Source organism: Panthera tigris, chromosome A1 (assembly GCF_018350195.1).
Source record: "Panthera tigris isolate Pti1 chromosome A1, P.tigris_Pti1_mat1.1, whole genome shotgun sequence".
In the NCBI taxonomy this organism is placed as follows: Eukaryota; Metazoa; Chordata; class Mammalia; order Carnivora; family Felidae; genus Panthera; species Panthera tigris.
Window position 1 is genome coordinate 1,726,502 of NC_056660.1, and position 144,179 is coordinate 1,870,680.

General features: G+C 39.7%; 1 protein-coding gene across 7 annotated transcripts; it reads right to left on the reverse strand.

Annotated features, from left to right (window-relative positions):
• Positions 1–1,779: 1,779 nt before the first annotated feature.
• Positions 1,780–115,888, reverse strand: XPO4 (exportin 4). 7 transcript variants are annotated; one of them, XM_042978246.1, is made up of 23 exons: positions 115,723–115,888; positions 86,400–86,505; positions 80,925–81,066; positions 76,486–76,624; positions 66,363–66,479; positions 65,470–65,623; positions 44,472–44,584; positions 39,279–39,436; positions 38,854–39,028; positions 23,898–24,074; positions 23,148–23,290; positions 22,487–22,632; positions 21,503–21,680; positions 15,924–16,083; positions 15,275–15,444; positions 13,487–13,661; positions 10,614–10,898; positions 9,388–9,568; positions 7,878–7,996; positions 6,236–6,366; positions 5,580–5,697; positions 5,062–5,154; positions 1,780–2,002 (listed from the first exon to the last, which is right to left on the reverse strand). In XM_042978246.1, the coding sequence occupies exons 1-23, from the start codon at positions 115,789–115,791 to the stop codon at positions 1,805–1,807; spliced, it is 3,447 nt and encodes a 1,148-aa protein (XP_042834180.1). In that variant the 5' UTR covers positions 115,792–115,888; the 3' UTR covers positions 1,780–1,804. The 7 variants fall into 7 exon arrangements, with proteins under 7 accessions (XP_042834180.1, XP_042834102.1, XP_042834257.1 ...); XM_042978168.1 differs by having other exon boundaries at positions 10,614–10,907; XM_042978323.1 differs by lacking the exon at positions 44,472–44,584 and adding an exon at positions 65,024–65,036 and having other exon boundaries at positions 10,614–10,907; positions 65,445–65,623.
• Positions 115,889–144,179: the final 28,291 nt, after the last annotated feature.

Genomic DNA, 144,179 nt, shown 5'->3' on the forward strand with positions numbered 1-144,179 from the left:
CTTGTTCAAAGTATTCTGAAAAATACAATACGTGTATTTCGTGAAGAGCGATCTTAGTTTTTTCCTAGCTGTCTTTTAAGATGTTTTTGCTCCACCTCAGTTATTAATCAACAATAATCGAATTAAGAGTGACGTTCCTCAAAAAGTTACGGCCTTAGGCTTTGCATTCACTCGTGTCTAACATCACATGCACAGGTTGGATGTAATTTAAGTGCTCCAGTTTTGTTAACTGTGAGTAGCACGGAGTTCTACAAAGTTCTGCACAGCATCACGTGTGAAGATGCATATACTATATGCAATTCAGATATGAAGACTACGTTAGAAGGACAGTTGAGCCTGTAGGTGTCAAGGACACAGCAGGAGAAAGCCCACCCCTTGGAAGCACAGTTTCAGAGCGAGCCTGTGCCAGATTCCTGTCACTGTGTTGTGGGATTTTGACATCGCAGTGGGCAGAGCTTCATACGCCGGCAGTTTATAAATTAGCTTTCATTTCCATAATTTAAGCTGGCACACAGAACTAAGGGGAGCATGGCAGCAGTACAAAAGTCCTGATTAGAAAAATCAAACTAGAGGATCTAAATAGGAAGTTTTTAATCTCTTAAATTAAATGTACATGGCTCCTGTGAAATGAGGAGAATGTCCACTCTAGCGTAATTATTGCCCCTAATGCCCCAACGTAGAATAGTCTGTATGAATCAGTAATTCACATCCTTTAAAATAGTTATTGCTTAAGCAAGCCATTCAGAATAGATTATTAGCCATGGGCTACGTGGCTGAAGAGAAACATATCCAAAAAGTTAGACTACATACGAATGAGACTTTCATTTCACTCATAAACCCAACATAAATACACGATCAAAAGGGCACCAGATTCATAGCAGCTAACACCCTAAACCAACTCTGAAGCATCAAGACTTGATTTCTTACTAAAACAAATCTGCTCTTTTTTGTATTTTCTTCTTAAAATTAAGGCAATGAAATGGCTACAGTTCCTAAAGTTCTTTTTATGGAACAAAAATATACACCCATTTTCCCCCTCAAGTTCAGGCATCAGAGTGTGACTGGAGGCCTGTATCACACAAAGCCTGCAACACCAGGCTGATGTTACAAACAACAAAGAGCCAGTGTGCCACAAGAAGCCAGCAAACACCTGATGTTTCTTCTTCCTGCTGAATTACAAACCTAATCATCAAAGGGAGGAAACGTTTGAAAGCACAAAACCTCGGAAGAGTTTCCACTGTCTTTTGCATTGATTCAAAACTTGTGGGGTGGCAGAGGGGAGGAGCGTGTTAAAATGAAGAGTCCAAGGCCCAACAAACAGAAATTCTGACTCTGAGGGTCTACAGTTGGGCCCAAGAATCTACCTTTTCAACCAGCTCCTCCAATGATGCAGGTGGTCTATGGACAACATTTTGAGAAACAATGCCGAGCATACGTCCATCTAATATATTTAGTTTAACAAAGTCTACACTTTGGCTAGCCACCTAATGTTTCGATAAGGGGGAAAGGCACTGAATGTGCATTTCATGGTGCCCATATCTGTTTGCACATATACGGAATTGAAAATCTTAGATCACCATTCAAAATCCACAAGACACATATGACAGACTGTGGCTAACACCCAACAGCGGAAGCTGATTCAAAGGTGACCTCTCCTGTTTCACTGCATTACATATCAAACTTTCAGGCTCTCCGAGATCCAAAACGGCCAAAGAACTGAAGAACAGGACAAGACTCAAGTCAGCTTTTAGCAATTCAGTGCACTTTGCAGAAAGGATCTAAATTAAGCATAAAGTTTTGTTGTTTATTTTACACAAAGGAGGCCACCAACATTTGCCATAAACTCTTCTAAACTCTTTAGGAAGGCCATCTTCTGCTTCCGGTCCAGCGTCGGAGGAGTGCTGCTTGCGGTGAGCTTGTTGAAGGCATCTGCTAATCTCTGGTAAATAACTGGGTCTTGCTGACTTGACAGTAATGTTTCAACCAACTCGGAATATTCAGCCTATTAAAGAGATAAAGTGTATACGTAAGAACATTTAGCTTCCTCAAATGTCACACAAGTAGATGATATCAGGTACTACCTTGTGGGATTTCTGAAAGGTAGGGTCTGACAACGGCTCTTCTTCTTTTGCATTAAAGTGCAATTGTCATATAATATTCTATTAGTTTTGGGTGTACAACACAATCATCCCACATCTAAATACACTGTGAAATGATCACAATAGCTCTTTTTTTTTTAATTAAAAAAATATTTTTTTTAATGTTTATTCATTTCTGTTAAATTTTTTTTTTTAACGTTTATTTATTTTTGAGACAGAGACAGAACATGAACGGGGGAGGGGCAGAGAGAGAGGGAGACACAGAATCGGAAGCAGGCTCCCGGCTCTGAGCCGTCAGCCCAGAGCGGGACGCGGGGCTCGAACTCACGGTCTGTGAGATCGTGACCTGAGCTGAAGTCGGACGCTTAACCGACTGAGCCACCCAGGCGCCCCTGTTTATTCATTTTTGAAAGACAGAGAGAGACAGAGCACAAGCAGGGGTGGGGCGGAGAGAGAGGGGGACACAGAATCTGAAGCAGGCTCCAGGCTCCGAGCTGTCAGCACAGAGCCCGACGCGGGGCTCGAACTCACGAACCGCAAGATCATGACCTGAGCCGAAGTTGGATGCTCAACCAACTGAGCCACCCAGGCGCCCCCACAATAGCTCTTTTTACTGATTAATATTCACTGAAAGTTCACTCTATTCCAGGTACTGTTCCAGCCTTTTACATTAGTAACTCACTTTTTATAACAATCCTATGAACAGCAGTACAAAAAGTACTGTTATTCTCCTGATTCACAGATGGAAGTATGTACATATACTGAAATTAACATGTCTAAGATCACACTTTCTTTTTTTGAATCTTTATTTATTTACTTTGAGAAAATAAGCATGTCAGGGAGGGGCAGAGAGACAGAGAGGGAGACAGAGAATCCCAAACAAGCCCCACACTCAGGGCAGAGCCCGACACGGGACTTGATCCCATGACTGTGAGATTATGACCTGAGCCAAAATCAGGACTCAGACACATAACCAACTGAGCCACCCAGGCAGCCCAAGATCACACTGCTTTTAAGCAAGAATCCAGGCTGCTTGGCTCCTGAAGCCATGTGATTACCAAGTTTGTTGTGTTGTCTCCTCTCCATTTTTCAACCACATCATTCATATTTATTTTGCATTTTATGCATAGTCTAAGTCTGCAACCTGACTTTCAAGCATTTCCCAGGGCTTTCTATAGGCACCCTGTCCACACAGCTCTGAGGACAGCAGACCCGTACAAGGCAGACAGGAGCTGTCTGGGAGGGGGTGGCACAGGGGGAGGGGTATATTTCAGTCCTTTCTCAAGGTGAAGGTGCAGACGTACCTCCAAACCAGTACTGGACTCAGTGGCTCTGGGAGAAAGGGCAGGAAAAGGAACCTAATAAATATAGGAGCATGGGGGGGGGGGGGGGGAGGGGGGAGAGATATGTAGTGCTTCTACTTTTAATGCCCCTTATAATAAAGCCTTTTACAGAAAAGAGGGTGTGGGGTTAAGGAACATTCAACCAAAACAGCTTTCTAAGATAAGCTCTCTTGAAAAACGAGCAAACAACAAAAACTGGTCTGACACTATTTTTCATTAGCTTCTTGGGATATCATAATGGACCAAAGGGTGAAATGAAATATTAATTGCATTTGGAAAAGATGAATAAGGCACTGGATGCAATCCCTGACCCACAACACAAGCAGGGAACCAGGGTGGCCACCCTAAATGCCCTATCCAAGAGACATACCTACTCACAGAAGAGTAAGTATAAACTCCAAATCATTTCCCTATTCAAAAGACATGGTGGTCCCTCTGGGACCAGACCAGCAGATCTCATGCTAGCCAAACCTAACGCCTTGCTCTCTTTTTTACAATGTGTGAATATGTTGTTGTTGTTGTTTAAAGGCATCTGGAATGCAATGGCTTATACATATGGGGACAAGACATCTATCTTCCTAGCAAGCAACAAGGAAGTAGAATGACACAGAAAGCCCACAGACCTCAGATGGGCACCATGTGCAGAGAGGACAGCAAGAACTCAAGCCCCAGAGTACCTTCAGCTTGGAGCGTAGATGGTATAGGAAGTCTACAGGAAGGGAATCTTTAAGTTGTATGAAAAGGCCTCAAAATCCTATCTTTCTTTAAAAAGGTAAATAAAATCAAGCCCTGAGTGCCACTCACAGCAAATGCAATGGACTCTATATACTTTGAGGGAAAAAAAAGGCAAAGCATTTAACAAAAGTCAATTGCTTAGTCATGCTGGGACGTGTGCATGTGCTAGGGGGTGGGGAGACCAAAAATTGGGGAAAGGAGTGTTGGGAAACTGGGGCAGCTGATGATCTAATATGGTTCTTCTCATACACTTGATGGGCACCTACTCTACCAGAATAGGGAAGGGACAGGTGAGCTAACGTCACTTTTCTCCCATAACGTTAACCCCAAACAGTGAGTGCGTGCTTCCGAGTCTTTAAAGGCTCAGCAAAATAAATTGAAACAATACCTTCCTTTCCGTAGTATAATATGAAGCAACACACTTTCCCTACCACGACAGGAAATAATACGCTGTTGATTTCCGCACTTTCTCGAGGCAGATCCTCTGGGTCGCCAGTCTTCTTCGTCTGGTCTCCCTTACAAAACTGTGAGTTCCTCAAGGACAGAAACTATGCCTCTACTATTCTTTCGTGTTAATTCTTGGTTCCAAGCACACTTGTTTACGAGGACAAGCTTTAGGGCAGTGATCAATGCAAAGGATGATTCAGAACAGGGGAGAAGGGAAAGTAAGTGCTTATTCACTGACAAACAGCTTGTCAAAAGAGCTAATGTGGAAATGAAGAAATACGCCCTCACTGAAAGCAACTGAAGCACTGAGTCACAGATTCTCTAAGAACTGGGAGTATCAAAGGCCCACTATCTGCACAATCTCCTTGCTGGAAATAAAAAAAAAAAAAAAAAAAAAAAAAGGGAAGAGACCCAACGAAGAGACTTGTGTCCAGTACCTGATGCAAGCACACCAACGTGTAGAAAGCTTCACCGGCTGCAGTGGTCATCTCTGTGTTGTGCTTTTGCAAAACCAGCATATCAAAAACCAGCTGAAAGGACATAATACAAAACCTCTAAATAAAAATACATGATGATCATACAATCTCCCATCCTGTGTCTAAACCAAAAAAGACAAAGAGGGGTGGTAGTTGCTCTTATCTATTAAATAAGTCTGAAAATGGAAGAAAAAAGCTTTTTAAAGACCCAAGGATTTATAATAACAGAGGTTATTCCTTGCTGTGACATGTGCCACCATAAATGAACAGACTGTTACATTTGCCATGTCAGGTTTCAAGAACACACAAGTGGAGAATAAGGTGTCCAGGGAACTGATCTCCAGAAAAGCACAATGAACAGAAAGTAATTCTTTCCTGCCCTCTGAATGACGTAAGCGTTTCCTCATTCGAATGAAGATTTACAGGCACGAACTGTACTAAAGCAGACGGTTTGACGGCATGCCAGCCGAACATCTTACCTTTAGAAAGTGCCGTGTTGCTAGAAAAAGTGGTGAATCTGTTTCCTGTGCTTTTGCACACTGCTCAGCTAATGGCGTCAAAGCTTCCAGGCAAAGCTGGCAAACTTCCGAACTCATTCTGATCATGAAGGTCAAGGAACAGACTAGGTGTATTTAACTTATAAAAGATTCAAAAATCATGGCTATTATCAAATTCTAGGAATGACCACAGTTAAGTGAGTACCCTAGTGTGCAATATGTCTTTACGGGGTTGCGAGCTACACGACAAAAGTTTTCCAGTGTTTCGGAGAGGGTCTCGGACTGTAGATTTCTAATGTGTTTCTGATCATGAGCACACAACTAATAAAAAGCCTTATTATTCTCTACTACCGGGCAGCTGAGATCAGAGACTCAACAACAGTCGATGGCATTACTAATTGGGGCTCTTAATGAAAGAGTGACTTTGGGACCAGGCACCAAAAGCCTTTGGGATTGACCTGTGAAAGGAGGACAAGATGAGGTGAACTAATAAGAGAAACACACAATTAGGGCTGTTAGACAACAGCTTTCTTACGAAATAAAACACAAAGGAAAATTTAAAAATACAAGTTTTTAAAACTTTGGGAGATTTTTTCCCCCCAAGGGATAAATGATAATGATGTTCATTTAAAGGATATGATGTCATGCCTAGTTCTAGAGAGTACATCAGACTTTTAAAAAGATCTTCAGGAAGCTGTGGTATTTTTTCAGGAAAAATCTCACAGATAAATGTGATTAATTTGTAGTACTGATTACAAAGGGTTGGAAACTGAAAAAGAAATATTAAATATTTAGATGCTTAATGATATCTAATTTCTATTTTCATTAATGCAATAAAATAAATAACCAATAAACTTGTAAATATAATGATTTCTCTTAAAAAGAATCAAGATATATAGAAAACATAAAGATCTAATTAAATATAAAAATATGTTTCAATAAAGGAAATATTTTAGTAACATGAAAATAATGTACAGTAGAAGCAATTATCTTCTGGACAGTTAATAAAAGCTACTGCCAATTCCAGATAGTCTTGTTTACCTTGAAAAAGTAGACAAAGCAGCCAAATTTCAAATAATCAAATGACCTATAATTAAAACCCTTTTGCAAATGTGTTTATTTGATTTCCAGCATGTTAGAAAAATACAAGAAGGTAATACAGATTAGGATTATGCATGAAATAGAGTATTCACTTCTTCACACTTCTAAAAATTGGCTGGACAGTCCTGGAAAACTGAAGTAAAAAGTAGGCAATCTACAGTTTAGCAATTCTTAAGAAAATACACATCTAAATGTGTAATGGTTTACTTGATGAGAACCCCCCCCGCCGCCCCCCGGCAACCAAACCAAAAAACCCTAAAAGCAAGCAATATACAGAGCTTACGAAACTTCCCCATCCAACTGGTGGCCACATGAACACTCAGCTCACGGGTCACCAATCATCTCCCAAAGACACTGCTCAAGGAGAGACACATGTGGTCCCCGCCCACTCTGTGGGAATCTGACAGCACCTCCTACTCCTCAATGCAACTTCTAACCACTTCTCAACCGCTATTTTCTTCCTTCCCACGACCGACCTCTCTTTCCCTCTCCCACTCTACCTCGTTCGTGTTCCACACACATGCGCACGCACACACCTCCCTCTTCCTTCCCAGCCATGTCTTTGTCCCCACCCTCACCCTCTGTGACAGCTCACGAAAGAGACTCCCTTCTTCTGTGGTACCAAAGGAGGAAGAAAGGGCAGCCTCGTCACCACCACACCCTCAATACTGACTGATGACCCCGAGACAGGACGTCGTCAGAATGCACACAAATTTAAAAACCGTTAGTCTTGGTTTCTTACCATCCCATTTCTACATGGGGTTGCTCGAAAACGCCTTCTGCTGCTCAATCCTTAAAATCAGAGAATGATGTTCAAAAGCATGAGTGGAATACACCTAAACATATAACTTAATTTGCTCAATGACAAATGAGGGAATCAAAACTGCTAATGTCAGAATTCAGTTTCTAAAAGAACCAGTTTTTTTTTTTCTGTCACTAATTATCAGTGAAGACAGGACTCTGGGGTAGGATTAAATGAGGGCATGAACCACGTACTGAGCTGCATGCGCGAGTATAAATGACACACAATGGGAACCAGAACCTCTGATTTTCGTGTGTACTTAACAGATAAGCAGGGACTTCTACCTCCTTAATTAAATCAGAGGTATATTCTTGTCTACAACATCTTTGAACTCCGAGCAGACAGTTGGGGTTTTCACATTCACTGTCTTCAATTACCTTCAAAAGATCTTGTGACATCAGGGGCAGAATGAGGTTCACTCCATACAGAACAACATCAGCCGCAGACACAGACCTGTTTGCCGCCTGCCCTGGCTCATGTCCTCTGAACACCTCATCTATTAAGACAAAAAGGTAGTCTTAGAATTGCAACATCAATAAGCCTACAGAGTTACACGTATTCCCATCTTTGTGAGAAAGTAACCAAAGATTAAAACCCCTAAGCCAAAATATATCTATGAGTGGACATCTGATCAATCTGGCCCTGGGTCATCCCTTTGTATTTCATTTGTCAGGGTCTCTGATGCAGTATTCTGTGTTCACATTATTATTCTACAATGATGGAAACTAACGCTTCATGTTTTAAAAAGTAGAATCGAATCTACTGAGAAGGAAGTTATACTGTGAGTTAAATAATTTCCACAGTAATATTTATTTTATCTATTAGGTGTGTGAAATTTTTCTATGCTGAAGAGGAATGGGGGAAAACAGAAATTAAAATGTTACAGAAGATGGTACTTAAGAAATAACTACCAATATTAAAAAGGCTTATTATCCTTAATCCATATAAAATGCATATAAATTAAGAATCCTCCTAAGACCTAAATAGGTAAATGAGGAAAATCCACAAACATCTATCAAACCCAAAGCCTAATGAAAAACAGTTCACTGCAATCATTAATGAAATAATGGAATTAAAAAAAAATTTTTTTTTAACATTTATTTATTATTGAGAGACAGAGGGAGACAGAGTATGAGCAGGGGAGGGGCAGAGAGAGGAGGAAACACAGAAACTGAAGCAGGCTCCAGGCTCTGAGCGGTCAGCACAGAGCCTGACGCAGGGCTCGAACTCACAAACCATGAGATCATGACCTGAGCCCAAGTCAGACACTTAACCAACTGAGCCACCCAGGCGCCCTGAAGCAATGAAAATTTTTAATGAATACTTAAAAAAAAATTTTTTTCAATGTTTATTTATTTTTGAGGGACAGAGACAGAGCATGAGTGGGGGAAGGCAGAGAGAGAGAGACACAGAATTGGAAACAGGCTCCAGGCTCTGAGCTATTAGCACAGAGCCCGATGCGGGGCTCAAACTCACAAACCGAGAGATCACGACCTGAGCCGAAGTCAGAAGCTTAACCGACTGAGCCACCCAGACGCCCCTTTAATGAATACTTCTGATTCATTACATTAAAAATGACTTTTAAATAACATTTAAACTTTTTAATGTTCATTTATTTTGAGAAAGAGAAGGAGAGAGTGTGTGACTGCGCATGAAGAGAGAGAGAGAGAGAGAGAGAGAGAGAGAGAGAGAGAGAATCCCAAAAGCCGGCATGCGCTGGGAGTGGAAACCTACGTGGGGTCTGTCTCATAAAGGTGGGAGCCGGACGCTTAACTGACTGAGCAACCGAGGCAACCCCCCCTTTATTTATTTACTTAGTTTTATCTTCCTTTGCTTTACAAAAAAGATAGTTAAAATGAAATTTAAAACCCTTACACCTCACCTTACCTGTATCGCTAAAATCTATGAATTCTTTTGACAGAAGGTTAGTGAGAAGTTCCATGATGAGAAGCAGGTCTTGGTACTGTTCTTCCTCTGCTGTAACATCTATTCTTTGCCGCCCCAAGTTATTCTTAGAATATACTTGCAGCAAAGTAAGGCAGGCTTCATACAGGTTCATAGCTTTGGACTGTAAGAGAACGTGCATAAATCATACTTAGTTGGGAAAAAATATCAACCCTAAAAGAAACTTGAAATTATAATCTAATAAATTTACTCTGGATCCCAACAGTAGCTCAAACACTTGTTTGAAACTCTTATAAAACATTAAGAAAAATGAAACAGCATGCATTAAAGATTGCAGTTATGTTTTAAAAATTAGCAGTTTTCTAACAAAATTTGACATCCATTTTTTTTGTTCACTTGATAATACACACTAGAGAGATAGTAAGATTTTGGCAACAGAACTGTTCTACTTCTGCTATTTACCTCTGTGTATACTATTTATTATTTTCAGATTTAATAGAACTGTTTAACTTGCAAAAGCACAGTGTACCAAACCATGGTCTTAAATATCAGAATGGCAACAGCCTGCCCTCTCAGTCATGCATCTATGGCTACATTTGTAACATTTATAAAATAACCTTACTTTTGAGCAAGTGCCTTTGATCTAACAGCAACAACAACAACAATTTACAACTCAGGAACCCACATGAAATGATTTAAAACAAGATTTACGCTAATCTACAGACAAATACAAATATATTCCTTTAAGGCAGTTTTAAAACAGCTTTCTAAATGATTTCTAAACAGTGTAAAAAGTGTACCTGTGGTTACTGATTGTAAAAGAATTTAGCTTGTCTAAATTATCCATTTGATTTATAAAGCAAAGATACAAACTGTCATTTAAAATTTTAAGCCTCAAGAGTTTCAACAGACAGAAATTGGTTAAATTTTTCTACTATTTGTCTTATCAAACACGCCTCGTTTGGATGGCTTTGACTGAATAAAATACTATATCTCAAAGAAATTTCTGGTTTTACCAACAGTTTTAGGTCAGCATTGACTTTCCTTCAATAAGCCTTCCCCTGGATTTTGAGTTCTTTTGAAACGTTCTGAAGTCTTTTTGAAAACTCCTTTGGATAATCTTCACAGAATTTAAAGGGAAGTGTCTGTTACTTTGTTATACTTTCAGGAGTTCTAATCCGAAAGAGGAACAATTAGAAAGTGCTTACCTCTCCAAGATAGCATATCTGTTTATGTGCAACTTCCACAAAAACTTCTATTATGAGATTGACGGTCTCTGGGGTATTTTTGTAAACTTCCATCAATCCAATGCAATTGGTAAGGAAGTCCATCAAAAAATTAAAAAGAATTGCTACGTTGTCAATCTGGGTAGCCTCCGCAATGCCACACAGGGCCTCCAGCGTGGCCGTGATCTCCTGCTTGACTTCCTCCTGCTGGCACATCTGCTGGAAGTTTTCTTGGTTTATCACTCTTAAGAATCGCTGCTGAAGTGGCTGAAGGACCTGTCGAGTTAAAGCATCATTCTTCTAAAAGCTTAATGCCCACGATCCGTCTCTTTCAGCTTTACTCCCTCAACCTGGAGATGTCCCTTCTAGAACATTTCTGAAAGCACCGGAAACAATGATCGCAACTACATGCTACGCTCCCCATCACGAGGGGACGCGTAACTTCTAACCTACAGAAAGAACGAACACACAGTAGACTGGTCCTCAGGGAAATGGAAATCAAAGCCACAAGGCGACATCACCTCAGGTCTTTTAGGATGACCACCATCAAAAAGACGAGACAGAAAGGCTGGCAAGGATGTGGAGAAAAGGGGACCCCTGTGCACTGCAGTGGGGGTTGTCAACTGGGGCAGCCGCTAAGGAAAACAGTAAGGAGGACCCTCAAAAAATTAAAAACAGAGTTGCCATACGACCCAGTAATTCCACTGCTGGGAATGTATCCAAAGGAAACCAAGACGGCACTTAATCAGACGTCTGCACCCCCCTGTTCACTGAAGCATTATTTGCAATGGCCGAGACATGAAAAAAACCTGAACGTCCATCCGTGGATGAATGGAAGGAGTTGAGATACATATGCAATCACACAGTTAGCCATACAAAATGAGGAAATCCTACCATTCGTGACCACACGGATGAACCTTGAGGGTACACGTTAAGTAAGTCTGACAAAGAAAGACAAATACCATATGATCTTACTTAGATGAGGAATTTTAATACAATAAAATAATAAAATAACAAAACAAACAAAAAATCCCAACTCTCAGAAAAAGGTCTGTAGTTGCTACCGGTGGGGGTGGGGGGAGGTGGGAAAAGGGGGATTTGAACTTCCAGTTGTAAGATAAATAAGTTCTGGGAGTGTCACGTATAACATGGTGACTATAGGTAAACACTGCTCTATGACAGATGGGAAAATTGTTAAAAGAGTAGATCCTCAGACTTCTCATCACAAGAAAAAAATTTTCTTTTGTTGTTTCTTTCCATTGTACTTATAGGAGATCTTGGATGTTGACTAAAGTTCTTGCGGTAATCACTTCATAATATATGTAAGTCAAACCACTATGCTGTACACGTTTTGAACTTGCATAGTGATGCGTGTCAATTACCTCCATAAAAGTGGAAAAAGTATTATTTATGGAAAAGCAAATCAGCACATGCTATCACCTCACTTTCTAAAGTAATTTAGGTTCCAAAAACCACAAGTCACGGAACATGACTTAGTCAATGCCATTCACAGAATCTGTCACTATCATCATCTCTTTCCAGGGGATTAACCTCCCCCCTCAAAAAGATGAAATTTAAGTCTCCAAAGGGTCAGACAGTAAGTATCTTTGGAGAATATGTCAACTCTGGCCCAACTATCCAATTACAATTTAGTACAGAAGCAGCCATAGGTAAAATATAAACAATTGAACATGACTGTGTTTCCAGAAAACTTTACTTAGAGAGAGAGAGAGAGACAGCAGGCCGATTTTGGTCCGTGGGCTCCAATTTGCCAAACCCTGTTCTACATTCAGCTCTGGACTGTTTTTCTCCTTTCCAATTTCTCTTGGCATAGAGTATAACTTCAGAAAATCAGTCCTGTCCTGAGTGAATATGCATATTCGTGAAGATATCTTAATTCTAAAGCTATTCATATGATAATACAATTGTTTAAACTAGAAATATATGGTCAGCCTGGTTTTCTTCTGGTCTGAAGTCACAGATGACTGCCAAATTCTGTTACTGTGTCCCTTCTCAGACATTAAGAGCACTCTAGTCACAAGGATTATAGGCCAGCCACCTATACTGATACCTCTTGGTTCCTGACTTAAAGCTAATTTACATAATGCAATGTGTTCACAGTGGTTATTGGTTGATTATGCATCCAACCCCCCCCCCCTTGCAACTGATATGATGAAGCCCAAATCTCTAGTACCTGAGAATGTGGCCTTATTTGGAAACAGGGTTGCTGCAGACATAATTACATTGAGTTCATTAGGGTGGGCCGCCGATCCAACGACTGGTATCTTTACGCCAAAATGCACACATGGACAACATCACGTGAAGATGAGATTACGGTGATGCTTCTACAGCCTGAGAACACTAAAGCCTACCAGTCAACCACCAGCAATTTGGCAAGAAGCCTGGAACAGATTCTCCTGCACAGCCTTCAAAAGGAACCAACCTACCAACACCTAGACCTTGGATTCTGGTCTACACAACTCCAAGACAATACGTTTCTGTTGTCTGCTCCACTAAGTTTGTGGCACTTTGTTACAGCAGCCTTAGCAAACTAATAATAATTTGCACCTCCTCGTTCAACAGAAGCGGACGTTTCACTGGTTCTTTAGGCTCTCGTTTGAGTGGTGGGCAAAAATGTGCCCATGCTACAGAACGTTTGACAAAGTCATCACATATGCAGATATGGACAAATTATAAGATGGTATTTGTAAAATAATAAGCTTCAACCTATTCCATTATAAAGGGAAAAACATTAGAGAAGGTATGACTGAAATGTTTCTGTCTCCACAGAGTATTTTATGCCACCACACAGGGTAAAACATGAGAAGGTCGATCCAAATAAAGGAAACTATTACCTCTGTCCAATACTGCTGTTTGGTTTCTGTGTCCATATGTGCAAAACCGCCCAAGACAAGAGCCTTCATCAGTGTCCTCTGCACGGGACTTGACAGGAAGTTCAGAGGTGGGCTTCGACTTGCAAACTGCTTGGCTAAGTTCCACCAGTTTTCACACTGAATCACTAAGTTTGCTCTAGAAGCCGAAGTAACAAAACAAAAGACATATTACTTTACATTGCGTGTATACCGAGTAAACAAAAATGGAAGGTAACTGAATTTAATTAGTTAAAAAAAAAATTTTTTTTTAACGTTTATTTTTGAGATAGAGAGAGACGGAGCATGAACGGGGGAGGGTCAGAGAGAGGGAGACACAGAATCCGAAGCAGGCTCCAGGCTCCGAGCTGTCAGCACAGAGCCCGATGTGGGGCTCGAACTCACGGACCGTGAGATCGTGACCTGAGCTGAAGTCGGCCGCTTAACCGACTGAGCCACCCAGGCGCCCCTAATTAGTTTTTAAAGTATAGTATATAGTGAACTGATATAAACTTTGGAGTCACACAAGTCTGTACTGAAATCCCATTAGTTGTTTGACAATGTAAAATTTATTTACTCTCTTATTTAGTTACCAGATCCGTAAAACAGGGTAACAACAGTAATAACAGCGTTAACTCTCATGGCTGATATGAGAGTTAACTATATTGTAACTATAACTAAATAGTTACAATAAAATTAAATAAAATACTATATATGAAATGCTTGAAACAGTACAGTAAATTACAAGAACTCAATAAATAACAGTCAATGCTAAGAGTAATAACAATCACATTCCTATATAGTAAGAAAAATGTTTGGGGGTACCTGGGTGGCTCCGTTGGTTAAGCGTCCGACTTTGGCTCAGGTCATGATCTCACAGTTCGTGAGTTCAAGCCCCACACTGGGCTCTGTGCTGACAACTCAGAGCCTGGAGCCTGCTTCAGATTCTGTATCTCCCTCCCTCCCTCTCTGTCCCTCTCCTGTTTGTGGTGTCTCTCTCTCTCTCTCTCTCTCTCTCTCTCTCTCTCTCTCTGTCAAAAATAACAAGAAAGAGGGGACGGGGGGAGAGAGAGAGAGACACACACACACAGAGGGAGGGAGGGAGGGAGAGAGGAGGAAAAATTTCCAGAGTTTGTTGTAGAAAACACTAAAACTCTTAATTTGCAAAATTATTAAATTATCAAGTTTTTCTCACCTTTATTTTTATTGTTTTTTAGGTTTATTTATTTATTTTGAGAGAGAGAGAGAGAGAGAGAGAAAACAAGCAGGGGAGGGGCAGGCGGACACAGAGAGAATCCTAAGCAGGCTCTGTGCTATCAACGTGGAGCCCAGTGTGGGACCCGAACTCATGAACCATGAGATCATGACCTGAACCAAAATCAAGAGTCAGACGCTTAACCGACTGAGGCACCCAGGCCCCCCAAGTTTTTCTCATATTTAAAACAGAATAATAGGATATCTGAAAAAATTAAATGAGACTACTAAAGTGTATTAAAATGTTTTTAAAACTATAAATTACTAAACACATATGTTTCTCATAAGAGTCTTTGATGCCAAATCCTTGAATAGTCAAAGCAATCCTCAATTGTACCATGAGAAAGCTCTATTGACATTTATAGCAATAATATGATATTGAGTGTGTCTTTTTTTTTTAAACACATTGCTCCAAAATGCAGGGTCTATTTGCATTTAGGACCATGTAACCGTTTGCCACTTGAAAGACCACACACACACACACACACACACACAATCAGCCTCCAATAATCACCTTACCTTTCTCTTCTCTCCACCAAAGTGACAAGGAGCTGCACAGTGTCATTTGCAAGGTCCTGCTCACTACTCCACACTGAGAGGTTACTGATGACTTTTTGTAAGAGGTAGCCAATAATCCACTGAGAACCTTCTGTATCTGCTCCAAATGCTGTACTGAATGGCAGACTTATCTTAAAGGAGAAAACAAAAATGTTAAGGTCAGAAAGATCAGCTTAAAAAGAAGTGCACAGAAAAATCAAACTGAAGTTAGCGTCTAAATCTGGAGTACCGTTTACTTCGCATCAATTTTATAAACGCATTCACTTCTGGGAGTCCAAAATAAAACCTCCTCAACCCACGGACCTCTTCCAACGTGAGTTAACTTTACTCTCATTAACACACTAACATGGTGTTCATACCAAACACAAAGAACGTAAATTAATCCATTCCCACTGGTAATCTATAAATTAATATGGTCAAAATAAGCTGAATCAAATGATGTGCTCTAAGGAAAGTTATTAAAATCGTACATCGTTCACACAGTTCTCTTCAACGTGGAAGATGTTCAGCTCTTAGTTACATCTTGATGAGAAAATCACCAAGAAAAATATTCTCATTTCCACAAGTGTCGAGTTCATAAATCCAAACAAAGCCAGTTTTATATTCTGACCTGATCGTATAGTTTCTCATCCACCAGGAGGTAAGTCTTTGCCCAGCGTTTTAGGAACCAAACAATGTCTTTGCCCATTTGAGGGCTTAGGAGGTGAGTGAGGTCTGCTCTTATCGCTCGAGATTCAACCTCTGAAACTCTGAGAACAGCAGATAATAGCCTGTAGGCATAAAAAAGAAGTCGTTTATTCTTCCATTTATTTGGCCGTCTAATAATATTTGTTTCTGAAAAGTCCTTTTTGTTATGTTTTCAACTCTCTGAATTTAGGCCAGGCTATAACTTGAAATTTTCATCAGCAGGATCAAAGTCCCCGTTCAATGCTGACCCTTCAGAAGCAGGAAACAAGACTCAGTCGTGGGTAGAGACATCCTTCTGTGCAAGTCTCAGCATTACCATCCACAGAGATTTTTCACATTCGAAATGGAGAGATACGTACAAGTAAAAGTTCAGAGTAAAGGCTACATTCTGCAGCCCTTCATCACTACTTCACTCCACGGTTAGCACTGTTTATTTTGATACATTTGTTATTATGGCGGAGGGTCTGGTAACTGACTTACCCAGAATGCTCTGAACATTAAATCTTGCCTCTAAGTTGGACAGTCCTATATACTTCCTAACAAACTTGATTCTTACTGGTATTTTAAAATGCAAGTCTTGCTAAAAAAATTATCCATGTAAGCGTGCATACTGTCCTCTCCTACACTACATAATTCATACGGCTCCGTGGTGTTAATAACAGCATGATACGCAGAGAAGTTAGAAAGTCTTGTTCCGGGGGTGGGGGTAGGAGAGAAGAGAATCCGAAGTGATACATATTTAGCTTGACTTGAGCTAAAAGGCAAGGAAGCTGAGGATGCAATTGAAAGGATCCATCATAACATCATTTTATAGATACCCTGCCAAGACCGGGATCCTAATCACCTGAACTGTGGCTTCTGCTACTTGTCTTTACTGTTCTCAAGATGACTAAAAGTGTCTCCCTGTAATGAAATCTTACATTTCAGTTCTTTGTCCAACTGTATATCTCGAAAGTACTAGATACTATTTATCGCCCTATCCTTTTGAAATAATTTCTCCCCTTGAACCACACAGGTTTTTAAGTTTCTACCCCCAGAACATCCTTTTTCCCTATATAACACCTACTCCCTATACTACCTACCAGTGCTCAAATTTTCAAAAATTATTTTAGGGTGGATATGAACGAAAATACTCCAGGACCTCACATTACATTTAAGTTAATGTATCAGATTTTTCCCGTAAGAATAGTTTGAAATGATATAATCTGCAGCCTAACAGAATTTGAATTAAATAATTACAGTAACTTTCTAAATTTATGCACAGGAATTTAATTATCAGTGTTTTGGTACCCACCATCATCCATTTGAAAAACAAGTTTTTCTTTAACAGTTGGAAACTTAATACATTCTTTTTCTCCTTAAATTTTTATTTCTTTTCCCCATAGGTTATCTTACTGTAAATACATTTTTATAGTCATTTTTATTGATCATACCACATCCATCTCTGAAACAAATGTCTAGTTATCGAAAAGTCATTTTAAAAATTCCCAGTGACCATAAGACTTGGTTCTAAAATGTGTTTTGGACTTATTAGTATACAATTGAGCGAAGATAACACAAATTTAAATTATTAAACATAGGGGTGCCTCGGGGGCTTGGTCAGTTAAACGTCTGACTTGGGCTCAGGTCATGATCTCGCGGTTTGTGAGTTCGAGCCCTGCGTCAGGCTATGCTGACAGCTCAGAGCCTGGACCTTACTTCGGAGTCTGCGTCTCCCTCTCTCTCTCTGCCCCTCCCCTGCTCGCGCTCCTTCTGTGTCTCGCTCTTTCTCACAAAAAAATAAACATTTAAAAAAGTTAAAAAAAAATTTATTAAGCATAAAACTAAAATTCTATGCATTTGTGAATGAGATTAATGTACCAGGATTTTGTTTTTCCAAATTAGTTCATGCATCTGTGAAAAAAAATGGCTAATTAAAAAATAAATTATTTTAAAAAAATTAGCAGCCATTAAAAAAAATATATATATATATATATAAAAATTCCTTATTCTTAGAATGAGAGTTGAGCATAATTTGATTTGATTCCTTTTTCATTTTTATAGAAACACGGAGAAAACCTATTCACATAAATGGAAAAAGCAGTTTTAAAATAGCAGGGTTCCTCAATTCTTTGAACCTAGTTTTATGCAAAACATCACGAAGATCTACTATCAAAAACTATTTTTAATCATCTCTTAGCTGACAATGTGATTTCTTGAGCGTCCCGTAATGCAAAGGGCTGAAGAGCTCCTGACCTGTAAAGTCCGCGTCATCCGCTACTCGGTCATTCACTCCCACACCACACACACAATTCGGAACCGTCGCTTTATCTGGCACCGCACGCTTTTACGCACCTGCCTCTCCGTTACGTTAAGACTCAGAACGAGCAAGGGCTTTGCCTTTCTCTGGCAAAGCAGCGCGGGCTCCTGCGGCCTCACTGCCACAGCCGTCGGGCGAGCACAATCCCACGGGGCCGCCTCTGACAGAACCTCTCACAGCCACCGGCCTCTCTGCACCCCCACTTTTACCAGTGGAAACGCTTCCTCACCTGCCTGGTCGCCCTTTGAATCCACCTTCCGCGGCACAACCCCGCTACGACCGTCTGACCGGTCCACCTGCCCATTTCCGACGTCCTCCACCACGTTCACTCCTACCTCAGTCGCCCGATCCCCAGCGCCAACCCTACTTCTCCACCTCCGGAAACGTCTCTCCCCTCCACGTTCACACGTGAGCCACACCACACTTCCTCTTGCTTTAGGCCATGCTCTCCTCCCAGGCCTCGGCCTCTGCTGTTGTCGCTGCCTGGAATCCTCTTCACCTTTTGCTGCATGTTGCAAACTCCTACGCACCCCTCAACTATCTGCCTAAATAAATAAATCTCTCCAAAGCACCCCCTGATCCTTCCCCTGCCAACAGGTTAGGTCAACCCAGGCGCTCCTCTATCCCTCTTACCAGACTCCTGTTGTAGCCTCAGATCCTGGCATATGGGGGAGGTGGAGGAACAACTCAAAACACTTTTGTAATTAAAGTGTAGCTGACACACACGTTACGTACAAAACATTTTTTAATTGTTGATAATTCCAGTTTCTTTTTTTTTTTTTTAATATTTATTCGTTTTTGAGAGACAGAGAGAGTGTGAGCAGGGGAGGGCAGAGAGAGAGAGAGAAAGAAAGAAAGACACAGAATCCGAAGCAGGCTCCAGGCTCCGAGCTGTGAGCACAGAGCCCGATGTGGGGCCTGAACCCACAGACCATGAGATCATGAGCCGAAGTTGGACGCCTAACCGACCGAGCCACCCAGGCCCCCCGATATTTCCAATTTCTAATCCTACTTTAATTTCTTAAGTATGGTATCTAAACATACTTCATATTTCAGACAGCACTCACAGTTTCCCACACTCTACAAATGAATCTTGAATTACCTTTGCATTCATAAACCAAAAGTCTGCAAAATGAGTCAGAGCTTGTTAGTTTCTCACATCTGCTATTATCACTCTGATTCAGACCACTATCATCTTTCTCTTGGATTACTACAATTAGCCTCTTCATTGGTCTCCCTGCTTCCATTTTTGTCCTCATAGTTTGCTCTCAGTGCAGCAGAGGAACCTTTTTGCACAGAAGTTCTGCTCAAACCTTACGACAGCACCCTACTTCATTCAGAGCAAAGGCTAAAGCCTTGATCTGATATCCCTCTGTTTTCCCTTCTATCTTGATCTCCTGACAAAATTCCACCTCATTCTGCTCAACCCACAATGGCAGTTCTTACTATTGCCTGAATATGCCAGACGTGCCACAGGGCCTTAGCATTCCCTGTTCGCTCTGCCTGGAATACTCTTCCCCAGGCCTTCACGGCCTCCCTCACCAACCTCAAGTCTTTGCTGACGAGTCACCTTCCAAATGAAGTCTGTACTGATTACACTACTTAAAATTACACACAGTCCCCGAATCTGCGCTCCAAATCCCCTCACCCTGTTCATCTAGAGCACGTAGTCTTCTAACACTATTTTTCCTTCCTTCCTTCCTTCCTTCCTTCCTTCCTTCCTTCCTTCCTTCCTTCCTTCCTCTCATCCATTCATTATCTTTCCCCTACAAGGAGCTTTAAAGGGGGAATGATTTTTGTCTACTTTGCTCAGTGATGTATCCCAAATGCCTACAACAGTACCGGGTACTCAATTAATTATTTGTCAGAGGATAAATTCTTCAAGAAATGTGAACTTTTTTTACAAACAAGGAATGTTTCTCTCATACTCCTTTCAATTTCACATTAATTCTTTGGACTTAAAAAAAAAAATAGGGTGTTTTTTGTTTTTTTTTTTGGTTTGTTTTCCAACCCTCCATAGTCTGTGCTCTCAGATACAAAAATATTTTGCTCCCACACTGATACCTTAGACTCGCAAAAATTGAAAAAGCACTGAAAATACAAGGAAAGCATACCTGATGGTACTGCCCAGGCAAGAAATATGACAAAGAATATAATATGACAGCCCTCTGAAATGAGCTGCCTTTGAAATTAACATTCACCATGAATCAAACCAAAGCAAAACCAATGATTTTCACAAGCAATTAACCTAGCACCTATAGTAATCCCCAAGAGATAAAACTTTTTCAAAAATAGAGCATTGATATTTTATTTCAAACAAGAAAATAAAATAATAAAGGAAATAAATTCCTAAACATTTCCTTGATAGTTCATTAAAAAAAAAAATCCTGTTTTCTACTGCACAGGTATAAATGATATCCATGTATTTTTGAATTAAATTAAAAAGATGAAGGGGACAGCACCCTGCTTGAGTTACTGATTCTGCAATTGACAAAAACCAGTGTTATTTCATTATTGGTGTATCTGCCTGCAACTTAACTTTAAAGATACTGAAATTTCAAATGTTGGTTTTAAACCCACTTGTAGGAGGATATTTGGTCTAAGTTTATCCTTCCTTAATTTCACCATTAAGAATTAATGAAAATTTTGCCACTACTCATAGGAAGATCAAAGTGAATTGTCATTTGAGGCACACAATTGTCTTCTAACTTTACCTGACAGGACACTCAAGTTTCACATATTCCGAACAAATACTTCGATTTTATAAGGTAAGAATCATAGTTTTCCTTCAGAAAGCCACTGAAATGTAGTTTTAGCTTTATGAACAATAAAAACTTGCTAATGTTCACCTGGTGTCTAGGAGGCTCACAGACTTTGATTCACTCATTTAGGGCACCTGCGCCACACCGGCACTGCTTTCTGATGGCCAAGGGACATGTCCCTTCAAACTTACACTGTATCCAGAGTAATTTGACAAGTGTTTTCCTCAGTACAGGATATAGCTGTCAATTCTCACCAGAGTGGCACTGCTTAAATATACCGAGTACTTGCCATCCTTGTTTATTTCAAGGCTTCTCCAAGTTTTATTTTCTTTCACGTATCAGATTTACAATGTGGCTAACACAGGAGTCATCTACCCATCCACTCAGAATTTATTTAAAACATTATCAATTACAAGAGCACAGCTATAGAGTTCATATTACCTAATCACAGAATCTGTTCTGTTGTACCCTGGGATGGAAGAAGCCTTTTCTCCTGGAGATCCCAAAATTTGAAGTGTTGTATTAATGTCAACTTCAGATGAATGCTTAATGGAATATTCCATTATTTCTGGAGGTATTAGCGGAGTCTCTCCCTGAGTATCATCAGCTAAGAGGTAGCCTTCAGTTTAAAAAAAATTAAAAACGAACACTTAACAAATCTACATTTATCAAATTGCACTATAAATGTTCTCAGTTTTATCTGATTTACATACATATTAAGCTGATGTAAAAGTAAATTATAAATGTTAATGTTAATTTCAAGTCTGATGAGTAGAAACTATTTCTCAGATAATTAACTCTCAAAATACAAAGGACAAATATGTTATTCACCAATTTTATAATTCATACTGATAGGTAGGCTTTTTAATCTACTATCTTTTAATAACTTTTAGTACTATATTCTGTAAAATTAACAGGAATTCTATTATCTATATCAAAAGTCAATATTTGGGAGTGCCTTTTCCAAAATTAAGATTTTTTTTTCTTGATTATTAAAAACACAGAAACATTGACAGTATGGTTATAAAAGAAGACCCGACAAGTCAGACTGCCTAGATTTGCATTCTGGCTCCGGAAATTAATAGCAGTGTGACCATCGGCTACTTTCTTAAAACTCTCTCTTTCAGCTTCTTCATTTGCAAGATGAGGACAGTAATAATAATGAAACCTGACAACAGTACTAAGTTACTGGGCTGCAGTGAATCCCACATAAGACATCTGGTATGCAACAGGCACTAAATATGCATGTCAGCCAGTATTTGTAAAAAATGCATCCACAGCTCTGTGATATACAGCATCTGTATTCAAATTTCATCCAACACTACGTACGGAGCTTATTTTTAACATACGAAGCTTCTTCTAACACATAAGAACTTTAAACTGCTCAGCTGGCGATTACATTTCGGAAAGAAACAACCAACCAACCTGTAACTAAAATAAGCCAGTGAATATCTTCATACAGATCATCAAGCATTTTGTTGTCTATAGTGCTTGAACCAGGTGAGGCAAGTAACTGCTGCTGATGCCGCTGTAACTGACCGTGGAGCCTCGTTACTCTTTCTTCTAATAGGCTAAAAAGGGGGGGAAAAACCCAAAGTTTCATAAAGTTCAATAGGCAAAGATCTAGAACAAACTGTATACGTAATCTCCATTTATTAGACAACATAAATTAAGATGTTAGCACAAAAGCACATATATGAAAATATTTATTGTAGTACACAGCTGTTCTCATAGCAGTATAGGAATTGTGATTTATTCTTTATGACATAGAATTAAAACATTGCTTTACAAACAATCAAGGCTTACAACAGGCATTCGAAAACTGGTCATTCCAAGTTTGTATTGACATGGGTCAAATCGTTCTCATACCATGTTTTCCACAATCTCTCTGCCATCTATGCTGTAGTGCCTGGGCTCCAAATGGACAAGCCAAGGAATGCAACCATGAGTATGTTTCTGTCCGTTTGTTCCAGTGTGCTGGGATACGGGGTGGGGGTGTTTAAAGTCTTTAAACACTTTAAGTGCTCTCCAGGGAATTGTGAATAGAGAGTATTTGCTCCATGGGGTTTCTTTGGACTGTGTGTACCTTGTCAGAAGAGGTATACAGTGTTCTGCAGCAATCCTTCCTAGCATTCCTACACTGGCTAGTTGATCTGAAAACTGGTCTCGATCATCCTCTTGAAGTTCACTTATTTCTTCTTCCTCACGAGAGGCCACACCATTGGCAGTCTATTAGCAAAGAAAAAAATAAAGAGTGAGGAGCTGCACTCCTTTGTGCAACAAATCATGCATTTCTGTTGCACTGTAAAATAACTTCAGCACTTCACACAAGGAGAAGAGCTGGACAGAGCCAACCCAGTGGTCTAGAGCCTGCTGGAATGACAGTGCTGGTCGTTCCAAAAGAAAGAGGTGGCGGGGGGCACAGAAGAGCGAGAAATAGAAGGTATCACCCCATGGTGCACATATGTAAACACAGCAAACTGCATTCACAACCCACCTCCCACCCCTGAGAATTTAACTTCTGTCACTGAAAAGACCTGACATCTTTAAGATCCATGGTGCTTTATACGCAAGAAGTCACTGATATCACTCAACAACTAGGAAGACATAGGCGGATAACTGAAAACTGAAGAGAAACGGGGTAACTACAAGCAGCACCCACAAATATGAACTCATTGAGACAACAGGGTTACTTTTGCTCTCTAATGCTCTCAGCGAATCTTCTGAGGACGGTCCCCCTAAATTTCTAGTATTATACAATGTATGATAGGATACAAGAGACGAAATAGAGCTATGATGAAATGCATTTTTACTTACAATCCAGCTTGAAGCTTACCAAATTCCTCGTGCCATCTGGAGCAGCGAGGTGGCACTGAATATAGGAATTGAAAACTTGAACTGCATGTTGGGTAAAAAAGCCTTTGTGGAAATGTTTGTCGTCTTGGACCAAAGTCAGCCAGGATTCCAGCAATTTGTCATAGGCTTCCATGTACACCATGTCATCTTTATCAAGCTAAGAGGAAAGAACACTCATAAAACAAATGGCTGGAGAAAGAAGATGGGAATGCTAACAAGAGTTACACGGTTATACATATAAATGGTTTTATGAGTTTTTCCTGTAGCGAAGGTTCCCAATTATTCAATAATCTCGCTGACTGAGCACATTCTAAAACTAATCAAACATTGCAGTAAAAATGTGTAAGCTTTTTATTAAACCTTCTAAAATCTTTCTAACTTAATCTAAATAATGCTTAAGCAAACAGAAATTAATGTTTACTTTTTAAGAAAACTAGCTGTTCAGTACTTCATGGAACATGTATTTTTCAAATTAAAATCGTATTAACATTTCTCTGTAGTCAAGAGACCTGTTAGAATAAAAATATTGTGTACTTACTATACACTTCTAAATGATTTTAGAAAAAGTGAAGAATGATGAAAACAGACTGGTCTAATCAGCATATTTAAGAATATGTAGGGAGAACTTCATAGATGTTAAGTCCTTATTAAATTATCTTATGACATTCTTTTCATTTTCCCCTTCATTCTTTGGTAAATTTTTCACAAAATGACTTAAAACTTAAAAAAAAAAATTTAATGTTTGTTTATATTTGAGAGAGAGAGACAAACACATAGGGTGAGCAGGGGAGGGGCAGAGAGAACCAGAGACAGAATCTGAAGCAGGCTCCGGGCTGTCAGCTGTCAGCACAGAGCCTGACACAGGGCTCGAACTCATGAACCGTGAGATCATGACCTGAGCCAAAGTCCAACACTTAACTGACTGGGCTTCCCAGGTACCCCTAAATGGTGACATTCTTAAGAGTAAACTAGGCAGTCCTAATAAAATTATTATTTAACACCTGGAGGGCCTAGCTGATACAGCAAGGAAAAGGAGTAAGTGCAAAAAACTGGAAAGAAAAGCAAAAAAAAAAAAAAAAAAAAAAAAAAAGATGATTATTTGCAGGTGATATTCAGAAAAAGAAATCCAAGGAGATTAAACTTAGAACTATTAGAATAGTTATTAGGTAAGGTGGCCAGATATTAAAAACAAACAAACAAAACCATTGTGATGTTTCCTATATACCAACAATGAGGTTAAATTGGAGCAAAGATCTCACTCCATTAGGGAAAAAAAAAAAAAAACTGGAGGAAAAAAATTATAGGGCACTTCAAATTGAAATCTAAGAAGTCAAATTTATTGTTAAATCCAGGTAAGTTTATAGCCTGCATCTCTCAATTGCTTTGATGACTCAATCTTGACTTTCTACTCTTATTTCTGATGGTCTTTTGCAAGTTTTAAAAGACTATTTCATTTTAAATGCCACCAGAAATACTCTACGAAACAAAGAAGGTTATGAAAACATAAAATAATCTCAAATATAGTTTCAAGTGCTATGCTTGTTAGTTCTCCTCTTTCCCCTAGAACTCAGCCACTCTTCTAAAGCCTGATTACCTCATGGGAGAGCAGCTGTGAAGAACGGCCTAATGTAGGACAAGACACCATTTGAAGGGTTAACTGAACATGAAATTGACCTAAGCATGTCTACTTGACAACAGAGGCACAGGGTGACTTACACATAAGAATGTTTGGGGGCGCCTGGGTGGCTAAGTCAGTTAAGCATCCGACTCTTGATTTTGGCTCGGGTCATAATTTCTCAGTTCACGGGTTTGAGCCCCACGTCCGACTCCAAGCTGATAGTGCGGAGCCTGCTTGGGACTCTCTCTCTCTCTGCCCTTCCCCCACTCTCTGGGCACGCATGTATGCGTGGTGCTCTCTCTCAAAAAGAAGTAAATTAAAAATGTCTGCTGCAGTATTCCTTAAATCCATGCCAATAAATTTATGAACCATTCCCCTAATCATGATTTCTAACACTCATTAATGACGTGAAAAAATGCTCATAATAATATAAATAAAAGTAATGATTTTGTTTTTATTTAACAAATTTAATTGATAGGACTTAAAATTTGGAAAAAATACATTAAACTATTAATAGTAACAAGTTTCAGGAAGTGAAAACTACAAGTGATTTGGTTTAATTCTCACTACTTGCTTTACCAAAAAAAAAAAAAAAATCTTTTAAAACAATTATTGAGTATTAAATGTCCATAATGGTGGGGGAGGGGGTATTTTATAACCCTATGTGTGAGTAAAGAGATTGCAAGAAAATGATAAGTAAAATGAATTTTTTGAAGAATTTTAATTTAATTTAATTTTTAATTTTTTTTTAATGTTTATTTCTGACAGAGAGAGAGAGAGAGAGAGAGAGAGAGAGAGAGCGCGCGCATGAGCAGGGGAGGGGCAGAGAGAGAGGGAGACACAGAATCCGAAGCAGGCTCCAGGCTCTGAGCTGTCAGCACAGAGCCTGACGCGGGGCTCAAACTCACGAACTGCAAGATCATGACCTGAGCCGAAGTCAGATGCTTAACCGACTGAGCCACCCAGGCGCCCCAAGAATTTTAATTTTATACACTGTTTGAATTACTTTTACCAATCACCATATTCCATTTTTACCACATTAAAATTATATTCTGAAATGGTATTAGTTAAAAAAATTAAAATTATAAATGTGAAGAAATAAGTAGAAGTAAAAACTTACAAAAAGCAGACACATTCCTAGAAAAAATGTGACTTGGTATTTGGATCAAGGAAAAAAGGAAAAAAAGAAAACTTGGATACTCCCACAACTAACCATTTAAAATTTTTAGTTAGTTTACATAAAAAAAAAAACACCAGGCTCAGTAGATTTGCAGGTGAGATCTACTAAACTAGAAGAAAACTAAACCAATTAAAAAAAAATTTTTTAACACTTATTCATATTTGAGAGGGAGGGAGAGAGACAGAGCATGAGTGAGGGAGGGGCAGAGAGATTGGGAGACACAGAATCTGAAGCAGGTTCCAGGCTCTGAGCTGTCAGCACAGAGTCTGACTCGGGCTCAAACTCAACGGACAGCAAGATAATGACCTGAGCTGAAGTCGGTCGCTCAACCAACTGAGCCACCCAGGCACCCCACAAAACAACCAATTTTATACAAACTGATGTAGAGAAGAGAAAAATAGAATGCATTGGGAAAGTGATCTGTAGAGCTGTTATAATTCTGACAACAAACAAATCCACCTGTTCATAAAAGGCCATGGTATGTGATCATCCAGTTTGGTTCAACTCAGAAATGCTAGGGTAATTCTACCATTAGAAATAATTTAGTTCATTAACAGATTAAGCAGAAACACATTTAGTAATATTTAATACTCATTCATGTTTTACAAAAGCCTATTAGCAATTCTGATAAAAGATAGCTCAAAAGCCTAGAGCAAACATTATCCCTAATGATGAACCAGAAAAGATATCTTCTATTGCCACTTGTATCTACACTGTACAATAAGAAATGTATTATAAGAGAAAGAAATACAAATTGTTAAGTCTGAAAAGCAAAATTTTCATTATTCACAGATGCTATAATTGTCCACAGAAGACTGAAAAGACAAATTATTAGAACCAGTAAGAATTTAGAAAGGTTATCAGATCAATATATAAACACCAACTCTATTTCTCTATGCGAGCAGCAATCAGAAAAATGAGGTTTAAAAAAGATACTATTCACAATAGTAACAAAAATATAAGGTAAAAAAAGCTTTTCTTTTACTTAAAGACAATGAATTGCATTTAAATCAGTACAGAGAAATACCACATTTATGGAGAGAATTAATGTAAGAGAGATATCCATTCCTCACCAAAGATTCCCCATAATCTTCACCACAACCCAACTTGAGAAATCCACAAATTTTATATGGAAGAATAGAAAGCCAAATATATCCAAGACTCTTCTGAAGAACTGGCAGATAGGGGTATGTCCTATCATATTTAGACACCCCTTAGAACAAAGTAAAATATAGGTGCATAAATATAGAACTGACCAATGGAAACGATTAGAGAGCTCAGGAAACATTCGCTTTTATGTGAAAACTGGATATATGACAGCAGTAGTCGTGTATCTTTGAGCTATGAAGGGCTATTTAATAAATGTTGCTGGCAGCAAGAGAAATCAGCAACAAAGTGAAAAGACAACCTGTAGAATGGGAAAAAATATTTACAAACCATAAAGATGATATGGGGTTAGTATCCAAAATACATAAAGAATTTATACAACTCAATAGCAAAAAACCCACAAATGATCCAATTTAAAAATGAACAAAGAACCTGAATAGACATTTTTCCAAAGAAGATACAGGAATGGCCAACAGGTACATGAAAAGATGCTCAACATCACTAGTCATGAGGGAAGTGCAAATCAAAACCACAACGAGACCTCACCTTACACCTGTTAGAATGGCCATCATAAAAAGGGCAAGAGATAATAAACGATGGCATGGGGGGCGGGGAGGTGCCTGGGTGGCTCAGTCAGCTGAACATCCAACTACTCTTGATTTCGGCTCAGGTCATGATCTCACAGTTCATGGGATCAAGCCCTACATTGAGCTCTATGCTGATGGCACGGAGCCTGCTTGGGATTCTTTCTTCTCTGCCCCTCCCACACGCACTCTCACTCTCAAAATAAATGGATAAGCTTTTAAAAAAAAAGATTAAAAAAATAATAAATGATATAAATGATGGCATGGATTAGGAGAAAAGAGAACTTTTTATGCACTGTTGGTGGGATCATAAATTGCTACAGCCACTATGGAAAACAGTATACAGAATCCTCAAAAAATTAATAGAATTCCCATATGATCCGGCAATTCTACTTCTGGGAATATGTCCAAAGGAAATAAAAACTCAAAAAGATAATCTGCAGCCCCATGTTAATAGCACCATTATTTATGACAGACAAGACATGGAAACAACCTAGGTGTCCATCGACAGATGAATAAAGAAATTATGGTATAGATACACAATGGAATATTTTCCAGCCACTTAAAAAAAATGAGGAAAATCTACCATTTGTGACAACATGGATAGACCTTGAAGGTACTCTGCCAAGTGAAATAAGTCAGAAAAAGACGAATACTACATGATCTCATGTAAATGTAGAACCAAAAAACCCACAAAACACAAAAAAACAAAACCCCACCAAACTCAGAAAAAGATATCAGATTTGTGGTTAGCAGATGTGGGGCGGCGGGTGTGTGTGTGTGTGTGTGTGTGTGTGTGTGTGTGTAACTGGTTAGAGGAAGGTGGTCAAAACATACAAACTTTCAGTTATAAGATACATAAGTACTAGAGAAGTAATGTACAGCATGATGACTACAGTTAACATTGCTGTGTGATATACAGGAAAGTTATTTGAGATCTGAAGAGTTCTCACCACAAGGAGAAAATTGTCTTCTTTTTATTGTATCCATATGAGATGATAGATATTAACTAATAAACCTATTGTGACAAACATTTCACATATATGTAAATCAAACCATCATGCTATACACCTTAAACTTACAAGGGAATGTATGTCAATTATTTCTCAATAAAATGGGGGAAAAATAGACGGAGGGAGACACATAAATAAATATTGCTGGACAAATCTGTTATCCATGAGAACAAAAAGGAACTGAATCCTTATTTGATACCATATTCAAAATTAAATTCTAAGATGGTAAAATCATGAAAGGCAAACTTTAAAAACATTTAGAAGAATACACAGGAAGGATAGGTGTCTGAAACAAGGAACTAATAATGCAAATCATTTTTTTTAAAGTAATCTCGACATCCAGCATGGGGCTCAAACTTACTACCCCGAGACCAAGAGCCACAAACTCTACTGACTGAGCCAACCAGACACTCCTAATAAAAGAAATGACAGTAAGTTCAACTCCACTAAGATGAAGAACATTTGTTCATCAAAAGATACCATAAAGTCTAAATGCACTATGGTGTCCAGGATTAGAGCCCAGAAAGGAAAAATAATTGGTGGAAATTTGATGAAATCCAAATAAAGACTAAATGTTTAGTTAATAACAATGCATCTAATGTTAATTTCTTAGTTTTGACAAATGTACCGTGATAATATAACATGGTAATGATAGAAGAAATTAGGTAAAAAGTACTCTTTGCAATTTTCTGTAAATCTAACATTAATCCAAGTTAGGAATAAGAAAAAAGGTACCATAAAGTGAAAAGAAGAGCCACAAAACCAGGAGGATAAATCTGCAACAAGTAACTGACAAAAAAAATGAGTGTACAGAATAGATGAAAAATGTCTACAAAGGAGTAAGAAAGGGGCACCTGGGTGGCTCAGTCGGTTAAGCGTCTGACTTTGGCTCGGGTCATGATCTCGCAGTTTGTAAGTTCGAGCCTCATGTCGGGTGCTGACAGCTCAGAGCCTGAAGCCTGCTTCAGATTCTGTGTTTCTCTCTCTCTCTCTGTCTGCCCCCCTCTCCCCTGCCTGCACTCTGTATCTCTCTCTTAAAAATAAATGAACATTAAAAAAAAAAAAAAAAAAAAAAAGGCAGTAAGAAAAAAGACAACCTGATAGGGAAGTGGGCAATGGACTGAACAAACATTTCATAAGACTCACCATGGGAATCATATGTTTATATAAAGATGTTCAATATTATCAGCACCCGGGAAAGCCAATCAAGACCGTATCATATACTTACAAGTTTGGCAAAACTATGATGGTGAAGACAGGGAACTCGCACACACCACTGCTGAACATGTAGTGGGTCCCATCAGTTCAGCAATCAATTTGAAACTGTCTTGTGAAACTGAACATTTACATGTCCCGGCATCCAAACATTCCACTTGGAGGTACCTTAGAAAACCTCTCACAAATATATACTAGTAAACATGCAGAAGAATGTTTACTGTAATGCTGTTTGTAATGGTAAAAAAAAGGGAAACTCCAAAGTTCACTTACAGCAGAACAGAGAAAAACTGTGGTATAACACTCACACAACGATACATCCTGTACACAGAAGTGATCAAAATCTTCATTTTTTAAGTTTTTTTAAATGTTTATCTATTTTTGAGAGAGAGACAGAGTGTGAGTAGGGGAAGAGCAGAGAGGGAGGGAGACACAGAATCGGAGGCAGGCTCCAGGCTCTGAACCGTCAGCACAGAGCCCGATGTGGGGCTCCAACCCACAAACGGTAAGACCATGACCTGAGCTGAAGATGGACACTCGACCGACCGAGCCACCCAGGCACTCCCAAAATTTTAAAGCAAGAGAACAGACAACACTCAGAACAGTGGTCACTTCTCTTGCAGGGATGGAAGAGGGGAGCAGCTGGGGTCCCAGGATCGGGATGAACACACTGGTTCCGTCGATGCGGCACTGGTAAAGTTACCGGGTGGAGTCATGGGTTCACTCGCGGTGATTTCGTCATGTTTCAGAACATCATGTTTGAGGTTTTATCTGTCTCAAATGTGACACAATAAATTATCTCTGGTGGTTTGAGGACTAAAAAAAGATACATAAAATGAACAAACACAGCTAAAATGACCATGCAGAGTGCTCGATGTATTATTAGCACCAAGAAAAAAGGGTGGTTTTACGCCTTCAACAAAAATATATGGAATGCTGAGAGCGGAGCATTGGAATACAGAGATGAGTAAAACAGTTTCTTCCCAAAGAAACATCTGTGGCCTGTTTATATACTTAACAAAGCACGTGCTTTGCAGACATCATTTGTTAAGTCTTAACAGTTTATCTTGCCAAAATAAACAGACTGGTAACATATCTTAAGAGGAACTTACGGAACAGCATCCTCTGACCTCTAGTATCTCAAAAGGAAGAAGCGGGACATTTTCTAAAAACTATCTTTGCTGTTCTTTAGTGCATATATAATGCACGCTATCATATTTTAATTATTCGTGTATAAAAAAGTATAAATAAAATGTAAAAGCCTTTCAAGCCTTTTTACTATTGAAAGAGCAATAATCCCTCCTATAAAGCCCTGATATTAGACAAGGCAGAAGATCACACACTGTTAAGAGCCTCTAGTCACTGGATGGTGATTTAAAATAAGAACCCAAAACTTCTAGAGCCTTCTGGTTCCTTTTGGATATCAACACGTAACTCATCAGGCAAAGTGTGAGAAATCTGGTTGATGACAATTGGCAACTAAATCTTTCAGTCTAACCATGGAGAACTGAAACCTGACCAAGTGCTTTTTCATACATAATACCTTGGCCCTGCTCCATGACCACTCTGGCCAACACCCAGCAGCCAAGCCAAGCACGTGCACAGGGATGACGAAGGAGTCCAAGCTAGACTGTCTGTGCTCATGCCCTAAGTATTGTCAGGCCTGGTGCCAGAAAGGCTTTGGAAAGGGGCTTAGAGCTCATGAGACTACTTGACCCCACTTTACTCCATTTGGGGATGGAGGGTGGAGAAGGTAATCAAACTACGATAACAGCACTTACATTTCAACGCCCATATTTAACTTAGAAGGGTACAGAGGAGGGAATGTGCAGCCCGTCAGCCACAGAAAAACTGCTTTTATGACTGGTAACTATGAATATAAAGAAACAGTGGTTAATTTCATTTACGAAAATGTTACCAAATGTGGCTTTCTAAAAAATATACGTATATGTGAATCTGCTCCCCCTTTAACACTGAATTTCAGAAATTAAAATCTAACATGATTACTTGATTCCAACTACATGACATTCTGGAAAAGGCAAAACTATGGGGGTAGTAGAAGATCAGTGGTTTCTAGGGGTGGGGGAAGGAGGGATGAATAGGTAGAACACGAAGGACTGTTAGAGCCATGAAACTATTCTCTATGATTCTGTAAGACTGAATACACGTCATTACACATTTCTCAACATCCACAAAATACATAACACCAAGAGTGAACTCTAAAGTAAATTACGGACTTTGGGGGATAAGGAGGTGTCAGTCCTGGTTCCTCAACTGGAACAGATGTTTACCACACTGGTGGGGGAGGTTGACAGGAGGGGAGGTTGTGTGCATTTGTAGGGGTGGAGGAGGGTGAAGGATGGGATATGGGAAGTCCGTATTTTCATTCAATTTCACTGAGAATCCAAAACTGTTCTAAAAAAATAATGTATGTGTTTATTCCTAAAATGAGATAGCTTAAAAGTGTGTAAGATAACTCTTGTACTGAAAATACATCTCATGCTCGAGTAGTTCTAAATTTTATTGTTACATTGCAAACAACTGCAAATCTACTCCTAGCCACAACAGGATTATGGTTACTGTCAGGTATTCGGTATGATCCATCCCACTAAACTAGATCTTTTTTCTCTGAACAACAAATAACCAACGTGAGAACTCCACATCTTTTTCATGAAATTGAAAAGTTCTTTCTTTGATCATCAGTATTTTCTTCATATGTAAACGTAAATTACATGAGTTCATAAAAAGAGAAGCGAATGATTCAGACATAAAAAATCCAGTAAGATGGGCACGGACAATTCACTCTCACGTAGAAAATTTTATTTCTAAGGAATAATCTTTAAGAAGTTCCTTAAGCTGATAAGACTTTGCATTCCATATTTCCAGCCTGAGGCTGCTGCTACTATAATTTCTCTTTCAAGGACCTGGGACTGAAAACAAATTAAACAATCAGAGATTATAGAGGCCAGGAAAAAAGTGCCAGGAACATTGACCAGGAAGTTCACTAGCAGTGCTCGTTTGCAAACATGATAACAAAAAATCATTTTGCAGAAATAACTGATGTGACAAAAATGTGTCTTCAATAAAAGAAGGGGGCAAGAAAACTCCAGATAAATGTAAAGGTTAAAAAAGGGGTTCTATCAATATACCGTTTCTTACTATGCATGGTTGGTATACAGTTGTTCATTTTATTATTCTTTACAACTTTTATACACATATGAATTTTTTTTTTTTTTTTACTTTATATGAAGTATTTCACAGTAAGTTTAAAACATACAGGCATTGGTACAACCTCCCAGGTTCAGTGACAGATCAAATAATACATGCACTGCAGAGGGTAAAACATTAAAAAGAAAGGACATACGAAAGATCAAAGACTGAAAGAGCTGTATTAGTTTATGTTGCTACTCATCTGCTGTAAGTAGATTCTTTTCCTGGGGTACTAGTATTTAAGGCAATTATTGAAAAAAAAACCCACAGAATTGTCACAAATGAAGCTTCATGAATTCTATTAAAAATTAGGAAGTCTTTGAATGTTAACTGCAAAAGGAATTCATTCATTCTTTTTTTTTTTTTTTTTCCTAGCCAGTCCTAAAGGCACAGAAATAATTTAACTTCAGAATACCTATGCAGCTGACAGTATTCCTGGCTTCTAAAATCCCTCAAGAGGAATTGATTTAGTGGGCAAGTACTGCAGCTGTTAGAAGAATCCTATAGATAGATCACTGAAAAAAGTCTGCCCCCACAAAACCACCAAGAGTCCAAGCTGCAGTTTGCAGAAAGAGTTTTTAAACATTAAACTCCTCCATCAATAAGCTTTCTTCCTTTTGGAAACGCATATGAATTTCCAAATTTTAATGCTAAACAATGTATATGCATCAAGCACCGTGACTGGCACATGGCAGGTGTTCGATAAGTATGTATGGAATCGAATTAATCCAGCAATAATCCTAGCAGGCCGACATCGCAGGGACTCGCCTGGCTTACAAGGGGTAGAAGGGCAATCCCTTTTTTCTACCTCACTCTAGCGTTCATTTCTGAACTCCTGGCACATTAGATCTGTTTATGCTTCTAATGCTGTATTATTGTTTCAAACAATACAAAGGATACCAAATGGAGCAATAGTTATGACAGTAAGTAAGCTTTATTCTCAACCATCTACATAGTCTATCTCAAGTGCAAGAATGCTGTAAAACATAAACACTGGATCTGTGCTAGGATTAGCATAGCAAATTGAGAAAACCAGAGGTGACTCATAGACAAGTCAGGAAACACTGCATTGGTAAAATTAGGATCCAACCAGGATTCAATGCAACAATGAAATTATTTTGTAAAGACTTCTTTTAATAAGAATCTTTATTTAAGATGTAATTGTAGCCAATCTTCTTCCAAATGTCCTAACAGAGGAAAAGCTACTGTTAGTATTAAAAAGAAGTGTACCGTCCTTTAAATGTGCAAGGTTTAATGCACCTCATCTAATTCTCTCTCTTAACCATTTCAAGCAGATGAAATGAATGCGCGTAACAGAAGCTGGACAGCTGTCTCGCTCTCAACAGTATCACCAATTTATTCATTTATTCTTTCCCGGCCATCAGGGCCACTGTGTGGGGGGCTGGGATGGCTTTCCAAATGGCCCCACCCTCTTGTGAGGTTAGGGGAGAGGCTGACTACGTCCGAATATTGTACTGGCCTCACCATGCCCTCCTCCCCTCCCCCAAAAAGTGAATAATAGCTTTCTCTCTTATCACGGAAACAGTCCCGAATTTATGCTTCCTGCTTCCAACTTACAATGTGGCTTCCGTGTACTCCTTTTCACTGCATCTCCTCCCCACAAAGTAACTGTCCACTGGGCAGGGAAACCAGATTTTGAATGAAGAATGTTGAATTCTACCACATTACACTCTGTACCGAACTTCCTACAACTTTATCAAGTATCTTTTTCTTCACTGCTTTGTCCCACACGTCTTGAGATTAGGCCACAGATGTACCGAAAGGTTTTTCTCTGCCAGGTTTACCTACCACCACCTCCTTTACATACCCACCCTCACACACCTGTGCACAGCCAGACACACATACATTTCACGTGCACTTCACGGTTTAAGCATCGTGCCTGGAAGCTCTGCTCAATTAACTCAGCAAGTTCTGCAGCTCCAGTGATGAACCCACTGGAGGCTGAACTTCAGGTTTTCTGCTGACAAAAGAAACCAACCGAGTACAAACCGAGCATAGAGTTCAAGTCATAGAGTTCGATTTCACTGAACTGATTCCAATGGATGTACCAGTATTATTAACATTTGATGAAACAATCGATATGATATCAACAACTACTGTGTTCGAATTTTAATTTTAAAGGCAACGGTTCCATGTCTATAGTCCTTCTCACCTCTTCAGTACGGCAATAGACAATAATTTGATTTCTGGGGTGCAGTGAAAAAATTCTTGGCCTCAGGAAGCCTCAAGTAATACCAGGAAATTTTAACGGCCAACAGAACAACTTGGCTGAAGACTGGAATTACTCTTTTTGAGCACAGACTTTCGGTTTACTTGCCAGTTGAGGAGCATAAATAACTGTCTTCACACACAGGCTAAAGCCACCAAGTAAGGACATACTTCATGAAATGCACATTAGTATCAAGAATTTTTCCTCCCACGTATATATATTTTTTTCTCGCTGCAGCCACATAATCACCACCAGAGACACAAATTTCAAAAAAAGGAGACAATCTATATGTATTCCTAAGTAAGCATAGTTCTGAAAAAATGTTCTCACAATGAGACAAAAGTGTATATGCTGAATCTGTTTTCCTACTGAGGAAAAACCTCCTTCACTATTAGAGAAAAGCAGAACATTTCACAAAATTAAACTTATGAAGAAAAGTAATATTAAAACTATTATAGCCTGCACAAAACAACAAAACTCAAAAACTTGTCTTACTTGGTAAGACAGTGTTCACAATATAGGTTCTCAATAAATGCTATTATTATGAAGGTTCATTTTTATCATTATTATTCCACATTGTAATGTGCATACCGTACAGGAACTTTCATATTGTTAACCCACCCCATAGAACATTAGAAGAAATAATTATCCTACCTATATCAACATGCTTAAAAAAGGTTAAGCAATTCGTCCAAGATTCTGTAGTTTATAATTACTTGGCTCATGACTATACAGTCTCCTTTCAAAGTTCATGACCTTTCTTTCTGAATCACTGACTCTCAAAGCAGTTCTTTTTGTCTCAGTTTTTCTACTTTTACTTAAAAGATCATTTACTTATGTAGTTTTCCACCTGAGGTCAACGACTATGTATTAGGGACCAGTACTCCAATCACCGGGTACCTAAGGAAACAAAAATGATGTGACCCGCGTCCCAGAACTTCCACTCTGGTTTGGCGAGATTTGTTCGAGTAGTTTGGTATTAGCTGCACATTCCCCAGCCTCCCCTCCCCCAGCACACACAAGATACATGAAAACCGCACGAGGCTGAGATGACATTTAGGAGGATTTGTTTAGTCTTCTGGCAACTCATCGTGCAGGGGCCTCCCTTTCGGCTGCCCCCCAGCTTCACCAAACCTCGCCTACCTGGCTGCTCCGAGCAATACCAAGCTTCGGACCAATCCTCCCCCTCTGCCTTTTGAAACAGGTAACCAATTCTTTTAAAACCATTTTTAAATGTCATAAGCAGATCAATTAGAAGAACTTAAAAAAGAACACTTCTGCAGCACACCTTCTTGTGAAACAAGCACAAATACGCCTACTCTGAACGAGTATCTACACTTGCCGCTTTCTAAAATTTCTCGACCAACCTTGACAGAAACATTGTTTTCCAAGTTGTCAGTCTCCTGGTCAAAATAAATGAATTCTAAACTTAAAATCTGCAAAACAAGAATGATATATATCTTCTAGCAATTCTTCTATAAAATGTTTAGAAACTTCCTTAACCCACAAACAGAAACTAAAATACAGCTATGTTTCTAAATATGTGATCAACATACTGTTTCATCTACCTGGTTTAGAAGAGAAAACAAACCAAGGGGGAGAAAGCACAATGAGACCATGTTAAATGAAACCTGAGTTGATTCAGAATTTGTAACAACCTGAAAGGGTTTTGAATAAAGCTTAAATACTTAAAATTGACCTATATTTCCATGCATAGAACATAATTTTTCCTCCTGAGAAGTTCAAATCTCACATACAATGCCTTTAAACTTCTACTCCTCTACTAACTACATTTTTTCAAACACACAAATATCTGCCGGACCTGGTTCCTTTCCACATCAAACCGCTGAAGTGTCCGAGTACATAAATCATTCCCGAGTTCTGTCTTCTGAACACCCCTAAAGGGATATGAAAATGCACAGACATTGCCACACCCCCAACAAAACACAGGATTTTGTGTCTAATACCAATTCTAACAGGTACTGACAAATATTCTTTTTACTCTTACAGTCTTTGAAAGAAATTCACATATTGATCCATAAAAAGAAAAATTCATTTCAACAATTTAAGAACCACTATGGAGGAAAAAATTATTTCCCATGATTAATGTAGTTATTCACGGTAACTTACAAACACAGCTGTGTCGTCAAGGAGTTTTAGTACATGTTTCCTAAATTAAGTTTTATATCTGGAAAATATACATTTGAAAACTTGTACCAAAAAACAGCTTTCGTACTGTTACTGGTCTTAATTTAATGAAAATTACGTGCCACCAAGATACACTATTAAACCAAAAAAATTAAAAGAGCACACAGCCTAATCAAAACCAGCGTGGTTACAATCAAGTGAACCAAATTTTATCCACATAATTTCCAGATAAGTCCAAAATTTTTAAATTCTCAAAACAATATAAAATTATAATCACAACCACACTACAATGTTAGCAGCGCCCTTTAAAGTTTTCACCGTTAAAATGGGGTTTCAACATAATCCTTAATACAAACGTTTCATTCCATTTCCTATATTCAGACACTAAATTATCTCAAAGTTAAAATCTTGACACCAACAAATTTAATCTACAAAAGTGATTTTAATCCACAGAAATTCTTAAAGTAACATTTCTAAACACAGATTGCCAAATAATTTTCACATGTAAACAAAAATGCAATTTTAACAATAGCTAGCATTTGCTTAATTACTTGTCACGAGAAATGTTGCAGAGGCATTGCAAATTTCCTTGTAAAAAACAGACACAATTTATTTTAAAACAGTCACTCACCACTTCTTCCAATGCAGCACTTCGCCCAAAAGAACAAGTGAGGTGTGTGAGACAGTTAACAAAGGACGAGAAAAGTTCATTTGGAATGGCAGTTAAAACATTTCGAGGGAACACAGTTATCAGGTTGCTGATAATGCTGGAGATTCCCACAGCTTCGGAATCTTCTATTTCAATTCTACAAATCAAGTAATGAGTATTATTAAGTGGCAGAAGAAAAGTCCCAAAAACTCATCTCCAAACATGCAAATATTATCACCTATTTGTTTTTCAAGGCATGTCTCTGTGTATTAATTTCAAATTACCCGCATAACTACACTTTAAAATATAAACAGGGAAAATCACTAGTTTCTTTTTCTCCTCTACTGTTAAACATAAAGAAAAAACTGAAAGCTCTTTTTTCAGTTATAAAGGGCAAGTATACCTACCCATTGATAGTATTCAGTAATCCCTCAATGAAGTGTGCTAGATAATCAACTTGTGAGCCTTCATCGGGGAAGATGGGTCCATGAAGAGAAGCTAACTGGGCAAGGCACTGAAGAGAATCTTGTGCCATATCTGAATCTTCTCTGATTTTTCGATGTACCTGTTAGAAAGAATTACTAATCCGTAAAAATAAATTCTTCTTTTGTAAGGGTCACGTGTCTATCATGCCGAATGAGGTAAGAGAAAAATTCACTGTAGCTAGTTATTTCTAGAAAATTAATTCCTGAACCTAACTGAATTTGAAAATTGCCCCTCAGTCCACTTTACATTACAGGCCATGATTTTTTAAACATATCGAGTAATTTTTAACTGAGGGCTACCTACATTTTGAAAATTGAACTGTCTCCAGGATGTTATGACAAAGAGAGAAACAGATGCCAGCCAGTCAGACATACTGCCTTCTTCTAAAAACAGCAACGACGACAGTCATCCGTATTATGCTAACTATGCCTAGCTACAGCTTCTTGCTAAAGTTAGCAGACAAGTTCAATCAGGAGTATATAGATGCTGCTTTAGTAGAAGTAAACAGTCGTACACTTAGAAAAGCAATTTACCTTTCCAGCACCACTCACTCACTCAACTAGTACAGAAGCACACTCTTGCATTAACTCTGACATTGCCACAATTTGTCTGAATCTCATTTTATCCTGTACACACTGCTATGAGTAAGGGCTAAACATTTTTTTAATTTTACTTAGTCCACTTTAAGCCTCATCTAGATTTTCTATCAGTGATGCAACACTGATGTGAAACACCTCGTACACAGTATTCTGTTTGAAGGAAATCAATTACTGCTCCCTAACTTTACACTGTTCTTAATATTCTCAGATTTTAAAGACGTTTCATTGCTTAAATCTGACACAACTAATCATAATTAAGGAAAATACACTTAGTAAAGAAATTACAGGGGCATCCGGGTGGCTCAGTCGGCCGAGCGGTTGACTCTTCTTGGTCATGATCTCAGTTCCTGAGATCGAGCCCTGCGTCGGGGCTCTATGCTGACAGCAGGGAGCCCGTTTGGGATTCTCTCTCTCTCTCTCTCTCTCTCTCTCCCTCCCTCCCTCTCTGCGCCCCTCCCTCGCTCGTGTGTGCTCTCGCTCTCTCTCAAAAATAAGTAAACTTGGGGAAAAAAAAAGAACTTATAGGTATTTTTTATCTTAATCCACCAACCACATTGATGGCAACCATCTTCTATTTTCCACAAGCATTTGACTTCTCCAGCCCTTCTTTTCTTACACAAATTTCTTTGCTTTCTGAATGTGTCACAAAATTTTAAACACTTGTGCTCTATTTGTTTCAAGTTACGTTCACTTCGACTCTGCAAATCATTTATAAATTACTTGCAGTTAGAATATTTCTTATAAATATTCACAGGTACACTTTTGGTACCCAGGTACACAGCGAACAGGTAATAAACCCTTATTCACTGATTGATTTCATTACTCTTTAAACCTTGAACTTCTTAAGGCTTTAAGATATTTAAAATACTAAAGAGTTACAAAGTTAATTGAGACGCTTGAAATACACCACCCTCTTCGGTCTCCAACAGGGGCTGGAAAACCACAGCCGATGGCCGAATCTGGCCTCCTGCTCATGTTTGTATGGCCTGCAGAATGGTTTCTACATATTTATACGGTTGGGAAAAACAAAACCAAAGAATAACAAAATCTCAAGACACAGGACAATTAAACAAAATTCACATTTTGATGGCTGTTACAAAAGTTTTGCAGGAACACTGCCCCGCTTGTTTGTTTAGGTATCAGCTATGCTGCTTCTGCACTACAAAGGGCTTCTGTACTACAAAGGCAGAGCTGAACAGCTGCCTCAGAGAACAGGTGACCAGCAAAGCCTAATGTTTACTACCTGGCCTTTACAGAAAAAGTCTGCCAATCCCTGGTCTAGAATAACACAAATGTTTCCCAAAATATGTTCTATTACATTTTAAGTTTTATATAGTAAAAGTATAATGCGCAAATTCATAGAATCTACATTGTCCAGTTCATGAACTTTTGAACACAACTCATTTTTAAGTTCCTTATCTGAAAAGTATAACTAAATTTCATCATGCTGTTTAACCTAATCAACATTGAAGCATGTTATCCAGGGGGTACGTTCAACCAATGGATCCAATGCAATCTGGGACAATAGAGGGTTTCTTTTCTACCAACAGAGAGCCAAATGGTTATTCATTACTGGTCCAGAAGTGAGGAATCAAAAGAAATGATGAGTGAAATGGCTAATCTGATTATGTAATACAATAAAATAAAAATAAAATACTACCGCAGAGCCTGCATGTCCTGTTCAAACTTAATTTATGTTCTCTGAAATGTGAACCATATAAAACTCATGATCCATAATGATTAGTTCTTGCGTAATACAGTAGACTCCTGCCCTTCTTCCAATGTCAGCCTTACAAAGGAGTTCTTCCGCAACGGAACCATGTGACAAGTTAAAAACTGAATTCATCACCTGAGTAGGGAAAGCAGAGGGCTAAGGAAACGCAAAGTCTAACAGAACACCCACAGAGGTGAATGGTGAAGCAAGACGAGAATAAACAGAAGCAAGTCAGTAAGATGATAAATTCTACTGGAACATGCTGAATCTGAGATGTCTGTAGGCCTTCCAAATTAAAACATCCAGTAAGCACTTGGATTATAAGGCTCTGGAACTTTGGAGCAGCCTGTGCTGAATATAGATTTAGGAGTCATCGGTGCAGACGTGGCACTTGAAGTCCTACGTGTGGAAGAGATAGTCCGAGGAGAGCGTATACGGTCGGCAGGGTTGAGAACTGAGACAGAACACTAGCAGTTTGGCAATGAGCAGAGAAAAACAGAGAGCACAAATGAGGTCAAGAAGGATCAGCCAAGAAGGCAGGAGGAAAAACTAACGAGAGTGGGTTTTCCAATACCTCGTGGAAGAAAGAGAAACTGAGACATCTGTAAGCTTCCGAGGGGCAGAATGTCACCTCGAGTGTTTCTCGATTCAGATGTGACCAACATACTTAAAGTTTTAATTCCGTTCAATAGTGTATTTATGTCTATATACTCAAATCTAGAGAAATGAGGATAACCAACGGAACACTGCTTTCTATTCGGTAACGAACTCACGATTGAAAATAAGTTTAACAAAACCCGAACGAAATAAAAAGATCAGCCCCACTGTCCTCTCTGTAACAATTTACAAACTCAAGTTGCTTATCAGCTCCTCAAACGAAAGTACCAGGCCCCAGACGCAAAACTGCTAAGACGACCATGCAAAAAGGGTTAACTTTTAGGCTGAGAAGCCATCTGCGTGTGGCGGTTCACAGCTGACAGGAACAGCTGTCTGCTTTGTCTAGACAGCTGCTCGGATTCGGGGTAGCTGTTTCCAGTACCGCCAGCAAGTTTTGCACCTTTTCAAAAACTGCTGGAATGGGCTCTTCTTTCAGTCAAACGAAGAACACAAAGAAGTGAACTCGGATACGTATCGAGACAATTTCTGTCAGATATGGCAGGCGCCAGAACCTGTTAATTTAGTTACAACTGCCTCTTTGATGCTGAGATGCTTTCGGTCACCATCGCTCCGATTTACAGAATATACTGCAAGGTGATGAAGTCTCAGCATTTCTACAGAAAACATTTTTATGTATACAACCATGGTCGAACAACCTGATTCTAGGTATTTTAAAATACGTACCATACAATGACAATATTTTACATGGTTGAACCGAGAAGGGAAGGCAGTTGTAAGGATAGTAAATAATATTTTTCAAACAAATAAAAAGGTGAGAAACTAAAATGGTTGGGATTAAAACAGCTTCCATTTTTTTCTTCTTAACTGGTCTTTATTGGACTTCTGCCCCAGTCATTACATCTAACTTGTGGGCTTAGGCTATTGACAGCAAATCAACATCCCTCTCCCCTCCACACACATACATTTCTTTCACCAGCCTTTGACTATTACAGTGGGGACCCTCATGAACAAACATGGGAACGTACAGCCTACTTCTTTTTTAAAATTTTTTGATAGAGACAGAGCGTGAGTACGGGAAGGGCAGAGGAAGGGGGAGACACAGAATCCGAAGCGGGCTCCAGGCTCCGAGCTGTCGGCACAGAGCCCGACGCGGGGCTCGAACTCAGGAACCGCGAGATCGTGACCTGAGCCCGAGTCAGACGCTTAAGACTGAGCCACCCAGGTGCCCCGAGCCTACTTCTTTCTAGCAAACAATAAACAAGACCATGTGAAGTTATAATCGAAATAAATTGCTATTCAAAAACACTACCTTGACCCATGACTGATAAATGAGCACATAAAGTACCCTCTACTCTGTTATGGCAGTTCTTCAAGTGTCGTCCAGGGATCCTGACACATTGCTAAGACCACGTCGGGTTGTGTGTAAGGGCAAAACCGTTTCCACACTGGTACTAACACACTGTCACACATGTATACAGTGGAGTTTCCTCCAGGTTACTTGACCTGTAATATTACAACCAGCTGGATGTAGAAGCAGATCTGAGAATCAGTCTTCAGTTAAGCATGACATCAGAGTTTTACAAGAATATAAAACAATGCCACTCTTCAGTAAACTTTTCTTTTTCCAAAAATACAGCTATCTGTTCATTAAAATGTTATTTACGTTAATATGTAAGGGTTTGGGTACTATTTTTTTTCCTAAGATTTTAAGTAATCTCCCCACCCAACAGGGGGCCTGAACCCACAATCCTGAGATCAAGAATCACATGCTCCACTGACTGAGCCAGCCACATGCCCCTCCCAATGCTACTTTTACATGAATCAACAAATTATTTTTTAAAGTTTTTCGTTTGAAATTTTAATGTGGTAAATATTAGTAGTTATATCCCCATAAACAAAAGCCCTTCGGGGTCTTCAATAATTTTTAAGAATGTAAAGGGCTTCTGAGATCAAAAAGTCTGAGAATATCAGCTCCAAGATATTCATACTTCTATAACACTTTTATAAATTACCAAGAACATTCCTCTGTAATTTGTTTAAGCAGATGTATTGATTAGGAGAGAAGGGTTTAAAGGAGAAAAGCAACCGGTCCTGTTTTACTTAGGACACACACAGAAGCATGTACTCTTTTCAGTGGCACTCTTCCTTGGCCTTCACCACCAGAAATGAAAAGCAAGACTTACTGTGAAAAACAGCTCCATAACTCTGCTATCCAGAAGAGTCTCCCGCCAGGACTCTGTTGGCTTTAACAGCACATTTTGTGAAGATTCAAACATAGCTATATAATGTCTGCCCAGTTATCTGGTGTCAAGGTCAACAACAATAACATTCTTACTTTGTCTAAAGTATAAGTATATCCTAAATATAACAGGAGCCATCCAGAAAGAATGTAATGGAAACGGTTTAAGCCTCTTCACATATGCTACATAATTCATGCATGAAGCTTAGGAATAAAAGGCATTAAGTGCTTAAAAAAAAGAAAGAACTCTACAGAAATATAAGGCAACAGTTTCATCAGAATTACATGTCATGCTGCAGGGACATAAAAACTTCGATGATCAGAGGTGCCAATGGTGGCAACAGAAGAAAAACATGCGTGGAAAACAGATGTCAAAACACGAGCAAAAAAGGAAAATCAGTTTCTGCGTATTTATCCCAGCATTTCCCCCCAATATCTTAAAACAGCTCAAACCACATATACAAAATGAGTCTCACAACAGACTACTTGGAAAAACAGCATTTCCACAAGAAATGTATTATTTGGGAAACGAAAAAAGAACAAGAATATATAGCATACTGAAGCAGAAAAACTCCCACATATTAGATCATGCAAACACCACTTCCAGACAAATACCTAGTTTACAGACAACTCTCCAGGTGCTCATTTACAATTCCCACGGACTAAAAAGCCACTTTGCTGGTGCTCAAGTGTTTCAACATCAAACGAACCCCGAACGTAATAGCATCTTCGCCATATAGAAGTTAACCAGTAACCATCACATGTTTCTAAGTGTGCATGAACATAATTCACTCAACGACACTGATGTAGAAACTGAGGTTTTAAGGAAAGGGAGAGCTGTCTGGGCATAAACACGGTAGTTATGTCACTGCACTGGCAACAAACGTCCAGCTAAGTACATCAACTAAGGCGACATTTGCATCACTCAATGAGAAATTTCACCAACAGTTATCCAAAACTGCAGCTTCCAAAAATCAGACACAAGTTCAAATGCTGTATTTTCATTAAAGCCCAAATCATTAACAGAGAATATTAAAAGACCGTGATAATGCTGTGGAAACTATTTTATAAGAGATTATTACTTAACTCTCTTTTGAAATATCTAATATTTTGTCTCTGTAGAGCAAGGGGGAAACGGTGAACTGTTTCAGAAGTCTGCTTGCTTGTTTCTGAAAAAATATTTCTGCTCCAAAAACGTTCTGCAACGCCATCTGACTGATGAATAAAAGTGAAACTCAAGTCGGAGTCACTTAAATTTCACTTTTCTCTTCCTTCATCTGCCACCTTGTGGAGGTGCAGGGAACGGGTTGGAAGCCACAAGAAAGACTGTTAGAACTGGGAATGGAGTAAGCCTGGGTTTTGAAAAGACGGAAAAAAAAATCAGCCCACAAATGCTAAGCTTTTAGTGTGTCAATAGTTATTAAAATGATTTCACTTTCTCACCAGGCACCTATTGGTCTCACGTTATTCACAGTGTGTTGTGCACTCAGGATATGCGGACTGAATACTACGTATTTTATTTAACATGTCTGAAAACAAAGGCTTGATTATCTTTCAGAGAAACAAAATGAAATATTCGTGGATGAAACCACATAATGTCTAGGATTTGCTTCACAATTACCTAAGGACGGAAGAGTACAGATGAAACAAGGATTTAAAGCCGTTGAAACTAGATATTTATTTTTGTACATCTTTGAAATTTTCCACAATAAAAGGCTGGTGCATAAAAAAAGGAGGAGGCTTGAGCATAGGAAATAAAGTACCCGAGTAAGGCAATAAATTCTTTGCGCTTCATAAAACCGATTTCACTTCATCTTTTCCAGTTTTATTCCCCTTAAATTTCAATGTCCCATTTTATTAATAAAAAGGTAATGATTTTTATATATACTGTTCATTAATGGAAAATGTTTATTACTTATGCTAAGTACTATGTTGAGCAGAGATGCATAAAGAAAATCATGACAATCCAGTTCCAATTTTTTAGGAGTTTGCAATCTTACATTAAAATGGTAACAAATTGTTATTTTGTTGAATATCCAGATCTAACAAACTAAATACACGTGTATAATTTTACTAAATATTTTCACGGAGAAAAATAACAATTTATTAATACTTTATATGCTTACATAAGGTATAGATTTCTTTTTAAGTTAGGGGGATATGAGACACATTCACATAACCATAGTAAAGTGGTTAGTCTCAAAGGAGACCATTTGCCCATTTTCTTGTCAATACAGCCACCCAGGCAGCCAGCAAACGCAAGCTGCTCTAAGAAAGCCAAATACTTCAGGTGCCGGTCAACTGCCAGAGAAAGTTAAAATCTATAACCCCGAAGAACGCTACACACACAGTTTAAGCACAGAGGGAGAATACTGGGAGAAGTAAAGGGAGCAATACTTACGGAGTTTGCTAGTCTTGGAAACAAGGCAAATCTCATTCCAAGAGAGTAAAGAATCTCCCATATCCTAACTAGGCCAGTTCTAGTCGACAAGGGGTTGGCCACTGTTCTTCAGTGAGTGGAAGGTGAAAACTTCAAAGATTAGTAAGTATTGCAAAAGGAAACAAAACCTAAACCAAGATACTTGTTTAATTCTCTTTTCACCCTTGATTTAGAAAATGTATATGCTCCATAAATTCTTTTGGATATCAAAGATTTATATTGAGAAAATGGAAAGACATACATTCAAGTGAGGGCTTTTTCCAGGTATGAAATGGACATAATTGCAAATGCTCACCTAAACATAGGGTTCAAAATAATCTTCAAATATTTAATTTTTTAAAAATCCTGGTTTCAGCTTCCCTGATCTTGGTCTGTTTTTAAGCATACTTTTCCTGGTGCCTCATATGTATGGCCAAATTTGCTCTAAAAGCTGACAATCAGCATATTTTTTAAATGATGTTAATTCCTTACATTTTGCTAACAGCACATGGAGATCTGTGAGGTTAATACCTGACACCTGCCAGGAAATACCTTTCCCCCCAGTTATTTTAAATTTCATTTGAGTTTTGTTTTCCAACTCCAAACCTAGAAGGGACTTTTACCTCTGGCATGATATTTGCCTTCTACTAGAAAGCTCATTTATAACACACTTTGCTAAGAGGTTACCCTAACTGTTCTTTGAAGAATTGCTCTACAACACTGCAAACTTAACTACCTTCTCTTTTAAGTCAGCCCAGCACAGCCACTAACACCATTTCATCCTAATAAAAGTGCACATATACTCCCGTTGGTACAGTAGGATACAACCACGTGTGTCCATGTGACCATTCCCAAAAGCATTTTAATAAAAACTTGAAAAAAACAAAAACAAAAACAAAGCAGTGTCGTAATAATGGATGGAGCAAATTTTTAAGAACAGAGCTATTCGGACAAGAAAGACTTGTTTTAGGTGGCAGACTGTGCTGTGAGCTGCTGAAGTGCTTGCCTTTGAATGAGAGGCTCTGAGGGTCCTTCCGAGTACTTGAAATACTGTTACTATGGATGTACAAGTATTACTTTGCAATTTAAAAAAAAAGTGAGAAGCACATCACAGTGTGAAAAGAACAGTCATATACAGATCTGGACCACATCTGTACACTCAAAATGTAAAAAAGTCAGGTATTTCAATTTTTAATTTGTTACTGCCAATTCACTATTTCTGTGTGTGTGTGTGTGTGTGTGTGTGTGTGTATATATATATATATATATATATATATATATATATGACACCCCAAAATATCACTTCTCCAGATAATTCATAGTGTAGCTTACTTTAAAAACAAAGACTACCTCTAAAATTCAGAGATCTATCTAGCATTTCTATTCTTAAGACAACAATTTAAAAAATGATGTCAAGTAAAGCAAAAGTTTCTTTCAAAAACAACAGTTTCCTTTTCAAAAGTTTCGATTTATACCACTACATTAACATGTCATAATATCTAAACATTATACTGCTTTATCTTTTTTTATCCAAATGTGTCACTAATGAAAGAGAAGTCTGACAATGAAATGATTATTTACTAATTAATCATTCATTATACATTTTATACGCCTGTCAGATTTTACAAGACGTATAAGTCACAACAGATTGATACTGGTTAAATAGCTATCATTTACCAAAATCTGCATCAGATTCTAAATCAAGAATCTTCTTGGGCTATGGCTTTAAACATTTATCTACAATAAATACTGAACTCAAGTAATTTATATTAAAAAAAAATTTTTTTTTCAATGTTTATTTTTATTTTTGAGACAGAGAGAGAGCATGAATGGGGGAGGGTCAGAGAGAGAGAGAGGGAGACACAGAATCTGGCCTGAACTCACGAACCGCGAGATCATGACCTGAGCCGAAGTCGGACACTTAACCGACTGAGCCACCCAGGTGCCCCAATAATTTATATTTTGTATCAGAATAATTCATTTGTAACCAAAGAAAATAAAGTGCAGTAAGACAGCCATACAGAGAGCTGCTTTCAGTCTTTTAATGATCCTATGTCTTTTCAAAAATCTGTCATCCACATCTAATCTTACTTTACCTTCCCATACTTTCACCAGATTCAAAAATCACGAGTTACAGGACAATGATGTCTCTGTCACTGTACCAAATAGAAGCCCGCAAGGGTTCAAATTCTGAAGTGCTAAAACCCAAGCAGTCATCTAAGCTCAACACTATCTTAACCCTCTAGAAAATCAGCTGTAGTCAGATGTAAATTCAACTGCACCTCAGAACAGTGAAGTATTAACTCTATGTTCTCTACCCTCTCTTCACAACGATCCTATCGAGCTCTAAAATTCTCTTAGGGAAAGCTCAGCAAATTCTAAGAACTCAAAGGCATATAAATGTACCACCTGTCCTATTTTATAACTATATGACCAGAGACAAACACACTGGGCTAAGAGCCAGAAGGACAGAATCGAATCCCACCCTGCTACGGAGAGTCACCGGAGTCCCGAGCAACAAGCCTTCAGGTTTCAAACAACAAACGGTATTATCAGTAAGCACATATCTTAATGTGAGAGGAGAAAAGTCATCTTTGGAAATACACGGGTCCTTATATATGCAAATAAGTTCTTGTTCGTCTAACATCTTTAGTAAGGGCATCGTCTTGTGGCGGTAGCAGACTGTAAAAAGTCGGTGAGTTATACAGTAACCGCGAATCATCCTCAAGCAACTGCAGAGAGTCTGAAAATTCCCACAGCCTATTCTTTTTTCTTTTAAATTTTTTTTAACGTTTATTTATTTTTGAGACAGAGAGAGACAGAGCATGAACAGGGGAGGGGCAGAGAGAGAGGGAGACACAGAATCGGAAGCAGGCTCCAGGCTCCGAGCCATCAGCCCAGAGCCCGACGCGGGGCTCGAACTCACGGACTCACAGACCGTGAGATCGTGACCTGAGCTGAAGTCGGACGCTTAACCGACGGAGCCACCCAGGCGCCCTTCCCACAGCCTATTCTTATAAATACTTCATGATATAGGAAGATCCTGTGGCAACAATGAACATTTTACAAAAGTAATAAAAACTTTCATTTCTCCATCTTCCCATATTCTTTTTAAGCTACCTCATTTGTAAAACCGAGCTTCAGAAGCAAAGGGAAGCCAAGTTTTTCTTCTTAAATATTTAACCTCTGCCACTATAAATTCTTCTAACAACAAAAACGGTTATTTCTCTTTCTGGCACAACACAGAACCAATGAGCCCAGGCTTAGTAAGACAGCATTCAGTCCAAGTAACCAAAAGTCCTTTGAAATAAAGGAGAACTGACCTCACCTGAATGTTTTCCCAAGCCTTCCCTGCAAATAGTAACATCGGCTTTACTGGAAATCCTAATTTAGGTGAAGGCTTCTATATCCCATTACTATTTTATGATCCAGTTAGCTTTACCCAAGAGACAGAGTTGAAATTTTTTTTATCAAAACCAAATCAGATCCACAAAAATAGAATATCAATAAAAGGCAGTGTAACCAAACTAAAAAAAGAAGTATTAAAGCCAACATACCAAACATACCTGCCAAACATTCTTATTACAAATGATACTGTCATTTATGATTAGCATTGCCAAAACCCTTAAGCATTTATGGACACCAGGTGAACTACTAGCTAAATAATCTTAGCAGCAAAAACAAACATCCAAGAACTGAAATAACACTTCAGAATCAAATCACCTTACCTCAATAATTAAATAACATATATTTGTTAAGCATCTATTATTATATGCCAGACTGTGCAAGGTGCTGAAACAACACAGTGAACAAAAAACATGACCCATGTTCTCATGAACTTCTAAATGAGTAAACAGATTTACTCAAATAAGCTACACATGAAAACTTACAGCTGAGAAGTGAGCCAAGAGGAGAAAATCACATATAACATGCATATGAGAAACCATAGCAAAAGAAACCTGATTCAAGGTACACAACTGCGGCACACTTAGGAGGTGATCAGGCGAAGGGGAGGGGTCCAGGCAGGAAAACCCATGTGAGAAGGTGCCATGGCAGAAAGGAAACGGCCTGAGAGAACAGCTTCACCAAATGAGCAAACAAGAGTTTTGAGAAAGAGGCAGAAATCAAACCACCCAGGACTGTAGAGCCCGTTTTTAAATTGGGATGATCCCATGACAGAGGATCACAGGACTAGGGACACTTTCTTTGGACAGTAGTGATCTGCAACAGAATGAAAAGCAGGTGGATTCTGTCTCCGTTTCCTTCAGCACAGTGAGATCGGGGCACAATGGCTGAGTAATTATGATTAGCTCAATGGGCCAGGGGGTGATTCTAACATCTGCCACAACCAGGAGCCTCGTATACGTTGCTCCACCAGCCTGGGGTGGAGGACACTTTCATAAATCACCTTCTACACATGTAAAACCTAAATATAATAAGTCCTGAATAAAAATAAAGGTTTGTAGATGACACTGTATATATAACACTATTTTTAATCCACTAAACATAATATTTGAGCTAATAAACAAATTCAGCAACATTACATAGTACAAGATTAACATTAAAAATGTATTTCTAGGGGCGCCTGGGTGGCTCAGTGGTTAAATGTCCAACTTCGGCTCAGGTCATGATCTCGCGGTCCTTGAGTTCAAGCCCCGCTTCGGGCTCTGTGCTGACAGCTCAGAGCCTAGAGCCTGCTTCGGATTCTGTGTCTCCCTCTCTCCTTGCCCTTCCCCTGCTTGCTTGCTCACTCTCTCTCTCTCTCAAAAATAAACAAATAAACATTAAAAACAAATTTTAAAATGTATTCCTATGTACTAACAATGAATATGAAAATAACTTAAAAATCAACTCCATTTATAATTGAATTAAAAAGAATAAAATATACATGAAGTTGACAAAAGAATTCCAAACGTTCTACTCCAAAAACTATAAAATATTGTTGGAAGAAGTTCAAGATCTAAATAAATGGAAAGATATCCCATGTTCATGGACCAGAAAATTTAACAATGTTAACATGACAATACTCCCAAAATTCATCTACAGATTTAGCACAATACCTATATCAAAATCCCAGCTGCCTTTCCTGCAGAAATTGATAAACTGATCCTAAATTTCATATGGAAATGCAAGGGACACAGAGAAGATAAAATAATCTTCAAAAAAAGAACAAAGTTAGAGAACTCACACTTCCTGATTTCAAAACTTACTACAAAGCTATAATAATCAAGACACTGTGGCAGTGGCACAGTAACAGACATAAAGACCAATGGAACTGGGGCACCTGGGTGGCTCAGTCGGTTAAGCATCCGACTTCAGCTCAGGTCGTGATCTTGGGGTCCGTGAGTTCGAGCCCCGCGTCGGGCTCTGTGCTGACAGCTCAAAGCCTGGAGCCTGTTTCAGATTCTGTGTCTCCCTCTCTCTCTGACCCTCCCCCGTTCATGCTCTGTCTCTCCCTGTCTCAAAAATAAACAAACATTAAAAAAAAAAAAAAAAATTAAAAAAAAAAAAAAAAGGACCAACAGAACAGAACTAAGGAGCCAGAAACATACTGTCACATTTACAACTGGAAAATACTTTTTTTTCAACAAATGATACAGGAACAACAGGATATTCAGCAAAAAAATGAAACTGGATCTTCACCTTTTACCATATACAAAAACTAACTTAAAATGATGACAGACCTAATGTATGACTGACCTAACTGTATGGGCTAAAAAACCATAAAACTCTTAGAAGAAAATATAAGATTAAACCTTTGTGACCTTAAGAACAAGAATAAAGTTAGGGCGCCTGGGTGGCTCAGTTGGTTGAGCATCCCAACTCTTAATTTCAGATCAGGTCATGATCCCAGGGTCACGGGATCAAGCCCCACATTGGGTTCTATGCTAAGTGTGCTTGAGATTCATATTCTCACTCTCTCTCTCTCTCTCTCTCTCTCCAACTCCCTTCTCCCTTGCTCCTGCATTCTAAAAATAAAGGACAAGGACAAAGTCAGAGGATTGATACAATCCAACTTACTATAATGCTACAATAATTAAGACAGTGTGGTATTGGAAAAAGAATGGACAAATAGATAAATGGAACAGATAAAGAGATTAGAAACAGACCCACATAAATACAGTCAAATAATCTTTAATAAAGGGGCAAAGGTAATACAATGGGTAATACAATGTTGAAAAGACAGTCTTTTCAACAAATAATGTTTGAACAACTGGACCTTTAATGCAAAAAAAAACAAAAAAACAAAAGCAAATTTAGACACAAACCATACACCCTTTACAAAAATTTACTCAAAACGCATCACAGACCGAAATGTAAAACACAAAACTAAAACTCCTAGAATATAGGAGAAAATCTAGACGAACAATGACTTGACAATGCCCTTTTAGATACAATACCAAAGTCACGATCCAGGACAGAAAAAAATGGTAGCATGAACTTCATTAAAATTAAAAACTTCTGCTCTGTGAAGGAAATGTTAACAGAATAAGACAGTAAGCCACAGATTAGTCGAATATATTTGCAAAAGATATTTCTGGTAAAAGACTATTATACTATCCCAAACCCACAAAAACCTTTAAAGTTCAACAATAAGAAAAACAGCCTGGTTGAAAAAACGGGCCAGACCTTACCAGACACGTCACCAAAGATATACAGATGGCAGTAAGCACGTGGAAAGATGCTCCACGTCGTGGTCACCAGGGATATATGCAAATTAAAACAACAGTAAGATACCAGTACAACCTACCCCTTTGGCCAAAATCTAGAACCGACAACACCAAACGCTTACAAGGACGTGCGGCTGAAGGAACACTCATTCCTTGCTGGTGGGAGTGCAGAACAGTGCAGCCACTTTTGAGGTCAGTTTGGCAGTTTCGTATAAAACTAAACATACTCTTACCAAACAATCCAGCAATTGTGCTCCTGGGTATTTACATAAAGGAGCTGAAAATTTTTGTTCACACAAAAACCTACAAATGCATGTGGAGCCATTACTGCTAAAACTTAGGGGGAAAGAAGGATACGGGAAATCTCTGTACCTTCTGCTCAATAGTGCTATGAAACTAAAATTCCTCTTTAAAAATTAGTCTATTAAAAAAAAAAATCTCTCTTGGGAATATAAGCTGGTGCAGCCGCTCTGGAAAACAATATGAAGGTTCCTCAAAAAGCTGAAAGTCGAACTACCCTACGACCCAGCAATTGCACTACTAGGTATTTACCCAAGGGATACAGGTGTGCTGTTTCGAAGGGACACATGCACCCCAGTGTTTATAGCAGCACTATCAACAATAGCCAAAGTATGGAAAGAGCCCAGATGTCCATCGATGGATGAATGGATAAAGAAGATGCAGTGGGTGTGTGTGTGTATATATGTAAATATGTATAATATATATATATGTACGTACATACATATAATATATATATAGTATACTGTACATGTATAATATATATACACACATACATACACACACACAATGGAGTATTACTCGGCACTCAAAAAGAATGAAATCTTGCCATTTGCAACTACGTGGATGGAACTGGAGGGTATTATGCTAAGTGAAATTAGAGAAAGGCAAAAATCATATGACTTCACTCATATGAGGACTTAACAGATGTCAAGAAGAGACAAAACAGATGAACCTATGGGAAAGGAAACAAAAATAATATCAAAACAGGGAGGGGAACAAAACAAAAGAGACTCATAAATATGGAGAGCAGACAGAGGGTCACTGGAGGGAGTGGGCGGGGAGGGGGATGGGCTAAATGGGTAAGGGGAATTAAGTAATCTACTCCTGAAATCATTGTTGCACTGTATGCTAATTTGGATATAAATTTAAAAAAATAAAATTAAAATTAAAAAAAATCTTTCTGACCTTAAGTTATAGACACAGCTGTCTTATAAATATATCCAAAAGCAGAAACAACAAAAGAAAAACAGATAAATCAGACATCATCAAAATTAAAAAATTTCTATGTTTCAAAGGCCATTACCAATAAAGTAAAAAAGACAACCAACAAAATAGGAGACTTACTTTAGATTTTAATAATATATACAGGACTCTTACAACTCAAAGATTAAAAAAAATACTAACTCAATTTAAAAATGAACAAAGGATCTGGACAGATATTTCTTTAAAGATACACAAATGACCAAAAAAACCACAAATGAAATGATGCTCAATAGCATTTATCTATAGGGTAAGGCAATTCTTAGCCACAACAAGATACCGCTTTGTATGAAATAAGATGGTTATAAACAAAAAAACAGAAACAAATGTTGGTAAGGATGCAGACAAAATGGAATACTCATATACTACAATGTTAATGCAAAAGTAGTGTAGGTATTGTGGAAAACAGTCTGATAGTTCCTCAAAATGTTAAATAACAGTTATCATATGACCTAGCAATTCCACTCCTGCATATACACCCAAGAGAAATGGAAACATACATCCACGAGTATGGAAAAAGACGTTCCCAGCAGCAGCATTCTGTATTGGAAATTATTTTAAAACAATGGAAAGAACTCAAATAACCATCAACTGATCAGATGAACAGAGAAATAAGACACAGTACTATGCACACAGTGGAATATTACTTGGCAATAAAAAGCAATGGAATACTGATACATGCTACATGAATAAACCTCAAAAACATGCCACATAAAAGTGACAAAAAACCCACGTATTGTATGGTTCCATTTATTTATTTACTTATTTCATGTTTTATTTATTTTTGAGAGAATGAGAGAGAGAGCGAGAGCAAGCACGTGATCAGGGGAGGGACAGAGAGAAAGAGAGACAAAGAATCCAAAGCAGGCTCCAGGTTCTGAGCCATCAGCACAGAGCCTGACGTGGGGCTCAAACCCATGAACTACAAGATCATGACCTGAGTTGAGGTCAGATGCTTAACATGAGACCGAGCCACCCAGGCACCCCTGTATGGTTCCATTTAAATAAAACATCCAGAATAACAATTATCTATAGAGACAGAATGTGGATTAGCAGTTGCTATTAAAAGGGAGTGGAGGTGAGTGGGAATGCAGGGTGGGAACATTAAAGGGTATGCTATGGGGTTTCTTATTGGAGTGATAAATATTCCCTATATCAATGGTGGTGATTGTTGCACAACTCTGAGTAAACTTTAAAGAAAACACTTAACTGTACATTTTAAATGTGTGGACTTGTATGGTATGTGAATTATATCACAATGCCTTTAAAAAAACAATATATCTTAGGTCTCAAAATTTATGCTATGTCCACATGTATCTTTTTTTTAAAAATTCCAAACTTAAGTTTTTATTGTTTTTTATTTTCTTTAAAAAAAAATTTTTTTTAACGTTTATTTATTTTTGAGACAGAGAGAGACAGAGCATGAACGGGGGAGGGTCAGAGAGAGGGAGACACAGAATCTGAAACAGGCTCCAGGCTCTGAGCTGTCAGCACAGAGCCCGACGCGGGGCTCAAACTCACGGACCACGAGATCATGACCTGAGCCGAAGTCGGCCGCTTAACCGACTGAGCCACCCAGGCGCGCCCCAAACTTAAGTTTTTAAATATGAATCCTCAATTAAGAATACAGTTGTAGGACTTTGTTTTTTTAATGATTTTATTTTTAAGTAATCTCTACACCCAATGTGGGGCTTTAACCCACAATCCCAAGATCAAGAGCCACATGGGGGCACCTGTGTGGCTCAGTCAGTTGAGCTTCTGACTTCGGCTCAGGTCATGATCTTGCAGTTTGTGGGTTCAAGCCCCGCATCAGGCTCTGTGCTGACAATTCAGAGCCTGGAGCCTGCTTCGGATTCTGTGTCTCCCTGTCTCTCCACCTACCCTGCTAGCACTCTATCTCTCTGTCTGCCTCTCTCAAAAATAAACAAACATTTAAAAAAAAAAACCTTTTTTTTTAAGGAAAAAAAAAAGTCACATGTTCTATTCTTGGTGCCCCAAGAATACTTTTAATGAAAGCACAAGACATAATGTACCAAGTAGACATTTTAGATGACTTATAAACATGGGTTTAAAATGTTAAAGTCTTCCATATATGACAATTTCCCACTTCCTTCTTTTTTGTGAAGGAAATTGATACATAATGAGGAATATTTACTGTCCTCAGTGGATTAAAAAATAGAGAGCCTGGGGGCTCCTTGGTGGCTCAGTGGCTTAAGTGTCTGACTTCGGCTCAGGTCATGATCTCATGGTTCGTGGGTTCAATCCCCAAGTCAGGCTCTGTGTTGACAGCTCAGAGCCTGGAGCCTGCTTCGGATTCTGTCTCCCTCTCTCTGTCCCTTCCCCTGTCACACTCTGTCTCTCAAAAATAAATAAATGTTAAAAAGAGAGAGAGAGAGCGCACGCGCCTAAGATTAAAAATGCAAAAGACTATAGTATATCATGTTTACCCCAATTAGATTACATTTCCATTACTTTCATACAGTTAATGCTACACATTTAGATGTGGATAAATGTTTTGGTGGTTAGGGCGGAGAACTTTCAAAGGTTATCTAGCTCTTTTTTGCATTCCATTCCAATATGTTGGTTACTTACCTATCCTAGTGTAGGATTAGTCATCAAAACAGATGTGAACAGAGAGAAAAGGCCTAATTTCCTCTAACAAGCAACTTAAAAATCCGATTCAAGGCTGAGCTGCAGAATCACAATAATAATATTAATCACTGGTATATCCACCAGAACTGTCTAGGGTGGGTGGTTGTGTAATCTTCATATATAAAGATCACCCTATCAGCCCACTGTCAGTAGAACAGTGACTTTGCATTAACTGGTAACAGATTCGCACAAACACTTTTTTTCCCAGTGCAAATAATGGTCAAATCTGCTAAAAGACAAATGATCAGGGTAGAAAGTACAGTTCTACCCATGGCAAAAGCAGTTTACTTAACCGATAAAAAGATTAAACCTACATGGTCTTAATGTTCTCTCTAAACCACAGCTTTCTAAAACCAATGAAAAAACCCTGCCATCAAAATTAAAATGCATAGAAAGGCCTTCAAGAATTTACTGTAGATATTAATAAACAAAAACCCTACATACAATTGTAATTTCTTGAGTATTCACTACTCACTCAAACCTAACACATGGGAAAAACATGGATTTAGTGGCTAGCTCTTTTACCATCTTCCCATCAATATCATTCTGCAAATAATACAATCTTAAACTCGATACTTCAGAGCACAGCACAGGATTACCATGTAAGTAGCAGCATTCATTAAGAATTTATTGAACTGATAACCTAGACAGTTCACAGAATTAAGAACTCAATGGATTCCTTTATAAATAATTAAGTAATTTTAAAGAAAGTCATTTTCTAATGAGAAATCCTGCATTTAAAGTAATTAAGTCAGATCTGCCCAACAGACACCTACATAAATGATCTAACTTTCTGAGCCAAAGGGGCACCAAAAGACACTGCTCTTGGCACACAGGGTTCAACTGTTAAGTTGCCTGTGGCCTTAAATTACTAAGCAATTAAGAGAGCTAAAAAGTTAAGCTTCCTCTTGGGGAGACTTTTTTCTACTGCTCAATCCATTCCTCCCTGCTCCTGTATGGATTCAAACTACATAAAGTAGTAAGTGAAAAATCCATGGGCTCACGAAGAGAAAATAGAACTGCACAGCCCTGTTCATACAGAAGCAAAGAACTTAGTGGGCATCCTCTTGTTCACTCTCCAACCACCTGCAGGTTGACATCAAAAATCAGTTTTGTTAACTGTCTCCTACAGCCAAAGGCCCTACTGTCGCTGGTAGTTACATGTAACTACAGTATGTATAATGGGATAATAACTGCAAGTCATTAGGGGGATATCACGGGCAAGAAAACAGATATAAGAACTACCAAGCTCAAAGTTCAACTACAAAATATTTTTCAAAATATTATAGTATAATGAACACATAATTTAGCATAATCAATTGTAACCTAAGATTGAAGGACTACTCTCAACATAACCTTTCCTTCTAATGGCCTGAAGTCAGAAATTCTTCTGGCTGGTTCCTCTTGGGTATGTTTCTTGTAAAGCAGAAATATACCTGGAAGGATAATACAACTACTTCACACACTGGCTAATGACTTTACAGATCGACTTTCCTTTTAAAGTGTACAATACCAGTATAAACAGAGAACAGTTTGGGGAAGAACTAAAAAAAAAAAAAAAAAAAGAACTGAAGAAGAAACTTCGTAATGGCTTTATACATCCTCTCTCTCCCCTCTCTCCCTCTCTCTCTCACACACACACACACACACACACACACACACACACACACACACACACTTAAAAACTCTATCAGTGGGGTGCCTGAGGGGCTCAGTCGGTTAAGCGTCCGACTTCGGCTCAGGTCATGATCTCACAGTTCGCGAGCTGGAGCCCCGCGTCGGGCTCTGGGCTGACAGCTCGGAGCCTGGAGCCCACTTCAGATTCTGTGTCTCCCTCTGTCTGCCCTCTGCTGCTTACACTCTCTCACATTATCTCAAAAATAAATAAACATTAAAAAAAATTTTTTTTTGACTCTATCAGATACTGATGTCTACCACTTTGCTCCTCTACTTTTGAACAAACCTGGACAAAGCTGATCAAAACAGCATTTGAGAGCTAAGAAACTTGGGTCATGGTGGCAGGCATGCCATGCATCCTAAAGCTTACTATGTTCCTCACTACCTGAACTGCATCCTAGGCTATCTAAAAATCCACATCACTGGCTTATCTAGTACGTGTAAGATCGCATTTTCTTGCTTCAATTCTGACTTCTTTCCCTTGGGCAATAAATAGGTTCATCTCTCCAAAGTACAAAGTACAAACCCAAACCAAAGGTTCAAGTGTCTCAAATCCTTATTCCATTCCTCACAGTTCATGGTCTATGGAATATCTACACTTTCTACCTCATCGATGACCAATCACTACTCATTCACTGAAATGGCTTTTGCGCAATGCATAAACAGCTCTTCACATGACTATCTATGTCCTGATACCCAATCTACGTCTTCCCTTTCAGTATCAGAGTATGTCTATTACCTTTATTTTTTGAAACGCCCACGTATCTTTGCTTCCCAGACTACTCACCTGGTTATCCCCTCAGCTTATCTAAACTGCCCACTGCCCTGCTCAATCTCTTTTGCTTCTTCCTGGTTCTTACTACTGTTGGAGCCAAAGATGCTACCACTGATCTTCTCTGCTTCTCTTTGATCTTTCTCACTCCCTTTACTTCAGTGGCTCCATAACAGGAATATCTCCCAAAACTGTATCCTCACCCTTAATCTACCTCTATAACTTACCCTGACAACAGGCAGTTGATCTGTATGGCACGATTTCTAACCCTTGACATGACTGATATTTTTAAAGACTTGAGACTTCATTCACATACTACACAATTTACTCATTGACTGTACAACTCAACGGTTTTTCAAGTTATATGACTGTCACCACGATATAATTTTAGAACACTTTCATCTCCAAAATGGAGCTCTATGCACTTAAGCCATCATCTCCTACTTCCTCCAACCTCCTGGCAGTAGGTAACTACTCATCTGTCTGTCTACACAGACCTGCCTACTCTGAACATTTCCTACGAATGGAATTCTACAACATGCAGTCTTTTGTGAATGAATTCTTTCACTTAAGATGTATGATGTTTCCAAGGTGTATCCATTTTGTTGCATGTATCAGTACCAGCCTTCCTTTTTATTGATGAATAATATTCTGCTATGTGAGTAAACCACATTTATCCATTCATCAGTTGATGGCTACTTGGGTCACTTCCACTTGTTGCCCATTATAAATAATACTGCTAAGTACATTCACATAGAAGTTTTTGTATGGGTCACTATTGACCTTTTGGGCACAGTAACTGCTTCTCGTGGGAGTTGTCCTGTGCATTCTAGGGTGTCTAGTAATACCCCGGGCCTCTACTCACCAGTTGCCTAAGTAGCACTCCCCTAGTTGTGATAACCAAATATGTCTCCAGACGTGGCCACATGTCCCAAGTGTGCAAAATCACCCCAACTGAGAACCCCTGCTGTAGAGTTAGGATTTCTTTAGCGAAACCCTGTATGCACATTAATCTTGACCCAAGATCACTGCAAATTAATTATGACAGGACTAACAGTCTTAAATACTAATAAATATCTCAATATTCAATCCGTGTATTCTTTTCATTAATATCTCTCTGCACATCTTAGCTCCACTGTTGAGTCAGTGTCCACTGGCTTCACAATAACATTTTTAGGTCATAATTTACACATTTCTCTGTAAGAAATTTCCAAAAGCTTCGGCAGTCAATTACTCAAAATTTCCTCCCAAGCAACCTAATATATATTTCAGGTTATAAGCATGTCCTTTCATTTATCAACAAATATTTATGTAATACCTACTAAATACAAAATTGGTAGGCTGAGCATGCGTATCTAACCCTATAGATCATTTATTCATATGAATAATTTCTCCTATCAATTCTTTTGGTGTTCCAAATTAAAAACTGATGTTAGGGCAACTAAATTACACATTAACAGACACAGTAATCATTCACCACCATGACATATATCAGGTACTTCTTACTTCCCCAGCCTCTTCCTTATTTATTTATTTATTTATTTATTTATTTATTTATTTATTTAATGTTTTATTTATTTTTGAGAGCAAGAAAGACAGAGCACGAGCAGGGGAGGGGCAGAGAGAGGGAGACACAGAATCCAAAGCAGGCTCCAGGCTCTAAGCTGTGAGCAGAGCAGAGCCTGACGCAGGGCTCAAACTCATGAACTGTGAGATCATACCCTGAGCCAAAGTGGGACGCTTAACTAACTGACCCCCCTGCCCCCCCCCCCCGCATCCCACCTCTTCTACCTTTCTAATCAATGGTCAAACATCTGTTGGGATACCTGATATCCACATGCAAAAGAATAAAGCTGGACCACTATCTCACATCACACATAAAACTTAACCCAAAACGGATCAAAGTCTTCAATATAAGAGCTTATATGTAAGAAGCCAGTCTTAGAAGAAAACACAGGCATAAATTTTCATGACCTTGGATAAAGCAATGATTTCTGAGATATGACAACAAATGAAAAAATAAATTGGACATCATCAAAATGCAAATTTTCTGTGTTTCAAAGGACAACATAAAAAAGTAAAATGCGACTCACAGAAATGGAGGAAATACGTGAAAATCGTGTATTTAAGAGACTTGTATCCAGAATATAAAAGAACTATTACAACTCAATTTTAAACAGACAAACCAATTAAAGTATAGACAAAGGATCTGAATAGGCAGTTTTCCAAAGAAGATAAACAATGGCCTATACCTACATAAAATGTGTAATAAATTAACCATCAGGGTAATGCAAATCAAAACACAATGAGATCCTGCTTCGTACGAAACAGGATGGCTGTGGACACACAGATTATGAAGTCTTAGCCAGGATGTAGAGAATCTGGAACACTCATATACTGCTGGTGGGAATATAAAATGGTACAGCTACTCCAGAAAACAGCTTGGCAATTCCTCAAAAGGTTAAACACAGATTTTCCATATGATCCAGCAATTCTACTCCTAGGTATATCTCACAGAAATGAAAACATAAGTCCAAACATAAACTTACAATGAATGCTCACAGCAGCAGCATTATTCAAAATAACCAAAGAGTTGAAACCACCCGTCAATAAGTTGATCAACGGATAAATAAAAAATCTGGCATATCTTTACAACAAAAAATTATGTATATGTAGAGACAGAAAGAGAGAAAAAGAAAGGGACAAAATGTTTTCAACTGGTGAATCTTGGTACTAGGGCATACAGCAATTCTTTGAATTACTCTTACAGTTATCTCTGAATGTTTAGAATTACATCAAAATAAAAAGATGCAAAAGAGAAGCAAATTATAAAAAATTACGAATAAGGATTGATACTGACTATTTAATACAGCCTCATTTAACATGATATCATTGCAAATGATCAAATATATTTGATACAGGGGCACCTGGGTGGCTCGGTTTGTTAAGCATCCAACTTCAGCTCAGGTCATGATCTCACAGTCCGTGAATTCGAGCCCCACATCAGGCTCTGTGCTGACAGCTTGAAGCCTGGAGCCTGATTCAGATTCTGCGTCTCCCTCTCTCTCCGCCCTCCCCCCACTCATACTCTGTCTCTCTTTCCTTCAAAAATAAACATTAAAAAAAATTTTTTTAAATATATATATATGCTATAAGATACATATTTTACAAGGTCCACTTGCTACTCATCTACCTTAAAAGATAAATCATTTCTAAAAAGCCATCCACTTAATACATATAACTAGGTTAAACTTGTTCCATAGGCCCTTTTAAAGGTACAAAGCTTAATATCCAAATCTCTCCCCACTGACTGAATAGATCACCAAGAAATTCCCAAAATTAGAAATTATATCAGAATTGGATTCCGTGAAACTGATTCCGTCTAATTAGCACTGAAAATGTAGCTTAGTTTAACTCCACTGCCATGCTCTTTCTCCTACACTTAAAGCGAACCCACTTAAAGGAAGGACTAGGGAGCCAACAAATGGCGACATGCGAACTACGCTCACGAAAGAATTCATTTGTAAGTCACGAAGTAGAATATCCAAAGGTCAAGATGAAGCCTTTTCTTTAAACAAGGAATTATTTCCTTTGGGAACACTGTAGCTGTGCTTATTATTTTCAGATGACAGGTTTTCCAAAGCTTTATCTAAATACTTTATAAAAATATTTTATGTGTGTGTATCTTTAGACAAACTTTGTTTCCAAACTCCCAGAGCACTGTTTCCCTCTACAAAACAGTCACTCTTCAGCCAACTACATTTCCCCCTAAAGCAGAGACTTTAAAATTGGCTCCAATATATGCAGTGTAACTTTTGTTGATTTTCCCTACATTTATAATTAATGTTTTGATAGCTCCATATGGTCTGTTACTTTTTAAATCTGTCTCTAAGTTTCTCAACATCTTTCCTTTTCTTACTAACAAAAACTGGAGCAAAACTTACACTGCAACACTCAAAGGGGAAATTTTTTAAAAAGCAAGCTTAAAATATGTGCCTTTTAACAACCCCAAAAAGAATATACTGAAGACATAAAATAAATTACTTGTAGAAAAATGATTAAAGAGCAAGGATAAAAAGGGAAAGTAATTACCGTCACTGTGAGCTCTGCCCCATAAAGCAGCAGCTCACTAGGACTGCCTTGGGGAAAGAAAATTGGAGAACTCAGGGTCTAAGTCACAGACTCAACACCCTATATACAACACATAGTTAGTTTTCTACTACATGAATGTATTAACTTGAAAATAGAAGAAAACACTGTACTTCACCCTACCTGACCCCTTTAAAATTTAAAATTTTACCAGCTAAAAACATTTGGTGATCTCTATGTATGTGAATGTAACAACCCTCGGCTCTGTTGGGATAAAGAGGGGGTCTCATCCTAAATCTCTGATACGGCTGAATACGTATCTCCTGTTTGCTTATCGTCTTTTTTCTCCTAAACAGATTCCCTCTCCCCCTCATCCAGGTCCCCAGGAGGACACTGATTAAAGACACATACAACAGATTAGATTTCCTATATATCAGATCAAGAAAAAAAGAGCATAACGCAGACAGCTAGCTGATGAACTTCTTTATTCAAAGAAGCTATTACAAGCTCAATAAATAGTAGCTAACTCCTGAGAGTTTTAAATGTATTACTACATTAAATTCACTTAACTATCCATATCCCCATTTTATATTTGGAATAACTGAGACTCAGAGACTTTAAGTAATCTGCCTAACATCAGCTAAGAATTTGTGTAATTCAGCTATGAAAAAATTAAGAGACACTAGATAGTACTGCTTTCAATCTATCAACAGGCAGTAAATGTTCTAGAAAGCAAATCATAAACCTTAAACTAAGAACCTGCTTTATAAAATATAAATTTCTCTACTTCAATAACTGATTTTTTAAAAAGCAGATATATGTACCTACAATGTAACTCACTTAAACTTATTTTATATTACTAATAATTAGCTAGAAATAAAAGTTTGAGATTTTTATTTTAAAAAAGGTCACCAAAGAATAACCATATTACTTACCTTGTTATCCACACTTGAACAATATCATCATCCATAAAAATCAAATTAGAGCATGAAAAATTAGTCTTTAAGGTCAGCCAAAAAAATCCAACATAATTACATGTTACACAGAGAAAATGATTCAGTTTCTTGATAGAAATGCACTTCCCACCTTTTTCCTTTTCCTTCCTAAGAAACACTGCTATTCCTTAGTTAGCAATAGCCCCACTATCCACTAAATGCTTTCATTTATTGAACTCTTTTCTATAAAGTTGTGAATGAAATTTTAAATCTTGTAAGTCGTCCACTACATTGTATATTATAAAAAGAAAAAAATTAAATTCCATTTCTAAAAAAAGCGTATTTTCTTTCAACAATGCGCTTTACAAACCTGCAAAGATAAAACGTTTTTAGCCATAATTAAGTAATCTATGAAAATCACCACAATTCAGTTGTTAAAAGGATATAATTTGGAGGAAGAAAGTTCCAGCTCAAGACTTGATTGGCGAGGGCAAGGTAACGCTGAAATACCGAAGACATCTGAGCATTGAGGTTTTCCCGCCTGCTGAATTCCTGAAGAACTTCAACTGTTAGCATGAAGATCTGACGAAGGTCTTCTTCCTGTAATAAATAAATCACACGTATTTTTCGATCAAAAGCTTATTCAAAATGTATTCCCATTTAAGAACCATAAAACAAAACAAACAAAACCCCTAAAATTTCCGATGGAAACCACTACCTCCTTAAGAAAATTTTCCATTTTTAGGCCTGCTCATAATTTATAGCACAGTATGCTTTCCAGTGACACCAGTCGGAACGCATCTACTATAATACAAATGCTCGAGAAGTCGAGTCTTTGACAGCTACTACAGAGCTGGAGGGGGTCAGTTGCTTTGGTGCAGAGCCCTCGGATTTAAGCCAATGCCTTCACATAACTTTACTTCAGAGCCAAACAATACATATGAGACAAAGAGCCCACACCATCTGCAATAACATTTTAACTACATGGCCCTCGTTGGCATTCTGCCAGGCCTATTTTAAGGCCAGCAGAGTCCTACCAATTGAATTAGTTGTATCTAAACGCAGTAAGAACAGCGTAACTAATCTAAGGATGTTTGGAGTGGTATTTCCTTTTTGTTTTGTTTAAAGACTAGAATTAACAAGAAATCTTAAATTGTTAGCTATGTGCACCAAGTCTCTATCCTACCCCGTCCTTTATCCTTTACTAAATACTATGAAATTGCAACACAAATCTTCAAGGAGAGGCCATCACTCAACTAGACAAAATAAGTGTTCTTACTCCATTAGGAAAAGACTGTGTTAACAATCTAATAAAACGTAAAAACAAAAATACCAATACCTGAAAAACTCTTTTGCAGTTGCCATGGAATTCCATACTGAGTCCAATGTTGCTAGTTTTACTTGAACTTGAGAATTCGCTCAATAGTGCAGTTAGAATAGAACAGGCCAAAGTTTGCTGTAATTATTTGATAAGAAACAACTGTAAGGCATTATTTTCTCCCAATGTTTTGCTTCAATACAGCATTTGTTTAAAGAACATTTTCTATCTTTAGATCTTACACCTACCAGTCAGAAAACCAGACATGACAAAGTACAGACAGCTCTTCTTTCTAAGTAGCCTAGTAATCAACTTCAGTTATACAAATCCGTCTATGACTTGAACTCGGGACATACATGTATTCAATCATAGAGTGCAAATGACATTTCAAGATTATCGATGTTGAATGTACCACTTCATTCACTTCACACAACAATCCATATCCCCATTTACAGTTGAACAAGTAAGATTTGGAGAGGTAAGTAATTAAGGCCAACTGAGATTTGAATTCAGGTCTGTCTGTGTTCTCATGTCTATAAAGTGCACAGATGAAAAATGAAACAGATTTTATAGCATCCAGAACATTAAATGGAATAGTTCACAAAAGGTTTTTAAATGAACACTGAAGATGGTCGTTTTTAATGGCTCTATCCAACAGGCTCCTAATATCAAATTGTTGCTTTTATTCACAGACTATTTAGATTTAGAGTCAAGGTGCCAAGGATGGAGAGGATACAAATTATTTTGGCAAGTTTCCAGGGGTTAAACAGAAATATGCACACTACCTCTGAACAACCGAAAGATTAAAGTCAAGATGATACTATTTATGCGAGCTTATACAACAGCTGAACACAGTTCTACCCGCCCACCAACTGCAACATCTTTGTTCAGAAATGCTTCTGATGTCAGTACCTTGACCTTACAGATGCTTATCTTGGCAAATCTTAGCAAATATACATAAAATTAAATTCCTAATGGCATGAGTTGACATTTGCTAACGCTGAATGAAGGATGATTACATGGATGACCAATATACTCTATGTCTATTTTTGTACATGTCTGAGACTTTCCTCTAAAAACTGTAAAAAGAATTAAATTCCTATCTGCCTCTTTATCTCAACTAAAATAAACATGCATGTCTGTATAACTAATATTTATGGATGGCACACTAGCTCATACATTCAAGCAGTTTTTAGACTTTTTCACACCAGGGAAGCTTAATAATAGAGAATATATGCAAATTCCCTCGGGAATCTCGGGTATAGCCCAAGCTGCCTTCAACAATGGTAAAAGTACTCTTAATACGCATGGTTTAGTTTAAACACACACACACACTCTCTCTTTGTAACTTTACTTCAAGATATACATTTCTTTTATTATAAAAACGTCCTCCCTTCCCCAAATCATCAATAGAAGTGTACAAGCTTAACTGCCTCTGCATGGCCCCAGGCATATGAGGAAGAAACCTGGTCTGAGAAACCAAGCACTAAAGAGCCTCTTACAGAGAACACAGTCTGTCACATACTCACTTCATTTTACATTAAAGGGATCTTAGAAATTCATCTTGTACCTTCCCTCTTTTTTCTTTTTTTAGTTAAAAAAATTGTAGTTTAAAATATGGCTTTCTTTTAAAATGGTGATTGACGATTAAAGTACCAACAATCAAAACCTCACAGATACATTTAAATAACACTGGGACCAACTATGAACATTTTAAAAACTTAAGATTTTTAAATATACCTAGGCTTTAGTGGGGGAAAGTAGGTATTAAATTCAAATTAATAAAACTCAAAGCAAAAAATTAGCGCACAGAGAGCTCTAACACAATGGATTACATGGATCCTGATTCTGGAAACATTTTACAACATCCTATATTTTCTATCTTTCAGCCTTGGCTTTTCTCTCCTTTCTAAGTCAGACTTCAGCGAATAGAATATTATGAACCCAGAAGCTCTCAGTAAACACAAACTTATCGCTCTTACAAATAGATTATTATCTGCGTAATTTTCCACAAGTAATTTACCACAAACTGTTAGTGTCAACCTCTATTCACCACCAAATGGCATATTTTTTAACTATGACCACATTCAAATTTTCAATAACACAACTCTAATTAATGAAATACATGCTCACGATGAAGCTTCATTTTTATGTGAAATAAACACTTCCTAAGAATACACGCATGTGTTTTAAGTCAAGACAGGAAAAAATGAGTGAAGAAAAAGGGCAGGAGTAATGAGAGCTGAGGACTTTCTGGGGTTAATGCTGCTCAGAAAAAGGAAGACGTTTTAAAAATAAGTCTCTTTTAACTACAACCTCATGACACAAACAAGGAGCCCTCAGTGGGATGGGAAGGCTTCGTGAGTGGCAATAAAGACCATCTCTCCAAGACAGCAAACTTTCACACTGATGAAGTAAAATTCACCCACAAAAGAAAGTATATTCTTAACACATGATAATTAAGAATAAAACAGTCTTACTATATATAGACTCAGTTCTCCGAACATAAGAATATTTTGTTTTTAACTTTTGCCCATAAAAAGATCTTAATCTTAGAAAAACTAGAAAGTACAGAAAAGTACAAAGGAAGCTGCCCACAATCCTACCATCCTGAGATTATTACTGTAAACACTTGTTCACAGCTTTCTAATTTTTAATACATAGGTATACATCATTTATATGCCATTTCTAGCAACCTCTATGTATTGTTTTCCACTTTATACTTTTGAAATAAAAAGACAAATTTTTAAAAGTAAGTTCTTTTCAAATTACTGCCAAAGACATAAGAAATACATAAAAATAAATTATGCAGCATGGTTACAAGTATACCAGAAACCAAATATTCTGGTGTTAGCGTACCTAAAATTACCAGCTTTCAAAGAACCATAATTCGGTAAGACAGTCTCATCATTAAAAGATTTGTTTTACTGCTCCTTAATTTGGAAGTCCTGTAAGGATTTGAGATTAGCATCATAAACATTCAATATCCCATAGCACTACAGCTCAATGGGGCCAACTTAACAGAGATTCCTGGAGAACGATGGATAACTAAGCACGGAGAACAAAGCACTGCGACACATGTCAACACAGTATTTCTCCCTATTCACAGACCACATATCACAGTGCCCAGGACTCAATTCCCAATATGGTTACTCATTTTCAGTGTTTGATTATCAACCAAATCTCATTACAGTCAAGTTACCTTCACAGTAGGTGCATTGCACTGTAATGAAGACAGCTAGGGAAGCAAGCCAAAACTGAAATCCTATGGGAAAAAAAGAGGACAGCTCCTTCTCAGGACAAAGAAGCAGAGGAAAGGGCCGGAGGGGGGGGCATCAAATCTGCCTCTGAAAGATCACAAATTTTTGTTTTTCTTACCCTTGTAGAAGGTCCCTGTCTGCTTCCTTCAGACTTTTCGGTCTCAGTGGTCATCCCAAGTGCATTACCTCTTAACTCCCCCTCTACTGATCGGTACCCTCAAGTGCTGCCTCTCTGCACTCTGTCATAGTCAGGGTTAGATATTCTTTCTGTACTTGAGACAGAGACTCTGATACTTAAGAGGGTCAGAAACAAAAGCTGTTGTGAATAATTTAGAGTGGTGAATTTCAATGAAATCAGATCAAAGTTGATTGATGAGGAGTATACTAAGACTGTCATACCAAAGCAAACAGCGATTAGACCAGTATAAAATACCATTAGTACAAATCTTAGAAGTGTAAGAGGTTAACATAGCAATGCTTCATTTACCCTAGATTATAGAGAATTAAGTTAATATCTGTTAATTTTCCAAATACAGCCAACAAACATTTTTTTTTTAAACAAACTTTTTTAACATTTATTTATTTTTGAGAGAGACAGAGACAGAATGCGAGTGGGTTAGGGACAGAGGGGGAGGGAGACACAGAATCGAAAGCAGGCTCCAGGCTCTGAGTTGTCAACACAGAGCCCGACGCGGGGCTCGAACTCACAGATGGTGAGATCGTGACCTGAGCCGAAGTCGGACGTTCAACCGACTGAGCCACCCAGGCGCCCCCCAGCAAACATTTTTAATGCAACTTCCTCCACGTAAATTTTTCCAAAATTATTATTTCTAAGGCAATTATTACATGATGTTGGAATCAAGCAAAGACTTGGAATCTGTCTACTAAAATGTATGAGGCTTCACGCCCCTTGACAAAGTGCACCGGAGTCCAGTGCTGTTTGTTGTACATTTGCTCCGGTTTCTTTGCTGGTGTCCACCACTCGCTGTGGCCAGCAATCTGACCAGCACTGACGAGCAGCCCCGAAGTGATCACTGTCGTTTTCAACGTGCTAGAAACCACGTAATAAAATGTACTACAACTATGTCCAAAAGAAATTCTAAATTAAAATACTCTACATGACTTTCTGGAGGCTTAGTCCAAGGCTCTTACTGTTTTGACAAAGGAGTCGGAAAATATGGGTTCTAATGGTCCAAAATTTACCACCTCAAGTAACTGGGAGCAAACCGCTTCATCTATCCTGGCCTCAGTTTTCTCATCTATAAGGGGAGTTAATACCCTCTGCCCCACCTAATTCATATGATTGTCCAAAGGTTCCCATTAGATAATGCAGGTAAAAGTATTATATATATGTAGCAGCTTATGAAGTGAGAAGGTAAAACAACAGTATTTTTATCATTATCATAAAAAAACACCTATTTTGGCTTTTCTGGTCCCACTTCTTGATTATCTACATTCTACGAAATTAAAGTCACAAGAAAACTTACAATTAAAAAAAAAGAAAGCCATAACTGAAGCATCACTAAAGCAATGTAGTAGATGCTCAGTAAATCTTAGTTGGATTAATGAATCAACATTTACCTCTATGCCTAACACTCTATTAACAAAAGGAAAGTGGAAAACGAATCCATGATGTGTTTGCTATTCTTTTAGCACTTGTGAATTTCAAAATGAAAATTTAAATATGTAAAACAAATAGAAGACATTCAATGAGGTCTCAAAGTTATAAATGAGTTTTAGTATGTTTTCTTTCACTTAAGTATTGGAAATTCACAATTCACTAACTTAACTGTTGTCTTCGCATTACAAGTCCTATAGCAGCATTCTCACTTCTAGTGAAAGCCATTAATTTCACGACAGTGAAAAAATACCCTTCAGAAATGGCTTGCCTTACTCATCAGCTTACTGTCACAAGCACAAGATATTCAAACACTAACTCCAGCTGACAAAATAAAATACTCTTGTTCAGAGAGAGGACTGTCTCTTATAATAGCCTGGCTCTTACCCCAGGAGATTTATTACCAAGAATAAACTTTATGAAAGGTTGCCATACATAAAGCAGACTTCCAGCTGCTCTTCTAAGCAAACATCAATGAGACTTGTGATAAGAGAGATTAGGTTGGCTATCACATCCAGGGGCAGCACTGCTGTAGACAAGTGAATTTCTCACCCACTTCTCTCTAGCACAGGAAAGAGGAAGACAAGAGGCTTAAATACTAAATTAAAGAGCTTTAAAAGTGATTTAATATACGCCTAGTACTTTCAAAGGAAATAAGCGTGAAATAGGTGAAAAACTCAGCTTAAATGTTAATTTAAAATAAAAAATTTAGCTAATTTTCTTAGGAAGTAAAGTCTCCATTTCTATCCCTCTCAAATTAGTAGAGCAGGTCTGACATTAGTACGAAGTATGATGAGGTAACCACGGCAACTTTTATAACCACAGAAGGAAAACAGCCTGTCCACAAAGACACGCACGAAACGACCTATTATTTAATAATTGCACAAACACAATTACTCTGAAAATATATCATGATACCTGGAAAATGTACCGTATTTAAAAATATAACCTCCTTAGGAAATGCTTTATGAATCAGTATTTTCCCATAAAACTATCTGTGAAGAACAAACACTGTAAGAAACTTAAAGCATTTAAACGAAAAGTTATTATGTTGGTTACATGTATTTTTAAAAAATGCACTTTCCACTCATGAATAAAAGCATGAACACTTTCTTCTGATTTTAATACTTAAAATATTACCTGACAGAAAAAGAAGTGACGTAACGTAGCGTGTGTCCCAAAGTTCTACAAGCCAAAGGGTGTTAGGCTGCCACAGAAGTGAAACGCACGCTCACTGAATGCTCACTAAATGCACTTAACATTGCCTTGCCTCATCTGGGGAGCCCCAGACATGGACATTATTAAATGTGTTTGACAAACAGTATTAGCAAAGCAGAGCCTAGAGATGGTAAATAATTTGTACAGGTTAGTAAGGTAGTAAATGGCAGAGATGGGTGGGATTTACGCCTAAATGTGAATCCAAAATCAGAATCGGTGTTCTGTTACACTCTACTGACCCTAAACTTATTTGCACATGTACTTTACACTAGACAAGGGGATGGGCCACCAAAAAAATATACTCTTAGAAAGGGAAGAGGGAGAGCCAGACTACAAACAGTTTCTGACCAATGAAGGTGGATGGGAGCATTATTCTAGAAGAGGTATGATGGGAAAGTTACTTACTTAACTTAGTAAGTAACTTAACTTACTAACTTAGTAACTTAGTAATTCATAAGGTCAACCCTTTCATCCGTCGAAAACCATCAGTCATTTATCTCTTCTTAAAATCTCTTCTCTTAAAATCACCCGTATAAAGAAAATTTCAGGGGCACCTGGATGGTTCAGTCAGTTAAGATTTCATGCTTTGTGACTTTGAGCCCCACATCCAGCTCTGTGCTGACAGTGCAGAGCCTGCTTGGAATTCATTCTCTTCATTCATTCATTCTCTCTCTCTCTCTCTCTCTTTCTCTTTCTCTCTCTCTCTCTCTCTCTCTCTCTCTCTCATTTTCCCTCTCCCTCTCTCTCTGCCCCTCCAACTCTCTCTCAAACTCTTTTAAATCAAACATTCTCCCACTGGTATTCATGTCTCTGAGACTAAGAAAATCTTAAGTACATTCTTAAAGCATTCCCACAAACTTAATGGTCTCAGAAGAAAACAGAGAAGTATACATAGCAAAATGTTTTACTGGTCCGTAACCTCATTGTTTCAGATCTGCCGAATGAGCTAGTTTCAAGCTGCTGGGCAAAGACAAGTAGGGACGGCCACACGGTGGCCTTTTGCCACACGGGCATTTCACCCGCTGGGTAAGCGTGAAAGTACTTTTCTAGTTAAATGTTTCAGCATGCTCCCCGATGTAAATTCATCCAGCAATCTTGAAATTAAATTCTATCTCCCACTACACATTCTCTACAACTATAAAAGTTCTCAACCCTGCTAGTAGAAAGTCAACTTAAAACAAAAAAAACTTTGTTTTGGAATATTTCATGAGGATATTAAATTTATCCACTATTCTCAGAGTGTATGCACCGTGAACAGGACAAAATCTTTTCTAACTCAAGAGTTACATCTGTTCTATCATTGTCAAAACATCAGTTATTTCAGTGACTCAAAAAGATCCAAATGCCAGGTTGCACTGGGACTACTTTCTGTGGTGGGTCAAACTCCCCAAGGGGAAAGAAAGGGAAGAACACAATTCCTGAGAATGTGTTCATTCCTGAGAGGCAAGGGACTCTTGATCCTTTGCCTTCGGCGTCCGGAGCCATAAAGCTACTTGTGGGGGATGAGGACAAGCCACAGAAATTCTTCCTTAACGCTGAAATCCCAGCTGATGTGATCGCCAAACTAACCAGGGAAAGAGCGTTAGTCATAAACGTATAGATCTCAGAATTACTAGTTAAGTTCCTAAAGTTTAAATCCTGGTCAGCCACAATGAAGCAGACTCCTTTACTGCAGATTGGCAAATGAAACAGTCTGTCCTTAAGTAGAATCTAAAATAGGAAGAGTAACTTGATTCAGAACAGTAAGGGGCTAGGATAACATCTCTCAGTAGCAGCCTCAGTTCCAAACCTTTTCCCTACTACTTCTGGCTACTTATCTCCACTTGCTTTTCCTTCAAGCATCAACGACAGCCACCATTGGCCATGGCCATTAATCAGGCAACAAATGCTAACAAAAATCCATGCAGATAACAAGACTGCCATTATGCAACTGATGTAGGTAACCCTGAGGCACCAGCATGTCAAGGGCAAAGCTCTTCGTCAGAAATGGGTACCGTGCCTACTAACAAGATTAACAGAAGTAAAAAGTAGCTTCCCAATCACGTTTATCTAAAAATTTTAAATGGAACCTTGAGGACTATTTTCAAAGGAGCTTCTCACTACACAAAACAAAGCCAAAATGACTCCTAACACGCAATGACTCAAACATGCACGTTTTTACTTTCTTTCTTTTTTAAGTTTTTAAGTAATCTCCACACCCAACGTGGTCTCAAACCCACAACCCCAAGATCAGGAGTCACTTGCCCCACTGAGCCAGCCAGGAGCCCCAAAACACGCACGTTTTGAAAGTTGTTAGTTTATGCAAACAACTAAATACTAAGATTAAGTGAAAAAGACAAAAATAGAAACAAAACAGACATAAAAATTAGACCTTCAGAGTATCAAAGTGTCTAGAACTGCACTGTCCAATATGATTGCCACTAGCTACGTATGGCTGTTTGAATTTCAGTTAAAAAAGAAATTAAAATGAAACATTCAGTTCCTTAGTCACACCAGCCACACTTCAAATGCTCAAAAGCCACACGTGCCTGGCACAGTGCTGACATATTGGAGTACAGATCTAGAACATTCACATCAAAACAGAAAATTCTATCGGAGAGCAGTACTCTTGAAGAAATCTGCCACCAAAATGGCAAACAACACAATATCTGTACAATTGATTTTTAATTGTTAATCAAAACAGGAATAGAAATGCTCTGGGGCGCCCAGCTGGCTCAGCTGGGGGAGCATGTGACTGGGTCTCCGGTCTCAGGGTTGTCGGCTCGAGCCCCACATTAGATATAAGAGAGTACTCACATAATTTTTTTTTTTTTTTTAAAGAAAGAAATGTTCTGTATCTTGACTCCTAGAAATGTACATCTTCAATGGATACGGTAATACATGTAAATTATTCCTCAATAAAGATGATACGGAAAAAAAGAATAGATATATGACCCCTGGCATATTCCCAAGGAAAAACAAAACATACTTTGGGTATGTAGAGGAAGGTCCAAAATCCTGACAACTCGCTTCCGTGGTCCCTCGGGTGAGACCCTCCTACATCAGCCAGACTGGAGGGCAGATGGCTAGAGAAAGAGGAGGCTGCGGGTCTGCTGGTGGTACAGGTGTGCGGGGCAGGAGGACCAACACACTATGGAAATGAAGGGACGCTGCGTGGGCTCCTCCAAAAATGTACCTGCAACCTATCCTCAAACTGTCAAGTTAATTATTAAACTCACACCGCTCACTGAGGGGCCACTGAAAGATGTAAAGTAATTCATAAAGAGTCGTAAGGTGCACAGTCGCACACAGCTATCTTCCAAATGATTAAAGAAAAGAAACTGGGAGAATGAAAAAAACTACCCAAAACATTTAAAGATTTAAGACCTGAAAATCAGGACAGCCAGGTATTACCGTTTCCAATCCCACAATATCCTTCAGCTGATTAACAGTCCACAGTTCTCCCCAGGACCACAGCTGATCACTCAACACCAGCTCCAACTCTGAAGAGGCACTACCACCAGTCACTCTCCTAGACACGACTAGTTCTCAAAAGGCAGACAGGAGATTGAAAGGGGGGAAACGGGCTCTCCAGAGTAATTCCATCACGGACAATGGTTCTCAAATTTGTTCACTTAACACCTGGTAGGCAGCCCAAGTATACCTTGGCCCATTACTGGAGCAACGTGAAATAATCCGTTACGTTACGTGTCACTTTATTCAAACATCTCTATTATCACTAGCAGTTGTCGAAGGCTTATCAAAATGGAGGAAAAGAAATGGTTGCATATATTACAGTGTGTTAGCTTATAGTATTTTACACCATTATAATGATGACTGTGAACACTGGCAACATGGAAAAACAGAATCAAACGAAAAAAACAAAATCCATTACATCTAGAGTACGTGAACGTATAAAAAGGGACTAAAAGAAAACACGAACGAATGAAAACGGCTCGATTCTCAGGCTGTGCACTTTTTCTTTAACGTAGACGTTAGTATTGCTGTGTTATCTGCAAAATACAGAATAAAAATTTTAACTATTTATAAATACAGATAGCACACTTACCACAGTGGGATTGCCACTACTTATCAACTGGCTGACTTCATGAAAGATGCTTTTGCAGTCAATTGATTTATCTAAGGATCCTCGTTTTACAATGACTGCTACTGCTAACAGAATCTGTTCCCGAACATACTTCTGGAGGCTGTAAAACAGAAAGACCATCGTGAAAACCTTTACATGATCCCAATATAAACATAGTCCCAAGTTTCTCCCGACGCCGGACGCTACTAATCACACGGCTCACACGGGAGGGCAGCACAGCCTGCTGGTTATGCACTGTCTCCGGAGCCAGGAGATCTCGACTTGGATCCATGCTTCGTTACTTACGGGCTTGGTGACCCTGCTACGCAAGACAGTTTCAGAGCCTTAAATTTTCTCATCTGTGAAACGGGGGTAACATTAACAGGGTTGTGACTAGGATCAAATGTTCTTCAAACTGCGCCCAGTGCATACTAAGTGGTACATAAATGTTAGCTGCTTCAGGCAGTGTTCAAGAGATCTAAGTCAGTTCACTGAGAGCCAGATTGTGATTCTACCAATAAAAAGAAATTCTGATCTAATATCCATCTCCAACCAGTAGTACAATCTTAAGCCCACTCCCTTTAATGTGAAAAGGCAACAGGCTAGCTCCCCAAAATATATTATGGACACACACACATTTTTAAAAAACGTTTTGGAGTGCCTGGGTGGCTCAGGTGGTTAAGCGTCTGACTTCAGCTCAGGTCATGATCTCACGGTTCGTGGGTTCCGGCCCCACATCGGGCTCCGTGCTGACAGCTCAGAGCCTGGAGCCTGCTTCAAATCCTGTGTCTCCCTTTCTCTCTGCCCCTCCCCCACTCGCACTCTCTCACAAATAAACATTAGAAAAAAAATTTTTTTAAAGTTCTAAAATTCCTTATCTAAACTGTGCTCTTCAGTGTGATGGCAGAAGCAATGATCCCAAGTGAAGGAATTCTACAAAGTACACAAAGTAGACTAGACCACTAGGGCACGGAGATTTAGTTGTCCTGTCACAACCTTTTCTTAAAGGTAAGGCTCAGATAACATAACTTTATAATCCGGCTTTTAGAATGCCACAAGGATACACCAACCACATGCCCTTTGGAATAAACCCCAAATTCCTTAACGTGGCTTACAAGCAGTGGGACCCAACCCAGCTCTCTTTGGACACTACCAATCTACCTGTTGTCTTATACCCTGCAAAGTGTCCCCAGTGGGACATAACTGATACGGTCACCCACTTCACCAGTCTGTCACGGTCAGGGACCTCCTCCTGCCCTCTCTGATCCCCGCTTCCACATTCGCTCAAAACTGCAGACATGCTGAGCTTCTTTCAGTCCCCGGCACAATGCACAGACCTCTGAACGTCTGTGTCCTCTGCTAAGACTGTGATGTCCCTTTCTCCAGAGGGGACTCCCTGAAGCTCCCTGAACATGGTGGGCCGTTACTAAGGAGGGCTCCCCGACACATGACAGGCATCTATCAGACATACAAACATGCCCCCCATGTCAAGATTGAAGTGAAAAATATTCCTTCAAAATACACACTTGAAGCACTCATAAGCAAATAAATGCAGAGATTGTACGGGAAGAACAGGAGGAATGTGAGTTAACCAAAAGGAGTTTTTGTACATTTCGGGGGACATGATAATTTCAAATACACCGACTCCTACTAGAAAGTGTACATAAAGCGAGTTTTAACGACCGCCATTGGCAAGAATTATAAATTACTAGGAAAATAAATAATAGCTCACATTCGTTGGTGTTTATGTTATGCAAGGCTATAAACGAACTTCACAAAAGTTAATACATTCAACCCTCACAACTACCTTTTGAGTACAATACTATTATTAACTCTAATAGCTAATTAAATACTAATAATTTTAGAAACTAATGCGCAGAGAGGGCAAGCAATCTGCCCGTGCACACAGTGGCAGCAGTAGATTCTCAACCGCCCTGCCATACTGTCAGGTGCATCTGGCATTTCATTCTGTGGAAATGCTATCTCAATTAGGAGGAAAAAACTAGAAAAGAGAAAGTTCTGTGTACCAAACGAGAAGTATACAACACTATGTATGCAGCATTCACAGTATTCTACCTATGCGGTATACCAACAGTTTTCACTTGACTCTGGTCCATACTGTAGGAAATTCTACAAGATAAAAATGTCTGTGTCATGAAAGACAAAAAAAAAGGCAGAACTATTCTAGATTAAAACAGAGTAAAGAGACTAAATACAATGTATAATCTGTGGTTAAATCCTGGATCAAACAAATAACTTATAAAGGAGGAAAGGATATCAATAGCATTATTCAGACAACTGGGAAAATGAGAATATAGGATCAAAATTATATTAGATTAATTTAATATGCCAATTATATCAAGAGTATTGAGGGCACCTGGGTGGCTCAGGTCATGATACCATGGCTGGTGAGTTCGAGCCCCACCTCGGGCTCTGTGCTGACAGCTCAGAGCCTGGAGCCTGTTTCAGATTCTGTGTCTCCCTCTCTCTCTGCCCCTCCCCTGCTCACACTTTCTCTCTCAAAAATAAATAAACATTAAAAATTTAAAAAAAAAAAAAAAAAAAAAAGGATGAAGTATCCTAATTTCTGCAGCATACTTTCAGGTGATTCAGGGGAAAATGCATGTATGTGAGAGAAATCAAATGTGACAAAATGTTAACTGAGCCTCCACTGGGAAAAGAGTGTGTGTGTGTTCATTGTATTATTCTTTCAACTTTGCTTAAAGTTGTGCTTTTTTTTTTAGTGTTTGGGGGGAAATATGTAAGTGAACTATTTCAATGTGGAACCTTACAATCAACTCTAAAATAGCTTCTGAACTAATGAAAATTACTGAAGAATGAGATTGTTTTGGATAATAGAAGAGATCACGTGCATGTGTGCACGCACACACACACACACACACACACACACACACACACACACGCAATCGAAATCTACCACACACGTTAAGTCTATGAAACTCTCCAGAGTTCAGCAGTTCCAACTTGGGGAGGGTGGAGAAAAACTGGGATCTATGAGCAGCTCCAGGAGCACGCCCAAATGGCCTCATCAAACAACAAATTAAAATTTAAATAAAGAAAATCAGCATGAAGGAGAAGAGAAAGGTTTGAAATTGGGACAATTTCCCCTTATTCTATTAAAACCAGAAAAAACAAGCCAAACCCTCCCTTTGCATACATCTCTATCCAGTCATCTACAGAAAGGATTACCCATTACACCTGTAACGTTTGTTTACAGGCTAAGTAAATCTTGCCTTCTTTCTCTTATGCATTTTTCTTTAGGCAAAGCAACTGGCACTTACCTGCATGCTACATTCACGCCAGTAATTATTATTAAATATTATGAGCTCAGAAGACTGCGAGTGAACAATCCGTAGAAAGAAAGGTGTGCTCTAAATTATGTTTAAAGCTTCATGCATATTGATCACCATTAATCGACATGCCTAGTTACCAGGAGTTCCAATTAGAGAGCATTTCTTCACCGAATTTGAAAGTGTACGTGTATGGAAAAAGGACTCAATTGTTCAACTGCACAAATGGCAAACGTGCGGTGTGCAGTGCCTCTTCTTAAAACACGACTTGGTATTTGAGGGATTTACCAAAAAAAAAAAATCACACAAGCAATGAATGTACAAATCTTGTAAAATGTTCAAACAATACAACGTACATAACACAAAAAGAAAACTCACTTTTACCCTATTTCTTAAAACAGATCCATTTTCCAAAAGAAAGTATTGAACAAATTTGGTGCTTTCTCTTCTACAACCTTCCTAACGTGCATTTCCACGCATATGTGTGTGTAACACTTGGTGTTTTAATGGCACCTGACCACCCTTTGCACCCGTGTCCTGGAATACTCACCTGTGTCTTACGATGCTACCAAACACCGAAAAAAGAACGACTATGACCAAGGATTTTCCATGGAGTCCAAGATCAACTTTTATTCATAAGCAAAATCTTTGGAACTAAACGTCCACAAAAAACCCTTAATATCCAGCACCATCTTTTCCAAGAAACAAAACCCTGTATCATAAGCTTAAATATAAAGTCGTATTTCATTAAGCAGTATAACAACCCACAACCACGTGTGTGTGTGAGTTTTTAAAATATGAGCCCAAGCAGAGCTTAACCATAAACATCTATCGTTAAAAACATAAAGGAAAAAAGGGAAAGAAAGAAAGAAAGAAAGAAAGAAAGAAAGAAAGAAAGAAAGAAAGAAAGAGGAAAGGAAAGGAAAGGAAAGGAAAGGAAAGGAAAGGAAAGGAAAGGAAAGGAAAGGAAAGGAAAAGAAGCGAAAAGAAAAGAAAAGACAAGACAAGAAAAGACAAGACAAGACAAGACAAGACAAGACAAGACAAGACAAGACAAGACAAGACAAGGGCAGCGCAGGTATTGGAGCAGTGCCTCCGCCATGTACTTACTTAGGCCTCTGTAAGACATAGGTTAAAAGGAATGTTCGCAGTGACTCGATGCTACCTTTTTCCAAGAGAATCCACTCTCGGACAACTGCTTCCATTATGGCTGTGGCAGCTTGAAAGAGGACATAGTCCACTTTACTTGTTTCTGAGGAGAAAATTGGAAACTTTCTTTAAACAGCAATTCCTCCTTCTTTGAACAGTTTGCATTTATTAATTTAAAAACAGAACTTTTCAGACAAGGAATAAGATGGTTACCTGTTCTTTTTTTAATCCAGTGACCTTGCTCTAGCACCACAAAGAGGTTAGTTCCTCTCAGAAGACACCCCAGGCAGGTGGCAGCTAATCACCGATCACAATTTTCACAAACTTTCCTCACCTCTCTTCAACTGTTACTTCCAAAGCATGAAGAACTAAAAAATAACACAGCTTTAAAAAAAATAAAAATAAAAATATAAAGCAATCAGAGAATTTCCTGAGAGATTCTCACCCTGTGCAAAATAGAGCTTTGCATTTGCAAAATATCTTAATAAACTCGTCTTTGAACATTACTATTTGTGGTGAGCCATGCTGTTAAAATATTTGTTGAGAAATTAAGCTTTCAGCAGGATGGCCCATCCCCAATAGCAAGTTCAGAAATAAACACAATCACATTCAGGTTATTTTTCTCAAAATGTTAAAAAAAAAAAAAAATGGGAGTCACATTTACCCAAGGTGAGAAGTTCTTGTGAATTTTCTGATTGCAATACTGATCAAACTGAGTAAAATTCCAAAGCTACACTTAGAAAACCCCAGCCTTAACTAGCAAGTTATAGTATCTGAACTAAAAACTGAATCAGGAGGGAAAGAAAAAACAGAAAATTAACATACCTAAGAAATATTTTAATTTTCCATTTTTTCTTTTATTCACCCATACCACTACAATCAGTTTCCAAACAGCATTATCAAAAGGGAGAAACAGTCAAAATGAAGTCAAGAAAAAGTAGAAATTTTCTGGAGTTCTGAAAAATAACCGTCATGTGAAATCCATGAAAGTTTGGGATTAGATTGCAGGTTATTTGCCAAGATCACTAGACATGAGTATCCGAGAGCCCTGAGAAGTTAACTCCAGGCATAGAATGGCACCTTCAAGAATTCATCAGAAGAGCATGAAGACATAGGGAGGCACATCATGTTCTCTCCTACTCAAGCTCAGGTCATTTAAAAACCTTGAGTGATCTTGACACAATACGCTATAAAAATGGGTGAAAAAAAGGTACACCCTACATAAATGCCATCAATTTAGACTACCAAATAGGAGTTTTGAACATAACAAAACCAAAAAGAGGACCCAATTTGGACCTTTTTAAAAAAGTTTGATTATTCCATGCTTTCTTAACATGCATTCTAAGTGAGATGATCATCAGAACTCACAAAAATTTAAAAACCTTAAAATGTTACCAGTAAAGAAAGCAATAGCTTCCAAAAACGTAAACCTATCATAAAAAGATGTGTTTAAAGTTCCAGGAGGAAAAAAAAAAAAGTGTAAGAGGAACTGAAACAGAAACTAGCTATATCTATTTAGATCACTTGAGAAATACGGTACTGCCTCATAAAGGTAATTCAAGTAATCTCTTATTATAAACCTCTTGTATAAAGTAAACGATGGTTGATTGCCTAACTTCACTTTCTACTGCCATAGTAAAAATCTTAAGGACAAGAAACCCCAGATCCTTAGTTATGGATTTTAACAAAGAAGCAAAATCTTAGGGACTCAGAGAATTTTGGACATAGAACTCCAAAGGTCACCTAATTCAATTCCTGCCTTTTAAGGCTGAAGAAAGTGTTGACGCACCAGGGTACTAAGAGAAAAGAATTCAGGATCACGTGGCCGGTGAATGTTCCTGGAGCGACACTAAGCCACCCCTAAACGCACGTGCCGAGGAAGAGAAGACCAAATGAGCTCCTTCCTGTTTCCAGAAGCAACAAAACGTGCTTATTTCTAACTACCCGTGCTGACAGCCAAGCTGTTTTTCCTGCGTCCCCCTCCTTTTTGCAAGGGACGAGGGAGGGAGCTAACTGCAGCAGGTGAATGACAGACATTCAACAGTTTCCGAGGTGACTCTTTCTTAGATGCCTCTGTTTGGGCATCTCTACATTCCTACTCCCGTAAGAAGCTTCTCTAAGAATGGAGAGAAAGCCAAGTTCCAAATTTCAAGGAAGGAATTCTCCTAACCTAACGGGCTGCACGACACCTTCTCACGAAACCGTCACTAGCCTTCATACACCGCACGTCAACACGATATAAATGTGCAAAAGGTGCTCTATGGAACTCTCGAAGCTACCGGCAGAAGGCCGGGCCTTCACGCGGATGGATGAGCCTTATCCTCGCTCTCTGCTCCAAAGATGCTTGAAAGGCAAGGTCTTCACGAGGAACTCACAAGTCATCTAGAATTTCTGATACTTTTCAGTTGTTCTCCACTGACCAGGGCATTGTCTAGAGAATAAATTATTTTAGCCCACTTCGGCAGCAAGTTGTCCCTTTTTACCACGGTAACTTTCTTTAATAATTATGTAAATAAAATTCATTTCTATCACGTCAGCCGTCTGAAACCACACAGAGCCGTGAAGACAAAAATTGAAGTGAAGGAAACAATGAGAGGCAGAGCACCACATTCTGATCAAAAAATATTTTTAAAAGAAAACTAAAACCACAGTAGTCAAGGCCCAGATGTTCAGCGACCACGACCACCTCTCTGGCGTGAAAGACTTCGGTCCAGAGCACGTGGATACGCACGTGTACACAGGCACCCCAAGTGATAAGAAGTCTCAGTTTCACTTTGTTTTGCTCCAACCACTTCTGAGACAAGAAATGAAAGAAACCCGTTTCTCCCTGGGAGAAGGACAGAAGAATGCTACAAAGTTAGTTCCGGAAGCGCTGGTCGGGGTGTGTCTTTAACAAGAACAGAACTCACAGGATTTGTGAACGCACATTTGACCAAACCAGAGTAACAACTTCCTAAACGCCAAAGACTTCTGTCTGAGGTGCAGAAATCCAAAAGCACCCTTCTGACAAAACGCGCCGGGGCGTGCAACATGCACACGCAAATGCGCGCGCGCACCCACACAGAGTGGAAAAAGCACACCCAGAATGACAACAAAAGGATAAGAAGAGAAGGAAATGAGGAAAACTAGAAACGTAATAAAAACTTAGGTCAGAAGTGGGAAGGAAGAATTTTAAGAGGCCAGAACAGGGAAGCATCAAAGAGAAAGTCTCCCCTTTATTAGAATATATCACCCAGACACTGTATAAAAATGACATATTATCCCTAACTAAGAATGTGAAAATTCTGAATTGCGATTGACTGCCACTTGTATGAGAAGTCTTCTTAGAGGAATTAACCCTTCTGTGCTGGTGGCAACTGAGTAAGGAGTTGAAAGATTTTCTGTGAAGTTTAGATGTAAACATTAATGTAACACAGGGCTTTGCAGTACATTAATGATTAGATTACAATACATGCACTCAACCTTTTAAATAGTTAATATCTCAAAACCCAAACTGGTTTTAAAAGCACAGCCAGAACTAGCAATACTATTCTTTAGACATTTTTATCAGGAAAACAAACGTATTCCAGACAAGCTCAAATCGTAACAAAGCAACAGTACTTCATAAAATATACATACTCTAAACAGGAAAGAGTCGTATAAACAAATGCACTCTAGTAACATACTTACAACTTAGATCACCTATTTCCCAACTAGTACTGAATGACAACTGCATTACAATAGAAAGTCCGATGAAACTGATGGAATCCTAATTAACGTACTTAAGGCGTATGCCATAAAAACCAGACTCGAATTATGTTAGGCGACTAGTTTAACACAATGGTTTCCTCAACTATTAACGCTGAACAATTTCAAGGCAGTGAAGACGAAAGCTCCCTTGAATTCTTAACGCTGATGTTTAGCTTTACTTCTTGTGATTTAACTCTGAATCAAATACTCTCCACAGGCATGATAGCAAGTTTTCTTAGTGCCGGAAACAAGTTCACCCAAGTATGACACCTGACCACTAAAAAAATAAAATAAATAAAAACTGCCTCATGTAGAATTTAAAAGGTGGTTATTAACACTGACTGCTCCTCTGGTGAAAAATCTGACTCCTGAATGAGACAGAGCCACCTTCAACCACCTCTGCGAGCTCCTTGCAAACAGGACAGAGCACTTTGTGAAGGTTATCTTATTTTTAAAACGCCATCTGAAATCAGGTAACGGGGCTACTCGCATTACCGTTCACAGAGTGGTTTTATATGTGGCTACATCTGTGCCTCACAACAACTTAAGGCAACGAAGCCCATTAAGGAAAATGGCACCACTGTTCCCATTTCATAGATGAAAATGGGCTCCGAGAGGCTAAGTGACTTCCTCAAGTTGATACCATGGAGAACAGACCTCACAGGTCCTACAGCAGTGCTCTCTCTATTCCAACCCAGCAACGCACTCATAAGCCCTTATACGGAAAGCATTTTTAACATTTAAATTTAATTGCAGGCTATTTCAGTCTGGAAACCAGAGAGTGCTGGTGGCTAACAGATAAGTCTTACTAAAAGCATAAGAATAAAAGGTCAGATATTTTAGTTCCTAATATGCAACTAACCAATTTTATGGTCAAGAATAACTCAAATAGCCTTTCAGAGGCTCAAGTGTGGGTTACAAAAAATGGCTCCAATTAAGAAAGAGTTAATAAACAATTAAGTTTTAAAATAACAATAACCAATGAAATCTCTCTTACTGCCACTGAAAAATATGTAAGAGACGGAAGACTGTGTGTCTGTGTCTGTGTCTGTGTGGACTTAGAAAATGCCATCTCTGGACAAGAGTTATAACTTTTGTGATTATTTTTAAAGGAAAGAGATTGTTTCTGTACGCATGTCAGATAAAAGGTACTTGTAAAATATTTTTACAAGAGTAAAAATTAATGTTTCATTTTACAATACACAGCGATCATCTACATAGAACTAATATTTGCTAAGCAAGCTGAATACAAACTATATGGTTAAAAAAATGTTTTGCACGAAAGAAAAATTGTTGAAACCTCCAAAAACAATCATAATTTCAAAACACTAGAGTAAGATATATTATAGTGCATTTCCTATAACAAGTGATAGCACTCTTGAGAACTGAAAAAATATTAGATTTTCCCCCCACCATTAACAGACTTCATGTTTTGGTCAATAATAAAACAAATTATATATATTTACTATATTTAGTAACTTACTGTATTTATAAATTACTATAGTTGGGGGAGAAAAAGTCAAAGTAGAAACAGTCTTCTATCTGGCTTCATGGACTATCTTTAAAGCCACTTCAACAGAATGACTATTAATGGAAAATTGTAATTACACACACCTGCTTGTTTTAAAAGGCATTTAAAATATCTGACATCCAGGATAGAAAGACTATATTTGATTCTGCAAAAATACTTTAAAAGTGAATACTTACCCAAAATATGCTTGCAAACTGCAAATGGTGACTTTGATTTCCTAAACGATAAGAATATGTGCTCTGCATGCTGGCGTTGTTCGTTATTAACCATGGAAGGTGGCGCCTTGAGGGTTAAAACAAGAGGAGCAAAACAAAACAAAAAACAGAGTACACTTGTTTAATAAGACAGCTTGAACAACAGCAAACCTTTTACCCGCAATAAGAGAAAACACTTTCACTTTCGGGGGGTGGGGGCACTGGGACATCAAATTCCTGCTTGTTATTTTACAGAAACTGAAGTATAAAACTTCGTAATAAATATTTAAAATACGGTTTCAGGAAAAAGGAAGAAATTCCTGGCAAGGTTTCAAAGTTGCCTACATTTTAGAAGACAGATGCTTATATAACATTTTCTGTATCTTTTAAACACAGCTAACTTATTGCGTTTTATTCCAAAATATACCACTTCATCTAACTTGACTAAGTGAAAATTATCTCTAAATTTTTCAGCACTGGTGCAACCAAATCCAAAGTCACTAAAAATTGATTTCTCACAGCAATGCTTTATGATAAAAATATTATCAGATAATTAATTCTACTTCAAGTTTCCTAAAATCACCATTAAACCAGAAAAAGTACAGAACAGTGGAGTTGGAAGTTACAAAACTCCTATCTGAATAAATGAATCCGCAGAAAAGTCAGACTTCTGGCTTAACAAAAACAACTTCTAAAGTCTGCCAGGTTTTTAAATTCCATTTTGTTCTAACAATCTTTCCTCTAAAGATAATATTCTTCTGAACCTAAAATGTAGCCACCTAAAATACATAGTCTCATTGCATGGCTTCGTTATCTTTGACTCACTGAGACCCATCTGAAGGGAAGAGATTGCTTATGCAGCCTACCAATTAAATAGCAGAATTCTCAATTTGGGAGAGGAGAGGTAGGAAAATAAACCTTCGCTACTGTGACCAATATGAAATGGGGAAATCAAAATTTCAACTATATTTAAACAATCTGAAAGATAAAAAACATTTTGCAACAAAGTACATTATAAACTATATTATTGAAACCAAGTACATTATAAACCATATATTAACTATAAACTGTATCAATTATGTATCATCATTTTAAGCTGTATCAATTATGCAACATTAGTCACTATAATTTTAGTTAAAATAAAATAATAATAAAACCAAATTTCATAGCCTGGCCTAAAGGTATTCTTATAATTAGCCAAAACCAGTTCAGACTACTATTCCTAATGATACAGCACCCTCTACAGCTCTCTAGATAAAAACGAAAATATTTTCATTATAAAGAACTGTGTTAAATTCTTTTTATTTTTAATGTTTATTTATTTTTGAGAGAGAGAGAATGAGCAAGAGAAGAGCAGAGAGAGAGAGGGAGACACAGAATCCGAAGCTGGCTCCAGGCTCTGAGCTGCCAGCACAGAGCCTGACATGGGGCTCGAACTCACGAGCCATGAGATCAAGACCTGAGCCAAAGTCGGACGCTTGACCAACTGAGCCACCCAGGTGCCCCAAATTGTGTTAAGTTCTTTAATCCGTTTTTTGAAAAAGTGTTACTATGAACAACTAACTATGCTAAATATAAATATTTTTGTCCTTCCATTTGCAAATTCTTCATTCTCACCATTTTCCATAACTCAACAAGTTTGTGTTTTTACAAGATATTTCATCATTAATATCTGACTATACCCCCAAAACCAGCATATCAGTAAACACTATTACAACATGTTATACTGCTACGAATATAAGGCAACAAGTATGGATGACCCAGGTGATTCTGATTTATATATTCTTTCTTCTCATCACCCTTGAAAGGCAGTACACATACATAATTTTGCAAGTGATTAATTATGCCAGTTATTCTGCAAACAAAAATAGTTCTTAAAGCTAATGATCTTTGGACACCCTGATATTCACACAGTTCATAAAGTACAGGCCTCAAGATAACTTTAATATAACAGAATATTTCATTTATAAAATGTCAGATATCATAAGAAATGAAGTATAATGTAAAAGTTGGTTTATATTAACCACCTGGTTGAACATGATCATACAAATAAAATCATCCATTGATTCATTAGATGGCAACACAGTATTCACTTTAGTTTCCCAAAACCAAAACTTTCAATTCTTTTTGAAAATGAATGACTTGGCAATGGTTTGCAAATAGTAAATTATGTGCATCAGCGAGTTCTGAGAAGATTTTTTGTTTAAAAAGAAAAAGAAAAGATTCCCAGCCCCCAAAGATTTAACAGGCTCAGCTTCTAAGTCAAAAACATGCATCTTTCCCACAAAATTCCCTGCTTAGTACTGACTTATATACCTATACCTCTACCTGTGGAACTCCTTCCTGCTCAGAAATCAGAAGTCATCCTTCAAACTGCTTCAGCTTCTCCTTCGTCAGCCTTTCCTGACCTTCTCCCCGTCGGCATGAACACAAACGTCTCCATCTCACCTCGGGCAATGCACTAGGTATATATCTCTACCAACCCAACTTACCATAATGTACTGTATGTATTTGCTTGCCCCTTTTTCTTTTTTGCTATGATTTTTCTGATACCAGAAACCTTACTTTACTCATCTCTAAATTCCTAGAGCCTTGCACATACCAAAAGAGAGGCAACACCACCATAACTAACATTCACTGAGTACTTAGTGTTGCGAGGCATTATTTTCAACAGATGGATAGGCACACAGATATATAACCTCATTAATCCTAATAACCTTATGAGGTAGAAACTATTATTATTCCCATTTTACAGATGAGGAATGGAGTGATCAATCTGCTAAAGGTCAAGGAGGAAGCAGAGGTGGAAACTGACCTCAGGGCCCTAACTCTTCAACAGAAACTACACTTAGGTGGTTCAGGATCATGTAAGACTTATTATGCTTAAAGCAAGGGGACAGAAAGGAAGAAAATCCCTCGTAAAAGTCCTCCTCTGAGACCCAATACAGACATTAGAGTGCTCTACATAGCTTGAGAAGTTTCAGTGAAGATATAATAACAGTAAAAAAGCCTTTTTGTATTGCCTGTTTATGTTCTTTCGTTGTCCCTAACAGCCAAAGATTGAGAAGAGCTCACACTTCAAAGGTACAGTCAAATGAATCAGAAGAGCTGGAATCAGGCGGAAGCAGAGTGCCTGATGGAGGACAGGAAACAACACATGAGCAATCCCAGGTGTCTTCAGGAAAATAAAGGCAGTAACAGGAAGAAACCGAAAGGTGTTTTTCATTTTTAAGTTTGTTTATTTATGGGGGGGGGGGGGTGCGGCAGAGAGAAAGGGAGAGAGAAACTCAAGCAGGCTCCATGCTGTCAGTGCAGAGCCCGACGCAGGGCTCCATCTCAAGAACCGTGAGGCGAGATCAAGAGGAGGATGCCTAACCCACTGAGCCACCCAGGCGCCCCGAGAAGTGCTTCTAAGGAGTCGCACCAGCAGGAGATCTGAAGCTCACAAAGCCCTGGCCCAACATGCTGGTGTTTCTGGCACAGCCCATGCTGTTCCGCCAGCCTGGCCGGACCCCCTCCAATTTACAAAAAATCCTCAAGAAACACCATTGGTGGTGCACAGCTAGGGGCATCTGAAGCGGGAACTCAAGATTCACTGAAAAATAGATTAAATGACATATTTAATACGAGGGGTTTTTTTGCGGGGGGGGGGGGGCATCAGGAGAACCAGAAGTACTAAATAATTTCTGTTTACTGAGGGCTGACTATAATCTAAGCACCATGCCAGAAGCTAAGGATATAAAAGTAGAGAGAACCATCTCTGCCCTTATGGAATTCTGAGTCTTACAAAAGACATACATTAATCAAATCACACCAATAATTATGAGTTTATCATTTTTGCCTCCCCTAACTGCATTCTAGCTTCTCCCATCATGCCAAACCCATCCTCAAAAAGTCAGAAATTCCACTTGCCAAATCCTATGAAACCTTTAGACTCTTTCTTTCTCTGGAGAGCTACAAGAACTTTTATTAAGACGAACAACAACAGCACCACTTAGTCCTCATGCAGAGTGCTAAATTACATACGCTGTCTCATTTAATCACTGCAACATCCCTGTACGAATTATTGCCTCTCTTTTACATATGGAGAAACTCAGATTCACAGACTGTCACATACCCAAGATCACAGTATCAAAGGCAGAATTTGGTCTTAAGTCTGTGTAACACCAAAGCCCTTGATCTGACTCTCTTAAGTATTACTAACGAGGAGACATAGGTGAATAGGCTAATTTCTGTTGGATAACTCGCAAAGAAATTCAAACAATATTCTAGGCTTACTATAAATATCATTGTTTACAGGACCATGAAAAAAGGATATGAAAGTCAGACTGAAAAATCAGGCACGACTTGTAGACAGGAAACAAGCTACAAAAGTAGAAAACAAACTTGGAAGTCATGCCACACAACTCGTAATAAAAATTTTCTTCGCTATAATCGCTCGCCCATCTTTCCTTTTCGTGTGCGTGTGTACACATTTAGCATTGTAACAAAGCCACTTGTACACATTCAACGTTTAAAACTGAGCATCTTTCCTTTCCGGTGAAACAAAAAGCAAACTGAAAAATAAACAGGAACACAATTACAAGAGAATGTCAATTCCAAATAAGAGCCTACAGGTTCTGCTGATTCTCCCTGCGAGTGGCAGGGCTTAAGTCATCATTAGGAGAGAATTTTTATTTTAAAAGTGTCATCTTCAACTGCAAGGATGTCCATTAAACATCACAATTAAACATGCCGAAGGAGAAGCCATGTTGTCAAAATGCCCACTGAACCCACCCAAACGTCTCAAACTTTGCTGACCTCCTATAACCCCATTTTTTTAAGATTTTTTCTTTTTTTTAAACAAGAGAAAGTAGACAGATACATGTTGGTAAATGCTAACTGTCCATATTCACATAGAGACACAGTGAAATCTCTGAGCCCAATATACAGAGAAAGGAGGAAGAAAAACTAGAATTCCATGCACTACCCAGGGACCCAGCACCCTCCAGCTTCCAGCAGGCTCCCTCATCTTTTAGAGAGAGAGCATGGTTTAATGTTCAAATTAGAAAATCACAGATGTACTACCCAAAAACATGTTTACCAGTAGTTTTTGACTCATTCACGGAAATTTTTAAGTTAAGAATTGTTCAATTCTGGGGCGCCTGGATGGCTCAGTCGGTTGAGCGTCCGACTTCGGCTCAGACAATGACCCCACGGTTCATGAGTTTGAGCCTCGCATCAGGCTCTGTGCTGACAGCTCAGGGTCTGGAACCTGCTTTGGATTCTGTGTCCCCCTCTCTCTCTGCCCCACCCCTGCTTGAGCTCTGTCTCTCTCTTTCAAAAATGAATAAACATGAAAAAAAAATTACGAATTGTTCAATTTTTAGTTTCCTCTCTATAACCTTTCCTTTTAAACCTTTGGAACTTAACACTGCTCCTACCTAAATTTAAATCCGTAACACAAAATGATATATTTTATTACTTCAAATGTTTCATACCAGGGGCACCTGGGGGGCTCAGTCAGTCAAGCGTCCGACTTCAGCTCAGGTCGTGATCCCACAGTTAATGAGTTTGATCACGCAGTTCTTGAGTTTGAGCCCCACAGCAGGCTCTGTGCTGACAGCTCAGAGCCTGGAGCCTGCTTCAGATTCTGTGTTTCCCTCTCTCTCTGTTCTGCCCCTGCTCACGTTCTGTTCCCCTCTCTCTCAATAATAAAGATTTTTAAAAAAATTTTTTTTAATGTATCATAGCAGTATTTCATATTCCAGTTACTGGACCTTTTCAGCTAAACAAATCTGAAAGATGTGCCCTAATTAATCAATCTCTTGCAATTTCACAGCATACCCCCAAAAGCTGTCTTTTCAAATCTATTTTCCTCTCAAACCTCTCATCTCATGACACCCAGTACTCCAGTCTCTCACAAAATGACCTTATTTTTACTTTCCCAAAGTGAAAGCCTTCTTGCATGATTAGCTCCTTTATGTGACTTCCTCTTCAAAAGGAAGGTTCTCCTATCACCTTCTCCAATTTCCTAACAAAATACTCCCTCCCCCTCAACCTTCTCTGAACTCGAAATCCTCCTCCCATCCCTGCCCTGCTGGCTCCCCCTCACGTACAACCCCATTTCTTCCCTCATCTCTTCTCACTCTCTTTCTTTTTTTAAGTTTATTTACTTTTGAGAGAGCATGAGGGGAAGGGCAGAGAGCGAGAGAGGGAGAAAGGGGAGAGAGAATCCCAAGCAGACTCCACGCTGTCAGTGCGGGCGGGGCCTGACACGGGGCTCAAACCCATGAAGAACAAGTCCTTGACCTAAGATGAAATCAAGAGTCACTCCATCCAGGCGCCCCCTCACTCTCTTTAGCTTCTCTTAAAGTTATACTTAGTAATGGCGCCCTGCTTTCTGCTTACAAACAGGTTTACCCTAACTTAAAAATCCCTCCAAACAATCTTACGGTCCCCTTTAATTAAAAGAACAAGATACCGAAATCAAAACGACCTGGTTTCTAATCCCACCTCTGCAGCACAATAGTTAGGAAATTTCCAGGCAAAGACACCTCCAGGCAAGTCAGGGTCCCTAGCATCTGATGATGCTAATGAATGCATCTCATAATGGTATGAGAACTGCAGTTAAAAATACACATATGGGTCTCCCCAAATTAACCTACAATAATTGATACAATTCCACTTTAAATCCCAATAAGGTTCATTTCAGAAGGTGACAAGGTGGTCCTAAGACATGTAAGAAAAAGGCCAAAAAGAGTTAAATTAAGAAAAAAGGATGTTGAGAGCATTATACTAAGTGAAATAAGTGAGACAGAGAAAGATACTCACTTATAAAGATCTCACTTCCATGTGGAATCTAACAAAAAAAAAAAAAAAAAACAAAAAAAAACATGACCCACCCCAAGCTCCTCCTAGATACAGAGAACAGACTGGGGGGGTTCTAAGGAAGAGGGGGATGATAGAGTGAAGAGGCTCAAAAGGTACAAACTTCCAGGTATAAAATAAATAAGTCAAGAGGATGTCATGTATAGCATGGTAACTACAATTCATAATAACATACCGTGTATTTGAAAGTTACGAAGAGAGTAGACCTTAATAGTTGTCATCATAAGAAACAGATTCAGTAGCTACGTACGGTAACAGGCATTAATCGTGATCACTTCACAATATATACAAATACTGAGTCCCTATACTGTACATCCGAAACTACTAAAATATTATAGGTCATAAATAAATAAAATGAGTCATTTTAGGTTCGAAAAAAACTATTAAAAATCTGAGGAAAGAATAAGACAGGAGGGTGGAGGGGCGGGTTAAATAGGTGATGGAAATTAAGGAGCGCGCCTGTAACGAATACTTGTGGTAAGGACGTGCTGAATCACTGACTGTACACCTGAACTTAATACTCCACCGTATGTTAGCTGGAATTTGAACAAAACCTTTAAAAAAAGAAAGAGTACGAGTCTTACAGAGCCAGATATAAACACTTACAAAGGCACAGTAATAATTTTTTTTAGAACAGGAGAAACAAACAAGGGAGCAGAGAGACTTCCCAGAAACAGACCCATGACATATGACAAAATAGTGAGGAAAGGTTAGACTGCACAACAAATGGCACCAGAAAGTTGGCTATTTATAAGCAAAAACAAAAGGTCAGATATTTAATTCATATCATACATATAATAAATTCTAGGGGAATGGAAGACTGAAAAATGAAAAGCAAAAATTTTTTAACGTTTTTAACAGACTATTAAGAAGAAAACGTAGGAGAGTATGTCAGAGTGGGGAAGAACTTTTTAAACAATAAAAGGCACAAATCCTTTTTATTTGACTATATTAAAAGTATAACCTTCTCAACATTAACTGGAAGTGAAAAGACTAGACACAGATTAGGAGGCAGTAATAACTGCACTGAATATAATTAACAAAAGACTAATACTCAGAACATAAAAACTCCCACAAAAGACAACTTACAGCAGAAACTGACAGCTACCCCTCTTCTTCCTCAGTCAAGAACTTGAGTATGAGGCACCGCGCCTCGAGGAATAACACTTCTTAGTGCCCTGCGGGACTAGGGACTAAGTTCTGGCCAATAAGACATCAACAAAGCTTGGGGTAGGACTTCCTAAAGGCAGCTGATTCAGCTGAAACACACTTTTCTCTTGCCCATAGATCTTCTTTCCTACCCCCTGGAAATGGATATGGTGGCTGTAGCTCTACTACTAACCATCTCGGACCACAGGAAGACACCAGCCACGAATTGTAAACATAGAAACGGAAAGAAGAAAGCAGCAGCAGCAGCAGCATGAGCCCCTGGTGCTATCCTGGAAGCCATCAGACCATCGTCGGATCACTTTATCTCCACGCTTCAGGTGAGAAAAAATAATCCTTTTCAAAAAGACAACGTTACTGGACTTTGGGGTTACATGCTGCCTAATCCAATCCAACCAATTACACAATGTAATAGAAAAATGGCCAATGAACTACAGGCTAGACAAGTCACAGAGAAGAAAGTAAAAATGGCTAATAAGCCTAAAAACATACTCAACCTCACTAGAAACCACTGAAATGCAATTAAAACAGTAAGCTACTGTTTCTGAGGGGGAATGAAAAATGATGCAGGTTAAAAAAAATTAGTACAAAAACAAGAGTTTAAGACGTTTGGGAGTACTGTAGATAGCTGTAAGCCTGCATTTTTCCAATGTAAAAATGGAACATTAATTTGGAATTTTGGGATTACCTAGAAAAAGTTGATGGTCCTGAACAGCAAGGTATGCACAAGTCCTCTTCTAGGCATTTATTCTCTAGAGAACCTCTCCCCCACACAAAGAAAGCTCACATAAAGATGTTCCTCAGCACTACCATAACAGACAAATAAAAAAGAGTAGCAATTTGAATTCCATCAATAAGGAATATATCGTAGTACAGTCATACAGTTAAAGACCAAACTACAGCGACATTTACCAAAGTGGCTAAACTGAAAATTATTCTGAGTGAAGCAAATGACTGAACCTATACAACATATCATCTAGGTAAAACTTCAAAAACTCAAAAGTATGGTAGTATTTTTATTTTCCTTTGTGGACAAAGTGTGAAAACACGGAAGGTAAGGAAAAACAATTTTACTTTACTGTTTTTTTTTATTATTTTTTAAAATGTTTATTTATTTTTGAGAGAGAGAGAGGGAGGGAGGGAGGGTACACGAGCACACAAGCAGGGGAGGGGCAGAGAGAGAGGGAGACACGGAATCCAAAGTAGGCTCCAGGCTCCAAGCTGTCAACACACAGCCCAACACGGGGCTCGAATTCACGAACTGTGAGATCATGACCTGAGCCGAAGTCAGATGCTTAACCGACTGAGGCATTCAGGTGCCCCTTTGAAAAAAATGTCTTAAAGATTTATTTTTTAGCAATCTCTACAACCAAAGTGGGGCTCGAACTCACAACCCTGAGATCAAGAGTTGAGTGCGCCACCAACTGAGCCAGCTGGGTGCCCCAAGGATCAACAATTTTAAAAGCATGCTTCTCTTTAGAGATGAAGAAGCAGAGTCTGGAGAATGGTACCTAAAAGGGATCCAGGGCATCTGAGTGGTTCAGTTAAGTGTCTGACTTTGGCTCAGGTCCTGATCTCACAGCTCGTGAGTCTGAGCCTCGCGTGGCGCTCGCTCTCTGCCGTCGGCACAGAGCCCACCTGAGATCTTCCTCGGTCTCTACCCCTCCCCAGGTCTTTCTCTCAAAAATAACTATTAAAAAAAAAAAATCTTATGAAAGGGACCCATAGGCAGCTTCAATAGATTATTTTTCAGTTTGTACGCAAAATGGCTACATTCACATTTGCTAGCCCAGGAGATGAGATCATGGTTATGACCTGCACTGTTCTCATACTCGTGCATTTTTTAAAATGAGCCATTCCTCACAGCTCTCCTGACGGGATACCCAGAACAACTCTTCTGCTAAAATCAAATCAAATAATGTGGATAAAATATTTCTACATTTTTAAATGTACTGCTGAGCTTACAAGAAATTAAGGAATCCTCAGAAGCTAAAAAAACAAAAAACAAAAAACAAAGAAAAACCAAAGCCAAGAATCCAAAGATAAAATATGGCACTCATGCATTTACCCTAGAGACATTTGTCAACTTCAAGTGACCTTGAGTTTCCATTCTGATGGCTACCCAAGCAGTACAGAAGACATAAGATATACGGTCAGGGCCCTCCTAAGATGGGGATCTAATAGGACACCCCTCCACATAAAGCTGGGGTCCTCAGTGTAAGCATAAAGCATTAACAAACAAAAACAGGGAGGAAGGGAGGAAGGGAGGAAGGGAGGAAGAGAGGGAGAGAGCAACTTGCTAGTTTGGATCTTAAGGACAGATGAGAAGGAACATTACTTCAGACAACTGATAACCAAGAACAGGCCTTCAAACAGGTTTCCTGCCTCATTTCAACAGGACCCATGTGGTCCCAAAACTTCAAGCCAATAAACTTAAAGTAGCCCTATGTTGGTCATGCACCTAAGGCACCTGGAGTAATGCACCATAATCCAGGCTTCAGACTTTTCCAGAAACATCTCCAAGAGCTAATATTCAAAAATTTTCAAACACATGAAGAAACAAGCTACCATGGGTCTGCAGAACAACACATTAAAGAATCAAATCAACAAAATTCACAAATATTCAGAAACGTGATACAAAATGTTTAAAAAACCTAAATATGTATGAAGCAGACTTAAGCAAATAAAATCTTTTACATATCAAATGATACTATCAGCAGAATAAAAAGTCAATTCACAGAGGGGTGACTGGGTGGCTCAGTTGGTTGGGCGACTGACTTCAGCTCAGGTCATGATCTCACAGTTCGTGGGTTCGAGCCCCGGGTCGGGCTCTGTGCCGACAGCTGGGAGCCTGGAGCCTGCTTCCCGTTCTGTGTCTCCTCTCTCTCTGCCCCTCCCCTGCTTGCAGTCTGTCTCTCACTCTCTGTCTCTCAAAAATAAACAGATGTAGGGGCGCCTGGGTGGCTCAGTCGGTTAAGCGTCCGACTTCGGCTCAGGTCATGATCTCTCAGTCTGTGAGTTCGAGCCCCGCGTCAGGCTCTGTGCTGACAGCTCAGAGCCTGGAGCCTGCTTCAGATTCTGTGTCTCCCTCTCTCTCTGACCCTCCCCCGTTCATGCTCTGTCTCTCTGTCTCAAAAATAAATAAACGTTAAAAAAAAATTTTTTTTAAATATAAATAAATAAAATAAAAAATAAAAAAAAAAAAGAGAAAGATAGTATGACAGTTCCTCACAAAACTAAACACAGAATTATCACACAAGACAGCACTCCACATCTTGGAAGATACTCAAAAGAACTGAAAACAGGGCTCAAAGAGACCACACACCAATATCCATAGCAGTATTATTCCCAATAGCCAAAAAGATGGAACCACCACACCCACTGATGAATGAACAAAAGGTAATAAATGTACACAAACAATGGCATATATCCAGCCTTAAGAAAGAATGAATTTTTGATACATGCTACAACAGGTATGAATCTTGGACACATTTTGTAAGGCAAATAAGCCAGACACAAGATAAATGCCACAGGATTCCACTTATATGAGGTACCTAAAATAAACTAGAAAAAGAGTGTAAAAAGTGGTTACCTAGGGTGGGGCGGGGGCAGAAATAAGGAGTTATTATTTAATGAGTTGTACAGTTTTCGTATGGCATAATGGGAAAATTTTGGAGACAGCAGTGATGGTTGTACAACAACGTGAAAGTACAGTAAAACCTTGGATTGTGAGTAACTTGCTCTCTGAGTGTTCCCCAAGGTGAGCAAACATTTCTAAAAAACCTTAACTTGATACACAAGCGATGGCTTGCAGTGCTAATAGTATGTGATGCCGAATGTCACGTATCAATACTGAGTCAATGGTTCTTCTCTCTGTCTGTCTGTCTGTCTCTCTCACCGGGATTGTGGGTGATCATCGCCCACGCTCAGATGCTTGCTCTCAGGCCGCGGTGTTTGGCAGAAATCAGCGATTTTTCAGAACGCTTGGAAGGCGCCCACCACTGGCACTAGTCTATTTTTTGTCACTTCAAAGCACCTGTGGACAGTCCTTTGCTTTTCCAGACAAGAGAACGCTTAGGAATGCTTTCCTTCATTCTAGGTCAAGCGCCTGCAGATGCAGACCCTTTCCTCTGCTGCCTTATTGCCAGTTACGTTAAATACAGTACATGACAAGAGTGTATTAATACTGTGCTGTAGTCAACATCCATGCGAGTGTATACAACGGCCCCGTGCAGAAAAAGATGCCATTGAGCCAACAGATAGCGGTGATTCCGGTAGTGATAGTCAAAGTCGTCCTACACAATAACCCTCCTCCCTTGTCTCCCTCACACCAGCCACGAAGGTTTTCAAAGGTAAGTGAGGGCTACTTTGTTTTTCTTTATATTTTGTACTTTCTTTTTAATGCTTTTTAATGTTTATTTATTTTTGACAGAGAGAGACAGAGACAGAGAATGAGTGGGGGAGGAGCAGAGAGAGAGGGAGACCCAGAATTCAAAGCATGCTCCAGGCTCCGAGCTGTCAGCACAGAGCCTGACGCGGGGCCTGAATTCATGGACTGCGAGATCATGACCTGAGCCAAAGTTGGATGCTCAACTGACTGAGCCACTCAGGCGCCCCTATATTTTGTACTGTCTTTATTATTTTGTATTGTATTATAGTATTGCAATCACTTTTATATGAATATTTTGGGGTTGTGGAACGAATCATCTGAGTTTCCATTATTTCTTACGGGGAAATTTGCTTTGATATACAAGTGCTCTGGATTACAAGCATGTTTCCAGAATGAATTATGCTCACCAACCAAGGTTTTACTATACTTAAAAATAGTAAAAGCAGCAAGATAACACAACAGATCTCTTAGGATCAACATAACAAAAGAAACATAAGTATTTATAGACATAAATCTTGTTTAGAGGGTTACAGGGATATACATACAACTGTCCAAACTTGTCAAACTGGACACCCAAGATCTGTGAATTTTATTGTACATTAATATGCCCCCCAAAATGGCAAAACCTCAATGGATAGATTAAAAGGCAGATTAAACACACTGAGGAGAAAACTGAAAAGACAAAAAATTATGAAGAATGCAGAAAGGCACAAATACTAAGAGTCTTGGACAACAAAGTGAAGGTGAAAGCCCCGGGAAACTAACCTACAGAAAGTGTATCTTCCAGGCTTCCTTGCCCCAGCCCCAGCTGCTCCTTTTCTCCACCAAAAGCCTGTCAGGCTGCTCTCGCCTACAGCTATAGCTCTCTCGGATTCTCCACTCTCCCTCCCTGCCCGTTCAGGCCCCAACAATGACTTCTCCATCCTCTGTGGGTCCCTTACACCGTGTCCTCCCCAACCTTTGTCAACAGTCCCTTCACTAACTCTCCTCAATTATCCCTTTGAGTGTTCCTCTGCCAAGATCTTGACTGATACAGCATCCGGCAACAACTTTGAAAAATAAAGATTAGAAAGAAAAATGCCAGGAAATATTCCAAATTTGTAAGTTTGTAAAATTCCAAAATTGATGAGAAACCCTAAAAACCCAATGAATTCAAACAGAATAAAAAAGAAATCATATTACTGATACCACAGTTTAACTGAAGAATTCAAAAATCAAAAGATCTTAAAAGCAGCCAAAGGAAAAAAAGATTACCTTCAAAGAAGTAACTGACTAAAAGTACAACTTCCTAAGGGGAAACCAGATGAGAGAGAAAACAAAATAACATTTTCAGAGTACTGATGGAAAGTAACTATTACCTTAGAAATGTAGATCCAGGAAACATCTTTCAAGGATTAAAATATAATTGAAGATATGTTCCTCCAAATAAAAACTTTTACTACCGAAACACACACTTCCTTTAGGAAACTCTGAAGAAGGAAAATGATACCGGATGGAAAGCCTTAAATGCAAAGGATTATAGACAAATTAACTATGTGAATAAATCTAAGCAAATACTGATATTGTTTAAGTGATTAATTTGTGAAATTAAAACAGGTGATTAAGGGGCACCCAGGTGGTTCAGTCAGTTAAGTGTCTGACTCTTGATTTCAGCTTGGGTCATGACCGTGCAGTTCCTGAGTTCCAGACCCACACTGGGCTCTGTGCTAGCAGTGTGGATGCTGCTTGGGATTCTCTTTCTCCCTCTCTCTCTCTCTGCCCTTCCCCCACTCGTGCTGTCGCTGTCTCTCTCTCTCTCTCTCTCACTCTCTCTCTCTCTCTCAAAATAAATAAACTTAATTAAAAAAAGATGATTAAGATTCTGGAAAATATATAGCATGTAAGTCAGGAGAGGTGGTTTTAAGTTCTTGCACTGTTCTGAGACAGTATATACAGATTAACTTTAAACTAAATGGAGTACACATGCCAAAACGTCTGCCATGGTCAATAAAAGAATAAAAATAGAAAATAAAGAACATGCACATTAGACATCCAAACTATGGAAGGAGGAACAAAAGATTATCGAATTCTCAAAGAAGGCAAAGGAAGAACCACACACACACAAAAACAAAAATATGTAATTTATCAGTAATCACAAATAAATAAGATAAACTAAACTGTAGATAAAAAACTGAGATTGTCAGGCTGGATAAAAAAAATCCAGCTTCATGCATACAAAAAAACCAAAGGCATAGAAAGGCTGAAAATCAAGGCTGGAAAAAGACGTACCAAGCAAATTCTAATCAAAAGAAGTTAACGAAATTGATATAACTATGATAACAGCAGGAAAAAAAAACCCCAGAATTTAAGAGGGGTGCCTGGGTAGCTCAGTCGGTTAAGGGTTCGACTTCAGCTCAGGTCATGATCTCCATGGTTCGTGGGTTCGAGCCCCATGTAGGGCTCTGTGCTGACAGCTCAGAGCCTGAAGCCTGCTTCAGATTCTGTGCCTCCCCCTCTCTCTGCCCCTCCCCTGCTCCTGCTCTGTCTCTCTCTCTCTCTCAAAAATAAATGAATGTTAAAAAAAAAAAAAAAGAATTTAAGATAAAATGTTACTAAAGAGAAGTGGGTCATCTAATAATCATTAAAGGGTTCACTGAAGTAGTATGTAAATAATACACAGTCTCAAATATCAATTAAGCAAAAATGAGAGGACTACCAACAAATCCACTAATGTCTCTCTTGGTAACTGCCAGCTTATGGAGACAAAAAGATTTAACAAGCTTAATTTAAGGGACATACATAACTTGCATGTTTAACTGGATATCACACATTCTTTTCAAATATGTGCTGAACAAAAACTGAGAATATTCTAGGCCATAAGGCATATTCTAACAAAGTTTAAGTAACTGATACATACGTAACACATTCTCACAAAGCAATTAAGTTAGAACCCGACTAAAAACAAAAACTAGAAAAATTCAAAGATGAAAGAAACAATAATGGAAAACATTAAAAATGAGCCCAAAAATACTTCGTTGTTTTTAAGTTTATTTATTTATTTTTGAGAAAGACAGAGACAGCGTGAGCAGGGGAGGAGCAGAGACAGAGGGACAGAAAGAATCCCAAACAGGCTCTGTCCTGTCAGCACGGAGCCTGATGCAGGGCTCAAACTCATGAAACCGTGAGATCATGGCCTGAGCCAAAATCAAGAGTAAATAAATGCTTAACCCACTGAGCCACCCTTGGCCCAAAATATGGTGTAGCAAAAATCTGTGATATGCAAGTTGAGTGCAAGAGGAAAATGCGTAGCTTTAAATGCTTGCACTGGAAATTAAGAAGGTTAAAACCAACAAGCTAAACCTCCAATGTAAGAACTTAGAAACCATAGCAGAACCCACCCAAAGAAAACAGAATGAAGGAAATATTAGGGAGTAGAAAATGATGAAACAAATTATATATACAATATGTACAATAAAGATAAAAAAGCAAAAATAAAAAATAAAAAATAAAGCAAACAAAAGTTGCTTCTGTGGAATGCCTAATAAAATTAATAAAACAAGATTAATCAAGGGAGGGAGAACACGATTTATAAACAGGCAATATTAAAAAAGCTTGTAACTACCTGGGTCTTGAACGATAAAGAGATAGTGAAAAAATAACAAACAACTGTATAGTGATAAACATAAAAACATATGTGATATGGACAAATTCCTAGAAAAATATAACAAAACGAACTTGAGAACAGAAAACTTGAGGGGCACCTGGTGGCTCAGTCAGTTAAGCGTCTGACTTCGGCTCAGACAATGACCTCACAGTTCGTGAGTTTGAGCCCGCATTGGGCTCTGTGCTGACAGCTCAGAGCCTGGAGCCTGCTTCCGATTCTGTGGCCCTCCCCCACTCACACTCTGTCTCTTTCTGTCTCTCTCTCTTGAGAATAAGTAAACATTAAAAAAAAAAAAAAGAATAGAAAACTTGAACAGTCCTGCAACTATTAAATAAATCAAATCAGTTTAAAATAGTTTTTCCTTTAAGTTCCTGATCCAGATGATTTTACCAAACAGCAGGGAATAAATCATTCCAATCCTACAACACAAATGTCCAGAGAATACAAAAGACAGAACACTCTTTGACCCATTTTAGTTAGCATATCATCATAAATATGCAGATACCAAAATCAGATGAGAACAACGTGAAACTTACAGGCAAACCTTACCCATGAACAGAGATGGGAAAATCTTGAGAGTTCACATACTAAATACAACAATGGAATTTTAAAAAAATAAAAATAATAATGTACACTGTGACCAAGTTAGTTTATCCCAGGACTACAAATCTGGGTTAACATTGGAAAACTGACGTCTTTTACCACATTAACATATTAAAAGAGAAAGCTATGTCATCACAAAAAATGCAGAAACATGTTTAATAAGATCCATGGCTAAGCTTTTCACAAAGTAGGAATAAGTGGAAACTTCCGTAACCAGATAAAAAGAATTCACAAAAAACCCTAACAAACATCACACTAATGTGGAGGCAAGAAACGCATTCCCTTAAACTATCCGCAAGTGTTGGTATACCATCAGGGTCCTGTGGACTCATTTTTTTGTTTAAAGAACGTTCTTTTTAAATTATTTTTTATTAAAAAAAAAATTTTTTTTTTTTTTTTGAGAAAGACCGCGAGAGGGTGGGAAAGGGGCGGAGAGAGAGGGAGAGAAAGAGTCCCAAGCAGGCCCCGTGCTGCCAGTGCAGGGCCCGATGCAGGACCGGATCTCACAAACAGTGACATCCTGATCTGAGCTGACCTCAAGAGTTGGGTACCTGGGTGGCTCAGCCAGTTAAGTGTTAAGCATCTGACTTCAGCTCAGGTCGGGACCTAACGGTTTGTGGGTTCGAGCCCCACGTCAGGCCCTGTGCTGACAGCTCAGAGCCTAGAACCTGCTTCCTGTGTCTCCCTCTCTCTCTTCCCCTCCCCCGCTTACACTCTGTCTCTCTCTCTCAAAAATAAATAACCACTTACAAAAAATTAAAAAAAAAAAAAAAAAAGAGCTGGAGGCTTAACCTATGGAGCCACTCAGGAGCCCCTAATAAGCAAGTTTTTGGTTTGTTTGTTTTTTAAGAACTATTTGTAATGCTTGCTATTTTGTAATTTTTGTTTCTTCTTAGCGGTATTAAAAAAAAAATTTTTTTTTTAGTTTATTTATTTCGAAAGAGACAGAGAGAGTCTGTGTGAGTGGGAGAGAGGCAGAGGGAGAGGGAGTGACAGAATCCCAAGCGGGCTCCACACTGTCAGCACAGAGCTCCATGCAGGGCTCAAATTTACAAACTGTGAGATCATGACCTAGCTGAAATCACGAGTCGGAAGCTTAACTGATGGAGCCACCCAGGCGCCCCTCTTAGAGGTATTTCAAAGAATAAATAGAAAATTTACTTTTTAAAAATTAGAATAAAACTCATTCTAATTTGAAGTCACTTATGAACCTACTAGACCCTTTTCTAAGATTCATAATGGGATCTTAGCCATCTTATTTTTATTACTTTTTTTTTAATGTTTGTTTATTTTTGAGAGAGAGAAAGAGAGCAGAGGAGGGGAAAAGAGGGAGGGGGACACAGAATCCGAAGCAGGCTTTACGCTCTGAGCTGTCAGCACAGAGCCCAACGTGGGGCTTGAATCACAAGATGCGAGATCATGACCTGAGCCGAAGTCGGACGCTTAACCGACTGAGCCACCCAGGCGCCCCAGCAATCATATTTTTAAATATCTTGAAATATTTTGTCATTTCACCATTCTAAGGACTATGTCATCAGAACTCATCAATTATTCCCAACTATGTTAAGGCTAAAATAAGAACAAAATTTAAAAGTAAGAAATGATTAAACCGCCTAGAAAAGTAATGCAATAGCAAAATAAATCAACACTATTATATTAGCCTCTTTTTCTTTCTTTTTTTTTTTTTTTACTACCTTGCTCAGAGTAAAGCATGACCTTTCAAGAAAGGTATAAAAGAAACCTGGAAACACCATTTTAATAGTCTTTATTTTATTCTGGGTTTTGTTGAATAGTGCTGAGATTTCAGAATTCTTTCTTTTCCTCCCATAATGAGAAAAAGAAAACTGACAAGACACAATTATGAGGTGAATCAGAAGATGATGCACAAAGACAAAAGAACAGCACTCTAGATGTACACAACACAGGAGCCACTGGCCACATTTAGTTGTTTAAATTAGTTTAAATTAAATTAAAAATTTAATTCCTCAGGTGCACTGGCCACATTTCTAGTGTTTAATAGCCAAGTGTTACTAATGGTTATCACGTTAGACAACACAGATATAGAAAATCCTATCACTGCAGAAAATTCTAATGGACAGACGCTATTAATGATGATAAAATTGATCATATAAACGTAATCTCCGAAGCACCTGGGTGGCTCAGTCGGTTAAACGTCTGGACTTGATCTCGGCTCAGGTCATGATCTCAGGGTTCACAGGACCAAGCCCCACATCACACTCTGTGCTGACGGTGCAGAGCCTGCTTGGGATTCTCTCTCTCTCTCTCTCTCTCTCTCCCTCCCTCTCTCTCTCTCTGCCCTCCCTGCCCCTTTGTATGCACTCTCAAAATAAACATATAGACTTAAAAAAAAATCTCGGACCCTGTGTCTATAGATGACAATGTTCCAGATCACTGGTTCTCAACTGAGGCACTGTTGGTCCCCCAGGGGATGTCTGGCAATGTCTAGAGACACTTTTGTCGTCACAACGGGGAAGTGCTGCTGGCAACTAGTGAACCGGGGTTCAGGATGCCGCTAAAAATACCTGATGCACACGGCAGACCACAGCAAGAATTATCCAGCCCGAGATGTCACCAGTGGCAAAGATGAGAAACCTTGTCCTAGTTTTCTAGAGAACACAAGAATCAATGAATGCACTATGTACTTCCAAGAACAAGAAGGAAATGAGAGCATCCTCATCCAGTCGGTCATTACACAAGAATCAGCTCATTGCCCAATACTCTGTAATAAGAACATGGATCAACTTGTTCTGCTCAGAGGATGTGTGACACTTTCTTTTATTCTTACTCTTCAACGAGGTCTGCATAAAAAATTGCTTGATGGAGTTTGTTAAGTGGGCAAGCGTAACAAGGCAGGTGTGTGTACGAAGGTGATGAAAAATTCACTGTCTTGATCATTCTAATTAGCGTTTACAAACCTAAAACAGTTTTAATTATGATGCGAAGGAACATGGTCACCTTCTCTTCATCAATGTTATGTGCCACCAACGTTTGCAAAAGTATCTGTTTTGATGATTCTAGAGCAAGGGTCAGAATTACAAGGTAAAACCTATTAAAGATACAGCATCTGACATCTAGCATCAGCACCTACTGCATTTTAACAGTGGCAATGCCATAACCAGAAGTAATGACAGAACCTATGAGAACTACATGAAATCTGGAATCGGTATTTACCAATCAGAAGAACGCAAAGAGACACAGGGCCACGCGCTAGACGTGTGCTGCCCAATATGGAGGTCACTATCCACCGCATGTGGCTATTGACATGAATTACAATTTTAGCTCCTCCATGCCACTAGTCCCATTTCAAGTGCTCACTAGCAGCTACTGTACTGGAGAGTGCAGATACAAAACGTTTCCCTCAACCCAGAAAGCTCTGTCGGCACCACTCTAGAAGAAACTTAATCAACTGAACAACCATTTCCCGAGTGCTGACTCACAAGCTTACCTTGACTCATGTGCTTTGATGCAATGCTATCCGATACATTAAAGTACATGTGCCAGGCACTACCCTAAACACTTTCCTTTTAATGTAAGTGAAATCGTTTAATTCTCACATTAACTGCACCAGGTAGATATTACGCTTTTTCTATTGTAGAGACGAAGAAACAGATCCACAGAGGTTAACTGACTTGCCAGATGTCGCACAGCTACTTGGAGATTAGAGCCAAGAAGAATCCAAACAGTCTGGCTCCAGAGCTGCTGTGTTATACTCAATTTCTAAATTGCAACAATTTCTCATGTGTCTAATAAACCAACAGGGTGACTTCTCTAGTATCTCATCCAAGTAGCTTACTATCACACTACTACTGTTATCTAATTAGTCCTCTAGCCCAGCCACAAACCACAGAATAAAGACAGACCAGCTTTCTAACATTATTAATTTTATCCAGAGTGAGGTCAAATGATTTTATATTAAAACAGAGACATTATGAATCACAATGAAATTTCTGTTAACTTCTAAAGAAAAAGGTGAGAAATTTGGGGCTTCTATAAGCTATTGCAGGATACTCCCAGCTTCCCCGAAATATATATTCACTCTCCTTTACCATAAGAGTCACTGTGGCGTTAAAGACTTGTCTAGAATATTAATGGCCCCCACCGCCCCCCCAGCTTTTTGCTTATAATCTCATCATCTCTTTGCTGCACAATTTTAACAGCCTCCTAACTTGTCTTCCTACCTCACATTGCTTCCCTCAGTCAGATTTTCACATATGGAACCACAGATCTGACAAGTCACACTACTGGGGACATTCAAGCTGAATTATTGTGGCAAATAAGGCCTTAAGATAACTCAGCCCCTTGCCTGCTTCCCTAGGCTCATCACAAAGTACTCCCTTCCTCATTTATTTGTACACTTTTTTCCTTCAACAAGTATTACTGAGCAAATACTATGTGCAAACAAGCTAACACATATTAGAGTCTAGCAAAGGAGACCAACATTTATTTGTTAATCACACAAATAAATGTAAAATCTCAAATGTGCTAGGTGTTATGAAAGAACTACACAGTTATCTAAGAGTAGGACACATAAGTCTCACCTTTCAGGGAAGCTGAAGAAGGCCTTCCTGACAAAGTGACCATGGAGAGACCTGAAGGCTTAGATGAAAGTGAAGAATATTCTAGGCAGAGGGAAAGATATATGAAAGGTCCTGAGGCAGAATGAAGAACAGGACAAAGACTGAAAGAGAGCTAATATGGCTGATGCAGAGAAAAAGCAGAAGAAGGTTTCTAAGAAGCCGAAAAGACAAAACTTACTCAGAGCCTTGCAAAGAGCAAGCACTAATAAAACCTCAATTCAAACCTGGGTAATCTGCCTCTGAAACCTACTACTATGTTATATGCCTTCCCCTACAGCAGTCTGTTCATATTATTTCAGCCCATAAATTATTACCAAATGCTCACTATATGCCAGGCAATGTGGTTCAGACACAACCATGGGTCAATGATAAGCAAAAACAAACAGAACTCCTGTCCTCGTGAAGCTCACAATCCAGTAGTCAACTGTATAATCAAATAAATAGCATAAAATGGCAGGTGTAATAAATATCACTAAAGTGGATGAAGCTATGAAAAAATAATGTACCCTAAGAGTGGTCAGGCTACTTTGATAAAATAAACAACTACATTAAGATCTGAAGAATTAAACGTTAACTAGGCAGAAAAAGGAGAAGGGTGTTCCAAGCCAAGAGAAGACATACACGTAAGGGCCTGGAAGGAGCGTATCAAATGTGATGGCCTGAAGCCCAGCATGCTATAGCCAAAGGCCAGCTTCCTGGATGTGTGACCTGTGCAGTCTCACAGGGTCCAACCCTCAACAGGGCCCCTGGCTTAATGCGACACTCAGCTGTCACCGTCCTGAAATTCTTAATGATTTTATTTCCGAACTTGTGTTTCTTTTTTTTTTATTTTATTTTTTTCAATATATGAAATTTATGGTCAAATTGGTTTCCATACAACACCCAGTGCTCATCCCAAAAGGTGCCCTCCTCAATACCCATCACCCACCCTCCCCTCCCTCCCACCCCCCATCAACCCTCAGTTTGTTCTCAGTTTTTAAGAGTCTCTTATGCTTTGGCTCTCTCCCACTCTAACCTCTTTTTTTTTTTTTTCCTTCCCCTCCTCCATGGGTTTCTGTTAAGTTTCTCAGGATCCACATAAGAGTGAAACCATATGGTATCTGTATTTCTCTGTATGGCTTATTTCACTTAGCATCACACTCTCCGGTTCCATCCATGTTGGGGCACTTGTACCCCAGTGTTTATAGCAGCACTCTCAACAATAGCCAAATTATGGAAAGAGCCTAAATGTCCATCAACTGATGAATGGATAAAGAAATTGTGGTTTATATACACAATGGAGTACTACATGGCAATGAGAAAGAACGAAATATGGCCGAACTTGTGTTTCAAAGCCCAATTTTATTTGGTAGCAAGATTATGCTTAACTAGCACCCATTAAACACATCTGCAGAAATAGGATGGGCTGACTTATAAATTAATTTTTATTCAGCTTGAGCCATGATACAGCTTTTAGTTTTCTTTGAGATAAAAAATGAACAGTCAAGAAGGCAGTCACAGATTTTAAAACACATCAATATTCAATCTTATCAGAATGACATTAATTATATGTGATTCAATGTTTTATATTGTAAAAAATTCAACCTATATGGAAACAGAAAAGACTCTTGCCACTTTCAATCCCATTCTCTAGACAGCCATTCTTAAAAGTTTAGCATACATGGGGCGCGTGGGTGGCTCAGTCAGTTAAGCATCCAACTTCTGCTCAGGTCATAATCTCACGGTTCATGAGCAGTTAGACTGCTTCGAATTCTGTGTGTCCCTCTCTCTCTGCCCCTCCCCAGCTTGCACTCTGTCTCTCTGTCAAAAAATAAACATAAAAAAAAAAAAAAAAAAACCTCTAAAAAAAAGAATATCACCACTATTTTTATTGTATTTTCCCCAATTCCTAGTTTATTAAGTTTTACATAAAATGCTGTTAAATTTTATCAACTGCCTTTGGGGTATCTATGATTTCAAAGGTCTTTTCACATTTCTCCAGATCACTGGCTATGTTCCAATTAGTGGAGTTTAACACAAATCCAAGTGCAAAATACACATTTAATTGAATTTTAAATAAAAATTCCCCACTAACGAGTTTTTTTTTAAAAAAAGCATTATATTAGTGGGTGATGGGATGAGCACTGGGTTTTGTACGGAAACCAATTTGACAATAAATTATATTTAATATAAAAAAAGAATTATACTAGTGCCAGTATTCTAATATCTAGTGCCACAGCAGACAAAACTGAAATAAATAAAAATGCTTACTCAATATAAAGCATCTTTCCAATAAAAACAAGTAAATGCTACAATCAAAATTCTTAAATTTAGGACATGTGCATCACTGATCAGAAAACAATAAAAGCGCTGTACCTTATACATAGGATGGGCTCAGGAAATACCAACTGTTAAACAAATGTTCAAATATTGCCGAAGTTCGGCATTTGGTTCTCTCAGACCTTCATGCAGGTGTATCCCCTTACCTGAGATACCACTATCCAACTGGAAACTTCCAAACTGTCGGCCATTGACAACTCAGCTTAAGGATTACCTGTTCCAAGAGCCCTTCCCAAGGTCCCCACCTCAATCTGAGACAGCTGTCCCTCCTCTGTACTCTCACAGAGCACTACTTTAGCCTTTCATTACGTTACTTATCAGCTGCTGATAGTTTTGCCTTTCTCCCTCATTAGACTATACTCTCCTTTCTACACAGGTCTTTCTCCTATCTCCTTAGCACACAGAGCATTGTGCCTAGCAAACACATACTGAAGAAATGCTCCAGAATGGGTGAGTGGCCAGAGACTTAATTCCAGATCCAGAGTAGCTCTGTGACCACAGGCAAATCACTTACCATCTCTGAATCTCAGATTTTCTTTATTAAGCTTCATATCTCTTCTATTTCCTTCACAGGATTGATGTGAGAATCAGATAAGAATTTTTGGTATCACACTACAATTTTGTAGATGCTTTCAAAATAGTAACTAGATTCCACCACAATAAAAACCATGAAAACCAGTCATGAATCTCTAATGAAAGCTGCATTTATATTTATTAAATCCATTTTGGTTTAAAAAAAATACAGTAAATTATTTTTCTATGAAGTATGTTAACATATGTACTCCATACTTTCTTATGTCAGTGCTATGCAGACTCGCGAAGGGCAATCCCCAAGAGCTCAAGTGAGCCAGGAAAACAAAACCAAGGAAATTCAAGAATATAAACAAATAAAGCACTCTTTGGGTTTATTATTCAAATGAATGTGATATTAATATTAAAAGAATACATTTTCCATTAGGATGTCTCTAAAATCAAAACACACCCTACATTTTATATCTGTTCATGTGCACACACAAAATGGAAACAAACTTTCTTTAAAATTCATTTACAATTAAAAAGGATTTTTAAATTCATTTACAATGAAGTGAACAAAGAAAAGCACAGGAACATATGGATTGTACAATTTTCACTGATGTAAAAAAAAAATACTTTTTTTATTTTGAGAGAGAGCGCACTAATGCACGCATGAGCATAGAGGGGCACAGAGAGAGAGAGAGAGAGAGAGAGAGAGAGAGAGAGGGAAAGAGAGAGAGAACCCCAAGCAGGATTCACTGTCAGCACAGAACCCAACACAGGGCTCAATCTCATGAACCGTGAGATCATGACCTGAGCCGAAAACAAGAGTTGGACGCTCAACCAACTGCACCCCCCAGGCACCCCAATCCGTTTTTTAAAAATACATTTAAAAAATGATATGTGTCCTTCTTTGGGGAGAGGTGGGAGGGGAGAGTTATGCAGCCTCAGAACATGGTCCCTGTCACCCCTTGGTCCTAGCTACAAGGTTTAGATGTGATTCTGTTAACCCTGGGGCCTACCAGTTCTACACATCCTGCGTGCTGGATGCATCTACAAACGTAAAATTGCTATCAGCATTATAGAGGCTGTGTTAGTCTTGTGCTGGTCCCATTGATTTATGATTACCCACAAATAAATATTTACATGTTGAAAAAGAAACAAAAAAATAAAAAATAAACATGACATACGCTCTTATATGCCTAGAGATTATTTTTTAATTTTTTTTTTAATGTTTATTTATTTTGGAGAGAGAGATACAGAGCGTGATCGGGGTAGGAGCAGAGAGAGAGGGAGACACAGAATCCGAAGCAGGCTCCAGGCTCTGAGCTGTCAGCCCAGAGCCCGATGCGGGACCCGAACCACCAACTGCGAGATCATGACCTGAGCCGAAGTCGGGCGCCCAACCGACTGAGCCACCCAGGTGTCCCTATGCTCAGAGATTTCTAATATATGCACCCAAGAAACAACTGTCTGAAGAGATGGAACAGGAGCTTAGGGAACTTTTACGTTCCCCTATACACCCTTCTGTGCAGCTTGAATTTTTTACTATTCAGAAGGCATCGCCAAGATTTCTAAAATTAAGAATATTTATAGCATTCTCATTAACATAAAAAAGGAAAAACTATATAATGGGTATTATAAAAGCACAGGAAAAAAGGTATACTCAAATTTAATATGGATTGCTTAAGGAGGCAGACTGAGAGTGGGCAAAAGAAGAAGAGAGAGACTCGTTATTCTGTGTATTTGTGTGCGGTTGCTATATTTTAAAATAATATGTTCCAGTACTGCTGTTATAATTTTAAATAACAGAAAATGTGTCTACAACATCACATTTTCAGGTCTGTGATGTAACCTGCTAAATTCATGCAGTCAGAGATAAGACTCTTACTGATAAGAATGTTATTAGCACAGAAGTATGATCCACATTACTTACTCTAGTATGCATTTAGTATCCTCTCAAAAATTCAGGGTTGGGTATCTTAAACAAAAAGCTGGTAACTGAAATCTTTTTTGGGGAAGAAATGTTCAGCACCTACTTACATAACTTTCCATTTGCACAATGTTTTCAGAATAACTTCACCTGCACAGTTACTAACCTACAAAAGTCCATCCTCACTCTAGTTTGTTCACCTTCACATTTATTTTCTAGCAAGTAACCTCGCTTGAATCACAAGATTAAGCAGGATTTACAAGAATCTACAGAAAATGCTCCCTATCACTGTTTGAGACAGAGGAAAATCACTCTTTATGGTGAGATCTATAAGATCGATGAATATATTTTTCACTCTAAAGGTCTAAGACACGATTTGGCAGCTTATCCAATAACCTAAATAGGCCTGAATATAGATGTTTACAAAGAAGCAACTGCAGCATCCAAAAACACATTTCAAAATTTCCCATCAAGCAATAAAATGTAACATTTACGGTATTATAAATACGTTGACTTTAAGAAGCAACATGGTTGAGTAAAAAAAAAGTTTAAGTTCTGAAACAGGAGGGATCTAGGTTCTGAATCACTCTTATCACTAATTTGTTCTGTGACCTACCTTTGGCAAGTCACTTCTACCTCTTTGAACCTCAGTTTCCCCATCTGTAGAATGGAAGGGAGAATGCTTAGACTAGGTGCTCATTGCTCAGGGTCTCTACTTCCTTAGAAAAGCTGATAAAAATCTATAAACCCTATTACCAAAAACGTATGTTTGCATCAAAAAATTTGTTTTAATTTCCTTCTGATAGCCATTGTGGACTCTCTAAGACCTGTGTACTAAATAAAGATGTCTTGAGATTCTTCCGCATACTAAAATTCGATGCCAATTTTCATAAAAGAAATCTATGGACTACCAAATGAAAAAACTAAGCAAAGTGATTGTGAAAGACATCACGAATTACTTGGAATCCCAAAACATAGTAACAACTAAAATATATAGCAATTTCCTATAAGCAATATTTCTTCAGACGGATAAATGCTAAAACCATTCGCCCTTTTAAAAGGTATCTTCATGCTTAACAGTTGAGGATTTAACAATCTTAACTATTCCCAAATGAATTAATATATTAGCTTTCTAGTCCCACTTCCCTTTAGGTTAAGAACCACAAACTGGTAACAGACAGACTTGAGTTGAAGTTCCCACTCTACCACTTTCCTCGCAAATTTGGGTAAATTACTTAGCATCTCCATGTTCGAGTCTCTTAATCTATAAAAGGAAAATGAAAGTAATAATAACCACCTCATAGTAATGATTAAAGTTAACGTACATAGAGCGCTTGGCATAGTGCCTCACACACAGTAAGCACTTAATAAAGTGAACTATTACTAGTAATAAACTGGAATACAGTTTTCATGTTGAGAAATAACGCCATAATTGTTACTTACACATTTGTGAATAGTAAGTGGAAGCTTCCAAAAACAAATTTCCTAATTTTAATAACTTTTTTTTCAGTACTTTACTCTGGAAACATTAAAAAGTATGTAAACGGATATCTACACAACATATATAAGAAGTGGTGAGATAGAGTGGAAACAGCCCCAACTTTAGAGCCAGACAGATCTGAGTTCTGAACCTAAATCATCAACTTAGTAATTATGTAACCTGTGCCACTTAAACTTTCTCTCAACCCTGTAAAGCTGTTGCCAGGATTAATAGAGTATATAAAGCATCAAACGCAGTATCTGGCATGTAGTATGCACTCAATAAACAGAACTTATTACTATTCTTCTCAGCTACTGTTACAGATGATAAAACTAGCTTTGCCAAGGAAGAGGGAAGGTACTAGCAAACACAAATGCTAATTAATATTCAGGCCAGTGATGAAAGACACTAATTTTATCTTATCAATGTAAGAACTAAAGCAATGCTTTTGGGGGTCACATACTCCTTCCAGAGCCTAATAAAAACAGAGTCCCTGGCTCTTAGAAATTTTTTCAGATGTTTCAGGAAACACCATGTCAGGGATTTTAAGAACCTTGTATTAAGGGGGAATACTAGCTAGTTTTTTTCTGGACTTAACTTGCAAGAGTCTGAAAACTTTCCTCAGTTCTGTGACTAAAAGATTCACTTAGCTTTGCTCATAATGAAGCAAATATATCCTCCTTTCATTAGACTTCTCAATTTCGTTAGCTAAATTTCATGAGCTATCGGGTGTTGCGTGTGAAAACAAAACTTTATAAATCCAACTAGAAACTATGCTAGAATTAGTTCAAACACTTTTAAATGCGATGTTCGAACACATAACCCAAGCACTGAACCAAAAGGAAAAATGTTCAAAAAAATAACGAAGCTGGCTGTATTAGATTCTTGGAAAGGCTGGATCAATTCAAGCAATTTACTGAGCCTCTAACTTCCAACAAACATCTACAAACGCGGAGATCAAAACTTACAAAAACAAAGCCGAGCCAAAAAATGCATACGCAGTTTACGAGTAACTGAATATGGTTTATCCTTACTTCTACTCCCTGCGTGGATTATTTTCTTTAAATCCCTTTACTCAGCCTCCTCGAACGCCCTGGGTAAATAACCTACTCATCAAACTGTTCACTGTACAGTGTAAGAACGAAGTCAACGAGCACCTTAGATTCAGCTCTCCTTTAATGTGCGACCCACAGGGAGCTTGGTACTGAATAAAGTTTTGCCCCAATGACCTTGGTCCCAAAGATTCCCCTCCCTCCCTCCCCGTCCTCCCACGTGCTGGCGGCTGCGGTTACCCCAGAGGTGGCAGGTCAGGGAAAGAGCTTGAGGACCCGAAGGCTCGGAGGAAACCAGCGTTGCTAAGAGCACCTGGGCTGGGCTATCCCTTCCTTTGTGGCACCAACCCCCCAGCGGCGCGCACACTGCCCCCGACCAAAGCCCTGCGGGCATGACCCGGGCCTCGCTCCCCGCGCCTCGCTCTCGACCCGGTCTGCGGGGCAGGGCGTACGGTGAAGACCGTGGCACAGGAAACCCTCTTTCCTACGGCAGCGTGTTCCGTCGCCCGGCTGGGGTGCCAGACACCTGGGCGATGAGGACAGCCCCGGGAGGCGGGGGGAACGAAGGCAAGAGGAAAGTCGGATGGAGAATCCTGCGCCACGCCACCGCCACCTCCACTTCCAGGGCTCCCGGGAGGCCCTGGCCGGTCGCCGGCCCAGCGGGCGGGAAGGCCTGGCACGGCAAGGCCAGCCAGAGGCCCGCAGATGCTGGGGTACGGGGGTCGCGGTGTACTCACCATCAGAACTTTGGCCGCGTTCTCCAGCTGAGCGATCACTTCTGGGGGCCCCAGCGCCGCCGCCATCATGGTCTCTCTTCAATGACGCGCCATGCGCTGCATTATGGGAGCGGGCGCCGCGGCCGGCCAATCGCCGCAGCGACCCCGGAGCCTCACGCGCTCCCAGAGGCCGTCGCAGCGGCGGTTGACGCCGGCGTCGCGGCCCCCGCGGGCCTGACCTGGCCGCCGGGCTTGGGGCCGTGGGGAGGAGAAGAGCGTGAGGCGGGCCGCCTCGTTAGGGCGGGGGGGCGCCCGCCGTCCCGTACCGGGCGAGGCCGGGGCGGTTGGCCCGGGCGGCGACGGCCGCGCGGGGCGGGCCCCCGGGGGCTCCGGACCCGCGCATGCGTGCTGTGCGGCGCCCCGGCCTCTCGGCCGCTTCGGCCCTCGTGCCCGTGACCCGCTCGGTTCCCTCCGCGGCGAACACACCCCGCCCGGTCCCCGGGCACTGCCCTGGACGCCGCTCCGCTCTCTGTTCTCTGACCCTCACCGTGTGCACCCCGGCCCCTCCTTCCCTTTCCACGCTCCACGCTGGGTAGGACCTCACTCGGAACCGCTCTCCCCATTTCCTCTCCCGAGAGTGCGCCTCCTTTCAGAACATCACTGTCCTCGGCGCCCCGAGTCTCTGTCCCTCCTTGCGAAAAAAAGGAGCATTCCAGGATAGAACGGTTCACTCTCTTAATGGAGGTCCCGCAGGAGGCCCGTCCGAATGTCTTTAGCCGGCAGATCACTGCGAGCTCTTCCCAAGGGCTGTATCAGGCTGGAGAGAGAAAAGGCAGGAGCCCTAACCTTGACCTCCAGACTTCTTGAATTCAGAAAGAACTCATTGCCGCCTGTTTTGTCGGGTGTAAGGAATTCATCACAGTAATGCTAATTTTGGAATCCATGTTGACAGGTTCTTTCGAGTGTATAGGGATCCGACTTTCCCTCCAGTGCCTCCATCTCCTTTATTCCAGGCAGGCAGTCCTTCCTGAAGCAGCTATTTCAGTATTCAAACCAGCTTTAACTGTTAGAAAAGTTGTTTGGACGAGGGGGGTTGTTTTGAGCTGACGTCTACTTTCCTATAACACGCCTTTTGGTGCTGGTCGGCTTCCTGGGGCTACGCAGAAAGTCCGATGCATTTCAGTGTTTGTTAAATTTACTCTGTTGAAATCTGTATTTGTTCTTCCTAGTTATAAGTAAGCCATACTTTTGAGGCGTGTGTGTGTGTGTGTGTGTGTGTGTGTGTGTGTGTGTGTGTGTGTTTTAATGTCACTGCAACAGAAAGGCATTATTTTCTCCATTGAAGATCAGGTTGTGTCTTGTATTTGACGTCTCTACAACTTGAAGTTGAAAAAGGGAACGAACAAGGTTTACACTGCTTGAGTAACAAAGTACCTTTTATTTCATTACAAAAGGGTAAAGCGAACCAAAGTGCAGTAAGTGACCTTTTTTAAGAATTGTGTGAAACTAAACAATTAGCATAGTGCCTGACATATAGTAGGCACTGAATAAATATTAGACTGAGGATAGCAATCTGAAAAATGATGTAGCTGCTACAAAGAGTAATTACTGCTGATCAGTGATATCTACAAAAGTGTAGTCAAATGAATAGCTTATGACATTAAATGTTTGAGGCCTATAATGCTTCAGATCGGGCCTTGTGTTCAAAAGATTTGTGTAATTACATAAGAACGTTTCATCTAAATACTTTTTTAAAAGGGAAAGAAGAAAAAGTATTTTAACAAATGTGTTGAGTATGCTTCTTTTCAAATTAAGTTTTTTGAATTTAGAGGCTTTATAAAGTGAGTTATAGACATCTCACATTAACTGGGAGCCTTGAATTTTAGGGTAGGGTGAACAATGAAGGTGTGAAATCTCAATGTTGGCAAACAGAATTTACCTACTAATTTAGCCTCCCCTCCAATACCTGACTACTATTTCTTGATCTATTCAACAATAACACTCTCCTGGGGAGGGTTAAGAAGTGGTATTCCAGCCTACCCACATGTTCTTCCTATCCTGGAGTAGCATAGAAGGAAGTTGTGCAAATTCCAATAATTTCTAAAAGAGGAATGTTAATTGTCTAAGAAAAGGTAGATATCTGGCTGAAATATTCCTGAAATAAGAACATTTTACAAATACATACCGTCTACTTTTAGAGTACTTCTTTAACACATACGATGTCATGGGAGTCAAAATTATTCCTTCTTATTCTTCACCAAAATTAATTAGTAAAGTATACTACATACTTTTCTTTAGAAACATAGGTGTTTGGTGTTTGGTTTTTTTTAATGAAAACCAGTGGGATTTGTCATATAGCCAATGTTACTAAATGTTATATCTTTCCTAAATTAGTGGCTTTCTAGGAACATTGTGGTTTTTGTTTTTGTTTTTTTGATGTTCATTTATTTTTGAAAGAGAGACAGGGTGTGGTTGGAGCGGCAGAGAGAGAGGGAGACACAGAATCCAAAGCAGGCTCCAGGCTCCGAGCTGTCAGTACAGAGCCCGATGCAGGGCTTGAACTCGTGAACCGCGAGATCATGACCTGAGCTGAAGTCGGACGCTTAACCGACTGAGCCACCCAGGTGCCCCTCTAAGAACATTGTTAAGTGAAAATACATTTGCTGACTATCTCCACTGTTGACATTCCAGTGCAAAAGAAAAAGCAACTGTTGTGGATCACAGGTAATGATATTTTAAAAGTAGAAGAGAATTTAGAGATTATAGAATCTTAAGATTTTGGAAATGAAAATCCTTTAATCCCATTTCTCAGATGGAGAAAATAAGACCCAGAGAAATTAGATGATTTTAGGACCAAGTTAGATAGAACAGTCACCTATCTTACAGGTTAATAATATCTTTTGTGGTGAAGTGGACAAGGCTAGAATTTAAATCAGAAGAACTGAGTTTGTATTGTATCTCTGCTTCTTCTAAAAGATGTTATGGGGTAAGTAACGTAACATCTCAGGACTTCAGTTTGATCATCTGTAAAATGTTGACCATCACAAGTGTGTAAGATTCAAAGAAGATAATTCATACGAGACAACTTTGTAGAGCTATGAAGCGTTCTACGAATGCAAGGTAGTACAGTGACCGTTGAGCACTTATCTCGCACCATGCTTGATACTGTAGGACAATTGAAGTCCTGGTATTTGCTTCCGAAGAATTTGAGGGCTACTTGAAAAGATATGACTATGTATTTAAAATAACAATTTTCTCTCCTTTCCAAGTCTGGTACAATAAAAAATACACTTGGTCTTTTTTCCTCGTTCCCGGCAATCTGAAAGCTCCTAAAACCCTTGGATTTCCTGAGTGATAGGAGTGTTTTTCGTTAATCATAACGATGATTTTTCCAATCACACCTGAGTTTATGCTAATGAGGTAGCAGGGTGGGGCCCCCAGATGGCCCGTGATGGGGCTGGTCTCCTGAAAGGGCAAAGGGTAGAAACCTTTGGTTCCTTTGTTTCGGGACCCACTCTCCAACCTCCAGGGAGGAGAAGGGGGGCTGGAGATGTTAACAACTTCAATAATGAGATTTGCTAAGCTTCCAAGTTGGTGAATGTGTCCACCTGCAGAGAGACTGAGACTGAGGTTCCTGTGCTTGATACCCTTCTGGACCTTGTCCCATGTACCTCTTCATCTGGCTGTTTTTTTGTATCCTTTATAATAAGCTGGAAAATGTAAGGAAAGTGTTTTCCCGAGATCTATGAGCCATTCTAGCAAATTATCAAATGTGAGCAGGGGGTCGTGGCAATCCCTGATTTATAGCCAGTGGGTCAGAAGTATGGGTTGTTCCTAACACTTGAAACAGCCATCTACGATTTTTTAGAAGTTTATTTATTTTGAAGAGAGAGCAGGGAAGGAGCAGAAAGAGAGGGAGACAATCCCAAGCAGGCTCCACACAGCGCAGAGCCTAACATGGGGCTTGAACCCATAAACTGTGAGATCAAACCTGAGCCAAAATCAAGAGTCAGATGCTTAACCGACTGAGCCATCCAGGCATTCCAAAACAGGCATCTAAAGTGGAGGCAGTCTTGTGGGACTGAGCCCTTCATTTGTAGAGTAGTTAGTGTCAGAATTGAATGATAGGACACAGTTGGTGTCTGAGAATCAGATCAGCATATGGATTATTTAAATATAAGAATTTGCATATTGCAAAATAGTAAACATTCCAATCAATTTGAGAATACTACCAAATGATAGTTAATGTTTACACACAATTACCACATGAAGGACACTAAGTTCTTTTCATCTATTAACTAATTCAATCCTCTCAATATAACATAATTATGCTATTATCCCAAATTGAGGAAATTGAGGCATATAGCAACTTAAGTACTTGTCTCAGAAATGGTAGAACTGGGATTTGGGCCCAGCCTTCCAAGCCCCATACTCCATGCTTTTAACTCTAGGATATTACTTCCAGGTAAAGACTAAGTCACTTGGAATTATTATAGCTTGAGGAGATAAATTTCAAGCTATCATGCCAACTTTTCCAGTTATGTATACTGTAAAGACTATATTAAAAATCTATGTCATACTTGAAATATGTAAGAAGTAGAGTAAAACTGCCTATAGAAAGTCTGAAGATTTTCCTTTTTAAAAACTTATTTTAGAAATGTCTTGAAATTTGGGGTATCCATTGATAGTGCACTACTGAGTGCTCAGATATTCAGTAACTTCAAATTTATACCCTCTGTGAAAAAGTTGACTTGTTGCAGCTTAGTACATTATCTGAGTCTTTCAGATAAAATCACGAAATATGGCAAAGTAATGTAGGACCACTATCAGATTCCTTATGTCTATACAATCCGTAATATAGTGTTTGCATTTTTTAACCTTTTCACAATAAATGAAACATGCATATTGTTTTGTTTTTGTGTTTACCAAGGGCCCATCGTGTGTTTTTGCAAAACCATTTGTCAAGTCATAACCATCTTGTCTACATAAGCACACAGATGAAATACCAGCTGTTCTCAAAAGTGTGGCCTGGGGACACCTAGTAGGTCCCAGAATATCAGTTGGTCCCTAAGATCCTTTCAAGGCTCTATAGGTCAAAACTATTTTCAGATGGCAATAGTAAGTTCTTCCCCATCAGTAATTACTTTATTTTTATTTATTTATTTTTACATTTATTTATTTTTGATAGAGACAGAGCACAAGTGGGGGAGGGGCAGAGAGAGAAGGAGACACAGAATCCAGGCTCCGAGCTGTCAGCACAAAGCCCGACACAGGGCTTGAACTCACAAACTGAGATCATGACCTGAGTCCAAGTCGGACGCTTAACCGACTGAGCCACCCAGGCGCTCCAGTAATTGCTTTAAATATAAGTGAATAAAACTCCCCAATCAAAAGACACAGATTGGCTGAATGAATTAAAAACAAACGAGCAACAACAACAAAAAACCAGGATCCAACTATATGCCAACTCTCACTATTGCTGCTCAACATAGTACTAGAAGTTAAATCAGTTGCATTTCTATGTACTAATAACTACCCGAAAAGGAAATTAAGAAAACAACTTCATTTACAGTAACATCAAAAAGAATAAAATAGTTAGGAATAAACTTAAACAAGGAAATTAAAGATTTATACTCTGAAAACTACAAAACATTGCTGAAAGAAAGCAAAGAAGACACATAAATGGAAAGACTGCCCATGTTCATGGATTGGAAGATCTATTATTGTTAAGATGTCAGTACTACCCAAAGTGATGTACAGATTTAATGCAATCCCTATGAAAATCTCAATGGGATTTTTTTTTTTGCAGAAATAGAAAAATCCATCCTAAAATTAATATGGAATCTCAAGGGACCCCAAATGGCCAAAACAATCTGGAAAAAGAAGAGCAAAGTTGAAGGACTCACACTCCTGATTTAAAAACTTATCACAAAGCTACAGTAATCAAAACAGTGTGGTACTGGCATAAAGACACATAGACCAACACAATAGAATAGAAAGGCTAGAAATGAGCTTTCATATGCACAAATGATTTTTGACAAGAGTACCAAGACCATTCAATGCAGAAAGGACAGTGTTTTCAACAAACGGAGTTGGATAAACTGGAGAAACATGCAAAAAAAAAAAAAAAAAAAAGGAAGTTGGACACGCACACACATGCACACACAGATTATAAGTATGTGAGGGATAGATGTGTTATGTAACTTTATTGTGGTAAACCTTTTGCAATATATACGTAAATCACCATGTTGTACACTTGCACAGCATTATATGTAAATTATATCTCAATAAAGCTGGGGGACCCTTTCTTACACTATAAACAAAAATTAAAATGGATTGAAGACCAAATGTATAAAACTCTTAGAAGAAAGTGGATGCATGGCTAAACAAAATGTAGCACAGACATAGAATATCAATCAGCCTTTAAAAGGAAGCAAATTCTGATACATGGTATAACATGGATGAACTTTGAAGACTATGCCAAGTGAGATAAGCCAGTTAAAAAAAAAGACAAATTCTGATTGATTCCACTTATAAGAGGTACTTAAAACAGAAAAACTCATAGAAATAGAAAGTAGAATGATGATTGCCTGATGGTTAGGGCATAGAGTTTCTGTTTTATAAGATTGAAAAGTTCTAGAGACCTGTTGCACAACACTGTTAATATACTTAACACTACTGAACTGAATACTTAAGAATGGCTAAAAGGATAAATTTTATGTTACTGTAGTGTTTTTTTTCCACAATTAAATTTTTTTCTTTTTCTTTTTAAAGGTTTTTTTTAATGTTTATTATTTATTTTTGAGAGAGATAGAGCATGAGAGGGGAGGGGCAGAGAAAGAGGGAGACACAGAATCTGAAGGAGGCTCCAGGCTCTGAGCTGTCAGCGCAGAGCTCAACGTGGGACTTGAACCCAGGAACCGGGAGATCATGACCTGAGCTGACGAGAGACGCTTAACTGACTGAACCACCCAGGCACCCCAATTTCTTTTTTAAAAGACCAATATAGGGCACCTGGGTGACTCAGTCAGTTAAGTGTCCTACCTCAGCTCAGGTCATGATCTCACAGTCTGTGAGTTCAAGCCTCATGTCGGACTCTCCTGACAGCTCAGAGCCTGGAGCCTGTTTCCGATTCTGTGTCTCCCTCTCTGACCTTCCCCTGCTCATGCTCTGTCTCTCTCTCTCTCTGTCACTCAAAAATAAACATTAAAAAAATCAATTAAAAAATAAAAAATCAATATAAACATCCCATTTTTCATGTGAAATTTGATGACTTTGCTTAAATAAAATAATTGGAAAATTATTTTCATAATAAAACTAAGATATTATTTGCCTTTTTACTCTCTTTCTTTCAGTGTGAACAGTGGGGTTTTCCAAAGGCTGCATGATACGTGATGTCCCCATGTATTGAGTATGAAGACACATATGAGAATGTAGTTGTCTTCCATTAAGACAAACATTAAAGAAAACTGCAAAAATGTAAAAACAATGCCACTTATCTCACTGAATTTTTGTTTTAAAATATTTATTTTTCACAAAAAATGTGTAATGTGACCTTGTAGGGGATTTACTATTGTTCATTTAAATAAATTATTATTTCTTTAATTTGCCAATTTTAATTTCTTTACATAGTAGATACCAATAAATATAATTCACATGTACAAAACTCTTTGGAATCATCATTAAGTTTTTTTCCCTTTCATTTTAATTGGTTTAATGCTTGATTTTTTTAATGTTCAGATTATTGAGGGGAGCATAATTTTAACTTAAAAATTTTTTTATGTTTATTTTTGAGAGAGAAAGAGAGAGAGAGTGGGAGAGGGGCAAAGAGAGAGAGAGGGAGAGAGATAGCCCCAAGCAGGCTCTTGTAGGGCTCGATTTCACTAACTGAATAGCGAGATCATGACCTTAGCTAAAATCAAGGGTCGGATGCTTAACCGACTGAGCCACCCAGGTGCCCTTTAACTTTTTAAAATTAAAATGCTGCATTTTCCAATGATTAAAATAAGACAAAAATTATAGTCTAATATGCTGTCATGAAAAATAAAGGAATTGCCAGGAATTGAACACTTAAAAGTGTTTCCGAATGAAAGAGAAGCTTGGGAAGACCACTCTGGACCAGCTGCCAACTCTCATCATCACATAACTGTCAGCCGTCCCTGTCCCATTGCTGTGCACATCGCCACATCAGGTGCCAAACGGCTTACGTAAGTTGGCCGAGGAGCCACCGTGTAGATCTAGCTGTAGATCCAGCTGTTTGTTTTGCAAATGCAGCGCTGTAGGTCATAGGGACATAGAGCCAGGAATTCTGACAGATGTCCGTAAAGCCATTACTGACCTTACTAAAAACCAGAGAATGCCTTGTTGGTGTAAGTCACTAACAAGTAGTAGTAAGTAATCCATTCACAGTTAAGAGGCATATCATTAGGATAGCACTGTGCCCTACTATATATGAAAGTCCTAACGATGGAAAGAGCCCAAATGTCCATCGATGGATGAATGGATAAAGAAGATGTGGTATGTATATACAATGGAGTATTACTCAGCAATCAGAAAGTCTTGCCATTTGCAACTATGTGGGTGGAACTAGAGGGTATTATGCTAAGTGAAATTAGTCAGAGAAAGACAGCTATCATATGACTTCACTCATATGAGGACTTTAAGACCCAGAACAGATCAACGCAGGGAAGGGAAGCAAAAATAATATAAAAACAGGGAGGGGGACAAAACAGAAGGGACTCTTAAATATGGAGAACAGAGGGTTCCTGGAGAGGTTGTGGGAGGGGGCGTGGGCTAAATGGGTAAGGGACATTAAGGAATCTATTCCTGAAATCATTGTTGCTCTATATGCTAATTTGGATGTAAATTTAAAAGAAAAAAAAAAAAAAAAAAAGCCCTGACGAGAAATATACATGAATTGGGGCACCTGGCTGGCACAGTCAGTAAAACATGTGACTCTTGATTTTGGGCTCGTGAGTTCGAGCCCCACATTGGGCATAGAGATTACTTTAAAAAAAGAAATACAGATGAATTACATGAATTATGCAACAGAGGGATTATACTATTTTACTTGAGAATCAAGAGAAGAACAAAATCTCTTTTTAGCAGGTATCTATCTGTAAAGCCCAAATTAAATGAGAACACTTAATAAAAATGATTCCCTTTGATATAGAAGATATTTGATCCAGAAAATGTTAAGGGATCTTATAACTCAAATTTCTGAAAACTTTGAAGGCAGCAGTACAGAACCAGAAGAGTTACAGTACCAAATTTATAGGAACCTAATATATTTCCCCAGAAATAAAACATGATAGACCAAAGGGAAACATCTGTTTAAAATATTTCGTTTCCACACAAAGCGTATTTCTGCATATATCATGTGTCTGTGAAATGTTAATATTTGGAGTTCTCAGATATTAAATACTTTACTAAGATACAGCGCATTTTTGGTGTGTGTGCGTGTGAGTTATCAGCAAGAAGTAGCTGGAGAGTGGCTGTATCCCTCCTCCTGTCACTACCTACCATCCTGAAATTTATTTTTGAACCAACTTAACTTTTAGAATGCAAAATCAGGACTTTTCTCCTGCCGTTGACCTCTGTAGTACAATAATTTTGTAGTCTATTTTTCTTTTTCTTTTTTTCTTCACTTATATAAAAACTTAGTGACTCCCCTATGAAGAAAAATGCTTCTAACCAATAACCGGATAGAACACTCCACATTGCTTGTATGTAGAGCTCAATATTAGAAGCCATCAGTTAGGGGTGTCTGGCCAGGGCAGTCCCTAGGGCATGGAACTCTTGATCTTGGGTATGTGACTTCGAGCCCCAGGTTGGGGGTAGAGTTTACTTAGTTTAAAAAAGAAGAAGAAGAAGGAGAAGAGGAAGAAGAAGAGGAAGAAGAGGGAGGGGAGGGGAAGGGGAAGGGGAAGAAGAAAGCATCCATCAAATCAAAACTTTCTGAGATTGTGATAGAGACCTTTTATATTTTTCCAGAGAACTTTCTGGGACTAACCCTATCACCAACAGCCTGAAGACATGAGTTATTCACAGATTCTCACGGGCTCTAAATGAACCCACCTGCTGCAGGAGACCCCTCCCAGAACTGCTTTGTGACATGATGACAGACTCAAGTCTAAGAGGTTACTAGCTGATGTGGGGTTTGCTGTGCAGTTCAAGTGCATGATGCTACAGCCAGGCCATGCAAGGGCAGGGGGCTGTTGGGTTCGCAGCACCCTCAGGAGCTTCTCTGATATAGATGGAAACTGGTCCCCATAAGCAGAGGGCAGGGAGAGACTGAAGAAAAAGGAGGTCACTTCAGGGTTGGTAGGTAGCAGGGTTTTTTTTTTTTAATGTTTACTTATTTTTGAGAGAGAAAGAGAGAGAGACCAGGTGAGGGGCAGAGAGAACGGGAGACAGAATCAGAAGCAAGCTCCAGGCTCCGAGCTGTCAGTACAGATCCTGACGCGGGGCTTGAACTCACGAACCGTGAGATCATGACCTGAGCAGGTAGCACTTTTAATAATAGCAAAGGGAACTTACATTCAAGATTGTCTTGGGCAGCAGCAAGACAAATGGATCTCCATACCCACCTGCCAAATCTTAAAAGTATTTAGAAGGACTTTTTTTTTTTTCTTTTTGAGAAGCCAACTCACTGAGCTGTTTTGTTTTTTTTTTAATTTTTTTTAATGTTTACTTATTTCTGAGACAGAGGGAGACAGAGCATGAGTGAGGGAGGGGCAGAGAGAGAGGGAGACACAGAATCGGAAGCAGGCTCCAGGCTCTGAGCTGTCAGCACAGAGCCCGAGGCGGGGCTCGAACTCACAAACCATGAGATCATGACCTGAGCCGAAGTCGGTCTCTCAACCGACTGAGCCACCCAGGCGCCCCTAGAAGGACTTTTGGTATCAGCTCAGGTCAGGATCTCTCGCTTTGTGAGATCGAGCCCGACGTCGGGCTCTATGCTGACTGCTCGGAGCCTGCTTGGGATTCTCTGTCTCCCACTCTCTCTGCCCTCCTCTGCTCTCTCTCACACATGCCCTCTCTCTCTTTCTCAAAATAAATAGACATTTAAAAAAAATTTCTAAGTGCTCTGTCAGGTATATGGTGCAGTTGTTCTCGGCACCAAATCATTTCAAGGCTATGTCCCTGGAGCAGCCTCTGGGGGTGGGAAAAGCAAGTGGAACCCACATTCCAAGGGCAGGGGAGGAGGGAGGAGGGGTGCCTGGGCCCAGCTCATAGGTCAATTGGCAGTCGTGTCTCTTTGATGACGTTCCCCAACAGGAGCGTCCCGACCTGGAAAACGGAATGACTTCTAACCAGCCTGGATCTGCTGAAACGGAGCGTCCGTGGCAAGACTGGAAAGGGGCCGTTGAGGGAGGGGGTGTTAGCGGATGCTGCAGCGTGTCAGAATCCAGATCCTGGGCCATTGGCGGTTGTGGAGCGTGAGAGGGTTTGGAAGAGGGGTGGGCAAAAGGACGGCTTGTTCTTGGCCTGGAAGTTCCTCTCAAGCAAGCCCGCTAAGCCTTTCCGAGTCATAGCAAGGGGACGAAATCCTGCGATTTCCTCTGGTTGTCGAGAAGAATCCAAGCCAGAGCTGCTCGCCAGTGGGCAGAGGATGATAGTGACATGCTTTCTTTTTTTCTTTTTTAAAGCTTATCTATTTATTTTGAGAGAGACAGACGGCACAAGTGGGAGAGAGGGAGAGAGAGAATCCCAAGCGGGCTCCCCACGGCCAGCACAGAGCCTGATGCGGGGCTCAAACCCACGAAGCCGCGAGATCATGACCTGAGGCGAAACCAAGAGTCAGACGCTTAACCAACGGAGCCACCCAGGCGCCCCGATAGGGACACAGTTTCTTCTGTGAGGAGGTGACACAGGCCAGTCCCTGGATGTTGTGGAGGGCTGGAGAGAGGAGGAAGCTCGCCTGGGATAAGGTTGGGTTGTCTGAGAGCGACAACTCTCTTGTGACTCTGTCTCTGCCCTCCCCACAAAGGGGACCGTGCTCCGTGGCCACAAGAGCTGAGAGGAATGACCGGGCTGGATTTTGATAAACCAGTGGGCGAGTGAAGGCCTATATCGCTGTCAGATGTCTGTGGGGACTGTCACTTCCCTGTAAGGGAGAATCTGCAGTGATGTTGCTTTGCCCTAATTCTTAACATTTAAACCCGTGGATGGTCACAGAAAAGTGGGATTAATTTCTGAAGTTCTTCCCGCAGCTTCTGTTCATGCTCTTGGTGCTCTGGCCTCGTCCTCAGATTCGTGTACACACGAGCAGTTCATCTTCTTCGAGCAGCCGCCGCAGTAGGTGGCTGTCCCTAGAGACGCCTCAGGTGGTTCTGCGGCCTCCAGCATTCTGTCGTCACGCGGCGTGGCCCAGAAAGCACCTTCTGCCCCAAGTGCGTAATACGAACACTGGCAGCTGGGCCCCGTGGGCCTGAGTAGAACGTATTGTTATTGATGGCACCTTTTTTGCCAAGCACCCTAAAGTATCCTGGTCCTTCAAGCCTCCGGGTCACCTAGGCACTGAGAAGGACCTGGAACAAAGACACGGTTCTTTGAACAACAGGAACACAGAGCGGTTGTTATCAGTTTTCTGATAGACACCCTGAAGGAGAGTGGGGAAAACCCCTCAGCTTCTGTAAGCAATCTCTTCAGTGGAGAGAGGGCCTCTTAGCTTTCAGTGGGTCCCTTGTGAATACTTTTTTTAAGACTGTGGAGGCGTTCAAGGGGCGCCTGGGTGGCTCAGTCGGTTGAGTGTCCCACTTGGGCTCAGGTCATGATCTCACGGCCCGTGAGCCTGAGCCCTGCGTCGGGCTCTGTGCTGATGCCTCGGAGCCTGGAGCCCGCTTCGGATTCCGGGTCTCCCTCTCTCTCTGCCCCTCTCCTGCTCGTGCTCTGTCTCACTCTGTCTTTCAAAAATAAATAAATATAAATAATAATAATAATAATAATAAAGAATGTGGAGGCGTTCCAAAACAAAAACTTTGAGAACCGCTGCTTTAGAGAATGCATCTCTTTGGAATAGCATCCTCTGACGCTAGGGCATGGTATTTGGCAAGAGCTGGTTTGCTTGTTTTTGAACTACAGAAGTCATAATCTATCTCAGCCAGGCTGGCTCCCCTGTCTTAGAGACCAGCCACAGCAGCTGCATTTGGGCCTCTGCCCTCTGACTGTCGCCTCACCTGGAATAGGATCCCTGTCCCCTGCAATGATTTTCCTTCTATTTATCTTCCAACAAAGCTCAAGCCTACTTCTTGTCAAAGACTGCCCCAACCAGTCCTCCTTACACATTTACTTAAAAGAAAGAAAGAGTCATATCTGAGGTAAAACTGTGTTCTTTCTGTAATCTTAAAGTAATTCTCTCTCCAGAGTTCTAAATTCATCTAAATCTGGAAGGTATTACTTACTACAAATTTCAATGTTTAAAAAAAAAAACAAAAAACATTATTTTAAATAATCTCTACACCCAGCACGGGGCTTGAACTTACAACCCTGATATCAAGAGTTACACACTATACTAGGGGCACCTGGGTGGCTCAGTCGGTTGAGCATCCGACTTCAGCTCAGGTCACGATCTCACGGTCCGTGAGTGCGAGCCCCACATCGGGCTCTGGGCTGATGGCTCAGAGCCTGGAGCCTGCTTCCGATTCTGTGTCTCCCTCTCTCTCTGCCCCTCCCCCGTTCATGCTCTGTCTCTCTCTGTCCCAAAAATAAATAAACGTTTAAAAAAAAATTTTTTTTTTAAAAAAAGAGTTACACGTTGTACCAACTGAGCCAGCCCCTACTAATTTCAACTTTGATGAAAGTAAAGACCTTAGAGCTTATGAATGGAATCAGATAATCCTACCTGCCCTATTGTGTTGTTCTGCAAAGGCTCGTGATAAATTTATGTAGAAATGCCCAGGGATTTTACATTCAAGCTTTGATTTTAAGCATTCAATCAATCTGTATAAAGTGATGCTCAATACCTACATTGGACATAATGCTGCTCAGTATATTTTTGTTGACTCAGTATGGAATGAACAAATATTAGGTGTCCCTAATGGCTCAAGAACAGAGTAAGTCATGCCATTCAAGGGTCTCTCAACAATTCTCCAGGGTTTTTTTTTTGGGGGGGGGTTGCATATACTGCAGATTTGCCTTAACATTATAGAAACCTGTTTCTGACTATGTAGCTTCAACAGCACCTTCCTAGAATGTATAAATATAGAAGGAAAAACCTAAAAGAAAACATTGCAATTCACAGGTGATTTGACAAAGAATTCTTATTTTCCTCTCCATGAAAATAGCTTGCCAAGAAATTTTATGGACCCTTGGAGTGAACACAGATCTCACTTGCAAAAGTACTTCACCAGCTCCCTCTGCTGTTTGTTGGTTTGATTTGGAACTCCGAGAAGCTATGGTACTTAGTATGGACTGAGTACCCCTAAGTATCGGCTTAAATAATGAATAGAATTCAGGATAAATTATCTACTGGATTAGGCACAGACAAGTATATCATTATCAGTATATTCTGTACTCTATTCTAGAGTAAAGGAAATCAAACCACTAAATATATTTGCCTAAGAGTATTTCCACACGTATTCTTATTATCTTAATATCTGTTTTTGTTTCAGCTGTGATCACATAACGTAACCTATTATCGTGAAGAAAAAAGACTTGCAACAGTTACCTATTTGTATTTATTTGGTATAAACTCTCTCTAAATACGTACACACATACATACTTAAAAAAAAAAGAAACAAGTAGCATTAAATGATTTCTGTAGCATTCGCAATCATCGATTGTCAGACACAAACGTTTTGAGGTTTCTTTTATGAGTTAGAGAGATTGTTCTCTTTATTTTTCTCAAATAACCATTTTAACCTAGAAGTGATGAAGGAAGACGCAAGATTAGGTCTCTAGAAAGTAAACTTTTTTTAAAACCATTTTTTTGGGATTTTATTTTTTACAGTAATCGCTATACCCAACGTGGGGCTCGAACTCATGACCCCAAGATCAAGAGCCACAAGCTCAACCTACTGAGCCAACCAGGCGTCCCTACAAAGTAAACTTCTAATTTTATTTTTTTTATTTTTTTAAAGTTTATTTCTTTTGAGAGAGAGAGAGAGAGAGGAGAGAGGGAAGAGAGAGAATCCCAAGCAGGCTCCGCACTGTCAGCATGGAGCCTGACAGCAGGACCCAAACTCACAAACCATGAAATCATGACCTGAGCCAAAGGGTTGGATGCTCAACCCACTGAGCTACCCAGGCGCTGAAAGTAAGCTTGTAATTTTAAAAAATGAATTTGACCTGCTGAAATTTAGAAGAGTAGGAGATTCCAGTTAGCACAATAATTGGCCTTTCTGTCTGAAGGGTTACTTCAAAAATACTGAACACATTAATTGTTTTAGAGACATCCTAGGAAGAAGTGACATTTTGAAAGCTTAAAGAGGTTCATATAAAAGGAAAGTCATGGAAAGAATAAATATACATGACCACTAAACATATGTACAAAAAATGCTTACCTTCACTAAGGTAACATATGTACAAAAAATCCTTACCTTCATATATATATATATATATAAAGATATATATATATAAAGATATATATATAAAGATATATATATAAAGGTATATATATATAAAGGTATATATAAATATATACATATATATATATACATATATATATATATATAAAGATAATATACATGGGGTGCCTGGCTAGCTTAGTCAGTAGAGCATGTGTCCCTTGATCTCAGGGTTGGGTCTCACCCATGCTGGGTATAGAGATTACTTAAAAACAAAATCCTAAATATCTAAAGCTGGCACAAAGGTAATATAGAGTAAATCTAAGAGCTCTGACCCTGAAGGCATGATTGAGGCTGTGGATTTGGGCAGTTAATTAGCCTCCGAGTGTTAGTGTCCTCGTCTATAAAACAGGAGTCATCACAGCATCTGTATCCTAGAGGATTCAATTCATTAAAAAATACAAAGCTTCGAAGAGTGCTTGACACAAAGTGAAATTTAAATAAATGTTAGCTACTATTATGTGCATTAAATATCTCTAGGACATACAAGAAATAAGTATCTGTAGTTGCCTCCCTGGGTGGGAACTTACTGGCAGAGAGGGAGACCTACTTACTATTGAACATTCTAGTCTGTGTACTCTAGTGTCTCAGTAATATTTTCTCAGTGCTCCTATGCCAAAACAACCACCTGATACTTCCATTTATTATATAGTTAGTTCTAAGCAATTTAGTATTTGTGTCCCAAAAACCTAGTAGTCGTTTGAAAAAAAAAATCATTTAAACTGAAAGAAAAAACGCAATTTTTATTTTATCCTTAAGTAACCACAATTGCTAATCGGACGTGTGTGCTTCTTGGGCACTGCACAACTCCTCAAATCCTGGAACAAGACCAGATGCCATTGCCACTCCTTTCCCATTCCAGAGTGATCTTCACAAGGTACTTGCTTCTCATCATGGCACCCACAAAATCCCAGCTTTGCAAAGAAATATGTCATTGCAAGGAAAGTAGTGTGATCTGGTGTTGAAACAATGAGCTACCCGGAATTAGTAGAATGGTGTCCAACAGACATTACTTCTGTTTTCCTATCAATTTGTGAGTTAAAGGGAAAAAAATTAAAACATCTCTTACTGCCCTTGTGAATTGACTGTGCACAGGGTACCTCAACATATAGTTTGAGAACCACAGTTAAACCCCTTTTCATAACTTAACATTTTTTTAATTTTTTAAATGTTTGTTTATTTTTGAAGGAGAGAGAGGTGGAGTGTGAGTGGGAGGTCGGGGGCAGAGAGAGAGGGAGATACAGAATCCGAAGCAGGCTCCAGGCTCTGAGCTGTCAGCCCAGAGCCCGACGCGGGGCTCGAACCCACGAACCGCGAGATCATGACCTGGGTCGAAGTTGGACGCTCAACCGACTGAGCCACCCAGGCGCCCCCATGACTTAAAAATTTTTTAATGTTTTTTGTTTATTTTGAGAGAGTATGCATGCACTCATGCTAGGGAGGGGCAGAAAGAACCAGGGAGAGAATCCTAAGTAGATTCTGTGCAGTCAGTGCAGAGCCCAACGCAGGGCTTGATCTCACGAACCAAGAGATTGTGACTTGAGCCAAAATCAAGAGTTGGATGCTTCACCGACTGAGCCACCCAGGCGCCCCTATAATTTTTCGTAACTTTTGAATCTAGTTCATTTAAATCCATTAGAATGCAACATAAAATATAGTATATATCCCTCTCCCCCAGCAGTTTTTTCCAAAATCAAGTTACCTTTCCCACCAGGTAGCTAGTCCCTTGAAGACATTTTGAGCGGATTCTTTACTTTCAATGCAGGCTGCACAAATGCCTTGGAACCTGAAATGGGCGGTGGGTAAATCAACCTCCCCACCTTTTCCTCTTTCCTGGCATCTTTGATGCTGGAGAAAGAAAGAAGAGTGTAAGAGACAGAGGTCTCCTTATGTGACTGCCTGTCAGGTGCAGACCCAGGATTTAGGGCTAAAGCTTATAAAAATGTATGAAACGTTGGAGACACTTGAGTACTAAAGTTGAAATGGGCTTATGCAGGTGAGGGGCCCTGGGGTTTCACTTCATTATCTCATGCTAAGTTCCTCCTTCGGTTGGTCATCCCTGTCTCTCTGGCCAGTCCTGATTGACATGAGCTCTGTGAGGTTGTCCCCCAAGGCTGGCGCTTCCGTGGGAGCATGGGAGGGGACCTGTGGAGGGAGATTCACACGCCAGGAGCGGTGAATCTGGACAAGACCCTGACTTGGGAGGTCCAGCTCCTGTCTGGCCTGTTGTACAGGCTTCTGCTCCCCTCGGCCCTCCACACCTGCTGCACCTGGCTCGATGGGCGGCCTTCTTGGCTCGGCTTGTCAGGTACGGCTCTCACCCACGGCATCCACTCAACTCACACAATCTTACTTCACGGAAGGGCAGAAATCTAGCCACGTGATCACCGTGAACTGCTTCTTGCCTTCCCTCTTTCACCCTTCATCCCCTCCCTGTTGTCCTTCCCTGCTTAGATGACACAGTTTCCTGATGAGCAACAACTCCAGCTGAGCCGAAGTCCAACGAGTGAGTAAAAGGCTTTATCCTGACTGGGGAAGTGAGAGGGTTTGGAGAGCTGACTGGTGATGGGGTGGGCTGTCCACTGGCATTTCTCAGGAAGCCCAGAGGGGTCTCGAAGTCTCCCTGAACATAGAATGTGGAGTTCTTAGCATCCTTTGTGCATGGCTTTGGGCGTCAGCCGCAATTCCAGAATGAAAAACAAAAGCCTACGTGAAACATCATGTTGTATATATTCATGTATATACATGTTGTGCATATTCAAAATCCAGAAATGAAATATTTAAAGAGTAAGATAAAGACAACATTCACAAGAGATATTATCAAGTCAACACTCTCATGGGAGTATAAATCGGCACAATCCTTCTGGAAAGTCAAGTTGAAAATATGTGCCAAGAGCCTTAAAAATGTTCTTAAGGATATAATTAGAGATGCAGAAAAAGATTTGTGTACAAAGATACGCCTTTTTCTGTTTTTTAGAAAGTATTCGTTTTCTGTTACCCTTACTTCTGTTTTCTACTTAAGAGCCTGTGGGAGAACAGCCAACCCTTCCAGCGGCCTGAGCAGTGGGACCTACAGACCAGTCTTCAGCGGTGGGCTGGGCCCTCCGGGCTTCAGTAGGGAACCACCGGACAGGCACACAGGGAGCTTGTGCCTTCACGCTAGGCTGTAACCTTGGGTTGAGTAGCAGTCAGTACCAACCTATCGCAAAGGATGTGCCCACAAGACTGAGCCATCTTTGCTCAGGAGGAGAGAGGAACCCATGGCGGGGACATGGCAGGGGATTGTAGGAGATTTGGGTTCTGGTTTTAAGGGATCATCTACAAGACTGCTGTGAAAGAAGACAAAGAAAGGGCCTTTTGTGTAGGAAGATACAAAAGGATGGGACAGCTGGAGAGAGAGAAGGGACAAATCAGGAATTGCTGGGCTGGGTCACCAAAGGCCTGGGACATAAACCTGGACACTTGTTCCAGAAGGGGCCCCCACTCTCTTGAATGTGGTGGCGAAGAGCGGCATCTCTGTGAGGGACAATAGGCAAGAACTTGAGGGGCTTTGCACCTGAAACCCGCCAGGACCTGACCGAATGCCCTGCTTTGACTTAAGCAAGAGCCACTCTGGGGAGTCAGCCCAGGGCCTCAACCACTTCTTCCCACAGTGACCCAGAGAAGGGAATGTCTGCCCCGCAGCTAAGTGCCAGAGACTATGCCCCAGACAGTTCCCTCACCAGCTGGGGGACCTCCTACCCTTCCCTTGAGCAGACGGCAGGCCCAGAGGTAAGACACCCCATTCCCTGCTTCTGGACACCTTCTCCCCAGGAGGAAACAAAGCACAAGACTTTGGGCGTGACAGGCACGTGGCCACACATCCAAATGCACTGGTTTATACATAGTTGTTTATCATTCTGAGCAGACTGGGTTTATCTCCTTGTCTTAAAGAAATTATTACACGTGTTATTATAATGTAGTAAAATCAAAACGTCTCTTGGATGATTCATGGCTGCATCAACTGTTATATTACCGGGAATGTCACATTTATAAGTAAAACTTTATCATCTTCTACTCGTATTACTATCTTAAGGATTCGTCTTCTGGCAGCATTGACAAACTTCTTAAAAGATCGCAATCTTGCACTTAAGTTCTACAGACAGCATTGAAGTCTTGTCCAAGATTTAGAAATCTGAGGCAATGACATGCCAGAACAACACTGCAAACTTGTAATATACTCTTACCATCGGGGGGGGGGGGGAGGTCAAAAAACCTAGTGATAAGAATGTACTCTGGGGACGCCTGGATGTCTTAGTCGGTGGAGCATGTGACTCTTGATCTCAGGGTCGTGAGTTTGAGCCCCACATTGAGTGTAAAGCTTACTTAAAAAAAAAAAAAAAAGAATACACTGTGAATTATAGCTCAAAGTAACCTAGTGACCTTAGAGCCCAGCGCCTTTTATTTATTTTGAGAGACGGTGAGCAAGTGTGAGCTGGGCAGAGAGAGAGATGGAAAGAGAGAATCCCAAGCAGGCTCCATACTGGCAGCACAGCACAGACTCGGGGCTAGATCTCACGGAGAGATCATGATGTGAGCTGAAATCAAGAGTCGGCCACTTCAACGACCAAGCCACCCAGGCCCCCCACATTTTTACCTTCTTATAATTATATAAAGCATCATACTTTCATTGCAGAAAATTTAGAAATGTATAGAAAATATAAAGAAGAAGGAACAAAAAAGCACCCACGATTACACCACCCCAAAAAGGCAACCATTTTTTAACTTTGTCATATTTCTTTTCAGACATTTAAAATTTTGATATATTTCACTTTCTTTTTCTCTCTACTTTCCATAACTGAGATCACAGTATACATATAGCTTTATTTTACATATAAATAAATACATATAGCATTTTTAAACTTAACATTATATATTGATTATTTAGCTTGCCATTAAAAACTCTTTGGAAAATAGGGGTGCCTGGATGGCTCCGTCGGTTAGACACCCGACTTTGGCTCAGGTCATGATCTCACAGTTCGTGAGTTCGAGTCCCACATCGGGCTCTGTGCTGACAGCTCAGAGCCTGGAGCCTGTCTCCCTCTCTCTCTGCCCCTCCCCTGCTTGTGCTGTCTCTCTCTCTCTCTCTCTCAAAAATAAACAAACATTAAAAAAAAGAGACTTTAAGCAAAAATTAAAAAAAAAAACCTCTTTGGAAACAAGAGATCTAAAGATTCATAAAATGTCAATATGGCAGTAGAATTAGATCATAATATTGTTCATTGTCATCATATTACTGGACATAAAATTGCTTTTTAAAAATACTGTTATAAAAGTGTTAAAATAAATACTTGTGTGCATAAATGTTTGTCCTCAGTTTTCATTGATTCCTTAGAAATGATCGCCAAATCATTCTCTAGAAAAGTTGTAACCATGTTTATTTTCATCAACAGCACAGGAGTGTCCATTTCAATGTAACCATATCAGAACGTCATCTTTTTAGTCTTTGCCATAGTGTTAGGTGAAAATGGTACCTCAGTATTTTAATTTGCATTCGTCCACCTAATGGTGAAGATTAGGTGAAGTATATGTCGTACGTTATTGGTGCCTTGTTTCCCTTCTGTGAACTTCCTGTTCATAATCCTCACCCATTTTTCATATCAGGATGCTGTTATTATTCTTTTTTTTAAATTTTTTTCTTACATTTATTTATTTTTGAGAAACAGAGTGAGACAAAGCGTGAGTGGGGGAGGGGCAGAGAGAGAAGGACACACAGAATCCAAAGCAGGCTCCAGACTCTGAGCTGTCAGCACAGAACCTGATGCGGGGCTCGAACCCACGAACTGTGAGATCATGACCTGAGCTGAAGTCGGACACTCAACCGACTGAGCCACCCAGGTGTCCCAATTATTCTTGTCGCTTTGTAGGTGTTCATTGCATACTAAACACATAAGCTCTTAGAAAAAATTTAAGTCGGAGTGTCTTCTCACATCATACATGAGAATATGTTTCAGATGATTAATGAGTGAAATGTAAACATGAAAATAAAGCAACACTAGAATGAAAAAAGATTAATAGCCAATTTCTGGATAGATGAGAACACACATTTAAACATCTCAGAGGAAATAATGTCACATTTGACTTTATAAAAAATCTAAAATTTTTGTACACTAAAAAATCATTCACTTATTCTTCCAATAAAAATTAAAAGGCAAATCACAAAATGTTAAAAATGTTTTTCATTCTCTCCATAAAAGCCTGGTTCTTTTATTTTATCTATTTATTTTTTAATGTTTATTTATTTATTTTGAGAGAGACAAAGAGAGAGAGAATCCCAAGCAGCCTCCACACTATCCGTGCAGAGCCCGATGTGGGGCTGGAACTCACGAACCGTGAGATCATGACCTGAGCCAAAACCAAGAGTCTGACGCTTAACCGACTGGACCATCCAGGCGCCCCTGGCCTGATTATCTTAATCCCAGAATTTATTACATTAAAAAAGAGTAGCTGTCTATGTGTTTGTCTTCCCTACAGTGTGAGCTCCCTGATGGCAGGACCGTGCCTTATTTTGTTTTCTTGTCTCCTGCACAAGGCCTGTCGCTGGGGGGTGCTCTGTGCAGGTTTGTTGAAAGCGAGAAGGAAGTGGGGAGGGGGGAGTGCAGAGAGGGGAAACAGAGGAGGGAGGAGGAGCAGGAAGACGGAGAAGGGGGAGAGGAATGAATTATTTTCCAAGAAAAAGGGGGCCTGTTGAGGACTGAGCAAGGCTGTCCAGCAAACGGTCTTGGATGGCTGAGCCCACCAGGGACTCACCGTTTACTGAAGGGGGTGCGTCGGCACAGAGCAGTTGGACCGGGAGAGGCCGACCCGAGTCAGACAGAAGGGCACTCTACTCCTTGGGGCATCGGTAAGGGACGCAGGCTCTTCAACCGCGGGGGGGAGTAGGCTCATTGGTGCTGAGGCAAGCGACCTGGAAGTGACCTTGAAGAGTCTTAAGAGACAGCTCTTCTGGCGGCCACAGCTCCCGCGGCTGTCCTCGGTGCTCATGGGAACTGACCCTTCCCTGGACTGCGGCCGGCCTGGAGGTGAAAGGGCTGGGGAAGAGAAAGCAAGAAACACCGGCCGGTGGTGGCATCCTTCTGAATGACACTTCCCTTCTCCCTTCTCGAACCCCTCATGCGACAGTAAATACCAGGTCCCCTTTGTCATGCAAGCCGGCCACAGCTTCTTCAGCTCACCTGTTTTCCTGGCAAGACTGTGATTTGCACTGAAAATGGGCCAGGTCGCTTGCTATTGAACACAGCATCCTGATTTGTGAAGTTGAGGAGGCTGTGAGGATGGCAGTAAGACTACGAAGGCGATTAGCTAAAAATAATGACAGAGGCAGCCACTTTGGAGAACGGTTGGGCACTTTCTTCGAAGGCTCAACGTAAACCCACCAAACGACCCAGCGGTTTCACTCCCAGGAGAGATGAAAACGTACATCCGCACACAGACTCACATGCGAATATTCAGCCAGCATTGTGCCTAGTAGCCAAAAAGAGCAGGAAAAAACCCCGCAAATATCCGTCAGCTGGTGAGGGGACAGAATGTGATATCCTCACACAATGGAATACTGTCGGGCAGTAAAAAGGAAGGCGATACTGTGACACAGACGACACGGATGGACCTTGACGACGTTAGGCTGAGCGGAAGAAGACGTCACAAAGGGCCACATGTTGTATGAGTTTATTTCAATGTCTGGAAAGGGTGAACCACAGGGACAGAAAGTAGATCAGTGGTTTCCTGGGGTTGGGGTTGGGGTTGGGGTTGGATAATGGTGAATGGGTGTGAAGGATCTCATTAGGGTAACGGAAATATCCCAACACCAGATTGGGGTAATGGTTGCACAGTAGAAACACTTACTTAAAAGCACTCAGTGCTATATTTTTTAAGTGTGAATTTTATGCCATGACAATTATAGAAGTTACATCTCAAGGTTTCAAAAAATTTGAATGGGATAAGTAAAAACTCAAAAAGAGGGAATTCCTGATTTCTCCTTTATTATGTAACATGTGTAGTAGATGAACTTGAGTCAATACACAATTTTACACAAATTCCTTTAAGGATACAGACATACAGACTATATATTTTGAGAGTTTTTTTTTTTTTTTAAGTTTATGTATTTATTTTGAGGGAGAAAGGGACAACGCGAGTGGGGGAGGGGCAGAGAGAGAAGAGAGGGAGAATCCCCAGCAGGCTCCATGCTGCCAGCACAGAGCCCAACGAGGGGCTCAAACCCACAAAGCCACAAGGTCATGACCTGAGCTGAAACCAAGAGTCCGACGCTTGACTGACGGGTCCACCCAGGCGCCCCTGTATCTTGAGAGCTTTGAGAGAGCCTGAACACCCTGCGCGGTAAATAATAACATTTTGCATAGTAGAAAAGAACGTCACTTTGGGAAACCCTGAGGCTTTCGTTCTCGGGAGACTGCGGTGCTGGCAGCGGCTGCTTTGACTTCCTCTTGTCGCTCTGAGTCCAATGAAGTGGCAAAATAACTCACGAAAAGTGCCGCTCTCTTTTGAAGATCATTTGGTGGATGCTGAGAATATGGGGAAACGGCCAACTCTGCCCGGGCCGCGCTTCGCAGAATTACAGTTTCGAGAGAGGCCTTGACCGCAAGGGCCAAGGAGCTAGTCGCCACTGGCCCCCAGCGCACCGACCGCACTGCTCCGGCTCCTGGGGGGGCTGCAGAGAAGGCTGGGCCTCAGCAGGGCCCGTGGCAGGCAGGGAGGAGAGAGACACGTCTGCTTGCTCCCAAATCTCATTGGTCCAAGGCTGACCCCGCAGGCTTCAACTTCCTTGCCCTCCTGGGTTCCCGGTGCGGGGGCCAGAAGTCCCAGGGTGCTGGTGTGAGGTGAGGGCCATTGGTGGTGCCGCATGGGGCCGTGGAGTCTCCTGGTGGCGGTGCAGGGGAAGCGCCTGCCCGAAGGCACCAGAGACAGTGAAGGGCAAACATCTAGAGGGACACAGAAGGTGTCTCCTACAACCTCACAAGCAGGAGATGCTGGGCCTTCAAAGCAGAGGTTGATGGGAAGACCAGTGCAAGTTAACCTGATTCTCCACCCTTACGCGGTTCTGAGTCACCCACCCGTCCACGTTCTGTGGTGTTTTGAACGCTCGGGACGGCCTGTTGCTCTGTTCCAGCTGGTCTCCAACTTCTTGTGCTCACGACCCCTTGACGCTCTTAACCATTAGCGGAGACCCCTTGGAACTTTGTGGGTGTGGAGGGAGTGCAAAAGGGTTCTGTCTATCAATGTTTATCATGTAGAAATTAAAACTTACAAATTTAAAAAGTATTTGTTAATTGAAAAGTAATTACGTGTTACCATAAACAACATGCTTTTTGCAAAATAACTCTCTTTTCCAAGAAAAAACCCCTCAAAAGTTATGGTGATGGGGTATCATTATTTTACATTTTGCAAATCTCTTGAAATATCTGCTTTAATAGAAGACAGCTGGATTCTTATTTCTTCCACTTTCTTAAAAAAATTTTTTTTTTAAGTTTATTCATTTTTGAGAGAGAGAGAGACAGAGTGTGAGCAGGGGAGGGGCACAGAGAGGGGGAGACACAGAATCCAAAGCAGGCTCCGGGTTCTGAGCTCTGAGCTGTCAGCATGGAGCCTGACACAGGGCTCGAACTCGCGAATCGCAAGATCATGACCTGAGCTGTGTTGGACGTTTAACCAACTGAGCCATCCAGGCGCCCCTCTTCCTCCACTTTCAACCTGTTGTGATATGTTTTTTTTTTGGATGACATAGTTGAAATGTAGTCGGAGAAGGTGACTTCGTGGACCTCCTGAGTCCCACAGACCCCACTCTGAGAACTGCCGCTCTGGCCTAAGTCACGAGTTGTTCAATCATACAATGCTCTTAGCAGAAACCCATACTGCTTGCACTCAACAGAGACTGGAGATTAATTCTGTCTGAAAAAGGGTGTCCTGGGAGTTGCTATAAACCACACAACTCCTTTGAACATTTTTATTACTTTGAAAAATGCTTTAGCTTTACAGCCTGTTCCCTTTTTTAAACCAAAAACGTTTGCCTCGTTAAACAGCCATGTTCTGCACTACTCTGACCACAAGGTGGCTCCCAGCCCGGGCTTTTCTAGATGGACCCACCCCGGGCCTTTGGTTCCTTCACGGTGCATGAGCTGCTGAAGTCCTTTGAGGGTAACTTTCTTTGGGTAGTTCAACGCAAGAAAAGAATCTTTTGGTTATGAGGAGGCATTAATTGCCAAAAAAAAAAAAAAAAAAAAGGAAAGTTAAGAAAGATTAGAACTATCTTTTTAACGTGGTGCGGAGGGTGGGTAGTGTGTAAAAAAAATTCCAAAGTGTTGTCCTAAACATTGTTCTAAATGTTGTTCCAAATAAGTACTATTTGGCACTTTCTCTCTCTTACCAGCGAATGTGGTGTTTTTCTCCTATTATTTTCAGTTTAAAATAATGCTTAAATTCTGTATTACTATCTCTACTAAAATGATTCTCTGTCAGAGCAAGGTATTGTCCTGGAAAACACATGTGATGAATAAATGCTGGCAGTGGGGGGAGGCACTCCATCCTGAGCCACTGGGGCCCGAGTTTTTGTCTTCACTCACTGCGACGTGGGACGGGTCACACACGTTTCCTCTGCTGGAGCCGCCCCCTCCACGTCTACCGGCCCGAAGGCTGCGTTCCAAACCAACGATGTCTGGAATTCCTCTCTGGCTTTGAGATGTATGAATCCATGACTCAGTCTGAATCCGGTAGAGTTCTCGAGTGGCAACACAAACCAGTGTTGGCGAACCCTGCCCAGTTCCCTTAACAAAGCTCATACCGCCCTGCAGGGTCCGGGCCCGCCTAGGTCTCTGGCCTTAAATCTCCGTTGGCACCATAGAGCTCCAGCTATAATCCGCCGTAATGCCTCCCACCTGTCGTGCCCCCCTTACCTGATCATCTAGTTGTTAGTAGGTCTCAGCGCGGGCATCACTTCTGCTGAGCTGCCTTCTCTCTCCTCTCCAGTCTGGCTCAGGTGCCAGGTACCTCTTGTTGGTGCTCCCACAGCAGCCTGTACCGCCCCGTTACACCTTTTATAGACTGTCCCATTGTAATCTTCTAAATGTTTTACTCCACTGTGCATCCTGGGGGACAAGAAGCACATCTGCCTTCTTCATGGGTGTCCTCAATATGTAGCATTCTTTCTGGCACATAGAAGGCACACAAGAAAATATTTATTGTATGAATGGAGAAAGGAAGGGAGGACATCTTCCCTTGGGTGATGCCAGTCACATAGTAGGTGATCATTAAGCGCTTGTTAAACTGAACTGAAAACACGAATATCCTTAAAATGATATTTTAAAGAAGCAATAAAATGAACAAAAATGCTAACAGAAAATTCTGATAATAGAGTGATTCCCTTAGCATCAGAACTAATAAGTGGCAGATCTGAGATCTGAGTCAAAATATCCTGGTTCCAACGTCTTTCACAATAATTTTGTTTAGAAAAGGAAAATGCTTCCTTCTTTATTGTACACAGACACAGCCTTAATAATTGCCTCTCAGGACACACAGTTAAGCACAGGCTGCTCTCTTGAGATCAACCCCAAGGAAGGAGGAAAGGACACAAGGAGAGACTGAGGAAGGCTGGCTGGACAGTTGGATGCTAAGATCGAAGCGAGGAGGTAGGGAGACTTTTCTGGTATTGCACTCAGAATAGGCACTGCTGATTGGGAAAAACAAGGAGGTAAACAGACTGAGATAGCCGTTGCCTGAGCGTAAAGCACACTCTTGCCCGTGCACATCTTCTCTGCTCGCTTTTCCTCCCCTTGCTGCCCACTAATCCTGATGAAGTCACAGCAGATGGGTCCCCATTCATGAGCAGTGGTGTGGGACACTTCCCTTGCGTGGCTCTTGCACAAATGTAGTCTGAGCTTCTGAAGGGGCCTGGGCGTGGGACTGAGCAGCTCAGAAAGACGTGGCCCTTCAGTGTCAGACGCCAGAAACCAGCAACGCTGACACATTGACCCGGGATGACCAGACCCCGCTGAAGGCTCCTGACGAGCGTGGCCCATAAGCAGGTGGCCTCAAGTCCTCCTCCAGACCCGTGTCCCCTGGAGGGTTATTTATGTATTTTATTTCTACTTGTCCTAAGACACACATAATATAAAGTTCACCACCTTAGTCATTTGTAAGCATACGGGTCGGTCCTCTTACGTGTACCCACATGGTTATGCCACCATCATCACCATCCATCTTCAGAATTTTTTATCTTTCCAAACTGAAACTCTGCACCCAGGAAGGGACAGCTGCCCATGTCCCCTCCCTCTAGTCCCTGGCCACCACCACTCTACTTTATGTCTCCGTGATTTTGGCTACTATAGGTAACCTACATCGGTGGAATCACACAGTGTTTGTCTTTTGGCAGAATGTGTTCCCATTCCATCTATTTTCTTTTTTTTTTTTTTTTAATTTTTTTTTACATTTATTTATTTTTGAGACAGAGAGAGACAGAGCATGAACAGGGGAGGGGCAGAGAGAGGGAGACACAGAATCTGAAACAGGCTCCAGGTTCCGAGCCATCAGCCCAGAGCCCGACGCGGGGCTCGAACTCACGGACCGCGAGATCGTGACCTGAGCTGAAGTCGGGCACTTAACCGACTGAGCCACCCAGGCGCCCCCCATTCCATCTATTTTCATAGCATGTGTCAGAATGGTTCCTTTTTCAGGCCTGAATAATATTCCTTTGTATCTGTACACCACGTCTTGTTTGTTCATCCTCCTACTGACCGCCTCCGTATTTGGGCTACTGTAAATAATGCCGCAATGAACATAGGGGTGCATATATCTTTTTGAATGAGTGTTTCTGTTTTCTTCGGGTAAATACCCAAAAGTGAAATTGCTGGATCATACAGCATT

Coding starts and splice junctions, on each gene's coding strand:
- XPO4 (XM_042978168.1), bottom strand. CDS start 115,791: ATGATGGCGGCGGCGCTGGGGCCCCCAGAAGTGATCGCTCAGCTGGAG. Junction 16,084..21,502: donor AGAACAGATTCTGTGATTAG/GTAATATGAACT, acceptor TTATGCCTACAG/GCTATTATCTGCTGTTCTCA. Junction 9,569..10,613: donor AGATATGCTATCTTGGAGAG/GTAAGCACTTTC, acceptor GTTCTCTTACAG/TCCAAAGCTATGAACCTGTA.